The sequence below is a fragment of the Panthera leo genome, chromosome E2 (genome assembly GCF_018350215.1).
Source record: "Panthera leo isolate Ple1 chromosome E2, P.leo_Ple1_pat1.1, whole genome shotgun sequence".
Taxonomy (NCBI): Eukaryota; Metazoa; Chordata; class Mammalia; order Carnivora; family Felidae; genus Panthera; species Panthera leo.
This window is the reverse complement of record NC_056693.1, coordinates 48,990,153-49,134,331: the sequence shown is the minus strand read 5'-3', so window position 1 is coordinate 49,134,331 and position 144,179 is coordinate 48,990,153. Positions and strand designations below refer to the sequence as shown.

The window sequence follows — 144,179 nt, the reverse complement described above, 5'->3', positions numbered from 1 at the left end:
TTTATTTACACTTGTGTAATTGATGTTCATGACACAACTCTTCCCTATGAGGGGCCATATGACACTAAGCCTCCGGAGCTGGCTTCTGCCTGAGGGTTTCATAGAGCCTCGGAAATCGCAATTTCATCGTTTATGTGCCAGACGTGTTTTTATTGTCCTTATTAGTTTGTCTCTTAGGAACCAAGAATGATCCGTTTCACCTCTGCCACGTTTCCCCTGCAAAGCCTACACCTGTGGTTGTACGCTTCCTTCCCTGAGATCCCCAGGTTTGTCAGTTTTCCTATAAAAGATACCTGACAGCTTCCCGATCACAAACAAACTCTACAGCCCTTTGCATATCCAAATGTGGTGACACTTAGCGCGAACCCCACCAGCATGGCCCAGAAGTGTGCACACCCTTCTCAGTAATGGCCGGTCCATCATGTGTAACAGTAAGAGGCAAGAGAGAAATACTAAAACTACACTTAGTGACATAGTGTTTCCGTATTTTCTCTCTTTGTGAATTTGTATCCACTTAGAAATTGTTCACATCCACCCCCCCCACAAATGATTCATTAATTAACTAAATGAAATGTTAGTTCAGAGCCTTAATAAGGATTTTTAGAAATTATACTTAAACTGACTTACTGTGAAGAAACACAGTTACCGATGACATTGAGTTTTTCAGGGAGATGACATTTTAGTAATTTTACCCGGATAGATATGGAGGATAATTAAGTTTACATTTACAGTTATCTCAAATGTCAAAGAACAACCCTTTTTTATTTTGTGTCTTATTATTTTATTTTTTAATAATTTTTTTAAGTTTATTTATTTTGACAGAGACAGAGAGCACAAGCAGGGGAGCGTAGAGAAGGAGAGAGAGAGAGAATCCCAAGCAGGCTTGCAGGGTCAGCAAGCCCGACGTGGGGCTCAAACTCATGAAACTGCGAGATCATGACCTGAGCCCAAATCAAGAGTTGGACGCTTAACCAACTGAGCCACCCAGGCGCCCCAAGAACAACCTTTTTTTTTTTTTAAAGCCATACTATAATTCACTATGTTGAACATGCACTTTTTGCATTCTCATAATCTTTAAAGGTTGAATCTTATCAAACCAATAAGACTACTAAAGGAAATATAAGAAATTTAAACTAATTAGGCTTTTCACAAGAACATAAACCAAAGTCTTACCTGACATAAACAGTCAGGCTTAGAGGGACAAGACATGGCTGTTTTTAACCAAGATCACCAAACCACTCTAATCTGTCTCACGATTGACCTGAACCAGGACTATCATAAAATCTTTCCTTAGTTACCATGTATTTTAGAAGTCTTTAGTGGTACATTTTTGTGACCACCCGCCGTCACGAAGCAGAGGGAACTGGCTCTGGCGAAAGGAAGGCTCCTTCCTGTGTTGTAGGAGGTAGAAGGAGTAGAGGAACAGGTAGGGAGATGCAAAGGTTTGGTGGCTGGAGATGAAGGCTTCTCTTTTCCCAAGGCAGAGGGGAGGCCGGCAGGTGAGGGGAGCAGGGTGTGTGCGAGGAGTGCGCGGGCTGCTGCGGAGGCCGGAAGTGCCGTCTGGGGAATGGCAGAGGAGCCCCCCCTCCAGCCGCCCCCCCCCGCACTGGGAGTCTTTGGTGGATTTAGTGGGAAGTGCATCTTGACGGTGCGCCTTCCCTCACTGGTGCTCGTGGAGTCGGCAGCTCCACCGGGGCCGGAGGTTCTTCCGGGCGGTACCGTGGAGGGAGAGGTGGGGATACTTGCGAGCAAGTGATTGGGAGGTTGGTTCGCGTCACTCAGACTGGCCCCGGGGGAAGGTGACGCCAGAAAGGGTGAAGGCTGTGCATGACAGGTGAGGACCTGCGAGGCCACGTGGGCGGAGGGTCGGGGGGGTGGGTTTTGAAGGCACCAGGGATGGTGCCAAGAACCGGGGCTGAAGGAAGAGTGAGAGCCAGAAGAGAAGTCCTGAGGGAACGGGGGTGTGTCCACGGTGCCACAGGTGAGAGCAGAGAAGAGGAGACAAGGGTGGCGAAGCCAGGCGGTGTTTCCTCAAGAGGAAAGGTGACGGTCTGGAGGCAGTAATGGGGCGCGGGCCTGCCGCTCCTGCCCTGGCGCTCTTCAGGAATCGAGACCAAGGTGGCCTTTGCTCCAGAGGTTGGCAGAGGTGGCAGGCTACAGGCAGGGCCGGGCGGCGAGGGCACCGTCCCGGGAGAGAGCGCAGCCGGTGGGGAGGTTTGCTCCCAAGCTGGCCCGCTGGAAGCGGGCCGGGCAGACGGGAGGTCGGTACTGGCCGCCCAGACTCGGGGTCATGCCTGAGGTAGACTAGGATGTGCAGGTGAGGGGGTTGGCCCTCGGGGTCTCTTCCGGGGGACCGGGGCCAGCTGTCAGGTGGTCCTGACCGCAGTGTCCTGACCCGGCTCCTCTCGTGCCACTTGGTCATTGGCGGGCGGGTAGGGAAGACGGCGTGAGACTGGTCAGCCGTTGCTGGGTGTCACTGAGTCCTTCGCTTCTGTCAACAAACGATCGGTGGCCACCTCCACGAGCCAGGCCCGCGCAGCCACTGGCGTAGGAGAGAACGAGGCGTAGCTACCTCCTGGGCTTTTCACCCGAGGCCCCTGGCCACCGGGCGTCTGGCACGCTGTCCACCTGCACCCCGCCGGCAGGGACGGCAGCTTCTCTTTGTCAGACTTAGGGAGATTGTGGACGAAGAGCTGCTGTTGAAGAAAAGGGAGCACCACGGCCGTGATAGAATCCCGTAGAGTCCTCCAGCGAATACGTCGTTCTCACAGTGCCGTGTCCCTCCGTGGAACTAACTTACCGTGTCTCTTGTTCTGGCCATCCCCGCCCGTTCACAGAGTTTGGCGTGTACTGCAGCCACTGTCGGAGCGAGGTCCGTGGCACGCAGTGTGCCATCTGCAAAGGCTTCACGTTCCAGTGTGCCATCTGCCACGTGGCGGTGCGCGGCTCGTCCAACTTCTGCCTGACCTGCGGGCACGGTGGGCACACCAGCCACATGATGGAGTGGTTTCGGACCCAGGAGGTGTGTCCCACCGGGTGTGGATGCCACTGCCTGCTTGAGAGCACATTCTGAACTTACAGACCTTGGGAGTTGTCACAACTCCTGGAGGACCCCGTAAACGCTGGACGGCAAGTTCTCCGCCGGGAGAGAGGCTCCCGAAGCCATTCCCAGCTAGACTGGGGCACGTTCCCCTCAGAGACTGCCACAGCCCCAGCCGCTCATGAGCTTTTGTTTCTCTTCTGTGTGGCTGTTGATGGCAGGGATGTCACCGGGCAGGAGGAGAACAGATGTGCAGAGCCGCGTAGCCAGGTGGAAATTTCCTTGCAGAAAAGCACCTGGCTCCAGAGCCATGTTTACCTTTAAGGTGTTAACCATAAACCACTGAGCAGCATCCTTTCTGATGCTGTTTCAGACCACGGTGGGATGCAAAGGACCGTCTCCTGAGCCGAAGGACGATGGACATTAACTTAGTTGACAAGTGGGCCTCTGATGTAAATTGGTACATTTAACGGACTGATGGGTAGTGGCCTTTTAAAAATGCTAAATTATAAATATATGATGTACTTAAAGAGTCTAAAGGTGTCTCTTTTGTTTGTTATTTCTCTTCAAGCTGATCTTCCTTGGCTAATAACATTCAGGTAATTGTTTGGGAAAAAAAGACTGAACAATGTTTCATTTTTTAGTTTTTATTTTTAAAAATTTTTAATGTTTTGTTTATTCTTGAGAGAGAGACAGAGCCTGAGCGAGGGAGGGACACAGAATCCAAAGCAGGCTCCAGGCTCTGAGCTGTCAGCACAGAGCCCCACACGGGGCTCAAACTCATAAGCCATGAGATCATGACCTGAGCCAAAGTCGGACGCTCAACCAACTGAGCCACCCAGGGGCCCCTGAACAATGTTTTCATGAAATTGTTTTTACCCTGCTTCTAATTGAAGTTAACTCTTTTGGATAGGACCAAAGTCAACGCTCACATTTTCAAAGGAAATGCTGATTTACTCTTGTCATCTGATTGGAGAAGATAGGATTTGACATTGCAGTTTCTTTCGAACCCTTTTAATCATTTTATTTAGCAAAAGGAAAATGAGATGGCTTCACAGCATTGATAGTCAAGTCTCTCACTGCCACAGGGTAGGTTGGCTGAGTTCCGGCAAATTCCTTCCGCTCTTCATTTGGGCTTCCTCATAGACGTTGCCCTGTGTTTATCTGCATTCCAAGTGACTGTGACTCACCTGTCCACCTATTTTATTCTTCAGAACGATTTTCAAACTCTTCACATATGTGCCAGGGAAATTTTTTTTTTTCACATTTCTACTGAAATATATATTTGTTTCTTAGAATTTTATAGTTTCAGGGGTGCCTGGGTGGCTCAGTCAGAGTTAAGCATCCAGCTCTTGATTTCAGCTCAGGTCATGATCTCACGGTTCATGAGATTGAGTCCTGCGTCAGGCTCTGTGTTGAAAGTTCAGAGCCTGCTTGGGATCCTCTCTCTCCCTTTCAGATCTCCTCCCCACTCCCCCCAAAAATAAACGAACTTTTTTTTTTTTTAAGAATTTTTCTGTTCCAAATTGATTAACTTAAGAAATATAACAACATGTCTCAAAACATGTCATACATCACTATGTTTTAAACTGTAGGTCAGGACCCAATAATGGATTGTGACATTGATTTAGTGGATAAAAACTAGCATTTAAAAAAATTGAAGTAGAGTAGAAGAGAAAAGATGAACATATACCATGCATACAGTGAATATCATTTTGTGTAACTTGTTTATGAGTGTATATGCACAACATAACTTCATTTCTAACTGAGGGTTGTGGTCAAAACATTTGGAAAACACTGTTCAGGATGATGCATCTACTTTGTCCCCTATGTTGCCAGGCACAGAGCACCGTGATGTAAGAGAAGCCTAGATTGTGTGCAGTGGGAGAGCAGAGGTATATAGCCTGGGCTCTGACCAAGGTCAGATGCCAGCATCTCCGCAGACTGAGCTGAGAAACGAGGTGCAACAGGTAGGTTGGGAGGCTGATAAAGGACGTGGCCCAGGAAGCCCGGATTTCTCCACTGTCTGTTTTTCATTTGCGTTGAGGCTGCTGTAATGGCCATCACAGGATGGCCATTTATACTAAGATATTTATGCTAAGATCTGTTACCTTCTTCAGTGAAGTCACACCATTTGCAGAGAACAATCTTTTCTTGTTCCCCACTGCTCAAACTAATGTAAAATCTGTCCCTATCTGTCCTCATCAAGAATTAGATGTTTTTATTGTTTTAGTTTATTAGAATAACCTTGTCTTCTAAAACTAAAAAATCATCATAATGAGTGTTAAGAAATTTAAAGCTTAAAAGATTACATAATGTTGGGGTGCCTGGGTGGCTCAGTGAGTTGAACATCTGATTCTTGGTATCAGCTCAGGTCATGATGTCATGGTCATGGGATCCAGCACTGGGCATAGAACCTGCATGGGATTCTCATTCTCTCTCTGCCCCTATCCCACTCATGGGCTCTCTATAAATACATACATACATACGTACATACATACATACATACAGAAGTAAAAGATTACATAATCTCTTCTTTCAACACGTGTGTTCCTTTTGAATTTCTAAGTTACCAGAACAAAAGCCTAATATATATATTTTTTTCCAAAGTCTAATATTTTAAGAATATTTGCATTTCAAGGTGGCAGATTGGGAGGACCCTAGGCTCACCTTGTCCCACGAACACAATTAGATAAATATCAAGTCATCCTAAATACCCCAGAAACTGACCTGAAGACTGCCAGAACAAACTCCACAACTAAAGGTAGAGAAGAGGACACACTGAAGAAGGTAGGAAGTGCAGAGGCATGGTTTAGGGGGGAAATGGACCATGGCTGCTGCAGAGGAGAGGGAATTGTGGCCGCAGAGAAGGATGAGAGAGAAGAGCACACAGGCGGATGCATGAGGGGAATATTTCCCCAAGACTGTTGGCTTAGAAAATGAGAGGGGCCGAATTTCATGAGTGCTTGCAACCAGTGGGGCTTAAAGCCTGGAGTTTTAAAGGTCAGTGGACTTGGCTGGGATAGACCGTGGAAGACACTGTGCTGCTCCTGGAGGGAAACAATCCAGGGGCATACCGCATGGGAACTGATTTGAAGAGTGCCTAGGGTACACAGTCGGGAGAGTATTTGCTGTTCTTAGAGCACATCTCTGAAGAGGCAGTGTTCACAGAGACACCTCTCCAGGAACAAAGGAGCTGGCTGGCGTCATTTCCCTCCCCCTCAGCATAAACACACCGACCAATGGGAAGCAGTGTAACCCAGACAGTGGCTGCCCAATTTGTTTACACTAAGTCCCCCCCCCCCTTCCAATGGAACTGCCTTTCTCAGTCATGCATATCTCAGTCCATTGTGGCAGGCCCCTCCCCCAAAAGACTAGTACAAACCTGTGCCCATACCATGTCTCCTAACAAGAATTTTGCAGGTGTCTTAGTTCCAGTGGAGGCAGTAACTGGTCTCATTTCACAAGCAGACCAGAGCACTCCTAGTTAAAACTTGCCACATTCAAGCCAGGGACCAAACACTGCCCACCGTAGGCAGAGAGCCTCTGCAACGATTGACCTGAAGGATAGAGCATCCAGAACACAACAGCAGAGCACACACTAGAGACACTCCCTGAAGTGCCAGGCTCTGAGCACTACATGACCTCTTCTTCATAAGGCCATTACTTTCACAAACAGGAGACATAACTGGCTTTTCTAACACAGAGAAGAAGGAAGAGGCTTAGACAAAATGTGAAGGCAGGAATTTATCCCAAATGAGAGAAGAGAAGGCCACAGCCAGAGATCTAAATGAAACAGATATATGTAACATGCCTGATGGAGTATTTAAAGCAACGATCATAAGTATAATTACTGGGCTTGAGAAAAGAATGGAAGACATCAGTGAGACACTTGCTACAGAGATAAAAGAGTTAAAAAAGAATCAGAGATGAAGGGTGCAAAAAAAATGAGATTAGGAATACACATGATGCAATGAGCAGCAGCAGGCTGGAAGAAGCAGAGGAACAAATTAATGACCTAGAAGACAGTAGTGGAAAGCAATGAAACTGAACAGAAGAGAAGAAAATTATGCAAAATGAGGATAGTCCTAGGGAATTCAGTGACTCCAGGAGTCCCAGAAGAAGAAGAAAAAGGGGGCAGACTATTTGATAAAAAATAGCTGAAAACTTCCCTAATCTGGGTAGGGAAACAGATATACAGATCCAGGAGGCACAGAGAACTCTCATCAAAATCAATGACAGCAGGCCCACAGCAAGATACATTGTAATCAAATTTGTAAAATTTGTAATTAAATTTGTAAAATTTGTAAAAATTAAATTTGTAAAATACATTGTAATTAAATTTTAAAATTTGTAAAATTAATTTGTAAAATTAAATTTGTAAAATTTTCAAAAGAAACTTGGCAAGTCAGAAGGTAGTGGCATGATATATTCAAAGTGCTGAATGGAAAAAATCTGCAGCCAAACATACTGCCTCCAGCAAGTCTATAATTCAGAATAGAAGGAGGGATAAAGAGTTTCCCAGACAAAAATCAAAGGAGTCTGTGACCATTAACCAGCCCTGCAAGAAATATTAAAGAGGTCTCTTTGAGTGGAAAGGAGAGACCAAAAGTGACAATAAAGGTGGGAAACACAAAGCACTAAAAATGACTATTTCTGTAAAAAAAAAAAAAATTAGTCAAGGAACTCACACAAAAAAAGGATGTAAAATACATTAGCATATACCTAAAACATGGGAAGGAAAGGAGAAAAGAATGGATTCAAACCTAAATGACCATCAACTTAATATAGACTGCTATATGCAGATTTTATATACAAACCTATTGGTAACCATATATCAAAAACCACTAATAAATATGCAAAGAGTAAAGAGAAAGAAATCCAAATATACCACTAAAGAAAATCAGCAAACCATGAAGGAGGGAAAAACAAGAAAGGATCAGGGAAAATCTCCAGAAACAACCACAAAACAAGTAATAAAATGGCAATAAATACATGTCTATCAATAATTACTGTGAATGGACTAAATGCTCCAGTCAAAAGACATAGGGTGACAGAATGGACTTAAAAAAAAAAAAAGACCCATCTATATGTTGCCTACAAGAAATTCACTTCAGACCTTAAGACACCTGCAGGTTGAAAGTGAGGGGATAGAGAAATATTTATCATGCAAATCAATGTCAAAAGAAAGCCAGAGTAGCAATACTTATATCAGACAAACTAGACTTTAAAACAAAGACTTTTTAAACAAAGAAGGACACTATATAACAATAGAGTGGACAATCCAGCAAAAAGATATAACAACTTTAAACATTTATGCACCCAACATGGAAGCACCCACATACATAAGACAATAACAAACATAAAGGAACTAATCTATGATAATAATAACAATAATAATAGGGTACTTTAACACCCTGATTACATCAATGGGCAGATCACCTAAACAGAAAATCAACAAAGAAACAATGGCTTTGAATGACACGCTGGACCAGATGGACTTAATAGATATATTCAGAACATTTCATCCTAAAAGCAGAATATACATTCTTTCAAGTGTACATGGAGCGTTCTCCAGAATAGATCACATATTAGGCCACAAAACAGGTCATAGCAAACACAAGAAGATTAAAGTCATACCATGCACCTTTTCTAACAACAACACTATGAAACTAGAAGTCAACCACAAGGAAAAATCTGGAAAGATCAAAAATAAATGGAGGTTAAATAACATCTTACTAAACGATGAATGAGTCATCTAGGAAAAGAAACTAAAAAAATATGTGGAAACAAAATGAAAAGAGTTGTCCAAAACCTTTGGGATGTGGCAAAAGCAGTCCTAAGAGGGAAGTTTATAGCAATACAGGGCTACCTCAGGAAGCAAGAAAAGTCTTAACCTAACCTAACCTAACACCTAAGGGAGCTAGAAAAGAACAATAAAGGAAGCCTAAAGCCATCAGAAGGAAGGAAATCCTAAAGATTGGAGCAGAAATAAATAATAAAGAAACTAAAAAATCCATAAATAAAACAGAGGGGCAACTGGGTGGCTCAGTCAGTTAGACATTATTAGTTCAGGTCATGATCTCACAGTTCACAAGTTTGCGTCAGGCTCTGTGCTGACAGCTCAGAGCCTGGAGCCTGCTTCAGATTCTGTGTCTACCTCTCTCTCTGCTCCTCCTCTGCTCACACACACACTCTCAAAAACAAGTAAACATTAAAAAAAAAAAACAAAAACACACACACACAGATCAATGAAACCAGGAACTGGTTCTTTGAAAAAAAAATCAATAAAATTGATAAACCTCTAGCCAGACTTATCAAAAAGAAAAGAGAAAGGGCCCAAATAAATAAAATCACAAATGAGAGAGAAATAACAACCAACATCACAGAAATAGAAACAATTGTAAGAGAGTATCTTGAAAATTTATATGTGAACAAATTGGACAATGTAGAAGAAATGGATAAATTCCTAGAAACATATAAATTACCAAAACTGAAATAGGAAGCAATAGAAACCTTGAACAGACTGATAACTAGCAAGGAAATTGAGTCAGTAATCAAAACACCCCCAACAAACAAAAGTCCAGGACCAGATGGCTTCACAGGCAAATTCTTCCAGAAATTTAAAAAAAAAAAAAAAAAAAAGGTAAAACCTATTTTGTCAAACTTCCAAAAAATAGAAAAGGAAGGAAAAGTTCCAAATTTATTCTACGAGGCCCACATTATCATCATACCAAAACCAGATAAAGACACTGCTAAAAAAGAGAACTATAGGCCCATATCCCTGATGAACACGGTTGTAAAAATTCTCATTAAAATGCTAGCAAACTGAATCCAACAATACCTTAAAGAAAAGTCATTCACCACAATCAAGTGGGATTTATTCCTGGTTTGCAAGGGTGGTTCAATATTTGCAAATCAATCAGTGTGATATTTCACATTAATAGGGGGTTAGAGCCATAAAATTATTTCAGTAGGTGTAGAAAAAGCATTTGACAAGAAGTACAACATCCATTCATGATAAAAACTCTTAACAGTGGGTTTAGAGGGAACATACCTCAACATAATAAAGGCCATATATGAAAAACTCACAGCTAATATAAATGGGGAAAAACTAAAGAGCTTTTCCTCTATGGTCAGGAACAAGGCAGGGATGTCCACTCTCACCACTTTTATTCAACATAGTATTAGAAGTCCTAGCAGCAGCAATCACACAACAAAAAGAAATAAAAGGCAAGGAAGAAGTCAAACTTTCACTATTTGCAGATGACATGACACCATATATAGGAAACCTTAAAGACTCCACCAAAAAACTGCTTGAACTGATAAACAAACTCACTAAAGTCACAGGATACAAAATCAACATACAGAAATCTGTTGTGTTTCTGTACATCAATGAGGAAGCAGCAGAAAGAGAAATTAAGGAATCAATCCCATTTACAATTGTACCAAAAACAATAAGAATAAACCTAATCAGAGTAGAATAAACCTAATCAAAGAGGTGAAAGACCCGTATTCTGCAAACTATGAAATACTGATGAAAGAAATTCAAGATGATGGAATTCAAGAAATGGAAATACATTCAACGTTCATGGATTTGAAGAACAAATATTGTTAAAATGTCTATCCCGCTCAAAGCAATCCACACATTTAATGTAATTCCTATCAAAATACCAACAGCATTCTTCACAGAGCTAGAACACACAATCCTAAAATTTGTGTGGAAGCACAAAAGACCCTAAGTAGTCAAAGCGATCTTGAAAAGGAAGAGCAAAGCTGGAGGCATCACAATTCCCAACTTCAGGTTATATTACAAAGCTGTAGTAATCAAGACAGTATGGTACCTGCATAAAAATAGACACAAAGATCAACGGAACAGAATAGAAAATCCAGAAATGAACCCACAGTTATATGGTCAGTTAATCTTCTACAAAGCAGGAAAGAATATTCAAGGGGAAAAAGTCTCTTCAACAAATGGTTTTGGGAAAACTGGACAGCTACATGCAAAAGCATGAAACTGGACCATTTCTACCCCATACACAAAAATAAATTCCAAATGGACGAAAGACCTAAATGTGAGATCCGAAACCATAAAAATCATAGAAGGAAACACAGACAGCAACTTCTTTGACCTTGGCCATAGCAGCTTCTCTCTAGATATGTTTCCTGAGGCAAGGGAAACAAAAGCAAAAATAAACTATTGGGATTATATCATAATTAAAAGCTTCTGCACAGTGTATGAAACCATCAACAAAACTAAAAGGCAACCTATGGAATGGGAGAAGATATTTGCAAATAACCCTTTATAGGGTTAGTATACAATATGAAGAACTTATAAAACTCAACACCCGAGAATTCAATAATCCAATTTAAAAATGGGCAGAAGGGGCACCAGGGTGGCTCAGTCAATTAGCATCCAACTCTTGATTTCGGCTCAGGTCATGAGCTCACTGTTTGTGAGACTGAGCTCCACATGGAGCTCTGTGCTAACAACATAGAGCCTGCTTGGGATTTTCTCTCTCCCTCTCTCTCTGCCCCTCCCCTACTCACTCACTCTCTTTCTCTCTCTCTCAAAAATAAACTTTTTAAAAACATGGGCAGAGGACATGAATAAACATTTTTCCAAAGAAGATAAACAGATGGCCAACAGACATAAAAAGATACTCAACACTGCTCATCATCAGGGAAATGTAAATTGGTACTACAATGAGATCACCTTACACCTGTCAGAATGGCTGAGCTCAACAACACAAGAATTAACAGGTGTTGGCAAGGATGTGGAGAAAAGGGAACGCTTTTGCACTTTTGGTGGAAGTGCAAAGTGGTGCAGCCACTGTGGAAACAGTATGGAGGTGTCTCAATATGTTAAAAATACAACTACAATCCAGCAATTGCACTACTAGGTATTTACCTAAAGAATACAAAAATGCTTATTCAAAGGGATACATGCACATACATTCAAAGGGATAGCAGCATTATCTACAATAGCCAAATTATGGAAACAGCCCAAGTGTCCATTCATTGATGAATGGATAAAGATGTGGTAGATACACACAATGAAATATTTCTCAGCCATAAGAAAAAAAAAAAGAATGAAATCTTGCTATTTACAGCAATGTGGATGGAGCTAGAGAGTATTATGCTAAGTGAAATAAGCCAATAAGAGAACGACAAATACCATATGATCTCACTCATGTGGAATTTAAGAAATAAAGGCAAGAGAGAGAGAGAGAGGTAAACCAAGAAATAGACTTTTAACTATAGAGAACAAACTGATGGTTACCAGAGGGGAGGTAGGTGGGGGGATGGGTTAAATAGGTGATGGGAATTAAGGAGTGCACTTGTGATGAGCACCGAGTGATGTTTGGAAGTGTTGAATAAAAAAAATAAGAAAGTGAGGGGCAGCTGGGTGGCTCAGTTGGTTAAACATCCAACTTCAGTTAAGACCTCATGGTCTTGAGGTTTGTGAGTTCGAGCTCATGTTGGGCTCTGTACTGACAGCTCAGAGCCTGGAACCTGCTTCGGATTCTGTGTCTCCCTCTCTCTCTACCCGTCCCCTGCTTGCGCTCACTGTCTCACTCTCTCTTTCAAAAATAAATACATTATAATGTTTTAATTAAAAAAAGTAAGAAAGTGGAGTAAACTTGAACTCTTAAATTGAAGTGTCGTTGACACATAATGTTACTAGTTTCAGGGGTACAACATAGTGATTTGACAACTCTATGCATTATGCTATGCTCACCACAAATGTAGCTATCATCTGCATCATACAACGCTCTTACAATACCTTTGACCATACTTCCTAGGCTGTGCCTTTTATCTCTGTGACTTACTCATTCTATAACTGGAACCCTGTACCTCCCACTGTCCTTCACCTATCTTGCCTATGACCCTGCCCCCTCCCTTCTGGCAACCATCAATTTGCTCTCTGTATTTATGGGTGTTGTTGTTGTTTTTATTATTCATTTGTTTTCTAGGTTCCTTATATGGTATTTATCACATCTTCTTTACCCATTCATCTATGGATGGACACTTTGGTATTGTACATAACATCTTCCATGTCTTGACTATTATAAATAATGCTGCATAAGCGTATATTTTTTCAAGTTAGTGTTTTTGTTTTTTCTGGATAAATACTGAGTAGTGGAATTACTGGATCATATGGTATTTCTATTTTTAATTTTGGGGGGAGGCTCTATACTGTTTTCCACAGTGGTTGTACCAATTTATATTCCCACCAACAGTACATGAATGTTCCTTTTTCTCCATACCCTCGCCAACACCTGTTATTTCTTGTCTTTTGATTCTAGCCCTTCCAACAGGTGTAAGGAGATATCTCATTGTGGGTTTGATTCATATTTCCCTTATGATTTGTGATGTTAAGCATCTTTTCATGTGTCTGTTGGCCATCTGTATATCTTCTTTGGAAAAATATCTATTCAAGTTCTCTGCCCATATTTATTTGGGCTTTTTTTTTTTTTTTTTTTTTTTTTTTTTTTGCTCAACTGTTGAGTTGTATATGTCTTTATGTATTTTGGATATTAACCCTTTATCAGATACGTCATCTGTAAATATCTTCTCCCATTCAGTAGGTTTTCATTTTGTTGATAGTTTCCGTTACTGTGAAAAAGCTTTTTATTTTGGTGTAGTCCCAATAGTTTATTTTTGCTTTTGTTTCCCTTGCCCCAGGAGACATATCTGGAAAAATATTGTGACAGCCAATATCAAATCAATTGTTGCCTATATTTTCTTCTAGGAGTTTAATGGTTTCATGTCTTCCATTTAGGTCTTAAATCCATTTTTTATTTTTGTATGTGGTGTAAGAAAGTTAATCAGTCCACTTGTATCACTATTGTCAAATTTTTTAACCTTTTTAAGCCATTGATCTATTTTTGCAAATTGGAGGTCTGTTACGTACTAGTAATAATGAAAATGCAAATGTAATAGCATAGTCATTTGGAGACAAGATGAAATGGCAATATAGTCTTTATATGCTCATGTGCAATCTTTGAGGATATCATTAAGAACATATTAAAATCATAGCTAATATTATGTATCAAATTTGAGAAAACATATACACACACCAAATTATCTTTTTACCTTTGAAGGCTTGACCTGCAGACCAACTGGGAACACCCATGGTTTGAAGATCTCACCTGAGAAATAACTAACTGCTGTAGAAGATGGGGAGCCATCAAGGAGAGTTAAACGGGAGAGTGACAGGTCAGGTTTTAATTTGACCATGTGCACATTACAGGTGAAGAGACAGTAGAAAGGGACAGTGGTTAGAAGTCCATTTCTGTGCCTTAATTAGGATGGCAACAGTGGGAATACAGACACTAAGGCAAAAGGAGATGAAAACCATCTCCTTGGGAAGAATGCTTAGCCTCAGTACTGCCTCCCAGACGGGGAGAGCAGCTGTCACTAAGAACACTTAAGCACGGGGAGCTTATACTTCTCTGTACCACTATCCTATTGTGCCAGAATTTGTTCTTTTAAACTTCTGTTTTTAGGTCATTGTAGATTCACATACGGTTGTAAGAAATAATACAGAGTGACGTGGTATATTCTTCATCCACTTTCTCCCTGTGGCTTCGTCTTGTGTAATTGTAGTAAATATCACAATTAGGAAATTTACTTTGGTACTATCCTTCAACCTTATTCACCAGTTTTACATGCACTCGTGTATGTGTATGTGTGTGTGCGCGCGTGTTTAATTTCTCTGCAATTTTATCATCAGTAGATTTGTGTATCTGCCACTACCACAGTCCACATACAGAGCAGTGGTCCTTTGTGCTGCCCTGTGATAGCCACAGTTACACACACACACACACACACACACACACACACACACACACACACCTCCTAAGCTCCTGGCACCTACTAATTTGTTGTCCAGATCTGGGATTGTAGAGTTTCAAGAATGTTCTAAAAATGGAATTATACAGCATGTAATCTTTTGAGTTTGGCTCTTCATCGTAATTCCCCCGAGATCCAACCACGTTGCTTATGTGTATCAACAGCTTGTCTCCTTTTATTGCTTAGTATATTCCATGGTATGGATGGACCACAGTGTTTAACTGTTCACCTTTTGAAGGACATTTGGGTTGTGTCCAGTCTTCAGAATTGATTTTTTTAAATGTTTATTTATTTTTGAGAGAGAGATAGTGAGAGTGCGCATGCACACACACACACACACACACACACACACACACGAGAGGGAGGGACAGAGAAGGAGAAGGAGACACAGAATCTGAAGCAGGCTCCAGGCTCTGAGCTGTCAGCACAGAGCCCAACGTGGGGCTCAAACTCACAAACTGCGAGATCATGACCTGAACAAAAGTCAGCTGCTCAACTGGCTGAGCCACCCAGGTGCCCCTTCAGAATTGATTTTTAAAAATTATTTTAATTTCTTCTTCAAGAAAGTTTTCACTGCAATCGGTGGAAAAATACATGGAAACAAACAAACAAACTCTCCCCAACAACTAGTGTTAGCAAGCTTGTGCTTATCCTTACACACTTTTCTCACATACGAATATGCAAACAAATACAAGTTGTTTTTTGTGTGTAGAATAATGTGGTCGTATTATACGCTTTACACTGCAATTAGCCTTTCTCACTTTATGAAAATACTTTATAACATCCCTCCAGATGTCAAAGAAGAACTTCCCGTTTGCAGCAACACTACCTAGGAAATATCAAAACTGGTACGGCCATGGGCCAGGGGTTCTGGTCTGGACAGGAGAGGGTAGACTTGCCTCTCCCTGCTCTTCCCAGCAAAGTACAGCTCTTAACTCTGGAAACAATGCAGGAGACGACCAGAGAACTCTGCAAGGTGGAAAAAGAAAGGTGAACTGGTAAAGACACCAGGGCTAGAGGAACGACATAGAGGGAGGACATTTTACAACCCCTCACCCAACTGAAGGAAGCGACCTGCACCCCGCATTTTCCAGCCGCCACCCGAGCAGTAGAAGGCAGCCCAGGTGGAACAAGAGCTCTACCAACACCAGGTGAGGCAATAGCCCCAGCAAAAGATTGGTCGGGAACTCGCTGACACCAAGCAGTCCCCCACTGAGGCACCAGGTGGCTGGAGACTCCGGCAGAGGAATCTCAACATGACCAGCACCTGGTTCAGGAAGTCTCTTTATCCACATGCCTGCAGAGACCAGAGAGTCGGCCTGGAATACTCCTTTGGTCCCCTCAGGCAGCACCGGCTGGGACCAGCGGAGCCCCAGTGGCACCAGATAAATTAAGCACCCTAAAATAATAGCACAGAGTCTCTGAAAATTAAATTGTCATTGGAACCACAGTCCAGAAAAGTAGGACAGGCCCACCTATAAACCTTAAACGTGAACAGGGTGACTGCTTGCTAAAACATAAGACTTAAATAGGACCCAGCGCCTCCTAACAGACTAGCCGAAATGTCCTGGATACAATAGAAAATCATCTGTTACACCAAGAGCCAGGCTGACACAACTCAAATAGAAAAGACAGTCAACTGACCCAACACAGCGATGAGTAGATGTTAGAATCTCTTGACAAGGATTAAACAAACATTTTTTTAATATTTCATTTATTTTTGAGAGAGACAGAGTGAGAGCGGGGGAGGGGCAGAGGAAGGGAGGGAGACACAGAATCCGAAGCAGGCTCCAGGCTCTGAGCTGTCAGCACAGAACCTGATGCGGGGCTCAATCCCACAGACTGTGAGATTACGACCTGAGCTGAAGTTGGACACTTGACCGACTGAGCCACCCAGGCTCCCCTGGGATGGTGCAGTCTTAAATGAGCCCCATGGTAACTCTGCATGGTGGTTCATCGACCTTAGGTTCTAGTTTCTCATTCCGATTTTAGACCTTCCACTCTCTTCCCTTATGGTGGTTGTAATTGTTTTCCAGTAATACCTGTGGTCAAAAAGCAGTTAAAACTCTTAGGAATAGAGGCAAATGTGATGTCTGCCATCACTTTGAAAATATACAACTCATCCTGGGAGACTGGTTATTGCCTCTGAAACCAGATATCAGAAGTCCCCAGTGCTGCCACTGGGGAGATTGACTGTTTGTGTTCAGGTAAGATCTATGGATAAACTCTTCCAGACTGAACTAACAGAAAAACGGTAAGAAAAGTACATTTCTTCTACCATAAAAATTTTCTTACAGTAACATAATCTGAAAACAATCTCTAATTACTACCTTTATTTTGCTATATTAAGCCAAGACACAATATAAAGGAAGAGAAAATGATTAGATTACATGGCCTGTGTTGAAAAAAAAAATGACCTATGTTTTGTCATTGAACTTAGCTCTTGACTGCCATGGCTCTGGACTGCCCTTCAGGAAGACATTCTCTCTCACCCCCCAGTGATTTCAGAAGGTTGAAAGTTTGCTAGAACTCCCTGGTCCACGGTGGGACTGACTCTGGCTTAAAGGCCCCAGGCCAGACCAGACATTACTTTCTTCTGTGACTTTCTTAATTGAGAACACTCTGCAGTACTATGTTTTTGATTCTTTTCCTAATGGAAATCAGAAATGGAAAAAAAGACAAAACAAAACCAACAGAGCTGAGTTTTCTTTCCCATCTGGAAAATGTTTTTGCTGGCTTTAAAAGGCTTGGGCCAATCTGTACCTTAAAGGAATCAAACATTTTAGACACATTTGACAACAGAGTGTAAATGTTTTTTTGCAGTACGAATAGAGGATATTCTTGGTTTTTCCCACAAAAGGCTCCGAAATAGTTGGAAAATCTGAGGTAGAGATGGCAGAGTGGAGCTCAAGGTGTAATTTTTAGAGCCCACAATTTCCTGAACATTTACAAATTTAAAGCTGAGAAATTATTACCACTAGGTGGCAGCAGAGACCTCATTTGAAGAATCTGCTCAGTTCCTCGGCCTGAAATGAGGTTGAGGATAAAGGTTAATCCAGACTAGCCTATACCTGTTTCTGTACTTGTGAAATGGAAGATCTGCTCACCTGTATGTAATTCACCCTAGATTGATCCAGTGATTGAACAAACATGTATCATCAGAAAAGTTGTTTCAAATCCTGCCCTGCACCTTCGCGAGTATGAACATTTCTCACATACTGCTAAAACCTGGCCTTTTAACATTAATTTTAAATTGCCTTTTTAAATGAGAAACCTTGTTAAAATTTATAAATGAGGAAGATGGATGCGGTCAAACCAAGTCTAGGAGCCTGGTGGGTGAGGCGGTGCAGAGGATTCTACCAATATCAAATCTGAAAGTCAGTGAGAAAGGCAGAAGCTGAAATAAGGAGAAAATAAAATAACAACCTTAATCTGGAGTCAGGTGTATGTCTTCTTATGTGCTCTCGCCATTGACCTTCACCAACCCTACCAGGAACACAGCGCATTTTACATTTGGGAAGACTGAGACCCACAGCCATTCTGAATAATGAAGCTGGGATTAGAACGAGGGTTTCCTGTAGGTTAGCCTGACTTACTTCACTCACATTGCTTTAACAGCAAGAATGTACAACAATTCCTGATGGATGGCTTATATGAAAACGTCTTTATTTGTTTAACATTTGTCCGTGACACAGAGCTGAGATGCGTAATTCGGACATTGGATGATTGCATCAAATCATGATTTAAAGGGCGCCTGGCTGGCTCAGTCGGCAGAGCTTGCGACTCTTGAGTTTGAGCCCCATGCTGGGCATAGAGATGACTAGAAGAAAATAAGCTCTTGAAAAAAAAAATCAGCAATTATCGTCATGGGTCCTGACTAAAAAGATGAGTTTTATGAAGGATACGTACAAAATCCAGTTAGTTAGAAATAATTAGCTGTAGAAGTACAGGATGCAGGGGTTCGTACAGAAAAGGCCTAGAGGGTCTAGCTAACTGCATGTGTAGTATGTGCCAACAATGTGTATTTATGGCCAAAAGTCAACAAACTCTCAGCCTTTATTGTTTGGATGGGGGGAGGTAATAGTCCTGTTTAGGCACAGTTACGGATCATTGTGTTCAATTCCTGGGCATTTTTAGAGAAACAGAGTTCAAGCAATAAGCAAGGTGGTGAAGGGTTTGGAAACTATATACAATGAAGAATTATTGTAAAAGTTGGAAAATTTTTGACCTGATGAAGAGAAGATAAAGAGAAGACATGAAACACGGACTTTCAGTGGCTGATGGATTTAATCTGTAGTTCCGGACGCCCAAAGTAGGATGAACAGAAACAGGTTGCAAGGGAGCAGAATTCAAGTTCGTGGAAGAATAGCAGGAAGAAATGACAACAGTTGATTGTAATGGCTTGCACATATGGGTATAATGTAACTCCCAACCAGCCTCTTTGGGTGTGAGAGGTGAGCCGTCTCTGGGCAGGTCAGAGAAGAGACACACAAAACAAAGCTTCAATTTCCTGTCGAATCGGATGAGAGAGCTTGCACGTTCCCTGGAGAGCTTTGGGGAGAAGAGAGAAACTCGGCAGAAGGTCTCACTCCACAGAGGGACACGCCCAGAAATTTCCTGAGGTGGGGAATGGCTGAAAAGTTTTTCAGAGCACTGATACTCCACATTCAACTTGAAGTCATTCCCCATTCTGAGCCGTACTTAACCTCAACTGCTGGTAACCCTTTGCCACACGGTAACTTTGTGTCACCGGGGTGCGAAGGAATGAAAGAAGAGGGGTGAGGTTCAGGATGGACTGATGGGTGAAAGAAGGAATGAATGTGGGTGCTGAGGTCTGAGCAAGCAAGCCGCAGCCTGAACTGCCTGGATCAACGGTGAGTTCCGGGAAATCTGTGAGAGCGCGAGGGGAGGCAGCCCAGAACTGCCTTCCTGAGATGTTAAATATAAAAGTGACTTCAGCAGGATGGGGGAAGGGGGGTGGGGTGTTCCTGGATTACAACAGGGGAGACTTGAACTTGAAATTGTTCAGCAAAAGTCAGCAAGTTCCCATCACTGGAAGAGTTGGTAGCCCCTGCCAAGGGTGTCGTGGAGGGGATTCTTGCATTGATTGGGAGGCTGCACCAGAACCATAGGAATCTTGATGAAGGAAAATCACTGCCTTTCCCTCTGTCTGCTTCATGATGTCCTTTTGTGCCAAGATCAACTTTGGGTTTGCAAAAATGTGCCTCAATCCATTAACGCTTAATGGAGTATTTTCTTAAAGGATATTCCACTGGTTCTGACTCCACTTTTCCACCCGTTCACTTAACACGTATCTGTTGGGTTTCAGGCACTGTGCTACCCTTTACAGGGACACACTATGGGACACAACTCTGGCTGTTTTATGATCTTGCATCTTAGTGTGCGCTATAAGGAGGGCTTTCGGGTTACAGATTTGGAGCAGTCGGGATGGTGTCTGTGACTATGGAGACCTTTTTTCTCATCCCGGCTTTGCTGTGTGACTGCAGAGAGGGCACAGGACTCCTGTAAATCTAATCATTCTTCTGTAAAGTAAAGGTGCAGAACTATTCCAGGAGTCACTAACTCCAAAGCCTGGGCATTTCAGGTGTAACGTAAGTTCAGTGTAACATAAGCACTGGAGGCAAGCAAGTGTTAACAATTTGTTTCATAATGACACCTTGAGCGGAATTCTCTGGAAAGACACTTTGCAGCGGTAAGCACGCAGTGCTTTTCTCTTCCGTGAAGAATTGTGTACTCTCCTCATCTTTTCTTGAAACCTTCCAGATCTTTCACTGATCTTCCCGCACTGATGGAGTCACAGTGTAAGAGGTTTTAGTGTCACACGACAGACAGACTCTTCCATAGCTTTTTGAAGCAGGGAAGAGATTTATGAAAGAGAAGTAAGTCACAGAAGCTCCAGGTGGGCTAGGACATCAGGCCTGGGGTGAAGGGTGCCACCGTAGCCAGAGGGTAGGTTGCCAGATAAGATACTGGATGCCCAGGCAAATTTGAATTTCAGTCGGAACATGCTTATTTGTGGTTAATCTGAAGTTCAGATTTAAGCGGGGATCTTGTTTTTTTGTGTGTGTGCTGAATCTGGCAAGCCCAGTGCAGGGACATAACCAAAATTGTGCCCTGAAATTAGTCCAGCTGCTGGCACCAGCACGGGCGCCACCCCTCCGTGTCTCTGGCAGCTCTGACTTCGGCTCTCACCCTGTATGTCCCCCTGGGGTCCTCCTTTGTATCCCTTGTCCAAACAGAATTCTTGAAAAGAAGTCCATTGGCTGATAAACCAAAGGAAAGATAATCCAGTCTCACTAATAGTCTGGGAAATGCAAGTTAAGACTAGTGAGAGCATTGGCAAGGCTCTGCACCCAGCGGTCTGAACTTGGACCCTGTGCCCAGGCCGCGTGGTCTCCGGCGCATCTCGCCTGTATCCTTGGCGCCGTGCCTCGGTTTTCTCCTCTGCAGAGCGTGAGTACCAGTACAGTAGTCCCCCCTTATCTGCTGTTTCACTTTCCGTGGTCTCAGCTACCCACGGTCGACTCCCATCCAGGAGCAACGCTTCCTCCTTCTGATGTGTGGTCAGAAGGTCAACAGTAGCCTGTCGCTGCCTCACAACACCCACGTCATTCACCTCCTTCATCTCGTCACGTAGGCACCTTATCATCTCCCATTATCACAAGAGGGGCGAGTACGGTACAGTTAAGATATTTTGAGAGAGAGGGGCGCCTGGGTGACTCAGCCGGTGCAGCATCTGACTCTTGATTTCGGCTCAGGTCATGACCCCAAGGTCGTGGAATTGAGCCCCCCGTGTCGGGCTCAGCACTGAGCGTGGAGCCTGCTTGGGATTCAGCCTCTCTGAATCCTGCCCTCTCTCTGCTCCTCCCCTGCTCTCTCTCTCAAAAAAATATATTTTGAGAGACCACATTCATGTAAGTTTTATTACAGTATATTGTTATAATTATTCTATTTTATTTATTTTTTATGTGTGTTTATTTTTGAGAGAGAAAGAGAGAGAGAGAGGGGAGGGGCAGAGAGAAGGAGACACAGCATCTGAAGCAGGCTCCAGGCTCTGCACTGTCAGCATAGAGCCTGTTGCGGGGCTCCAACCCACGAACCACAAGATCATGACCTGAGCCGAAGTCGGACACTTAACTGATTGAGCCACCCAGACACCCCTTTTCCATTTTATTATTAATTATTGTTGTTAATCTCTTACTGTGTCTAGTTTATAAATTACACTTTATCATAGCTACGTATGCACAGGAAAAAGCATAGTGTGGTTTATAGTGTTTGTAAAAAACACAACACAGTACACAGGGTTCATTTCTATCCGTGGTTTCAGGCATCCACTGGGGGTCTGAGAATGTATGCCCTGCCAATAAGGGAAGGCTACTGTACTTCCCTCACTGGGGTTATTTTGAACAATTGTATTTATAAATTTCCAATATTGCTTCAGACTTCATTGTAGTCTGGCATAGCGTTCTCTCCACTCCCTTGGCAGGGTCCCCAAGAGAATTAGGGGTTTCCTGCTCCCTAATACTCAGCCTTGCCAGCACAATGTACTTTGGAAATACTCAAGACTCAGCTCATCACTGTAACCTTGCTTATGTCAACACAGGAAGTTTATAAATGGATTTCACTCAGCCAGGTGATAGAGATCAACAGCAGCAGTGATGAGTCATGTTGACAGCGTAATATGACAGTTGACATGGTGGATGAACGGGGCATTTACCTCTGGGGTCTTCCCCCGTCAAATCCCTAAGCCCAGTCGAATCATGAGAAAAACTTCAGACAAATCCCAACTGAGGGACCTTCTACAAAAGACCTGGCCAGGACTCAAAACTGTCAAGGTCATCGAAAACAAGGAAAGTCAGAAAAACTATCACAGCCAAGTGGAGCCAAAGGAGACATGACAGCTGAATGTAACGTGGGATCCTGAATGGGATCCTGGAACAGAAAAATGATAGTGGGGAACAACGAATTGGGGAACAAGTGTTAATAAATGGGGAAACTGAGCGTGGGGTATATGGGAACTGTCTGTTCCATCTTTGCAATTTTTCTGTAAATCTAAAACCCTTCCAAAATAAAAAAGATTATTTACATGTATTTCAAGAAGGGATTTAAAATTCCTCCCAGTGGCCCTAATAAATTGCTTTCAAAACTGTTCATAAGAGGCAAAGAAAAGCTTGAAGAATTACTACACTCATTTTTCTATTTAGCCTGTTCTTGAGACCGCCTGTTTCACATAAATACACAATATGGATTTGTCATTGTCAAGATTACAAATGACGTGTGCTGCTATTTCTAAATAACGGAATCAAAATTGTAATTATTTCTTACGTTATCAGGATAGCGGTTCCCTTTAATTCTTAGCTTGACCTTTTAAGATCAAGGAATAATCTGAAAGCGAAACAGAAGCCCTGCTCAGCATATAATTAATCTTCCAATGTAGGCTGCAAAGGCAACCACTCATTCGTAGAAATCAGGATAAACTTTTTTTTAATGTTTATTTTATTTTTGAAAGCGACAGAACATGCAAGGGGGGAGGGGCAGAGAGAGAAGGGGACAGAGGATCCCAAGCAGACTCTGTGCTGACAGCCGGGGGCCTGATGGGGGACTTGAACTCACGAGCTGTGAGATCATGACCTGAGCTGAAGTCAGATGATTAACCAACTGAGCCACCCAGGTGCCTCTAAATAAGGATACACTTTTGAAATAGCCTCCATCCCTGTTACCACCCTGATTTTATTTAATTGGGTCACCCCACGCAGAAATGGTAGTAACCTCACACTCATTGTGTACTGGTTAAAAACTCAGGCACACATAGAACATACCATTTCCCACGCGTCAGACTGCCGAAGATAAAAAAAAAGTTAAAAAACCAGCATTGGCCAGCATGCGGTATATGTCATATACTGCAGGTAGGGGTGTTAACTCGCCCTGCCTTCTTAGAAAACAATTTGGCAATAGCTCTCAAATGGTCCGATACCCAACCCTTTGACTCCATTTTATTAGTAGGGCTTTATTGCACAGATGCGCTTACACAAATGCACAAATACATTAGTATGAAAATGTTCACTTTCCCATTGTTTATCCTAGCAGAAAAAATGAAACCACCTGACTGTTCATCAATAGGGGCCGAATTATATAAACGGTGGTATGTCCATACAATGGAATATTATGCACCCTTGTAAATACATGGACACAGATTATATGTGCTGCCATACATATTAAGTGGGAAAACACCCAAACTGTGTATAAAGTGTGGTCCTATTTCTGGTTTTTTGAAGAATAATGTATACATATACATTTATAAATGGAAGCATACACTGTTAATAAGAATTTTTTCTGGAGAATAGGCCTGGAAGGGTTTTGGGGGTGATAAAAGAGTTTTATGTTTTATTTTTAATTTTTTGTACTGATTTTTTACTGTGTAAAAAATGCTTTGCTTACTTGCTATGCTTTGACTCTTTAATGTAAGCAAATTAATATTTTAATTTAATATTAAGTTAATATAATATTGATTTAATATAATGTTAAATGTTATAAGTATTCCTTGCCAGAAGCAAACAAATAAGCAACTTTTTTTTTAAATATAAAAAGAGAAGTTTTTGCTGGCTACTCAGTGCCTGACTGAGAAGAATTTTGTGTGTTAGAAATAGCTAGGTGCAAAGCACTTGAGTCCCTCAATTTTGTTTTAAATGGGACAGCTGTAAGTGAGGCAACATGTTTATATGGGTCAGAAAAGCCCACACCCAAAGAATATGTGCTTATGCCTTTAGAGTTCTATTGAACAGATTTATCACTAAAAAAATTTTATGAGTGTGTTTTCCATTTCAGATGCAATAGCACTGTGGTCCAAAGTAAGCAGATGTCATCATTATTTTAAGGTTAATAGCTTAGGCAATAGGTAGTGACAATTAAAAGCATATTTATTTATTTTTTAATGTGTGTTTATTTTTGAGAGAGACAGAGTGCAAGCAGGGGAGGCGCAGAGAGAGAGGGAGACACAGAATCCAAAGCAGGGTCCAGGCTCCAAGCTGTCAGCAAGGAGCCTGATGCAGGGTTCAAACTCACGAACCAAACCGTGAGATCATGACCGAAGCCGAAGTCGGACGCGTAACCGACTGAGCCACCCAGGCGCCCCTTAAAAGTCTTTCCCTAAAAAATGCTGACATTGTATATATTACATAGTCCTTCCAATAACAACGGCACCCAAGAAAACTTGACTCGTCTAAAATAGTCTCCAAAATTGAATACAAAGAGCAAAAAAAGAGATTTACCTCACACAGGCTAGCTGAGGTCTGTCCCAAGAAATTTGAATTCAAGAAATTTGGAGCAATTTGGGGCAAATGGTAATACACTAAGTAAAAAAAGACATGATAAAGAACTTAGGTTAGAATTCCAATTTTATCCAAAAAAAAAAACTGCACGCAGACACATTTAAACATGAAATAATAATCATTTCCAGCCCCGGTTCACCTGCCTCTCCTATACTGCGTAGCTGTGAGGCTCTTGGGCCGCTGGGTGTGGTAAGGACCTGGGTCCGCCCAGCCACAGGAGAGGCGCCTGCAGTGTGGTCCCGGTGGCTCCCCATGAGAGGTGGTCTTCACTGGCCATAGAGAGGACCCGAGTCTCTAAGGCTCCTGGTAGCCAATGAGTTGAACGGGTAGGCTGAGTGGGGATGGTTACCCAAAAGAATGAAACTGGTGGTACATACCAACAGAAATGGAAAATAGATACCGGGGAGGTGATCACTAAATCCACTGTGGAAAGCAATCATTGATGAGGGTTGATCTATGAGAATTGGAGGGCAGGACGCACTGTTTTTAAAGTTTATTTATTTTGGGAGAGAGACAGAAAGGGAGAGAGAGGATCCCAGGCAGGCTCCACGCTGTCGGCACGGAGCCCAGTTCCGGGCTAAATCCCGTTAACTGCGAGATGATGACCTGGGCCGAAATCAAGAGTCCAACGCTTAACCGACTGAGCCAACCAGGAACTTCAGGATCCACTGTTTTAAAAGTTTTCAAGCAAAAAAAGCCTTGTGAGGCTGAAGACCACCAGGACCAGACCTGTAGGTAAACAAGCTGGCTTTATTCCTCCTTGCAGAGAGGGAGAACCTCACCGTGGTCCCTGCGGGGCCGGTCTGTGAGACGGTGGGACGTCATTACGGGATTTGCACTGGTGTTAGGTGATTTGCTGTTAGGTTCATGGAAGTGAAGGTTTGCTCTCAGTTGGATATCATATTCCTGTCAGAAGCAAGGATAGTTCTATGATTAGATACATTAATAAAATTTAATTATAGGACAGGAGACCAGAGAGAGGCTGCAGCTGTTACTGGTAAAGCAGCAGCAGCCTCTGCTCATACTGGCTGAGCGAGGGGGGTAGTTTGTAGTTCGTGGCTTGATGCTGTTTGGGTTTTATCTGTGTTCAGGTGTAAGTCCCAAGTGCTGTTGTTTTTGTCTTGTGCCATCCTGGCCTCAGAGTGGCCCTCTCTGATGCTGATGTTCTATGCAGGTGTTTATGTTCAACGTTACAGCAGGACCTCGCTGAGCACACAGGCCAGCCTTTAGACATCAGGGTCTCACCCAAGATTACAACAGATTTTGTCAGGTTAATGCCACTTGCAAATAACGAACCAAGTTTTTATCTACTAAACCAAATTCTTAGCATCTTTGTAGTTATTCTTATCCTGAAGAAGTCATTTTATGGGTGTGTGTGTGTGTGTGTTTACCAGATATTGTATAAGAGGGTCACAGAGTATTATCAATCAGTACCTTAATGATCACTTAACCTTTACTCAAGGGGTCACTTACCAGTCAGATGACAGCAGGAAAGCTGTCATGTATGTACCTATAAATATGTGGTGCATATATGTGTCCATAAATATGTAGGAAACATTCTGGAAGGACACGTGTTAAACTGATAACTGGTTACCTCAGAACGGCAAGCAGACCAAGATAGGCAGTGATACCTCACTTAAAAAAAAAAGGCTTGGAGGGCCTGGGTAGCTCAGTCCGTTATGTGTCTGACTTTATCTCAGGTCATGATCTCGAGCCTCAGGTTCATGAGTTGGAGCCCTGTGTCAGGCTCTGTGCTGACAGCTCAGAGCCTGGAGCCTGGTTTGGATTCTGTCTCTCTCTCTCTCTTTCTCTCTCTCCCTCTCAAAAATAAATAAACATAAAAAAAAAATAGGCAGGGCACCTGGGTGGCTCAGTCGGTTAGGTGACTGACTTCGGCTCAAGTCATGATCTCACCGTTCGAGGAGGGTTCGAGTCCCGCGTCGGGCTCTGTGCTGACAGCCCAGAGCCTGGAGCCTGCTTCAGATGCTGTGTTTCCTTCTCTCTCTGCCCCTCCCCTGCTGGTGCCCTGTCTCACTCTGTCTCTCAAAAATGAATAAATGTAAAAGAAAATTGTTTTTTAAGGCTTTATTTTTAATTTTAGGTTCACAGCAAAGTTGAGTCGAAAGTACAGAGGGTTCCCGTTTACCTCCTGCCCTACACAGTCACAGCCTCTCCGTTATCCACATCCCCCACCAGAGTGGTTCATTCATTACAGTCGATGAACCCAGCACTGACACATAGTTGTCACCCAAGGTCCCTGGTTTACCTTAGGGCTCCTCTTGCTGTTGTACACGCTCTGGAGTTTGGAGAAATATATAATGACATGTATCTATCGATGGTATCATACATAAGTTGTGGTATCATACCTTAAATATTGTGAGAAAGGATTTGTAAATATTTGCTAAAATGTTCTAACCAAGTGTGAAAGTGCACCAATCGCGCTCTTACTATTTTCAGGTTTTGTCACTAATTGCTAATTACATCTTGAGGCTTCTGCCTTCATGTATATTTTCTAGCCATTGTGGAATTAAGGACTGTGGGGCATAAATTTTTCTGTTTCCCTAATGTTTCTTCCCCGTAGCCCCCCATCTTGAAGCAGACCCTCCCCGCCTACCTTTCAGTGCTATTCTTGGGAACCTCCAAGACCTTTTTTGTTATGCTAATTTTGGAGTTCTTAATCTGAAATCTATGGATCCTCAGGTTCCAGAGGAGCCTCTGGGTGGATTCAAGGAGTCTGTTGACAGATAGCGGAAACAATAGCACATTTATTTTCACTAAATTGTAATTTAAATTTATCATTCCTTTCAATTATTATGAAGGCATGCAAATTTATATTTGTGTCTTAATATTTTGTTTAAGTTCTACATGTAAGCCTCAGTTTTTCTTAAACACCCCTTTTAAAAACTTTCAACAATTTTTCAAATATATACAAAGATCATGTGGTATATTTGTATAATTTTTAAGATTTTAATTTTTTAATGTAATCTCTGTATCCACCATGGGACTCAAACTCACAACCTCAAACTCCAGGGTTACAAGCTCTACCAACTGAGCCAGCCAGGCACCCCAAAATCATATGCTATAAAGAACAATTTCCCACCCAGCTTCAACACCTGTCAGCACCCGCTGATGTCATTTCATTCCAGCCTCTTTCCCTTCCCACTTGCCCCAGGGTTATTTTGAAGCAAATCTGGGACATCGTATCATTTCATTCATAAGACCTCAGTAGTATTTCAGGAGGTCAGTATTGTTCTGTGAAGCACAGCTATGACACTTAAAAAAATTTTTGTAAGTAGGGGCGCCTGGGTGGCCTAGTCGGTTACGCAACTGACTCTCGGTTTCCACTCAGGTCATGATCTCAGGATTCGTGAGATTGAGCCCGGCGTCACTCTCTGTGTCTATGGTACAGAGCCTGCTTAGGATTCTCTCTCCCCCCTCTCTTTACCCCTCATTCCCTCTCTCTAAATAAATAAAAAAACATTAAAAAGATAATAAAAATGTTTAAGTAAATTCTGTGCCCACGACCCCCGAGATCAAGAGTCGTAAGCTCTACCAACTGAGCCAGCGAGGCGCCTTGACACTTAAAACTTTTAACAATAATTCCTAAATATTCAGTTAGCATTCAAATTTCCTAAATTGTGTCACAAATGTTTATCCAAATCAGGATCCAGAGTCCATACATTAAATTCATTGCTATGCCTCTCAGTCTCTTTGAATCTAAAGGATCTATAGGTTTCCACTCTTTTCCATTCTTGCAATTTACCTGTCAAAGAACAAGTCACTTTTTTCTTCCAGTTAGCAAAAAATCCCCTATTGTTTCTCCACAATTTATTTGTTGAAGGATATTTGTCCTGTAGAATTTTCTACATTCTAGATTTTGTTGATTGCATGCCTCTGTATTTCCTGTAAACCGGTAGGTAGACAGAGCTGTGTAGGGTTTCCAGAGAAAATACAGGACACTCAGTTAAATTGGAATTTCAACAGTGAATAATTGTGTGTGTGTGTGTGTGTGTGTGTGTGTGTGTGTGTGTGTGTGTGTAAGAATGCTCCATGCACTATTTGGTCGTCTTGTATTTTTATTTGCTAAATTTGGCAACTGTAATCTAGAGGTTTGATTACATTCAGGTTTGCTTTTATGGCAAGAATTCATTCAATATAGTGTTGTGTACTTGCATCAGGAGACACATAATAACTGGTCGTTTCTCTTTTTGTGATGTGAAGAATGATCGATCTATGGACTTAGGTTTTGCCAGACGTATCCTTTGTCAACATAACTCTTCAGCTTTTCACTGCTGATTTTGGCAGGTGAGAGTCATTGCCCCAAATCACTGCTTTATTAAGGTTTGCAGCGTGATGCCTTTCCAAATCTGTCATTCCTTCTGAATTCAGTGGCTGGTATTCTATAAAGAACTCATTCTTGTGGCGCCAGAGGGGCTCAGCCGGTTAAGTGTCTGACTCTTGATTTTGGCTCAGGTCATGATCTCAAGGTTTGTGAGTTCCAGCCCTGCATTGGGCTCCGTGCTGACAGCACAGATTCTCTCTCCCTCTCTCTCTCTGCCCCTCCACCGCTTGCACTCTCTTTCAAAATAAATAAATGAACTTAAAAAAATAAAAATAAGTGAAAAGAGTAGGTCATTAAAAAAAAAAGAACTTATTCTTAGGGTGCCTAGGTGGCTCAGTCATTTGGGCGGCTCTTGGTTTTGGCTTGGATCATGATCTCATAGTTTGTGGGATCACGTCCCACATCAGGCTCTGCACGAATGGTTCTCTCTTTCTCTCTCTGCCCCTCCCCTGCTCCCACGAACGCACTTGCTCTCTCTCAAAATAAATGGATAAACATTAAAAAAAAAAAAAAGAAGAACTTATTCTTCTGTATGCTTTATGTAGGAAAGTTAAGCTCTTTCCTTAAGTCTGAATTTTGTAGGCACCCAAGAGAAAAGTCTTACAAATCCAATTATACAGTTTTGCTAGGTATTTAGATAACTTTTTTCCAATAAATCAAAATATACATTTAGTAAGATAAAAATCTTAATGCCCTTCTATATGTTAAAAACCAAACTTATACATTTGGAAAATCAGAACTCCTCTGCATCTAAATGTCGACTGCACATTCCTTAGGATTACAATTAAAATTACATGTCAAATTCTCTAGTATATCAGATTGTCTGAAATGTTTCAAACCATTGAAAAACTGAATGAATGAAGCCCTATAAAAAAAAGCACAAGCATACAACTTTTCCCACCAGGATTGACAGTTTATATCAAAACTCTATTTCCTCATCATGCATATGTTTATTATTTATGCCTTTCCAGGACTGCAAACTCACTTAGCCACTTAAGGAGAGCTGAGTAAGCTTCTCAAACATGCCATGGCCCCACGAGAGTGGTTCAGGGCAAGTGGCCAAGAAGGGCAGCCAGAACTGGGGAGCTTGGGTCCACACATGGACCGGTTCTGGCTTTTCTCAGTCTGGCTCTCAAGTCCGCATCTGTGAACTGGACTTAATTATAAATGTCTGGACCCAGGTCATCGTATATTCTGGTCATCTTTCACATTTCATCCTTACCAGTCTTTCTGAGTTTGGCAACACTTCCCTAGCCTCAGCTTCGATTACGGCTCATCTTCCCGCTGTCTGTTAAGAGCTTATTGGGTTCTGTACTCTACGTTGTGTTTCTGTAGCTACCCCATCAAGCCCTTTCCACACTTGTGTGTACACAAATCGAACTTAGAACTCCAGATAAATGTGAAAAGTGTCCCCTGGTCAAGTTTCTCATTCTTACTGATATTTTTCAGGTAAAGAAATAGCCACGGAGAAATGAAGTAAGTGTCTCTCATGACAAGTTTCAGTTGAAAAGCCAGGGCTCTCACTCAGGACTACTTTCCCACAACTAGCAGGTCACGAGTGGGCAGGACGTGACCTGGATTCTGTTCTTGGGTATTCATCTTGTTGGCTCAGGTGGGTGCCCTCTGCCCTTTAGCTTCTTACCTTCTACCCTCCCATTTCCTCACACCTATGGGTGACAGACCATTGAAAAAGAATGAGCCTACATGCAAAAAACACGATGGTGCAATAATGTAATTGTGCCACCTGTGTTCCTCGAGCACAAAAATACCTTTAAGGTCATTGTTAACTCAGTTATATCAAATAATGACATCCACCGATTTGTCAAAATGGAGGGGCTTTTAGGTAAAGTATTATTTAAAGTAACCTGTACTACTCCCTTTACAGTTAAGCAACACATTTCTTTTTTCTTTTTTTTTTTTTTACGTTTATTCATGTTTGGGAGACAGAGCATGAGTGGGGAAGGGACAGAGAGAGGGAAACAAAAGAATCTGTAACAGGTTGCAGGCTCCAAACTGTCAGCACAGAGCCCGACGCGGGGCTTGAACTCACGAACTGCAAGATCATGACCTGAGCCAAAGTCGGACACTCAACCGACTGAGCCACCCAGGCGCCCCAGGCAACATGTTTCTAACTAAAGGTGGAGATGACTGCTGTGTCTCAGCTCATTTAGTCCATTTTTACTTTTGATTTGTCCTTGTCTTATAGAAGGACATTTGTACTTTCTATGACATGTGAAATAACAATCTATTCTATAAACTCCTAAATGGAAAAAAAAAATTATAGCCTTGCCTAATTCTACTCAGTAGCTTTAAAAATTCTATGTAGTTCTTTGAAAGCAGAATGCTACTCCTGAAACCAATATTACACTACATATTAACTAATTAGAGTTTAAAAACTTGAAACAAGCAACAAAAAAAGCAAAATGCAAGATAGAGTCTACATTATGCCATTCTATGTTGGCGCATTAATTATTTTCATAGGGTGAGTATAAAAAGGGCTTTTATTTGTCTTTCTGATTGCAATAGCTTCCTTTTTTCTCATGGACTCTGATTTTTCTGTTTTTTAAGACTTTTGTCATTAGGAACACCATGTGAATGTTGGAAGTATGGCTGGAAATTTCCCAAAGGAGTAAACCAGCCACGGGACAGATCTTGGCCAGCTCATAGAGCAGAGAAGCCAAAAGCACCCCGTGCCTCCAGCCTTTTCAAATATTTACGCAGCTTAACCTTAGAGGGATTCGGCAGACTCTCTGAGGTTCCCATGGCTGGTTAGCTCTGGCTACCATATGCCAAGTTGGGTAACAAGAGCTGAGCTAATAAAATCAGCACCAAAACTAAAATTCCATTTTCCGTTCATTTGTACTGCTTTCAGTCCTGTAGGCAGCTGACAGCTTAAAGATCTCACTGAGGCAGGCTGAATAATGGGCCCCAAAGATGTGCACATCCTAATTCCAAAACCTGTGAAGGTGTCATCTTGCAGGGTGTCTTAGTCTGTTTGTGCTGCTGTAACAAAATTCCATAGACTGGGGAGCTTATAAACAACAGAAATGTGGAGTGATGTGCTTTGAAGATGGAAGGAGGGGCCACAAGCCAAGAAATGTGGGCGGCCTTCGGAAAAGACAAGGACACAGACTCTCCCCTAGAGTCCCCAGAATAAATGCAGCTTTGCCAAAGCCTTGATTTTTATTTTTATTAAAAATTTTTTTTAACGTTTATTTATTTTTGAGACAGAGCATGAACGGGGGAGGGTCAGAGAGAGAGGGAGACACAGAATCAGAAGCAGGCTCCAGGCTCTGAGCCATCAGCCCAGAGCCCGACGCGGGGCTCGAACTCACGGACCGTGAGATCGTGACCTGAGCCGAAGTCGGACGCTCAACCGACTGAGCCACCCAGCCAAAGCCTTGATTTTTAGCCCCAGAGAACTCTTTGGGACTTCTGACCTCCAGAACTATAAGATAATACATTTATATCGTGTTAAGCAGAACCAATGCACAAACAAATAAATCATAAACAAATGACCAAAGAAATAAAAAACACTGTCGTTGCTAACTCCCTTGGCTCACAAAATACGATAAGGTCACTGAGGCAGAGAGAAGAGAGCAAGAGTCCTGAGCCCCCACAAGGCGAACGTCCTGTTTGACTGCAGCCTGGCCAGCCCTTAGAAAAATTAATGACCAAGGACGTGTGAGATGTGGGAAAATCTCAAAAGCTACAACTGTGGCAGGGTCACTGGTCCTGCCGATAAGCGGTTGGTGTTAATAAAGTGAAAGTGATTCTTGCCACCTTGGAAAATGACAACCGTATTAGTCAAAGTTTATGTTCCAGAGGGTAGAGTAAGTGCTCAATAATCCTTTCTCTCTACCCTTTCATGGTGCCCTTCACAGCTTTTCAAGTCAGCACTTTACCTAAATGTAAAATGGTTTACATAAATCTATGAACAAATAAATCATTGAACAAATGACACCATAAAAAACGAAGATAATTAAGGACAAATCCTGGGCTATTACTTCTCCACACAGCACCTGTGAGAGGTCACATGGGTCACCCAATGTGTTAGCCTCTACTGGTTCTAGCTAGAAATACTTTACAGAAAGAGTAATTAATTAGAGCAAGAGTCCCTGTAGGAAAATGCCTTCTTGTCTTGAAATACTTAAGTTCTAAAGATCCCATGAAGGGGCACCTGGGTGGCTCAGTCGGTTAAAGGTCCTACTTTGGCTTAGGTCATGATCTCGCGGTTCTTGAGTTTGAGCCCTGCATGGGGCTCTGTGCTGACAGCTTAGAGCCTGGAGCCAGCTTAAGATTCTGTATCTCTCTCAAATTAAAAAAAAAAAAAAATTATTTTTTTTTCGTGTTTGTTTATTTTTGAGAGGTGGGGGCGGGGAGAGTGCAAGCGGGGGAGGAGAAGAGAGAGGGAGATACAGAATCTGAAGCAGGCTCCAGCTCTGAGCTGTCAGCACAGAGCCTGACGCCAGGCTTGAACCCATGAACTGTGAGATCTTGACCTGAGCCGAAGTCAGACACTGAACTGACTGAGCCACCCAGGTGCCCCTAAATTTTTTTTTTCATTAAAATAAATAAATAAATAAATAAATAAATAAATATCCCATGAAAGGAAGGTTGGTTGAATGTTTGAGTAGCTAATGAATATCAGGGCTCTAAAAGTGTCCATCTGTTGAGAGTTTATTTGATAGTTAATGCCATTGTTATTTTTTTAAGTTTACTTATTTATTTTGAGAGAGAGAGAGAGAGAGAGAGAAAGGGTATGAGTGGTGAAGGGGCAGAGAGGGAGAGAAAGAGGATCTCAAGCAGGCTCCGTGCTGGGGAGCACAGACCCTGACATGGGGCTCGAACTCATGAACCAAGAGATCACGACCTGAGCCAAAGTCGGAAGCTCAACCGACTGAGCCACCCCGCCACCCCAACAACATTGTTATTATTAATAATGTAATTACTAATAGTAGATAATTAACAAGGTAGTTATTAATATGGCATCATTAATTAGATAAACATTATTGTTACTAGGAAACTGGTCCTTAACTATGTCTCTCCTTTTCTCTGATTTGTTCTAAGGAGTAAATATTTGTTTGCTTTATACTCATTGCATGACTCTCCTACCAAATTTTGTAAACAATGCTCAATCTTGTTTAATGCAAGAGTGAATACTAATAATGTATTTTCCCCCTTTTTCCAGTTTTAAAAATTAGATGTAAATGACATATAGCATTGTATTTGTTTCAGGTGCATACATATTTGATATATGTATGTACTGTAAAATGGTCACCACAATAAGTTTAGTTAATATCCATCACCATGCAGTTACATTTTTTCTTATGATGAGAACTTTTAAGATCTATTCTCTTAGCAACTTTTTTTTTTTTTTTTGAGAGAGAGGGTGCAAGTGAGAGAGGGACAGAGAGAGAGAATCTCAGGAGAGGCACAGAAAGAGAGAAGCAGGCCTCACCTGAAGCAGCGCTTGTGTTTACCCAGAGCGGGGCTCACGCTCACCCAATGTAGGACTCAAACTCACAAACCGTGAGAACATGACCTGAGCCAAAGTCAGATGCTTAATGACTGAGCCACCCAGGCGCCCTCTCTTAGCAACTTTTTTTTTTTTTCAGTTCTTGGTCCCTTTTATTATTATTAATTTATTTATTTATTGTTTAATTTATATCCAAGTTAGTTAGCATATAGTGCAACAATGATTTCAGGAGTAGATTCCTTAGTGCCCCTTACCCATTTAGCCCATCCCCCCTCCCACACCCCCTCCAGTCACCCTCTGTTTGTTCTCTGTATTTAAGAGTCTCTTATGTTTTGTCCCCCTCCCTGCTTTTTTTTTTTTTAATTTTTTTTAATGTTTATTTATTTTTGAGACAGAGAGAGACACAGCATGAGCAGGGAAGGGGCAGAGAGAGAGGGAGACACGGGATCCGAAGCAGGCTCTAGGCTCTGAGCTGTCAGCACAGAGCCCGACACGGGGCTCGAACTCATGAACTGTGAGATCATGACCTCAGCCGAAGTCGGACGCTTAACCGACTGAGCCACCCAGGCGCCCCATCCCCCTCCCTGCTTTTATACTATTTTTGCTTCCCTCCCTTTATGTTCATCCGTTTAGTATCTTAAATTCCTCATATGAGTGAAGTCACATGATATTTGTCTTTCTCTGACTAATTTTGCTTAGCATAACACCTTCTAGTTCCATCCACGTAGTTGCAAATGACAAGATTTTATTCTTTTTGATTGCCGAGTAATACTCCATTATACCACATCTTCTTTATCCATTCATCTATCGATGGACATTTGGGCTCTTTCCATACTTTGGCTATTGTTGATAGTGCTTCTATAAACATTGGGTACATGTGTCCCTTCGAAACAGCACACCTGTATCCCTTGGGTAAATACCTAGTGGTGCAATTGCTGGGTCATAAGGTAGTTCTATTTTTCATTTTTTGAGGAACCTCCATACTGTTTTCCAGAGTGGGTGTACCAGTTTGCATTCCCACAAGCATGCAAAAGAGATCCTCTCTCTCCGCATCCTCACCAACCTGTGTTGTTGCCTGAGTTGTTAATGTTAGCCATTCTGACAGGGGTGAGATGATATCTCATTGTGGTTTTGATTTGTATTTCCCTGATGATGAGTAATATTGAGCATTTTTCCATGTTAGCCATCTGGATGTCTTCTTTGGAGAAGTGTCTATTCATGTCTTTGGCCCATTTCTTCACTGGATTATTCATTTTTTGGGTGTTGAGTTTGATAAGGTCTTTATAGATTTTGGGTACTAACCCTTTATATGATATGTCATTTGCAAATATCTTCTCCCATTCTGTCGGTTGCCTTTTAGTTTTGCTGATGGTTTCCTTCGCTGTGCAAAAGCTTTAGATTTTGATGAGGTCCCAATAGTTCATTTTTGCTTTTGTTTCCCTTGCCTCTGCAGATGTGTTGAGTAAGAAGTTGCTGTGGCCGGGGTCACAGAGGTTTTTGCCTGCTTTCTCCTCGAGGATTTTGATGGCTTTCTGTTTTACATTGAGGTCTTTCATCCATTTTGAGTTTATTTTTGTGTATGGTGTAACAAAGTGGTCCAGGTTCATTGTTCTGCATGTCACTGTCCAGTTTTCCCAGCACCATTTGCTGAAGAGACTGTCTTTATTCCATTGGATATTCTTTCCTGTTTTGTCAAAGATTGGTTGGCCATACGGCTGTGGGTCCATTTCTGGGTTCTCTATTCTGTTCCATTGATCTGAGTGTCTGTTCTTGTGCCAGTACATACTGTCTTGATGATTACACCTTTGTAGTATAGCTTGAAGTCCAGGAATGTGATGCCTCCAGCTCTGGTTTTCTTTTTCAAGATTGCTTTGGCTATTCAGGGTCTTTTCTGGTTCCACACAAATTGTAGGATTATTTGTTCTAGCTCTGTGAAGAATGCTGGTGTTATTTTGATGGGGATTGCATTGAATATGTAGATTGCTTTGGGTAGTATTGATATTTTAACAATATTTGTTCTTCCTATCCAGGAGCATGGGATCTTTTTCCATTTTTTTGTGTGTCTTCTTCAATTTCTTTCATAAGCTTTCTCTAGTTTTCAGTATATAGATTTTTCACTTCTTTGGCTAGATTTATTCCTAGGTATTTTATGGTTTTTGGTGCAATTGTAAATGGGATCGATTCCTTGATTTCTTTCTGTCGCTTCATTGTTGGTTTATAGGAATGCAACCAATTTCTGTGCATTGATTTTATATCCTGCCACTTTGCTGAATTCATGAATCAGTTCTAGCAGCTTTTTGGTGAAATCTTTTGGGTGGCTCAGTTGGTTAAGCATCAGACTTCAGCTCAGGTCATGATCTTGTGGTCTGTGAGTTTGAGCCTCACGTTGGGCTCTGTACTGACAGTGTCGAGCCTACTTGGGATTCTCTGTCTCTCCCTCTTTCTGCCCCTTCTTCACTCTCTCTCTGTCAAAATAAATAAACTTTAAAAAAGGAAAAAGGAAATGGTTATATGGGTACAGAATGGTTTAAGTGTATCCGTGGTTTATCCTCATTATCACATGGCTGACTGGGAACTGTCACCATCTAGCATTACCACAGATTATTACACCACATATTGCTAGCCCAGGAAGAAAAAATCAAAATTCAAAATTCAAAGTACAGTTTCTACTGAGTGCATATCACTTTAGCATCATCATCAAGTCAAAAACTCATAAGTTGAACCATGGTAAGTTGGAGACTGTCTGTACTTTCTTGCTTCTTTGAATGTCTCATAAATTTTAATTGAAAACTGGACTTTTGAAGTCATATAATTTGGTAAATCTGGACATGAGATCCCTCTACACTCTCACACCAGAGTTTTTGTTGTTGTTGTTGTTGCTGTTGTTTGTTGTTACTGCTTTTTTGTTTAGTGACTTTTCTGAAGTAATTCTCTAAAGTCTGTATTCCTTGATCGTGTTGGCCACTGCACTCTGGTTTGCTTCGTGTCAGCTAATGATTGGACAGAGATTTCCTTAAATGCCTGGAACCAGTAAGTCTTTGCCAAGGGGCTATGTGTGTGTGCTGGGGTTTGCTTTCAATACTCATCCCGGCCGCTGATAACTCTTCCTTAGCCTCCGCTTCCTGCTTACGTAGAGCCTCAAAGTCAGACAGAGGTAAGAACTTAGGGTTTTCTGTGTCATTCTTGAGCATGCACACTGGATTTCCCCATGATTTCAAGCTCTCGGTTTCAAGGTTACCATGGAGGTGGAGAGAAGGGCCAGGACGAGGGAAAATTAAAACACTACAGCTTTTGCCATTCTTACCAAGACTTGGCCACTTTTCTTTCTTTCTTTTTTAACAAATGAAGTTTTTATTTGGTGTACCTACAGAAATTATATGGGAGCTTTTCTTGAATATATGCTCCTTGATTTGCTGCAAGATTTTGGCTATTTTTTAGAATTCTGAAAAAAAAAAAACTGTTTCTGGACACTTTTGTCAATTTTCTCATTGCTTTATGGAGGAGAAAATTGGGGGAGGTCCCGCAGGTTTGTGAGCTTACTCCAAATATGTTAAATCAGCATCTCAGAAGATTGGGGCAAAAAGTTGCATTTTTACAAGCAAGTGATTGTAATCCCAAGTGATTCTTACCATACCCTAAAATTTGAGAAATCACCACTTCAAAATCATTGTTTTGTCACCACATTTAAAAAATCCACCTTGGTGAGCAGGCAAAACAGTGGAATTTACATAATACCAGAAATTGTAAGGACTTCAGAACCCTTATGTTAGGAACCTGCTTGGCCAGGTGTGTATGAGGATTTTGGGAAACAAGGTAGAAGCTACTCAGGAAAGCAAGTTCTGCCTAAGGCTCCAGGCTTGGCTCCTTCACTCAGTAGCTGTGTGGCTTTGGGCTAATTTCTTAATACCTCTAATTCTCAGTCCCCTCGTGGTAAGTATGCATAACAATGGCATGCAGTCATAGGACTGCAGTGAAAATTAAATGCAATAATCCACTAAAGCTGTTAGCATAATGCCTGGCATGATGCAAGTAGGAAACATGCAATACGGTCTGATTATAATTGTTTTTATTATGATAAAATGGGTATAAAGTGCTCAGCATAGTGGCCGTTGTGTAGCAGATGCCCTAAATCTGTGCTGCTCAATACAGTAACCTCTGGCCACTTGTGGCTACTGAGCACTAGAAATGTGGCTAGTCTGAATTGAGATGTACGGTGAATTCATACTGAATTCCAAAGACTTAATACATTAAAAAAGTAATAAAATATCTCATTAAATGTTTCCATAACCAGAAAAGGACACCACACACACACACACACACACACACACACACACACACAGACACGAAATGATAGGCCAATATCCCTGATGCACATAGATGCAAAAATCCTCAACAAAATATTAGCAGACCTAATTCAACAATATATCAAAAGGATCATATCATACACCATGATCAACTGGGATTCATTCCAGGTATGCAAGAATGTTCCAACGTATGAAAATCAATTGATATGATACATCACATTAACAGAATAAAGGATTTAAAAAAACACGATCATCTCAATAGATGCAGAAAAAGCATTTTACAACATTCATACTCTCTCATGATAAAAACTTTCAACAAACTAGAAATAGAAGGAAATTATCTCCACATTATAAAGCCCATGGCTAACATCACACTCAATGGTGAAAAACAGAAAGTTTGTTCTCTAAGATTAGGAACAAGACAAGGATGCCCACTCTTCCCACTTTTATGCAACATAGTATTGGAAGTCCTAGCCATAGAAATTAGGCAAGAAAAAGAAATTAAAGTCATCCAATTGGAAAGAAAGAAGGAAAACTGTCACTGTTTGCAGATGACATGATACTAAATGTATAAAATCCTAGAGTCCACCAAAAAACAGAACTAATAATTCAATAGAGTTGCAGGATACAAAATTAATATACAAAAAGATATTGCATTTCTATACACAAATAATTATTTGGAAGGGACATCAAGGAAACAAGCCTGTTTGCAATTGTATAAAAAAAGAACAAAATACCTGGGAATAAATGTAATCAAGGAGGTGAAAGACCTGCACATTGAGAACTATAAGACATCGAGGAAAGAAATGGAAGACACAAATAGATAGAAAGATATACCATGCTCATGGATTTAAAGAATTAATATTGTTAAAATGTCCATAATGCCCAAAGCAATCTACAGATTCAGTGCAACCCCCATCAAAATTCCAAGGGCATTTTTCACAGAACTAGAGCAAATAATTCTAAAATTTGTATGAAACCACAAAAGACCCCAAGTAGCCAAAATAATCTTCAGAAAGAAGAACAAAGCCAAAGGTATCAAGCTCCCTGATTTCAAACTATACTACAAAGTTATAGTCATCAAAACAGTATGGTATTGGCATAAAACCAGACACATAGATCAATGGAACAGAATAAAGAGCCCAGAGGGGTGCCTGTCTGGCTCAGTCAGAAGAGCATGCTACTCTTGATCTCGGGGTCATAAGTTCAAGCCCCACACTGGGTGTAGACCTTAGTAAAAAAAAAAATAAACTTAAAAAAAATAAATAAAGAGGGGCGCCTGGGTGGCGTAGTCGGTTAAGCGTCCGACTTCAGCCAGGTCACGATCTCGCGGTCCGTGAGTTCGAGCCCCGCATCAGGCTCTGGGCTGATGGCTCGGAGCCTGGAGCCTGTTTCCGATTCTGTATCTCCCTCTCTCTCTGCCCCTCCCCCGTTCATGCTCTGTCTCTCTCTGTCCCAAAAATAAATTAAAAACGTTGAAAAAAAAAAAAAATTTAAAAAAAAAAAATAATAAATAAATAAATAAATAAATAAATAAATAAATAAAGAGCCTAGAAATAAACCCACACATATTTGGTCAAATCATTTGCAACAAAGAAAGCAAGAATATACAATGGGGAAAGGACAGTCTTTTCAATAAATGGTGTTGGGGAAACTGAACAGCCACATGCAAAGGAATGAAACTGGGCCACTGTCTTACATCATATACAAAAATTAACAAAATAATCAAAGACTTCAATGTAAAAACTAGAACCATAAAGCTCCTAGAAGCAAACATAGGCAGTAAGCTTCATGACTCTGGTTTTAGCAATGCTTTTTTGCATCTGACTCCAAAGGCAAGAGAAACAAAAGCAACAATAGACAAAAGGAATGACATCAAATTAAAAATATCTGCACAGCAAAAGAAACCATCAACAAAATGAAAAGGCAACTTGCTGAATGGGAGAGGATATTGCAAATCATATGTCTTATAAGAGATTAATATCCAAAACGTATGAAGAACTTGTAAACTCAATAACAAAAACGCAAACAAACCAATTAAAAAATGGCCTAAGGATCTAAATAGACATTTTTCCAAAAAAGACATCCAGATGGCCAACAGGTACATGAAAAGATATGTCACTAATCATCGTGGAAATGCAAGTAAAAACCACAACGAGATATCACCTTCCACCTGCCAGAAGGATTATTTTTTTTTTAATTTTTTTTTAACGTTTATTTATTTTTGAGACAGAGAGAGACAGAGCATGAACGGGGGAGGGGCAGAGAGAGAGGGAGACACAGAACTGGAAGCAGGCTCCAGGCTCTGAGCCATCAGCCCAGAGCCTGACGGGGCTCGAACTCAGGTCCATGAGATCGTGACCTGAGCTGAAGTCGGACGCTCAACCGACTGAGTCACCCAGGCGCCCCAGAAGGATTATTTTAAAACACACACACAACAAGAAATAACAAGTGTTGGGGAGGATGTGGAGAAAAGGGAACCCCCGTACACTATTGTAAGAATGTAAATTGGTGCAGTCGTGACAAAAAACAGTATGCAGTGCCCTTAAAAAATTAAAAACAGAAATATCAGAGATACCTGGGTGGCTCAGTCGGTTAAGCATCGGACTCTTGGTTTCAGCTCAGGTCGTGATCTCACGGTTCGTGAGTTTGAGCGCCGCATCAGGCTCTGCACTGGTGGTGCAGAGCCTGCTTGGGTTTCTCTCTCTCCCGTCCCTCTCTGCCCTACCCCACCTGTGCTCTCTTTAAAAATAAATAAACTTAAAAAAATGTTTGAAAGAAATAAAAACAAAACAAATAGCATATGATCCAGCAATTCTACCACTGGGTATCTATCCAAAGAAAATGAAAACGTTAATTCAAAAAATATATGCACCCCCTATGTTCATTGCAGCATTACTTAGAATAGTCAATATATGAAGACAACCTAAGCATCCATTGATAAGTGAATGTATAAAGAAGATGTGGTAAATGTATATACTGGAGTAATACTCAGTCGTAGGAAAGAATGAAATCTTGCCATTTGTGACAACACGGATGGACCTTGAGGGTGTCACGCTAAGTGAAATAAGTCAGATAGACAAAGACAAATACTGCATGATTTCACCTCTAGGTAGAACCTCAAAAACAATCAAAACAAAACAAAATAAAGCAAAACAAAACCCAGACTCATAAATACAGAGAAGAGATTGGTGGTTGCCTGGGCAGGAGGCTGTGAAGTGCCTGTAAAGGGATAAAGTACAAGCTTCTAGTTATAAAATAAATAAGTCATGGGGATGCAATGTACAGTATGCAGAATATAGTCAATAATATTGTTTTAATGTTATAAGGTGACAGATGGTAACTAGACATTGTGCTGATCATTTCTTAATGTATACAAATGTCAAATCATTTGTACACCTGAAACTAATTCAATATTGTATGTCAATTATACCTCAATTTTAAAAAAAGGTTTCTATGGTGATTGTATACAGTTTTGATAATATTTAATATATATCGGGGCACCTGGGTGACTCAGTTAAGCATCTGACTTTGGTTCAGGTTGTGATCTCATGGTTCATGGGTTCGAGCCCCACGCTGGACTCTCTGCCATCAAGGCAAAGTCCGCTTTGGATCCTCTGTCCCCTCTCTCTCTCCACCCCTCCCCCACTCACACTCTCTTTCTCTCAAAAATAAATAAACATTAAAAAATATATTTTGGGGGCGCCTGGGTGGCTCAGTCAGTTAAGCATCCGACTTTGGCTCAGGTCATGATCTCGCAGTTCATGAGTTCAAGCCCCGCATAGGGCTCTGTGCTGGCAGCTCAGAGCCTGGAGCCTGCCTCGGATTGTGTGTGTCTCTCTCTCTGCTCCTCCCCTGTTCATGCTGTCTCGCACTCTCTCTCTCTCTCTCTCAGAAATAAACATTTTTTTAAAATGAATATATATATATATACTATACATAGTATATGTATATACTATACTATATATATATAGTATATATTGGGTTAAATAAAATATTAGAATTAATTTTACCTGTTTTTATCTTTTAAAATGAATATATATATATATACTATACATAGTATATATATATACTATACTATATATATATAGTATATATTGGGTTAAATAAAATATTAGAATTAATTTTACCTGTTTTTATCTTTTTAATTGTGGCTACTAGAAAATTTAAGTTTTCATAGGTAGACTTTACTTGTGGTTTCCAAATAATTTTCTGTAAAACATACTTTATTAAGCCTATGCTTAACTCGTTTATTGAATATCAACTCTAAGCCAGACCATGCCGAGAGGAATGTGCCAGGTACCACAGGAAAAGCCAGGGAGGAGAACTATGCCTAAGGCATCAGGGAGGCCATCATGGAGGAGGTGGTACCTGAGCTGGTGCTCACTCTCTCCAGAGATTAGCAGGAGGCTCTTAGGGTGCTGATTTTCTGTGAGTTTTGCTCCCCTCAAAACCTTTGCCCACATTTTAAAACCAATGAAAACGTGAAGCCAGGAAGGTCCTGTGTGCACATGGCCTTCCATTCACGCAGGAAGTCTCCTCAGGTAAGACACAGCTGTACATGCCCACATCATGTGTGTCCTCACCACACACAGACAGTTCTGTGTCCACACCACAAGTCATCTCGGGAGCAAACAGCTCTCTGCTTCCACATTGGGAGTGGAGCTGACTTAAAAAAAAAAAAAAAAAAAAAAAAAAGTTTTCTATAGTCAAATAATACTCCCCCCATTTAGCAGTGGAAGGAGGTAAGGGGGTCACCCCGTGTGGTCCTCGAGTAAAGCAAGGTACGAAGGAGTGGTGACCATGGATCAACAGTGGAGCCAGCAGGGTAAGAGAATGATGCTTTCACACCTGTAACCTGGGGTTCAAGTTGGTACTAGCCTTCTCATTTGTGTTTAGGATTGGACTCAGATGGCTACTGGCCTAGAAGTTTCCCCAGGGTTTCAAGTCAGTCACAGAACAAATCCTCCCTTGAATCTCCAAACCCTAAATCCAGCCTCAGAATTGACTTAGTCTGAGAACATTCTTGATGTTCCTTCTAATCCAAATGATTCTTCCTAATCTCCTTCTCCCCCTCCCCCGCCCCCATCCAACCTACTTCTGAACCTGACTGGCCCCTTGGGACACATTGCTTTAGACGGGCTAAAGTGGGGACTAGGGGGTTAATTAGGTTTTGTGTTTTTTTCTATTTCCGGATTTCTCAGAAACTTTAATGTGAATGTTGACAAAACTTTCAGAGGTCCCCACACACACCCAGAGGCAAAAGGGGCTGAGCTGTTTTATACACTTATCCATTAGTCATTGGCCATAGGCTGTGTCTGGAGGGCAAGACATAACCTTGGAAGCATCTCTAGGCAAGGCAGCTCTGGCCAAGGACAAGAGAACAGCATAGGTGGAAGCTACTGGCAGCACCCTGGAGCTGGAGGAGAGGAGCACTTGTCCAGTTAGAGGATCTTGGCAGGGCACCAACAGGTCTGCTACAGTCACACTTTGGGGAAAACCACACCAAGCCTCCACCCCCATCTATCACTTCTATCACAAAGAATCAAACTAGTCTTTGGCGTACCTGACACTGTTCATCCCACCCTTCCCACTCAGTGTCTTTATCATCTCTGAGAAGGAGGTAAGTTATCTTAGTGATAACTTGCCAAGATAAAGGGAAGATTTCATCTTGAAGGTTGTAAGACCATGAAGGACGAAAGGTTCTTGTAGGTGTGAATGAGTGCGAATGCATATATAGAGTACAAGAAGTTTCTTAAGAAAGCTAAGGAAAGCCCTAAGGAAAGGAGCCTTAAGGAAATGAATGGGCTTGTAGCCAAAAAGTGGACTTTCTTGGCTTAGAAGGAACAGGAGGAGAGGATAGAAAAGTTCTCATGCCCTACAATCCATTTTAGAACAACATAGAGTCTAGAAGAGATGGGAGCTCAGCCTGATCCCCAGGGGTGGCTCCACTTCTGGAAACACAGCAGGCAGTACTATTTGGAGCTCCTGGGGTCGTACAATGGGGGTGGTGTGGCCCCAGCTTTTGAGAGGGCAAAAGGATGCACAGTCCCCAGTTGGGGAAGGGGAATCCAGATCAAGGAGGAGCTCCCAGTTTCTAACATTTAGCCCTTGTCCAACTGTCCTCAAGGGCAGCACCAAACAACAGCCATTGTCCTCCTTTCCTCCACTTCCCCTAAACCGGTTCACAACCCGCCACCCCACCCCCCACCCCGAAATGCCCCCAAGATGAGTTGGAACTCTCTGGGCAATCCTCATGCCTGAGCTGTTTCCAAGGGCCAAAGATATTTTGGTGTACCTTCGATTTGATGAGCTTTTGCTTATTGGCATGTGGAGTCTTTTTGCAGAATCTGAGGAGGCTGCTGTCAGGCTTCAGTGTATTCGTTTCTAGTAGAAGTTTGGGGAGGAGAAGTGGGGTGTTTCCTGCCCACCACCTGGCCATGGGAATTGGAGTTGGAGCAGATGCTGACCATCCTGAAGATTTGTTTCTGACAATGCTCCTGAGAAACTCAAATGCTCCAAGAAGCATTTTATTATGAATTTGTAAACTTGGGTACCTGACCGAAGGAAATGAATAAAGGAGGGAAAATTCCTGTATGAGGGAAAATAGAGAGATTGCAGGAATCATTAGACCGTAATGTAAATATGAGCCCAAGTGGGGAAAGGGAGATGGATGGAAGAATTCTAGACTGCCATGCATCCAAGGAAGGTTTGGCCAAGACATTGGGAAGTTCTTGAGCCAAAGTTGGCTGTCAGAGGAGTCCTGTGTCTACCAGGAACAGGACTGCCTTAATATACATGTCATGTGTGGTCATGGTGGGGAGCAGCTCATGGCAGGCATGGCCTCAGGGCACTCGCAGTGATGGATTTCAGGACACCACAGCTCGGACCCTTGTGACTGTGGTGGCTGGCACATGGGTCTGGCCTACCTGCCTTCTCAGCTTACTTTTGTCCTCTGGTTCTTCATTGACTCAGGTCCAAATATACCATTTCCATCCTACAATGGACTGCTGTGGCCTGTCCGACTTCAGGACTTGGTAGATGCAATCTACTATCTCTCTTCTTCCAGCTTACCCTCTGTGCTCTGCTTCATGGTGCTGGGCTGAGACTCTGATAGCCACATTTCTGCTTGGCCAGCTGGCTCTACATTGAGCTCTGGCAATAATGGTGCAAAAGGGAAAGGAAAGGCGGGTTCAGGGGAAGAGGGAGCTGCTCCATCCTGTTCGCTCTCTGTTCCCACCAACGTCACCACAGCAAGTGTGCTCTACCCTGACAGGCACTTTCTGCACTTCCCAAACCAACTTTATCACACTCCTTCAAGACAACAGCCAGGCATTGCCCACTCCTTGGCAATCTGGGGTCCAGCTCTGGAGGGTCCATCCCTTAATCTTCTGAGGTACCACATTAAGCTGGCAGGAACTCCTTCCCAAAGGTCTAAGCTGTAGCACCCTGACCCCTTCATATAATCCTCTGAATTCCAATGGACCTAACATCCCCTCTTTGTCCTCCCAGCCCTTGGGGTGAGAGCTGCTTCCTGAAGTTACAATGTCTATGTTATGTCAACATTCCCTTTTTTGCCTTTTCTCTAGTACCTGCTGAATTACCCATATTGAATTCTCTCTGTTAAAATAACTATTGTGGTTACTGTTTTCCTGAATGGACCCTGACTGACTGTCTTGCTAAAGACCGAAACACTTCTTAGAGCTCAGATCAAATGAGATAGATTGGGGCAAAGATCAAAAGCAAATAATGGAGGAAACAGTTGGGTGACTGCCAGAGGCAGGAGAGGGTGGAGTGTGAAATGGGTAAAGGTGGTCAAAAGGTACAAATTTCCAGATACAAGATTGAAAAAAAAGTCCCAAGGGTGTAACATAAAGCATGGTGGCCAAAGCTAACATACTGTACTGTTTATTTGAAATTTGCTAAGAGAACAGATCTTAGAAGTTCTTATTGCAAGGAAAAAAATTATTATTATTAATTTTTTAACAAGGGGCGTTGCATTTTTATTTTGCACTGGGCACCACAAATTGTGTAGCCAGTGCTGGATTATAGGGTATGTGAAGTCCTAGCAAAAAATGGTGGATAATGTTTGAGTGTTTAACCATGAGCACAGCTTGCCTCATGTAGCCAGGTGGCCTTCTAAACTCTTGGGCTGTTTGGGACAGGAGGACACTGGGAGAGTGTCTGGATCCCTGGAGCTGGATGCCTTAAGGACATAAGAGATTCTCTGGTCCAGGCTCTGTGTAGGGAGAGCCAGGGCTCCCCCTGCCCACCCTTAGATTGTAGTATCATTTCTCCTGTGTATCCAACTGCATCCTCAACAAGTCTGTGTGGACCAGGCACATCCAGGGATGCACACCCTACTTCTACCAGGCAGTAGAGGGCAGAAGACACAGGGCACAAGTAACCAGAGGCTCATCATGGACCAGCAGCATCCACCTCTTGGCCAATGACTTCTTGGAAGTCTAGTAGACATCTCAAATTAACATGTCAAAAACTGAATTCTGGATTTATTCCTCCATTTCTCCCACTTCCACTGCTACTACTCTGGCCAAAGTCACCATTTGCTCTTGCCTGGATTATTACAGTGATCTCTTAAATGATCTTCTTCCTCTCATCTTTGACCCCCTTCAGTCGTTCTCAACATGGCAGCCATGTGACCTTACCCAAGTGACTCTAAGTTACCATCCTCTTTGAGAGGAAAAAGGAGTGCTAATAATAATTACAATGGACAACAGGAATAAGCCAGTACTGACTCCAGCAAACTGGAACATGTGATCACCCAGGTTAGAACATAAGTCAGATTGTGTTCTCTCTCTGCTCAAAACACTCTGCTGGGTCCCTATTTCACACACTACAATAGCCAAAGTCCCAGCAAAAAGGCTGGCATACTTTTCTAGGTCTGGTCTCTGGTTACCTCTCAGACCTCATTTCCTACTGTTCTGTCTGTCAGTCATCCCTTGCTCTGCTTCAGATACATGGCTTCCTTCTGGAAGCACTCCAAGCATATTGTTGCCTCAGCACTTGTGTACTAACTGTTCCCTCTTTGTGAAACACTCTTTCCCTCAGATGTCCTCCTGGCTCAGTCCCTCCCTCTCTTATGTTTTGGTTCAAATGTTTTCTCAGGGAAGCTTACTCTGAGCACCCCTACTCTCACAGAAACCAGACTCCCCATCATGGCTACCTGGTGACTCAGTAAAGCCTTGGTGAGTCCCCTGCTCTGGGGAGATCTCCCTCACTGTGTCCCTCCCAGTTTGTCCTCTAGACCCAAGTGGGGAAATAGTAATGGAGGCTGGACCTTTGGCTCTGCCCTGAATGAGTGGTAAGACACTGGGCACTTACTCCTCCTGTGTCTCAATCTCTGGAAACCAAAAGGGTGCACCTGGATGACATTTTAGACTCCTGCCAATCTCCACCTTTTCTAGGAATGTCTCCTGAAACCCTGGTGACCTAGGCTATGCCTTTGTTCAGGGCTGCTCAGAGCCAGCCTCTTAGGGTCAAGGCTGAGGAAGCACTGAGCTAGGAAGCTAGGGCAGAACAGGAAAATGTTCGGCATGTCTCCACATGGAGGGACTGAGGTGTCCCTGTGCGTGACTTAAGACACTCAATTTAAACTCCACCTGGGGTGCCTGGGTGGCTCAGTCGGTTAAGCGGCCGACTTCGGCTCAGGTCATGATCTCACGGTCCGTGAGTTCGAGCCCCACGTCGGGCTCTGTGCTGACAGCTCAGAGCCTGGGGCCTGTTTCAGATTCTGTGTCTCCCTCTCTCTGACCCTCCCCCGTTCATGCTCTGTCTCTCTCTGTCTCAAAAATAAATAAACGTTAAAAAAAATTTAAAAAAAAATAATAAAATAAACTCCACCCATCTTTATCACCTCTGTTTTCACTAAGGGTTTCTTAACCTTGGGTTTGCAGAGAGAATTCATGGAATCCTTGAACTTGCATGGGAAACTAATTAAGTCTTCAATCTCACTAACCTCTAAGTGGTATTTCAGATTTTCTTCAATTATGAATGTAGGCAGCAAATAAACCAGAGTAGTATTAGCGGTACCCACAGAAATCAGAGACATTCATGTCATATTGGTCATTGCAGAGATCAAGAAAAGTCACTTGTGCCCACATTTCCAAAATCCCCAGATCTTCTTATTCACTCCCATATATTTTATGCACTTGGCAGCATCCCTCTAAAGGAGTCCGAGCACAAAACTGGGTGAAGGATCCCTGATGAGGGTCATGTTCATTTTCTGGTGCCCCAGGTGGCTCTGGGAATTATTTCTAGTTTATTTGTTCTGTTTTGTTTTGTTTGTTTTCATTTTCTTCTTTTTATTTGAGTGTAGTTAACACAGGTACATGAGTTTCCAGTGTACAACATAGTGATTTGACAAGTTTATACGTCACGCTGTGCTCACCACAAAGTTACCATTAAAGTTACCATTAAATCGCTATTATAGCATCATTGACTGTGCTCCTCATGGTCTGCCTCTTTATGCCCAAGACTTGTTCATTCCACACCCAAGGCCTGTATCTCCCTCTCCTCTTCACCCATTTTGCCTATCCCACCACCCCCTCCCCTCTAGCATCTGGCAACCATCAGTTTGTTTTTGGGGGGTCTGTATTTTTGGGGTCTGATTCTGCTTTTGTTTGTTTATTCATTGGTGGCCTATTTGTTTGCAGATTGTACTTATGTGGGGAATCATATGGTATTTGTCTTTCTCAGTCTGACTTATTTCACTTAGCACAATACCCTCTAGGTGCATTCCTGTTGTCTGGGATTCGGTTTTCAGAGAGAATGACACTTATTTCCTCCCGCACCCCTCCTGGGCAGGTCCGGCCTGGCTGTGACAAGGGCAGACGTGAGGCCTTGCCTAGGCAAGTCCGCCACCTAGTGGTGAGCGGAGACGAAGGCGGGTGCTGAACCCGGTGTCTGCACCCAGCCCCCAGGAGGTCCAGCGCCCACACTCGGCTGGGCATCCGCTGCCAGGACTCCAGATGGTGACGACCCCTGACACACACTCACACACACACACACACACACACACACACAGGGCCCGGGATTTAAATGTTCTCCTCTGCACCTCCTTCCAGGCTTCAGCGTGGGAGGCTCTTCAGATGATGCTCTGCAGGGTTGGGCAAGGGGAGGATCGCCCCAGGGAGGGATACAGCCCCAGGTCATGAGTCAGAGAGAGGGTCCTGGGTTAGGTGCTCTAAGAGCTAGAGGGATGGATTATTTATAGGCTCTGACTATCGATGGGCATTTTGGAGGGCTTCTCCTTTCCCCCAAGTAGACCTACAAGTCCATTTCCTGGGCTGAAGCTAAGAAACCACTTGGTATGTTCCCTGGGTGTGGGGTTGGGCTCAGGGAAGCTGCAAAGATGGGTATGGTAGCAGACAGGAGAGAACTTTCTAGGCCTCTTTTCCACAAGTTCATTGTGTACATAATGTCCTTCTTCCACAGGCCCCTGCCCTACAATGTGCCAGGATTCAGCTTTACACATTGCTCCATTCAAGATTTCCCCACCAGATTTCCAAAGAAGAGAAAGAATTTCAATATGGATCTTGTGGAACTTAGGGTGAACTAAGATATTGAATGAGAATGTGTGTGTGGGGGCGTAGGTGTGGGTGTAAGCGTGTGTTGAAAACTGCAGAACTCTGGGCACATCAGGACTCCATCTAAATTTTAGCATGGCTTCCAGTGGCTTAAGGCATGTTCCTAGGATGACTTCCAAACCCCGCCCTATAAAATACTTGCCTACGAAAGCTTAAATCTGCCAGTAAATTTTATAGTTTGTTCCAAGTTTACAGTCTGTTTATTTAGAACAGTGAATCCTTCCTCTGTTCCTTTTGAGATATATATGTATCTCCTGCAAGTCAGGAGTCTCTTTCTCAAGGATCTGAAAGCCATTCCTTCGAGAAAGGATAGGGCCTCTGTCTCTGGTCTCTGTGGGAAGATGGGGTCCTAACTTTCATAACTGCCAGCTAACAGACACAACTAGCCTAATCATATGGACACTGACCAACCATTTGTCACTTTTACTAGAGCCCCACACTCTTTCCCTCCTTACTCCCTCATTCTGTCTTTAAAAGATCTGGTCACATTGGGGCGCCTGGGTGGCTCAGTCAGTTAAGCGTCTGACTCTTGATTTTGGGTCAGGTCATGATCTCACAGTTCATGGGATCGAGCCCCATTTTGGGCTCTGTGCTGACAGCACAGAGACTATTTGAGATTCTCTCTCTTCCCGTATCTCTGCCCCTCCCCTGCTCCTGCTCTCTCCCTCTCTGAAAATAAATAAACTTAAAAATATACAAAATAAAATAAAATAAAATAAAATAAAATAAAATAAAATATCCAGTCATGTCTGCACAAATCAGAATGGAGCTCAGTCCTTTCCCCTACTATCAGTGGTTATAGAATAAATTCTGTTTTTACTGCTGTAATTAATATCCTGCTTTGTTTATCTTTAACACTGTGTATACCTGTATAGGCAGATGTTTATAGGCAGATGTTTACACCTGCATCTGCACAACTGATTATAACTAAGGGAGTCAGGTTAAAGAGTCAATCCACTTAGCTTAGATCTGCCTTTATTTTGATTGTGCTTGATTACCTGTGTCCCTACTTTGTGCCATGAAGTTTGGGTAGAGTATGTGGATAGATCTCCAGAAAACTGTTCTGACCCCTGGAAATATATCCTAAAAACTATGTTTTCTGGTAGTCCATCAGAAGTCTTTCTTTGTAGGCAAGGAAATGTATATTCTGTATCTAAACCAGTTTAATAACATTCCTAAAGCTATTACTGTGTGTCAGTCACTGGAAAGTGCTACAAATTCACAGATTTTCTGGATAGCTGAGGGCTTGTCTCTGGTTAAAGTCACCATTGGTGTGTGTATATAAGCGTAGTGTTACGTGGGATTATTTAAATACCTACTAATAAACTTGGGACTCCACCCAACAAATAACATTTTTGGCAGCCAGCTATACAGATCTGCCCAGCTGGATGGCCTATTATCTATAGTACCATCAGTAACATGTCCCTTCCTTTTGGCTCCAAGTTCTATTGTTACTTGGGGTCTTGCCTCATACTTTACTGAGAAAGTAGCAGTGTTAGACCTGACTCTATATCCATGCTATCTAAATCATCTGCTTACATGCCGGACTCTCTCTGCCATGTATGAGCCATCCTTACTCCTATCACAGGCCATCCCTTTCTTTGTATAAGACTATATATATATGTATATATATATATATATACATATATATATACATATATATATGTATATATATATATATGATTGTATTTGTGTGATTGTAAAACAAAAGTTATATGATTGGACCTATAACGTATAGAAATGTAATATACATGACAATGACAGTACAAAGGAGGTAGATAGGAGCAAGGCTGTACTGGAGAAAGGAAATGATACTGGACAGTAATTGGAACTCACAGGTACAAATGAAGAGAATCAGAAATGGTAAATAAAAAGCTTACTTTAGCTCTATAAACATACTTTCTCTCCTTTCTTTTTTCAGCTTCCTGAGTAGACAAAATTATATAAAGTAGTAATTATAACAATGTATTGTAGGAGTTGTAACACATAAAGAGATAATATAGATATTAATAATAGTGCAAAAAAAAAGAAGGTGGAATAGAACTATATAAGAATAGCATTCTTACATCTCCCTGGAATTAAGTTAATATAAATCTGAAGTAGACCCTGATAAGTTAAGATGTATATGTAAGTCCTTGAACAGCCACTGAAAAAGAACACAAAGAGATCTGGTAGAAAAAAAAATCATTAAAGGAAATAAAATGTTACACTAAAAAATATTCACTTAATGCAAAATAAAGTAGTAAAGGAGGAACAGAGGAACAAAAAGCCATGAGACATATAGAAAACAAAAAGTAAAATGTCATTTAATGCCAACTGCATAAAAAATAACATTAAATGTGAATGGATTAAACAATTCAATGAACAGGCAGATACTGTCAAACTGGATATTTTAAATTTTTTTAATGTTTATTTATTTTTGAAAGAGAGACAGAGCACAAGTGGGGGAGGGGCAGAGGCAGAGAGGGAGACAGAATCTGAAACAGGCTCCAGGCTCTGAGCTGTCAGCACAGAGCTCGATGCAGGGCTTGAACTCGGGAACCGAGATCAGTGAGATCATGACCTAAGCTGAAGTCAAATGCTTAACCGACTGAGCCACCCAGGTGCCCCTCAAACTGGATATTTTAAAAACCAGAAGATTTAACTATATTCTATCTACAAGAGACATTTTTTTTTCCGAATGTTTATTTTGGGAAAGAGAGAAAGTAAGAGTGAGAGTGGGGGAGAAGCAGGGAAAGAGAGACAGAAAGAATCCCAAGCAGGCTCCATGCTGTCAGCGCAGAGCCCTATGCAGGGTTCTATCTCACCACTACGAGATCATGACCTGAGCTGAAATCAAGAGTCAGACACTTAACCAACTAAGTCACTCAGGTGCCCCTACAAGAGACATATTTTAGATTAAAAAATACAAATAGGGGGAAAGTAAAAGGATTGCAAGAGATATATTATGCAAACAGCAACCGTAAGAAAGCTGGAGTAACTTTACTAATATCCGATAAAATAGATTTTAAAACAAAAATGTTACTAAAGGTAAAGAAGAACATTGTGCAATGTTAAATGGATCAACCTATCAAGAAGATATAATAATTATAAATATATATGCACCTAATAACAGAGCCATAAAACACATAAAGCAAAAACTGAAAAAACTGAAGGTGGATATAGACAATTCAACAATAATAATTGGATGCCTCAGTATTCCATTTTCAATAATGGATAGAGCAGCTAGGCAAAAGCTCACAAAGAAAATAGAAGATATGATTAACACTATAAACCAATGAGACTTAACAGACATGTCTAGGACACTCCACTCAGCAACAACAGAATATGCATTCTTCTTAAGTACATATGGAATATTCTCCAGGATAGACCACATGCTAAGTGTTAAAACAAGCCTCAATACATTCAAAAGGTTTTAAATCATACAAAGTTTGCTCTCCAATAACAATGAGCTAATATTGGAAATTAACAGAAGGAAATTTGGGAAATTCAAAAATAAGTGAATATTAAGCAACACACGCCTAAATAACCTATGGGTCAATAAAGAAGACACAGGGGAAACTAGAAATATTTTGAAATGAATGAAAATGAAAATATAACATCCTAAAATGTATAGAATGTAGTGAAAGAAGAACTTAGAGATAAATTTATAGCTGTACATACTTGTATTAAAAAAAAGAAACACCTTGGGGAGCCTGGGTGGCTCAGTCAGTTAAGGGTCTGACTTTGGCTCAGGTCATCATCTCACAGTCCATAAGTTTGAGCCTCACATTAAGCTCTATGCTGACAACTCAGAGACTGGAGCCTGTTTCAGATTCTGACTCCCTCTCTCTCTCTGCCCCTCCCCTGCTTTCTCTCTCTCTCTCTCTCTCTCTTTCTCTCTCTCAAAAATAAATAAACATTAAAAAAAAAGAAGAAAAAAAGAAGAAACATCTCAAATTAATAGGCTTCTACTTTAAAAAACTACAAAAAGAAGAGCAAACTAAATCCAAAGCAAGCAGAAGGAAGAAAATAATAAGAATTAGAGTGAAAATTAATGAAATAGACAATTGAAAAACAAGAGAGAAAATCAACAAACCCCAAAATCAACAAAATAGGTTTTAGCTTTTTTTTTTAAGCTAGACTAGAGAGGAAGAGAAGGAGGGAGAGAGGGAGAGAAGGAGAGGGAAAGAGGGAGGGTGGGGGAGAGAGAGAGTCTTTAGATTACAAACATCAGCAATGAAAGAGAGAACATTACTATAACCATACAAAAATAAAAAGGATTATGAGGTAATACTATGAACAACTATATGCCAACTATTTAATAACTTATATGAAATGGATGCATTCCTAGAAAGATACAAACTACTAAAACTGACTCAAGAAACAATAGAACATCTGAATAGACCTATAACAGGTAAAGGGAATAAATTACTAATATTAAAAACTACCCACAAAGAAAGTCCCAAGCCCAGATTCACTGGTAAATTTTACCAAACATTTAGAGAAGAATTTATATCAATTCTTTGTAATTCATCCAAACAACTAGAATAGAAGGAAACACTTCCCAACTCATTATATGAGCCCAATATTACCCTGATACCCAAACCAAACACATCACAAGAAAACTATAGACCAATATCTCTTATGAATATGAAGATAACATAAGCGTATATCTTCATGATCTTACATTAGTCAATTGGTCCTAATCTAGAACACCAAAAGCCCAAATAACAAAAGAAAAAATAAATAAATTGGACATCACAGAAATAAAAAAAAAAAAAACTTGTGTGCTTCACAGGACACCATCAAGGAAGTGAAATGACAACTCACAGAATAAGGTTAAAAATTTGCAATTTTATATCTAATAAAGAACTTGCATCTCGAATATATAAAGAACACTTACGACTCAATAATAAAAAGACAAATAGCCCAATTTAAAAATGGGCAAAGGGTCTGAATCGACATTTCTCCAAGAAAACAAACAAATGGCCAATAAGCATATGAAAAGATGCTCAACATCATTAGCCATCAGGGAAGTAAGGATGAAAACTGCAATCAGATCTCACTCCACACCACTAGGATGATAGCAACAACAGCCAATAACATGTTGGTGAGGATGTAGGAAAATGAGAACCCTCATACACTTCTGGTGAAGAAGGAAAATAGTGCATCCACTTTGGAAAACTATCTGACGGTTCCTCAAAATGTTAAATATTGAGCTGCCACAGTTCTACCCCTAAGAAAATAAAAACGCATGTCTACATAAAAACTCGTAATGAATGTTTATAGCAGCCTTACTCACAACAGCCAAAAAGTGGAAACAACTTAAAGATTAATCAAGTAATGTGTGGATAAATAATAAGTGTGTTATCCGTAAAATGGATTATTACTCATCAATAAAAAGAAATTAAATACTCATATGTGCTATAAGTTAGATGGGCCTTGAAAACATTATGCTAAGTGAATGAAACCAGGCACCAAAGGTCACATATTTTATCATTCCATTTATAGGAGGTGGAAATAGAATTGGCAGATCTATAGAGGTAGAAAGTAAAGTAGTGGTTTCTTAGGGCTGGGTAGGGAAGGGTAATGAGAGGATTAAGAAGTTACTTCTAATGGATATTGGGTTGCTTTTCAGGATGATGAAAATGTTCTAAAATTGATTGTGGTGTTGACTGCAAAACTTGGCGAATACACTTAAAACCATTGAATTATACACTTTAAATGGACTAACTATATGTTGTGTGGATTATGGCTCGATCAAGTGTTATATAAAATACATATTTGAATATATTTATTTGCTTTTTTTGTTTGTTTCTAGACACTGGTTTATCATGTATTTATTTTTTTATCCCCACTATGAATGCTGCCTCAATTACTGTACCTTTATAAGAAGTCTTGAAATCAGGTAGTTTAAGTCCCCCAGATTGTTCTTTTTCTAATTTATTTTGCCTATTCTAGGTCCTTTGGGTTTCCACTGAATTTTAGAAACTGTTGGTTGATTTCTATAAGCATACTCTGCTGGATTTTTAGTAGAATTGCATTGAATCTGTAGATCAATTTGGGAAGAAGTGACATCTTAACAATATTAAGCATTCAAGGGGCGCCTGGGTGGCGCAGTCGGTTAAGCGTCCGACTTCAGCCAGGTCACGATCTCGCGGCCCGTGAGTTCGAGCCCCGCGTCGGGCTCTGGGCTGATGGCTCGGAGCCTGGAGCCTGTTTCCGATTCTGTGTCTCCCTCTCTCTCTGCCCCTCCCCCGTTCATGCTCTGTCTCTCTCTGTCCCAAAATAAATAAAAAACGTTGAAAAAAAAAATTTAAAAAAAAAAAAAAAAAAAAACAATATTAAGCATTCCAATTCTTGAGCATAGTATGTCTCCTTTTATTTAGTTCTTCATTAATTTCTCTCACAATGTTTTGTAGTTCTCCTGATTCAGGTTTCACACATCTTTTGTCAAATGTATTCCTAATTATTTCATGTTTTTAAATGCCTTGTAAACAGTATTGCTTGTAAACAGTATTGCTTTTTAATTTCCAACCCAGTTTGTTACTAGTATACGGAAATATAATTGATCTCTGTAAATTAACCTTATACCTTGTAGCCTTGCTGAACTCATATAATACTTGTAGTTGCTTTTTTGTAGCTTCCATTGGATCTTAGTCGTGTAATCTCTCACTAAGGACAATTTGACTTCCTCTCCAATCTGGAAACCTTTCATTTCCTTTTATTGTCAATTGCTCTGGCTCTAACCTTTAGTATAATGTTGAATAAAGGTGGTAAGAGTAGAATCCTTGCATTCTTACTGATATTTGGAGAAAGTATCATTTTTTTGCCATTAAGTTTTGTATTAGTTGTAGGATTTTCAAAGATACCCGTTAGGAGACTGAGGATGTTGCCTTCTAGTCTTCCTTTGAAGAAGGGGTATGACGGGATGATAGAAATGGATATCGGTCAATAGAGGAATTGATCAGCAAAATGTAGTACACACAAGGGAATATTATCCAGCCTTAAAAAGGAAGGGAATTCTGACATATGCTACAACATGGATGAAACTTGAGGTACTTAGAGTAGTCAAAATCATAGACAGGAAGTGTAATAGTCGTTGTGTGGGGCTAGGGGCAGGGAGGAATGGGGAGCTATTGTTTACCGGGTATAGAGTTCCACGTTTGCAAGACAAAAAGAGGTATGAAGATGGACGGTGACAATGATTGCACAACATTATGAGTGTATTTAATACTACTAAACCGTACACTTCAAAATGCTTAAGATGAGGGGGCACCCAGGTGGCTCAGTTGGTTCAGCGTCTGACTTTGGCTCAGGCCGTGATCTCATGGTTTGTGGGTTCAAGCCCAGCATCTGGCTCGCTGCTGTCCGCACAGAGCCCGCTTGGGATCCTCTGTCCTCTTCTCTCTCTGCCCTTTCCCTGCTGGCACTCTCTATTTCAAAAATAAGTAAACATTTAAAAAAAATTTTTTTAATGTTTATTTATTTTTGAAGGAGAGAGAGCAGGGAAAGAGAAGAGAGAGGGGGGAGACAGAGGATCCCAAGCAGGCTCCACACTGTCAGTGCAGAGCCCGATGTGGGGCTCAAACTCACAAATTGTGAGATCATGACCTGAGCCGAAACCAACTGACTGAGCCACCCAGGTACCCCAGGAAACATTTTTTAAAAAATGATTAAGATGGTAAATTTTAATGTTTGTGCATTTTACTACAATTTTAAAAATTGAAAAATGAGAAATGAATATTGGATCTTGTCAGATGCTTTTTCTGCATTTGCTGAGATGATCATATGCTTTTGCATTTTTCATCTTGTTAATAAGATGATATTATTGACGGAGTTACTAATGTTAAACCAAGCTTGAATTCCTGATAGACCCCATTTGGTCATGATGTATTATCTATTTAATGTATTGTTGTGTTCAATTTGCTTAAGTTTTGTGAAGAATTTTTGCAATGATGTTGATGAGTGATGCTGGTCTGTGGTTTTACTTGCTTGTAATTTTAAAATCCAGTTTTGGTATTAGAGTAATGTTGGCCTCAAAATATAAGTTAATGTATTGCCTCTTCAAGTTTTGAATGAGTTTGCATGGAGTTGGTATTATTTTTTCCTTAAATGTTTAGTAAAATGATCAGTGAAGACAATGTTTGGTAGAATTAACCAGTGAAGTCATATAGGTCTAAAATTTCCTTTGTGAGAAAGTTTTAAAAAACGTTTTAATGTTTATTTATTTTTGAGAGAGAGAGAGAGAGAGAGAGAGAGAGAATGGGGTGGGGTCAGAGAGAGAGGGAGACCTAGAATCCCAAGCATGGTCCAGGTTCTGAGCTGTCAGCACAGAGCCTGAAATGGGGCTCGAACTCATGAACCATGAGATCATGACCTGAGCCAAAGTCGGACACTTAACTGACGAAGCCACCCAGGTGCCCCTTTTGTGAGAAATTTTAAACTATAATTTCACTTTAGTTAATAGTTATAGGGCTAGTTAGGTGATCTATTTCTTCTTCAATGAGTTTTGGTAGTTTGTGTCTTTCAAGGAATTAGTTCATTTCATCTGAATTGTCAAATTTATTAGAGAAAAAATTGTTTGTAATATACCCTTATTAACTTTTTTTTTTTTTTTAATTTTTTTTTTCAACGTTTTTAATTTATTTTTGGGACAGAGAGAGACAGAGCATGAACGGGGGAGGGGCAGAGAGAGAGGGAAACACAGAATCGGAAACAGGCTCCAGGCTCCGAGCCATCAGCCCAGAGCCTGACGCGGGGCTCGAACTCACGGACCGCGAGATCGTGACCTGGCTGAAGTCGGACGCTTAACCGACTGCGCCACCCAGGCGCCCCCCTTATTAACTTTTTAATAGCTGAAGGTTTCACCTCTCTCATTCCTGATATTGTTAAAAAATTTTTAATGTTTATTTATTTTTGAGAGAGAGACACACACACAGAGTGCAAGCAGGGGAGGGGCAGAGAGAGGGAGACACCGAACCTGAAGCAGGCTCCAGGCTCTGAGCTGTCAGCACAGAGCCCGACATAGGGCTTGAGCCCACGAACGGTGAGATCAGACCTGAGATGAAGTCGGACACTCAACTGACTGAGCCACCCGGGTGTCCACTCGTCTTAACCATTTTGGAGTATACAGTTTAGTAGTATTAAATACACTCATAATGTTGTGCAGCCATTGTCACCGTCCGTCTTCATACCAGATGCCCCAATATTCCTGATATTGTTAACTTATGCCTTCTTTTCTCTTCTTTATCAATCTGTCTGGAATTTTATCCATTTTGATGATCTTCCCAAATAACCAATTTTGGTTTCATTGATTTATTACATCTTTAATGGAAGAGGAAATCTTCACGTCACCCTGCTTTAAATTCTCTGATTGGTAATTTTCACTTTTTGACTTCCTGTTTATTTACTGATTTTTTTAAATTAATGGTATCCCCCAGAATGTCAGCTCCTTCAGAGAGAGAACTTACCTGATTTCTTCACCACTGTATCCAAATCCCCCTAGAACATGCCAAATTTCTCTAGAACTTTTCATACATGTAATAATTGCGTGATGAGCTGAACATAAGAGTATGTTTGCTAAAAGAAAAATCCTCAGGGCGCCTGGGTGGCTCTGTCAGTTGAGCATCCAACTCTTGACTTTGGCTCATATCATGATCTCAGGGGCTGGATCCAGCCCACGTTGGGCTCTGTGCTGAGAATGGAGCCTGCTTAAGATTCCCTCTTTCTCTCTCTCTCTCTTCCTCTCTGTCTCATCCTCCCCCCACCTCGTGCTCTAAAAGAAAAACAAAGGAAAAATCCTTCTCTGGTGATTCAGTATTTCCCCTCTTCCTGTAGAGAAAGTCATTGGTATAAAATCCACAGTCTGGTAAGGAGGATGACTGATGGACAGATACGACAAATATGAATGAGGGAAATTAGGGTAGATAGTTAAGCTGGGCCCTGAGATAGAGACAAATATCAATTCCTGGGAAGAGACTAACTGTCATCCCCAAAAGAGGGCACTACCACAGTGAGAAAAGCCTCAGAGGCAAAAAAAAAAAAAAAAAAAAAAAAAGAGTGTATTTAGCGCTAATGAATCCCGTCTGCTCTTCCGATATGTAAACAAGAATTGGAGGGACAGTTGAAAAGTGGATTGAGACAGGGGGCAGACGACACCGCATACTAGAGGGAGTGTACGTTACACTCAGCAAAGCTTTAGCAACACGCTCAAATATTTTTAACTTGGCAATAGTCAGTATGTAGGGAGTATTTAAGTGGGAAGAGACTTGCATCAGAAAGGCTTTTTATCTTATTTTATTTTTAATTTTTTTTAACGTTTATTTATCTTGAGACAGAGACAGCACAGAGCCCGACGCGGGGCTCGAACTCACGGACCGCGAGATCATGACCTGAGCTGAAGTCGGACGCTCAACCCACTGAGCCACCCAGGCGCCCCCAGAAAGGCTTTTTAAAAGATAACTCCGATTCTTAATAAGGGAAATGCAAATCGACTACACAATTTCTTCCCTATCGGATGGGCATTGTAAAGTTTGACCACACACTGTTGACTCTCATGTGCTGCTGGTAGGAGAGCAACGGGGTGTTTCCTCTGTGGAATGGGGTTTGGGCTCATCTAACAAAACTATAAATGCACTTACCCCCAAACGCAGCAATTTCATTCTTAGGAATTTACCCTGGAAATATTCATCTAAGCCATATAAAAATAATATGTATACGACTACTCGTTCTGGAATAATTTGTAATTGCAAAATACGGGCAATAATCTAAACGTACTTGTACACAAAGGAGGCTGTTTTAATAAAACTGTGCTATATCCACCTTGTGAAACACTAGGAGACTAGAAGAGAAAATGAGGAGAATCTCCTTGACTTAATATGGAGTGATTTCTAAGCTAGACTGTTGTGTTTTTGTTTTTTTTGTTTAAGTTTATTTATTTAGTTAAGTAATCTCTACACCCAACATGGGGCTCAGCTCATGCCCCCGAGATCAAGGGTGTTACGTACTTCTGACTGAGCCAGGCACCCCCATGTCTAAGCTACATTGTGATATAGGTGTCTATATGGAAACAACCTATATGTCCATCAATGGGTGACTGGATAAAGAAAATGTGGTGTGTGTGTGTGTGTGTGTGTGTGTGTGTGTGTGTATACATGTGTACACACAATGAAATATTAAGTCATATAAAAGAAGAAAGTTCTGCTGTTTGTGACAACATGGATGTACCCTGAAGGCATTGTGCTAAGTGAAATAAAGAAAGCTGGGGTGCCTGGGTGGCTCAGTCCGTTAAGCGTCCAACCTTGGCTCAGGTCATGATCTCGTGGTTTGTGGGTTCGAACCCCACATCAGGCTCTCTGCTGTCAGTGCAGAGCCTGCTTCAGATCCTCTGTCCCTCTCTCTCTGCCCCTCCCTGCTCAGGCTATCTCTCTCCCTCTCTCTCTCTCAAAAATAAATAAACATTAAAAAAAAGAAATAGAGAAAGCCAAATATTGTATGATCGCACTTATATGTGGAATCTAAAGAACAAACAAACAAACAAACTTACAGATACAGAGAACAGTTCAGTGGCTACTAGAGGCAGAAGGAGGAGAGTGTGTGAAATGGGTAAAGATGGTTAAAAGGTACAAATTTCCAGTTATAAGATTTTTTAAAAGTCCTGCGGTGGTGCCTGGGTGGCTCAGTTGGTTAAGCAACTGATTCTTGATTTCGGCTCAGGTCATGATCTCACAGTTCATGAGTGTGAGCTCCAAGTTGGGATTTGTGCTCACAGCGAGGATCCTACTTGAGATTCTCTCCCTCTCTCTGCCCCACCCCTGCTCACATACACGCTCTCTCTCTCAAAATAAATAAGTAAATAAAATGTACCCAAGAAATGGAAGAATTAGCATTAAAAAAAATCCTGGGGATGTAATGTAAAGTATGGTGACTATAGCTAACACACTGTACTGTAAAAAAAATGTTTTTAATGTGTATTTTTGAGAGAGAGAGAGAGAGAGAGAGAGAGAATGTGAGCAGGGGAGGGGCAAAGAGAGGGAGACACAGAATCTGAAGCAAGCTCCAGGCTCTGAGCTGTCAGTGCAGAGCCCTACGCAGGGCTTGAACTCATGAACTGAGAGATGGTGACCTGAGCTGAAGTCAGACGCTTAACCAACTGAGCCACCCAGGCACCCCCATATTGTACTGTATATTTGAAATTTGCTAAGAGAATAGATCTTGAAATTTCTTATTACAAGGAAAAATGTAATTACATTCAGCGATGGATATTAACTAAACTTAGAGTGGTGATGGTGTTACAACATATGCATATGTCAAACCATTAAGACGGGTGCCTGAAACGAATACAATGTGATGTCAATTTCAAAAAAAAATGTGTATGAGGAGCAGAAGTGGGGGTGGGGAGAGAACGGAAGGAAATAAGCTAAACTGGATATCGGCTACCTCTTGACCAGGAAGTAGAACTGGGGGTTTGGGCTGGGGGGATGACAACTGAAAGAAGGCTTGCCTGACTCACTCTATAAATTTCTGTATTACATAACTCTTTTCTTAAAGTCAGGTTTATTGGGGTATAATTTACATATAGTAAAATTCACCCCTATTAGACATACAGTTCTGAGTTTTGACAAATATAGTCATGTTACCACCACCAAAATCAAGACTTAAAATGTTTCCATTGCCCTCAAAAAAGGTTCTTCATGCAATTTTATGGTCCGTTCTTTCCCTCACCCCCAGCCCTTGATCCAATTTTTTTCCTTATAAAACTTTTGTATGGTAATAGCACATTTGTGTACTACCCGTATAAACAAATGTTAATCTCAATAAGGTTATTTTTCCTCATCCCTTTTTCACACATGTTCATTTCAGGGGGGAAAAAAGACAGGAAATATAAACATGCAAATGGGAGGTAACTTCCAAAACCCTCTCGGTGCATATTTTTCCAACTTTCTCAAATAGACATTGAGCCGATCCAGGCAGCTCTGACACACTCCTTTAATATGTTTGCTTCCTACTCTCCAAATTGACTCACAGACTTTCATTTGCCTTAGTAATTGACTTGTTATCCCAACAGCCTTTATTGAATGAAGTAGTGTGAGCTTCTGTGGTCCTCGTGATTGACGGAAGGATCTGTATCCTGACGGTGAAGGTGAGGTGAAGATAAGGGACATCTCAGAGGTAGACTGGACACAATTCAGCTGCTGGTTGGTTTGGATCGTGTGGGAGACGAGCACTAAATGGGGATGCTGAGGTCCGTCACTGAGTATTGAAAGTTTCATGATGTCATTGCAGAAACAGGAGAGGCTGGTTTTAGGGGCAAGATAATCGGTTTGGGTTTAGCATGTGGGGCTTGCAGGAGACTCAGGTGTCATCAGAAATACCTCTCTGGATTTGAGAGAGGGTCAGGGATGGAGCTAGGGATTTCAAATTCAACAAGAGATGGTTGTTGAAGTCAAAGTAGTAGATACAGTCACCAAGGGAAAAGTAGAGGGGAAAATGGAGACTTGAAGGTGACCTTGTGAATAGCTCCATCTCAGGGGCAGTGGGAAAAAGAAAATATGCTGGTGATGGGGGAAAAAAGGAGGGGCCATCAAAGGGGCTGATAAACATTCAGAAAGTGAGTGTCAGAGAAGGGGCTGGAATCCACAAGGAGTTCAAGCCAAAGAGCGAGAACAGAATAAGAGCTGCCATCATTAAGATGGTTGGGCACATACATCAACACATTGGGGCCAAAGTTGGTCTGCAGAAAGTGAGAGAACAGAGCCTCCCAATCCTCTGCAAGGACCCGAGACCCGTGGCTCTCACTTCCCTTGCACCCTTTTCTTCTTTGATCTGGGCGGGGGGTGGTGGGTGTAAGAACATGGAGGTCGGCAGGATGGTACTCTCATCTGTTGAACAAGGAGGAAAACTCCAACCTCACACACTGTGTCCCAGCAAGTGTATAAATGTCACACACAAAAAAATCAGATGGGGCCCCTGACCCCCAAGCAAAAACCTGGGGTGGATAGAATAATTTGCACCAATTCCAGACTTCTCTGTTCTAAGTCACCTGAGCACCCGCTGCCTGGGGGCTTTTTCTAATTAATTTTCTAAACTATCATTTCTTTTTTTTATGTTTATTTTTGAGAGAGAGAGAGAGAGAGGGAGAGAGAGAGAGCAGGGGAGGGCAGAGAGAGACAGAGATACAGAATCCGAAGCAGGCTCAAGGCTGTGACCTGTCAGGGCAGAGCCCGATGCAGGGCTTGAACTCAGGAACCATGAGATCATGACCTGAGCTGAAGTCAGATGCTCAGCTGACTGAGCCACCCAGGCGCCCCTCTAAAGTATCATTTCTTTTTTTTTTTTTTCTCAGTGAATTATTTTATTTTTTTAATTTACATCCAAGTTAGTTAGCATATAGTGCAACAATGATTTCAGGAGTAGATTCCCTAATGCCCCTTACCCATTTAGCCCATCCCCCCTCCCACAACCCTTCCAGCAACCCTCTGTTCTCCATATTTAAGAGTCTCTTATGTTTTGTCCCTCTCCCTGTTTTTATATGATTTTTGCTTCCCTTTCGTTATGTTCATCTGTTTTGTGTCTTAAAGTCCTCATGTGAGTGAAGTCCTATGATAGTTGTCTTTCTCTGACTGACTAATTTCGTTTGGCATAATACCCTCTAGTTCCATCCACGTAGTTGCAAATGACAAGATTTCATTCTTTTTGATTGCTGAGTAATACTCCATTGTATATATATACCACATCTTCTTTATCCATTCATCCGTTGATGGACATTGGGCTCTTTCCATACTTGGCTATTGTTGACAGTGCTGCTATAAACGTTGGGGTGCATGTGTCCCTTCAAAACAGCACACCTGTATCCCTTGGATGAATACCTAGTAGTGCAATTGCTGGGCCATAGGGTAGTTCTGTTTTTAGTTTTTTGAGGAAACTCCATACTGTTTTCCAGAGTGGGTGTACCAGTTTGCATTCCCACCAGCAGTGCAAAAGAGATCCTCTCTCTCCGCATCCTCGCCAACATCTGTGGTTGCCTGAGTTGTTAATGTTAGCCATTCTGACAGGTCTGAGGTGGTATCTCAGTGTGGTTTTGATTCGTATTTCCCTGATGATGAGTGATGTTGAGCATTTTCTCTTGTGTCGGTTGGCCATCTGGATGTCTTCTTTGGAGAAGTGTCTATTCATGTTAAAGTATCATTTCTTAATGCATATATTCTGTTTTTTGTACTCAACATCATAGCAATTTAGACATTTTTTTTTAATGAGTTGCTTTACAAATACTCTATAGCTTCATGTTCTTTTTCCCCTGTTGGGGGCTTATGGATATCTTTCCTTTCTTTGGTGTCCTGGATAACTAGAGAGTGGGCTTTGGCCAACAGGGAGGAAGTGAAGGTCACCCTCTGCACGGGAGTCTTGTCTAGCATAGAGCCACTAACAGAGTTTCTCAATAACCCCAATCACTCACTGCCTACCCTACCGGTCTAGAGGCACCCCACCCAGCAGATTTGTTTCGTGCTCATTCAAGTTACCCACAAGTAACTCAGGCCCAACAGCAGCAAGGCCAGATTATGACTCAGAACCCCAAAGCACGTTATTGTCCTCATAGTTAATTGGCACCTTTTGCCCTGATTGCTTTACCTGAAATGGCCAAGAATGGATGTCTAGGTTCAGCTGTGAGCAGCTGGTCTCTGGCAGGCCGGGAGCTGGCAATGGATGACAAGCTGGCACTGAGAAAGGGCGGAGGCCATAACGGGTAAATCAGCCGAGAAGCATAACCGTAATAGTCTACCACCAGCACCCCACAACACACGTGCATGGAGCGGCAGCTCGTGAAATGTTTTTTATGTGCTCTCCTTTGGGTTTCACCCAGCCCTTAAGGCAGCCAGGCCAGGGGGCCTATTAAATCGCAATTTTACACAAAAAGAAGCAAAGTATTCGTAGCACCATTCACAAGAGTCAAAAGGTGGAAACACTGCAGATGTCATTCAGCTGGTGAATGGATCAACCAAATGTGGTCTGTCCATAGAGGGCGGGAATGTTGTTCAGCCTGAAAAGGGAATCAAGTGCCTATACGTGCTACAACACGGATGAACCTCGAAAAAATGATGCTAAGTACAAATAAGCAGACACAAATATATTGTACGATTCCATTTATATTAAATATCCAGAATAGGCCAATCCACAGAGAGGGAAGATTACTGGTAGCCAGGGCCTAGGGTGGGGTTGGGGGCAGAAGGAAATGGGGGTGACTGCTAACGGGCACAGGGTTTCCTTTTGGGGTGATGAAAATGTTTGGGTCGAGGTGATGGTCGTACAACATTGTGAACTAAATGCCTCTGAATTGTACGTGTTAAAACAGTTTAAATGATACATTTTATGTTATGTGAACTCTAATTCAATTTTTATAAAAGTGAAAGAAATCAGCCTTCAGTAGCTTAAGAAACTTGCTAAAGTCACTGGGGCCAGTGTCCAGACCCAAAGTAGATTCGGGGCTTCTGAGTCACAAATCAATGGTTCCATCTCTGGTAACTGTGATCTGTTTTGTTTTGTTTTTTTCCCTCTACGTTTGGGCGCTTTTTTGGATTCTATACATAAGTGAGATCATACACCTTAAACTCACACAGAGCTGTGTACCAATTATATCTCAATAAAACTAAAACAAAACAAAAAAACACCCAAACTCAGTGCTTCGTCTCACACAACGCTGCCTTTCAGCAAACCAAACAACCAGCCAATGAAAAACCTAGGGTTTGTGTCACAGTGAATGAGGCCCATATTCCATGACCCGTGGGATAAAAAGATAGTACCTTCAGATATCCCAACAGCGGCAAAATGTTTAGTATTCAGATGAGTGCTTAAAAGGGGTATGCAACTGTATGTTTTCTGTGTGCACACGTATGCTAGAGGCAAATGTGTGTTTATGTTTACTGGTATAATTATTAGCAGATATTGGGTTTGTCCTGCGTGCTAAGTGCTGGAGACTCAAACCAACACGAGAAACACTCCCTGCCTCCAGCGCTTCTCGTTAGGGACCAGTCTAGGTAGGGACTGGGTAACAGCACAGGACGCTGTATGCTGAGAATACTCTCTGGAGAGGTGGTCCTGGAACGGTGGGGTCAGGCCAGCCAGGTGGAGAGACAGAAGGATCTCTCCCTCTGAAGGAGAGGGAGGCGAGTTTGAGGAGGTACTTGGGGATTACATCCCAGGTCGAATTCATATCTCACGGTGTTTGCCAGAGGGAACCTCTGGCAGTTTCTGAGCAGGGCGATGCCACGCACTGAGTGAAATGTTCGTTCTTCGTGGTGTTGAAGGGGGACTGGAAGGGCTGGGGCTTGGAGGAAAAGAGACTGTCAGAGCCATTGCAGGAGTCAGCGTGAGGGGAGAATCCGAGTTAGAGAGTGAAGTTCAGTTTCGGCAAATATTTACTATGCGCCTCCAGCGTCAGAAGCTCTGTTCGGAGCAAAGCAACAACCACGTAGGCGAGACGGAGCCTTGAGCTGCTCATGTCTAGTGGCAATGGAAGAAGGAGCATTTAACCTTAAAGTGAAAGAGAACTCGGCTCCCACCTGTACTCCTCATTAGCAGTGTGATTTGGGGTCTCATTTTCCTCATCTACCAAAGAATTAAGATTGAGCCATAGTCCTTCTCTTGGGCCACTTTCAACTTTAACATTTCTTTGCTTTTTAAAAATTTTTTAAGTGTTTATCCATTTAAAAAAATCTTTTTAATGTTTATTTTTGAGAGAGAGAGACAGAGACAGAGACAGAGTATGAGCGGCAGAGGGGCAGAGAGAGAGGGAGACACAGAATCCAAAGCAGGCTCCAGGCTCTGAGCTGTCAGCCCAGAGCCCGACTCGGGGCTTGAACTCACAAACCGTGAGATTATGAGCTGAGCCGAAGCTGGATGCTTAACCGACTGAGGCACTCAGGTGCCCCTTAACTTTAACATTTCTAAAATGAAAAGGAAGTGAGAGGCGCCTGGCTGGCTCAGTTGGAGCTGTGAGCAACTCTTGATCTCAGGGTCATGACCTCAAACCCCACATTGGGTATAGAGATTACTTGAATAAAATAAACGAACTTTAAAAAAAAAATAAAAGGAAAAGGAAATATAGGAGATGCCTTTTAAAGGAGGAGGGTGTGGCATAGGTGTTGGGTGACTCTAAGGTTTTGGATGTTGGGGCCAGGTGAGCCGTAATATCATGATCTTGGGTGGCTCAGTTGGTTAATAAGAAGAAATAAGGCAGTCCAGAAGGGGCTGCTGACCTAAGGGAAAGCTGAATTCAACTTTTCCTTTGCAATAGTTTTTTTAAGCTTCCCAATACTTAAAAGACAAAAGCTGTCAGTCAAAATCGTTTTAAAAACGCACTGTTCACTGATTACAAGAGAGGAATCTAAACATATGATTATGGAAAAAGTAAAAGTAAAAAAAAAAAGAGCACGAACAAATATATACTAGACTTGTGCTTGCCAAAATACAGCTGGTATAGGAATATTAAATAGACAGAAAAGCAGAAATCATTAAAAGAGAGGAACAGATTTACTCTGTAATGATAAAAGGTTAAATCCACAGGGAAGGTGTCACAACTTTGCATTTTTTTTTGCAACTAATAATAAGGCCCCATATATATGTATATATGCATGTATATTTTTTAATTGAATTTATTTTTTTAATTTACATCCAAGTTAGTTAGCATATAGTGCAACAATGATTTCAGGAGTAGATTCCTTGCCCGCCCCAGCTTGTGCTCTAAGTCTCTGAAAAAATAAATAAATGTAAAAAAAATTTTTTTTTAAAGAATGCTCATAGGGGCGCCTGGGTGGCTCAGTCGGTTGAGTGTCCGACTTCAACTCAGGTCACGATCTCGCGATCCATGAGTTCGAGCCCCGCGTCGGGCTCTGGGCTGATGGCTCAGAGCCTGGAGCCTGCTTCTGGTTCTGTGTCTCCCTCTATCTCTGACCCTCCTCCATTCATGCTCTGTCTCTCTCTGTCTCAAAAATAAATAAAAAAAAAATTAAAAAAAAATGCTCATAATAGAAAAGAAAAAAAAAAAAACCTCAAGCAAAGAAAATGGGTAAATAAATTCATATAGTGGAATATGACGCTGCTCTGAAAACTGGTGAACTACAGTGACCCTCAACAGCATGGATAAATCTTTTTTTTAAATTTTTTTAAGTTTATGCATTTTTGAGAGACAGAGAGAGACAGAGCATGAGCAGGGAACGGGCGGGAGAGAGAGGGAGACAGAGAATCCGAAGCAGGCTCCAGGCTCTAAGCTGTCAGCACAGAGCCCGACGTGGGGCTCAAACTCACGAACTGTGAGATCATGACCTAAGCCGAAGTTGGACACTCAACCGACTGAGCCACCCAGGCGCCCCCAACATGGATAAATCTTAAAATGATATTGAGTCAAACATGCAAGGCCACATAAAGTAAAATACAGTATCATGTGATTTTCATAAAACTCAAAACTAAGCTGATCTAAATAATACATTGTATAGGCTATACACAGATGTGATAAAAATATTTTTAAAGTTCATTTATTTATTTTGACAGCGAGAGTGAGGAAGGGGCAGAGAGAGGGAGAGAGAGAGAATCCTAAGCAGGCTCCACACCGTCAGTGCAGAGCCCTATGTGGGGCTCGAACTCACGAACCACAAGATCATGACCTGACTTGAAGTCAGACGGTTAACCGACTGAGCCATCTAGGTGCCCCAGACGTGATAAAAATATTAAAAATAAAAAGCAAAGGAAGGATAAGCACAAATGCCAGCACCGTGATTACCTCTTGGGGAGAGGCAGAGAGATGAAAGTTTTGGAGTACAGAGGTACGTGCAGGTGTTTTATAATGTCCCAGCTCCCGGGTTGGGAGGCAAATTCACTGAGTTGAATACATTCTTTTTGCTTTGAAATTTACATACACTCTTTTGTTTGCTTTCAGAATATTTTTAAAGATTAAAGAATTAAAGATAACAAAATAATGTTTAGCCCACCATGCACACTATTTTTTTTTCCACCGAAAATGTCCTGGAGATTATTCCCTATCAGTACATACAGATCTACCTGGTTCTTCCTAACGGCTACATAGCCTTTCACAGTGTGAATGCATCATCGGTCATTCAGTTAGTCCTCCATTATGATGAACACTGGGGTTGTTTCTAACCTATAAGCAGTGTTGCAATTAATACTATTACATACACATCCTTATACAGTATATCTGTAAGGTCAAATTTCTATAATTGGAATTACTATGGTAAGTGTGTTACGATTCTGAATAGATGCCTTAAACTACTTGGTCAACTTCAGGTGTTTAAGGCAATGGTGTAACATGCAAACGGCGAAGCCCCGCAGACTGCTTTTGCACAGGCAAGGCATTTGGAACAGAAGAGGTGTGGAAATGGGGTGAGGGTGACTATGCATTCACCACTTGAGAAAAACATTTGTGACCTAAGGCCTCCAGGCCTGTTGGACAGCAGTTCCACCCAGGCTAAGCCCAACTCTTGCCTACTCCCTGAGGACGCACCGGGAGAGAAGTAGAAGGGAGAGAAGAAAGGGACAAGTGTCCTGAACTTGGATACCTCTACTGTTCGGGTGGCCCCTAAGGCCTCTGGGCCAGGCTTTCTCACAGGGCCAGCTGGGCACAGGTGCCCAGTCCCAGGAGAGCACAAAGGTGACCCTGAAAATATCTTCCTGAGAGAGACAGATGCTAGCTGGATTCTCTGTTCTCCCCTCGGGGTCCTCCCCCCTCTCCCCAGGATAAGATTAGAATGAGGCAGTCACTCTGGGTGCACAATTTATGTCTGTGCCCAAAACACTTCACAATCAAGATAAAGAATATTTTAACGCAGTGTTTTTAAAAATTTGAAATTAATGCAAAAAATCCACGGTGAACACAATACCAGAAATTTAAATATTGAAGACAAGATCCAATCGTGCACTTAACCAGCTTGCTTCTCTCGCCTCACTAGCCCTGGTTCCAATAAAACTTTATTTACAAAAACATGATTTAAAAAACTATTCTATATTGTGATAAAATATACACAATGTAAAAGTTACCATTTTAATCATGTTTCAGTGTACAGTGGTATTAAATAGTACATTCACGTTGTTGTGAACATCTTTTAAATATTACATTAAAATATTATATATTGTGATTACCGGCTTCGAGGGCGTCCGAGCCCAGAGCCTCACTCGCCTTACTCGAGTCCTCGCCCTGCCTCCCCCACTCCTCGGCCCCTCTAGGAGCCTGAGAATCGAAAGCTGCAAATTTCTCCCAAAAAGACAGCAGCAGAAGAGTTACTCCAGTAGCGATCACGCCACCGAGGATGTCCGTCCAGGCAGCCACCCGCGACAGGAAGAGTTGCTCCGCCTGCATCCGCCCGTCCCCTTCGATCTCTTGCGACGGGACACACCTGGCCGGCGCGCCCTCTACCTGCCCGGGGCCACCTGGCTGCCCGCCCCCCTCCTCCCCCCGCAGCGGGTGGCCAGCCCCGCACGCGTCGCCCAAGCTTCCTGCGGGCCAATGGGGAAGAGGGCGCCTCCGGGCTCGAGCAGCGTCCGGCCGAGCGGCCAATAGGAGAGCGGCATGCAAATGAGCAGGTGCGGTGGCGGCCGGCCCGTCAAGGCGGCCGCGGCTCCGGGGATGTTAGAAGCAAGCTGGGCTGCCGCCGAGCAGAAGCCCGGGCTTCCAGCTGCGAGCTCCGCTCTCCCGCCATGGCCCCCGCTCCGCCCCCCGCCGCCTCCTTCTCACCCGCCGAGGTCCAGCGGCGCCTGGCGGCCGGCGACTGCTGGGTCCGCTGCGGGGCCCGCCTCTACGACCTCACTGGCTTCGTGCGGCACCACCCGGGGGGCGAGCAGCTGCTGCGGGCGCGGGCTGGAGAGGATGTTAGCGCCGACCTGGACGGGCCGCCGCACCGGCACTCGGCCAACGCGCGCCGCTGGCTCGAGCAGTACTACGTGGGCGAGCTGCAAGGAGACCCTCAGGTACAGCCCGGCCCGGGGTCGCACCCCTCTACTCGCCTTCCCCCCTCCCCCACTCTCCCCTCGCCGGCAAGCCAGGTTCACCTGCCCTCTAGGAGGACCCAAGGTGACAGCCTCCGCCCTCACCTTCGCTTCCCCCTTCTCTCCAGGTAACAGGTCACGACCGGTCCCCCTCACCAGGACTTGCCCTTGCTCTCCAGCATTTCCCCTGACCGGCTTCTATCTGCTCCCTCCTTCCTACTTGTTCCTTCTGCAGCCTCTGCCATCTGACAATTTGGATCACCTTTTACCAGCCACGCACACTCTCAATCTTTCCTTTCTTTCCTGTTCCCTTATCAGCCTCTCCCCCTTTGCATCCGTCCTTCACTTCTGTTGAATAATTGCTTCATCCTCACCTGTGCTCCCCTCCCCACCTCACCCTGCTCCTGCTTCCAAAAGTTACGGATCCGTTACCCTTCTCAGCCAGTCTGGATTTCCTGGTGCTGCCCTATCCGGCACTAGGGCTTCCCTGGATCGCTAGAGGTTAGGGCAGTGTCCGGGGTGGACTATGTCCTTCCATCCCTCAGTATTGCTTGTCTTGGATGCTGGCATGGGGGTCCAAAAGATCGAAATGACAAGACTAAGCTAGTTTTTTAGAGGAGGGGGGATTAGCACCGTGAACAGCATGCTGCCATGCGGTACAGCCTCATTTCGGTAGTTAAACCTCCAACTGATCCTGGGGTAGATTTGTTATCCCTATTTTACGATGTGGAAACTGAGGCTCGAGCAGGCTCTGTAATTTGCCCAAAGTCAAAGAGCTAGTTAGCGCAAAAGCCAAATGTACCTGGCTGCAAAATCGATTCCATCTCCATCCCAAGGATCTCTGGGATATGGGAGATGGCCCCTATCCACAGGGCTGCAGGTAGGCCGAGCCAGAGGCAAACTGCCTCCTTGGGCCTTCCCCAGGTTCAGCTGTAGGACTGGTGACAGCGGGGCCATCGTGCTTGGGCATTACGCTGACAGCCGCTCCCTGCTTCTAGCTCTTGCTTTCAGGGTGGGCCCAGCAAATGCTTTTAGATCTTTGGATAAAAGGACTTGCCTCTCACTGTTCCTGGCGGCTCTGCACTGGACCACCTTGTTTAATACTTCAGTCACTTCTTCACTCACTGGCTTGGTCCCTTGATGGTTACCAGCATTGAGCTGGGTAGGCCTGGAGAGGCGCCAGTAATCAGCACCAATACAGTCTTCGTAGAGCAAACAGGCTAATGAGGGAACGTACTAACTGCATAGTAATTAATTACCTAGTGCTATCAGAATATGGATTTGGAGGTGAGAAGTTGAAGGAGAGCTTTCTTGAGAAAGTAGCATTTGGACTGAGAGCTAACCATAAATAGGGTATTAGCCTGGTGAAGTGTGGTGGGAAGAACATTCCAGACAGAGGGAACAGCATGTGCCAAGGAAGGCTTTGAAGGGTAAGGGCTCAGCAGTCAAGGGACAGAAATAAATCCAGTGTGTCCAGAGGCTGGCGGGCATGGAGAGAGAAGGGGGAGGAGGCCAGAGGTCAGCCAGGGCTACATCACGCAGGGCCTCCTAGGTCGTGGGCAGGATTTGGGACTTGATTCTAAGAAATGACAGAAAGCCAGGGAAGGGATTCAGGAAGGGGTGTGGTGTGGTCAGATTTGCATCTTTGGAAGATCGCCCTGGCTACAGTGTCAAAAGGAATGCAGGGAGCCCAAGTGGGTGTGAGGAGGCCAGGCAGGAGGCCACCGCGTGGACTGGGCAAGAGGAGAAGGCACGATGGTGGCTGTGACCAAGCGCAGAACGGGGTTGAATTGGAGAGATTTCATAGGTAAAGCACCAGGGCTCAGCGTTCTGCAATGGGAGCCCAGCTGAATCTTGGAAGTTGGCGTTTGGTGCCAGGTCCTGAAGGCGCAGAGGTTTAGCCGTGGATACAACTGAAGCTGAGTGCAGGAAATGAGAGGTTGGGACCGGAACACTAGAGACTTCCAGGCTTGTGATGGCTACTGGGAGCCACCCTCCAAACTCCCAACCCACCCCCCTTCCCCAACAGTTGCCCTAGATGGCCCCACCCCCCATGCTTTTGCTTTGCTCTGCCCTACCTGACCCTCAGGGAGGACTCAGAGAAGACAGCGACCAAATTTGATATCTACCCCTGCACTCCCCTGTTACCCCAAGGGTCCCAATGTGGCCATGTTGCAGGCATCTTTATATCTGGGCCCCAGTCTGAGGATATGGGAAAAAAACCTAAAAACTAGTAACACACTTAAAAACCCATGGCTCAGTTTCCGTAGTGTAGTGGTTGTCACGTTCGCGTCACAAACCCATGGTCAGACTTGACCAGGAGCCATACTTACCCATACTGCCGTGGCCTGTCGGCTTCTGTCTGTAGATTTCTATCCTGGAAACTGGTATAATGTTGTCTTTAAACTGAGGGAGAAAGGTAGTCAGAGGAGAAATCTGGAATGTACCTGTACCTGTACTGAGAGAAGCCCTCTTCTTAAGGCCTGAACGGAGACTTTCTGTTCTTTTTTCTGGCTAAGCCCTTCAAGCACCCCCTATATTACTTCCTTCACCTCCCTTCTCTCCTCCTGCCAGGCCATGGATGCTGACTTCTGTTGAGCTCAGAGCCTAGCTTCTGTAATGTGAGGACCAGGTGGGGTGATGGGAAAGGAAATGTCATGACCCAGCTCTTTGTTTGGAGTTCATTTCTGAATCGTGCCCCTTGGAGGGGTCCTTGAAGGAGAGTGTCCTGGGGCTCTGCTGTGAAATCTCCAGGGAGAAGTCCCGGTCCCTTTGGTTTCCCCTGTTCCCCAATTTGCCACACACCCCCTCACACACCCGTGTGTACTCTGACACACACATTCACACTCACGCAAAGGCACACACACACACACACACATAAAACAAGTCAAACTCGTTTCAGCCAACATACTGTGGGGATGAAACAAAGTCTGCTGTGGCCGTGGTCTCGGACTTGAGAAAGCTGAGCTGCCTGCCCTGAGCAAGTGACAGAGCTATGGCTGAGCAGAGAAGTCAGGCCCCCTTCTCCTCCTGGGCCCTCAGGGGCTAACAGGGCCAAGCTGCTCAGTCCAAGCTCAGATACGAGCAGCGCTCTTCCAACTGGAGCTCATGTTGTTAGTGGCACATGAGGTCCATTTACTGAGCTGCAACCAGCATTTAAAAGGAATAAACAGGAAAGGAAGGAACTTTGGGTTCAAATCTCCTCCCAAGATCGTAGATACTGTGTTTCCTGGACTTGCGTCATCCATGAATCACTGTCAAGTTTTGTTTTTGTTTTTTTCTGAATTCGTATACCCCTCGAACTATTATATGTAATATTTAAGTAGACTCACTTTTTATTTTACCATTTACTCACCCTAAGCAATAATACCAGTGAAATCACAAGTTTTACATGCAATTTAAAACAGAGAGCTATTAAGGTAGGAAAGGCTCATCCCTTGTATTCCCTAAAATCATCTTGGGTACCATCAGTGGAGTGGATATCATACTTCAGAAAGAAGAATAGCTTCTCCTTTTTTAAAAAAAATTAATTAATTTATTTTGAGAGACAACAGGGGAAGGGAGAGGGGAAAGAGAATCCCAAGCAGGTTCCGTGCTGTCAGCGCAGAGCCCAACTCAGGACTCGATTTCACAAACCATGAGATCATGACCTGAGCCGAAATCAAGAGTCAGATGTTTAACAGACTGAGCCACCGAGGCACCTGGGGTTCTGTGGGTCACTTTCTGGGACTGGTGAAAGAGATGAATTTGTATGTAAAGTATACATGGTTGTGCCTTTTTCTAGTGAGAGAGCTACAGCTTTTATGATAGTCCAGCCAGGATCCTCCCCTCCCTCTGAACCTGCCGTCAAGAGGCTAATAACTGGGAAAGGGTGGTTCCTACCTCCCCATCTTACACACACGGATGCCCCAGCCACTGTTGTCAGGTAACCCGGATGTCTGAGTATCTCTGGGTGCCGTGTCCTAATGCCACAGGGTGCACCCGTCTCTGGGCGGCTGAGAAGTCCTCGGCCTCTGCCTTGTGTGGTTCTGCCAGCCTTTGGAGGCTGGCCATTCAGAGCTCCAGGGCTTGAGTAACTCAATGGGTAGGATATCTAAGTGCAGGAGGACTCAGAGTTCCCACCCCGCCGCCGAAACTGCCCTTGTCGAGGTCATCGGGACCTTCGCCTCACTGAAGCCGGTCACCAGTTTGCACCTTGCCTCACCTGGCCTGGCAGCAAGTTTTGATGTGGTCACCAATTTCCTTCCTTGATACGATTTCCTCATGGGCTTCCCGAGACCACACCCTTTAGTTTTCCACTATCATTTCCTGTGGCTGCTGTAACAAATTGCCATAAACTCCGTGACTTAAAGCAACACGAATGTGTTCTGTCACGGCTTAGAGTTCAGAAGTCAAAAATAAGTCAGTAGGGCAGACTTCCTTCTGAAGGTTCGAGGGAAGAATCCATTTTCTTACCTTTCCCAGCTTTTAGAAGCTGCTGGTATTCCTTGGCTCGTGCCCCCCTCCCAGCAATTGCATTGCCCCAACCTTTGCTCTCATGTCTCTTCTCTGACTCTCGTGCCTCCATGTTTTACTTCTAAGGACCCTTGTGATCACACTAAGCCCACCAGAATCATCCAGAAAGCCTCCCCATCTCAAGGTCCTAAATTTAATCATATCTGTGAAGTCCCTTTTGCCATGTAAGGTAACATATCCACAGGCTCCAGGTATTGGGACACAGACTGGGGAGGAGGGCTGCTCTACCTACCTCACCACCTGTAGCCCCCTCCCTGGTTGTTACTTCTCAGTCTCCGTTGCTCATTTCTCTTGCTCCTCATTTCAAAGAAACATTCGCAAAGTTGAAACGGAATCATACAATGTGCACTCTGCCGGATGGCTGCTTCCACTCAACACTATGTCATGGGAGATTATCTGTGTTTTCCCTCCTCGGAACAGCAACTATCCCCATTCTGTCCTGGAGAATCCAGGGCTGTAGAAGGGGGGGAAACGGGGACTAACTAGAAGGACAGAGTGGATGGCTTGCACAGACCACACACTGATCCGCGTGAATTTCCTGGTCTTCCTTCCAGGATGTCTCCCCACGACTCCCCTACTTTGGCCAGAGCCCCGCTCCGCTCATTCTTACAGCAATCTCCCAGGCAGGTCTCTCCCTGCCAGTACTTCCTACACCCTACTGCCTGGGACCTTTTCGTGTTACAGCAGTAATCCTAAGCCCTCGCGGGCTCCTCACCGCCACCCGGTTTAAGTCCAGTTCCAATGCTGCTTCTTCCACAGAGCTCCCCGCACTTTGCCCGTACCTGTGTTACAGTGCTCATGATGTTCTTCCTTATTTACTGTATTTTCACTGTGTGTCTTATCTCCTCAACTAAACTATATACCCCCACCCCCAGAACTGGACTCGTGTGATTCATCTGGGTTTCTTTAGGACACAGTAGCACACTGACGAATGCCAACAGAAACCAATCAGTGTTTGAATAAATGAATGACTGCGCTGCTTGGGAAATTGAGGCATGTGCCCTACTGAAAAGGAAAGCGGGCGGTGGCGGGCGGGGAGGTGGGGGCGGCGCCTGGGTGACTCAGTTGGCCGACTGTCTGATTCTTGATCTGAACTCAGGTCATACGTGATTGCGCAGTTCGTGGGCTTGAGCCCCGCATTGGGCTCCATGCTGACAGCATGACGCCTGCTTCAGATTCTCTCTCTCCCTCTCTCTCTGCCCTTCCCCCACTTGTGTATGCTCGTTTTCTCTCTCTCTCTCTCTCTTTCTCTCAAACTAAATAAACTAAAAAAAGAAAATGAAAATGAAAGTGGTAATATTAGCACACACAAGATACTTCAAGAATTACAAAGTTAAGTCTCTTTCCAGTTCCTCTTTTTGGCTAAAGGAGTTGGGAGTTTGATGGGAAGGATGGAGGGCTATCAAGTGAATCACTCATTTCTGCCTTCGCCCTCAGTTATTCTCAGCCAGAGAGAGTTGACAAAATGTCTTCCATACCAGGCTACTGCCATTCACCCATGCCCATGAGTCTGCCTACAAGACAAGAAGTGAACCATAGACAATCCCAGTCAAGGGGCGCCTGGGTGGCTCAGTCGGTTAAGCATCTGACTCTTAATTTCAGCTCAGGTTATGATCACGTGGTTTGTGAGTTCATGCCCCACCTGGGGCTCTGCACTGACGGTGCAGAGCCTGCTTGGGATTCTTTCTCTCTCCCTCTCTCTCTGCCCCTCCCCTTCTCATTCTCCCTCTCTCTCAAAAATGAATAAATAAACTTAAAAAAAAAGAAAAAAGAAAAGAAAATGTCAGTCAAGAGCCTCCTTTGCTGTCAAGGCTGTGGCCAGCCCCATGTGGCTGTAAGTGCCTGTATGACGTGCTCAGGCAGGACCTGGGCTGCCTGGATTTCCAGTTCCGTTTACTCTTTCCTGTGTCTTGTCATGCAAATCTCTCTAAAGTGTGTGTCTCGGAACAGTAGTTCCCAATCTTCTCTAATCGCCACTCATCTTGCACGATATGATGTATAAACCTCGGACTTAGGATTTTTTGTTGTAAAGCATAATTCTCCAAATACTTTGTTTTCTTGCTTTGATTGTATATAGCAAAATATTTAAATACCGGTACCAGATAAACAAATTTGGGGGGATTTGAAGTATTTGAACTGTGATTCATATAGATACATCGTAAAGTCCTGTCATAGGAAAACTAGTAGCCAGAAATTCCGTTGATAAAGAACATGTGACTACACACGTAGACTAAACCATGCAATCTACAACAAACTTGACTGATAATTACCAACATGAAGTAGTCTTAATTTCTCCTTTAAAGGGAACAGAATTTCAAAGGAGTAGAGTTCTGGTTCTCTACATTTTTTCTGTGCCCATTAGAACCTTCTCAACATTGCTTAGCATTGCATGATGCTCAGATTTCCCCCTGGAAAGTGGAATCAGGGTTTTTAGGGATCTCTAGTAATGGCTAGTTTTAGTTTTATAAGTTCCAGATGTTAATGGTCCATAATAACCCACTTAGTTCCTAAGATCTAGTCCTTAGCCTTCTATCATAATGAAAGGCTATGAAACGGGCATCATTTATCCACAAGGATGAAAGATAGACCTCCAATCTTTAAGTCAATTCAAGGCCCCCACTGTGAGACTGACTGCTATGGAGGAATATTAAGGGTCACCTATATGGGACTGAATCAAGACTCTGTGATCCTGTACACCACCCCCCACAGGCCAGAAAAAGGTCAGACTAACCTGATTTAGTGGTTATCCCAGCAAGACCCATTGGCCTGCCAAGTGTAATGGCTTTTGCAGGTTGGAAAACAAGGTGTCATAAAAAATTCAGTTGTTCCTTAGACCTACATGGGAAAGTCTTTGACTCCTAGGAAAGAAGGTCACTTGAAATGAATCTACTTTTTTTTTTAATGTTTATTTTTGAGAGAGAGAGAGAGAGAAGAGTGCAAGCAGGGGAGGTGCAGAGAAAGAGGGAGACACAGAATCTGAAGCAGGCTCCAGGCTCCGAGCTATCAGCACAGAGCCCATCACAGAGCTCAAACCCACGAACAGTGAGATCATGACCTGAGCCGAAGTTGGATGCTTAACCGACTGAGCCACCCAGACGCCCCAAAATGAATCTACTTTAAATGAAGACCAAACTTTCATAGAAAATGGAGCAGGGGTTTGGGAGAGGGGAAGCGATTATTTTTTTAAAATGAAACGGAAGGGGTACCTGGCCGGCTCAGTTGGTAGAGCATGCAACTCTTGATCTCGGGGTCATGAGTTTGAGCCCCACATTGGGTGTGGAGATTACTTTTTTAAAAAGGAAAAATTTAATAACAATTAAAAAATAAAAATGAAACTGAAAATTGTTTTAGTTTATTTTAACCTGACAGCAAAATTAAGATTGCATTCGTGGGCAGGTCCTTTAATTGAGCAAATACCGAATCAAGCGGTGTGCTTTTTGTGCACATGTGTGGTTTTTCTGACAAAACTGTATGAAAGTGACAGTGGGACATTCCAAACTTCACATTGTTCACAGCATGATCATAAAGAGAGTCATTTTAGCTAGAGTATTTAAGAGCTGAGGATCTTTCTTGATCCTGTGATAAACAGGTCATTCATTCATTCTCTTTTGAAGAGCCTCGTCCTTTGTGGGTAACCTGTGTTTCAGCGTCAAACAGCCCAACTTTGCCAAATCCTTATTTTGCAGTAGAATTGTGAGCAAAACAGTTTTCTTCAGTTTCACTGACTTCATTAAATTCTTTGTATTTTTGCATTAATTTTTTTAAATTTTTTTCATTTTTACCATTTATTTATTTTTGAGAGACAGAGAGACAGAGCATGAGCAGGGGAAGGGCAGAGAGAGGGAGACACAGAGTCTGAAGCAGGCTCCAGGCTCTGAGCTGTCAGCACAGAGCCCGATGCGGGACTTGAACTCACAAACTGCGAGATCATGACCTGAGCTGAAGTCAGACACTTAACTGACTGAGCCACCCAGGCGCCCCTCGGCATTGATTTTCAATTTCACTTTGCAGTGAGCTTGCATTTCTTTACACTGTATATTGTCAGATGATAGCAACCCCAACCATCACTTTGCCTAGGTAGACTGGGGATTTGGGGGAGGCGGTGGTCAATCTGAGCAGGAATCAAATTCATAAATGGTCAGCTGACTTGTGAATAGCTGTACATTAAGAGGATTTTTGCCATTCTTTGCAACTTGGATGTTCAGGGACTCAGATAAAGAACACTTGGATAATAACGATGCCTCTAGGACTAATAGTAACACATCCAAATTTGTATAGCGATTTACATTTTTCTAGATATTTCTCATAGATTTCTAGTTGAACCCTCAAGGTAGGTGGGGCAGATATCCATTCTCCCATTTCATAGATGAGAGACCTATAGTTCTGAGAGATCCCGCAATGTGGCTGGTCTCTAGGTGCCCAGTATTTCCAGTGCATACACATTAGGGACAAATCTTAGGCATGAGATTAAACCAAGGGGCATCTTTTTCTTACTGATTTATAATCACTCCTTACATGTAAAGGATATTAACCATTTCCCATCATATGTATTACTATATTTCCTTCAGTTATTTGTCTTTTGACTTGTCTAATGTTTTTTCTCTATTTAAATCTTTAAAATTAAACCTTTAAAACATAAAACATTGTTTTATCATTCTTAGAAAGGACACCTCTACTTAAGATATTGTAGTTGCCTAAATTTATTATCTACCTGAAATTTTTTTGATATCAGGAAAAAAATAGAGAGTATTTTAGGTTTATATTTTTCAGATGACCAGCTGGTTATCCCAATAGATTTATGAAATAATTGTTTTTCCCACTGGCTGAAAAAAACACCTTTATCACACATCAACCATTCACAGATATACTTTGGTCCATTTGGGGGCTTTATTCTGTTCCAATGAAATCATTCGTTTTTCTTTAGGTTTCAACCATTAAGGTTTCCTCCCCCCACCGCCTTCCTTCTGTTCCATTCCAGCCAGGATTTTGCTGTCACATGTTCCACCAGAGAAAGCAAAGGGCAGGACAGGGGCTGAGCATCATTTCTGGGCCATGTTGCTGGTGCTGGGGAAACAGTCTGACTTTCAGCGACTGGGGCTGCCTGGCCTGCCCTGGACCCTGAGGTCATGTGGCGAGAGCCCGGAGGGAGTTCAAGGAAGCTCACGCAGGCTACAGGCCCCAGGCACCAATACTGGAAGGGAGGGAGGCATCCAAAGTGGGTGTCCAAGCGGTCATGGAATGGTAGCGATTTCAGCGGGGAATGCAGGGGCGGGGAGGGGTGTGGTGAAAGCGGCATTGCCGCTGGAGCTCTGCACACGGATGGGTCCTGTGTGCCCACCCTGCAGTGTGTCCGCAGCCCCTGGCTGGAGGCTGGAAGAGCAGTGAAGCAGCTGTATTTGCTAACAGGGAACCTGGTGTCTTTCTTGCAAAGCGCTGTAAATCTCCACCTCTTGTCCCTCCGGCCAAGGGTCATGGATGCTTTTGCCCCCACCTCCCTTCATCAAGATCAAGTGAGAAGCTTATTAAAAAAAGATTCCTGGGTCTTTCTGGACTGACGGAAATGTCCTGCATCTTGACTTGGACATTGGCTGCCAGGAGGCATGTAATTGTCAAAACTTATCAAACTATACACTTAAGATCAGTAGTTTTTTTTTTGTTGTTTCATTTTGTTTTGTTTTTGTTTTTACTATATGAGAATTAGACCCAGTTTTTTTAAAGGGAAGTAAATAAATTTAATACTTATTTAGTAACTCACTCCTGTAGATACGACCTCATGATGACAAATGCTAGTGTTGATACATACAAAGCTTTAAAGATTGTTTTTACAATAAGACCCTGTGGAATGTAAATGGTAGGACTTTAGGTAGTGGGGATACTACTCGGTGTTCACGGGAGATTCTTTCAGCTGGACTGCAGTTTAAAATGTTTCAATAATAAAGCATTGGAAAAAAATACTAAGTAGTTACATTGTAGACATCACACAGAGAAAAATTCTTAAAGGAACAGTGGAAAACTAAAAGAAAAATCCACAGCGCATGCACATTTAAGCGCAACAAAACATTACATTTCTAGTAATATTGTATTACTTTCTCAAGAAGCTGTAACAAAGTACCACAAACTAGGTGGCTTAAAAGGAGACATTAATCATCTCACAGTTCTAGAGACTAGAAGTCTGACTTCAAGGTATGGGCAGAGTCGTTTCCTCCTGGAGGCTCTGAAGGAGAATCTGTTCCTTGCCCCTTTCCTGGCTTCTGGTGGGGCGGTCATCTCTTGGCTTGTAGATTATACCACTCCGATTTCTGCCTCCATCCTCACAAACGCGTCCTTGCCTGTATCTCTGTGTCTGCATCTCCAAATTTCCCCACTTCTTTTGAGGACACCAGTCATATTGGACTCACAGCCCCCTTTAATCCAGTAGGACCTTAAACTAACTGCATGACGGCTGCAGGTACCCTCTTTCCAAATAAAGTCGCGTTCACAGGTTCTAGGTAAACATGAATTTGGTTGGGGGTGGGGAGGGTGGGGGCGGGGGACACCATTCCACCCAGTACAGATGTCACCAAACAACTCTACCACTCGAACAACCTAGATGGAAGCAAGTGTGGTATGCACTACAGAACTGTGTTAGATTTCAGGAAAATTACTCTAGTAGCAACAGAGGTTCAAAGACTGAAGACTTGGATGACAAAGTTTGATGTTTCATTTGAATGAAAAAACATGCATGTAAACTAACTCAAAGAATTACTTAGCATAGTATATTATAATATGTAATTATATGAGTATTTATATTATATATTATATTATATTATATATTATAAATATTATATATTATATATATTATATATATTATATTATATTATATTATATTATATTATATTATATTATATTATATATATTTTTTCTCCTGGAGGGCACCCCTCAAATCTATAAAATTGAAATCTCTGGAAGCGAGATTCCAGAAATCCGTATTTTTAACAAATACTGTGTGTGGCTCAGACGCACTGGAAAGTTTACAGCCCACTGCCCTAGAAGGCTCGGGGCAGAGGGAAAATGGGGATGGAAAACTGGGAACATGAAAGTTTCTCGGTGGGCAGGTCTCTCGGGAGTCCTGAAGAACCGGCATCCCCAGGCTCCTGGTGTGGCGCTTGTCACAGAGCAGTTGTGCAGACAGACCACCCTCTCACCCACCCATCCAGAAGAGGAGGAGGCTGGGGTCTGCAGTCCAAGACCTGTGCCCTGGCTGTGTGATGCTGTGTGACTCATGCGAACGCTCGTGGCCTCGGTTCGCTTATTCCCTGCGTCCCTACCAGATTTGTGTGGCTACAGTGAAATCACGTGAGATCTGTGAGACAGAACCGTGTAGATTAAACCAAAATAGGGTGATGATCAGCCCCTTCAGCCCCAGCTTCTGCCGAGAAAAGGTAGATTTCTCTTAGGCGGCAAGAGATAGATGTTTTCAGAACCCGAGTTGCTACGTGGCTCAGATCCTCTTGGGCAAAGCCACGCACCCCCCAGAGGAGCTGGAGGGTGGTGACATCCTAATCTCCCAGTGTGGCCCCTTCCCCCAGCTAGGGCCTGTGGGGTCTGTTCCGACCTGCTGCCCTCATTCTATCTTCACCTGGACAAGTGAACTGGACCAAGGAACTGACCACCGTTAGGACCGGATGTCTCCAAAGGTGAGGCTGGCAAAAGCCTCAAGTGGCCCCGGGGACCTGCAGGCCTGCCTTCCTCTGCCTACCATTCCTTTCCCTGTTCAGGCACAAACACAGATGACGTCTCATGCTCAGACTGAGTTCAGTGCTGAGGATAAAAAGACAACTGATCGCTGCCTTCATGGGGTATACCTGCCAGTGGAGGGGAGGAGACAGATAGGACAGTTAGGGGTGGTGACAAGAGCTACAACAGAATATCATATTTTATATAGACTGTTATAGTCTATGTGTATATACATATACATATGTGCATATATTATACAACAAAATAGATCATGTATTTTAGAACAGGGGCTGTGACAGAGTAACAGCTACAGCTTCTGACAGGAGTAGTCTGGCAAGTCTTCTCTGAAGAACTGATATCTGATGGAAACAAAGGAGTCGTCATAAAGGAGAACTGGGTAAAAAAGCAAAAAAATTCTAAGCAGAAGGAACAGCAGGTGCAAAGGTCCTGGGGTATGTGGCATCAGGAATCCAAAAGGAGGCTCTTCTGCTGCTACAGCATTGCAGGTGAACAGGAGTGTGGGGTGGGGTGGAGTGGGGAGGGAAGCAGGAGCCCTGCCTCTGTAGAGCTCACAGTCATCGTTGGGGAGGCTCGGTTTTATTTCGAGACTAGGCTCGAAGATTTTAAGTGGAAGACTGACAAAGTGGGTCTGTATTTTACTAGATTGTTCCAGCTCCCTTGTGGAGGGTAGGTTGCAGGGGGCCAAGAGGAGGAGCAGGAAGAGAGCTAAGAAGACATCGCTATTGTCCAGATGACAGAGGGAGGTTGCCTGGACTGAGCGGCTATTGAGACAGAGGAAGTGTCTAGGGATTGGAAATGTCTTGGAGGTAGAACCACTACAACTTGCTGATGGACCAAACGCTGAGAGTAAGAGAAAGAGTTGAGGATGATGCCAAGGTGACTTGAGTAACTGGGTGGTTTGATATATGGGAAGTGAATGCTTGGGTGTAAGCCCAGATTTGGGGTGGGGTAATCAAAGTCCCTTGGGGCCACATTGCGTCTGAAATGCCAAGGAAACACTCGGGTAGAGATTTTAAGTGGTAGTTGAATATATGAGTCCAGAGCTATGCTCTCCAATATGGTAGCCCCTTGCCACATGTGGCTTTGTAATTTAAAATTAATTAAAATGCGATGAAATCAAAGTTCAGTACTTCAGTTACATGAGCCACATTTCAAGTGCTCAGTAGACATAGGGGACCATATTGGACAGCACAGATCTAGAACATTTCCATCATTGCAGAAAGTTCTCTGGGGCAGCACTGGTCTAGCTAGAGCTGTGACCCAGAGTTGAAAGGTATTTCTCTCTAGGATAATGGTATCCTAATCTGGTGACTCTCGTCCAGGAAGTTGGTATCCCTGTGTTGTTCAACAAATAGTTCCTTCTTGCCCTTGACCACACCAGATTGTGTATTAAGTGATGTCCCTGAGCAGTAGCTATATCAAAGAGGCACTGAACACCCAGAAGGACAGTTTGTCCCGGGATTGTTCAAGGACATCATCCCTTAAAGCACCTTATAGCGACGAGTGTAAACACGATGTTTAATGAGCGTAAAACACGGAGTACAGGCTGTAGCTCACCGGGAGACACCAGTTCTCGGACTCACCATGGCAATTTTCTTAGTTTAAGAGACGTGCACTGAGTTTGGAACTAGGTTAAATGAGAGTGGAAAAGAAGACACAGGCTCAGAACCCAACAGTCTTGTGTTCTAGAACTAATCATACCCCTGGAGACAGGCCAGTCAACCTCTCTGAACATAAACATCCTCGACTGTAAATGGGAGAAGTTTCCACGTCCGGGCATGGAGAGAGAGAATAGTTTGTATCAGTAGACTGGAATCCGTAAAAAGTAGCAGGTATAAGGCAGGTTGATTTTTGTCATTGTTATTGTTTTGTTTTGCTTGCAAAACAGTTCAGTGCCTTCTATTATTTTTGGCAATATAATCATCTGTAACCAACGTTGACAATAGCAGTGAATTATCTCTCTTAAACTAGTAGATCGTAAAAGGAAAATTTGGGAATATTATTTCTGGGATAGCGAGATACGAGGTCATTTGTAAACAGTGGTCTTGTTTCTTCTTTTAAAAACAGCAAAACATAGGGGCACCTGGGGGGCTCAGTCAGTTGAGCGGCCGACTTCGGTTCAAGTCATGAGCTCATGGTTCATGGGTTCGAGCCCCGCAATGAGCTCTGTGCTGACAGCTCAGAGCCTGGAGCCTGCTTCCGATTCTGTGTCTCCCTCTCTCTCTCTCTGCCTCTCTCCCATTTGTGCTCTCTTTCTCAAAAATAAATAAATAAAAATATTTTTTAAAAAAAACAGCAAAACATAGGGGCACCTGGGGGGCTCAGTCAGTTGAGCGTTCAACTCTTTATTTCAGCTCAGGTCTTGATCTCACAGTTGTGAGTTAAAGCCCCACATTGGGCTTTGTACTGGGTATGAAGCTTCCTTAAAACAAAAGAAACAAAATCAGCAGAATATAGTATTTTCAGCATGCTCCTTATAGGACTGGAGCATTCCATGATAAGTCCAAAATGTATTTTAACATAGTAGTTGGGCCAGTGAGGAGATAATATATGGTAGATGGTTTAAATGTATTTTCCTTGCACATAGCACATTCTATAAGCCTGCCTGACGTGCTTTGAGGCCTAAGTCTTGAGAAACTACGGTCTAGAAGTGTCCTGTCCAGTCCTGCAGGCTGTTGGTGCCGCTCATCGGGGTTAAAAGTCGGGTGCTGTAGTGCCCACCAGGACTCTGTAAGGTGGGACTGAGGAGGTGAGCCTCAGATCTCCTCCTGTCCGCCCTGACCAAGCCCAGGCCCCACCCCCACCCCAACCTCGGGCTCCCAGCTGCCCCAAATCCCAGAGTCAGGCTTCCATTGGGAAAAAAAAACACGTGTCCACTTGACTCAGTGCATTCCTGGGTGTGGTGCCCTAATCTGAGGTTAGAGGTAGAGAAGAGAGGCTCCCTGTGGATGCAGATGGTCCATGGCAGGCAGAGCCTAGTAGAGAACCAAGTTAATAGCCTGAAAATTTGTGGCTGTATTCTGGAGAGATCTGAATAGTGATTTAGTATTTTTAATCCACTGTCTCCCTTTTCTGATGTCCTGGATTGCCCACCTATACAGGCTTCTGCTTCTGGTGACAAGGTGGCTCGTGACATGCTCCATGGGGGATCGTGTCATCAGGGGAAGCAATACCAGGTCCACGGCGAACCGATGTCAAGGACCCTGGAGGCTGGGGTGGTCTGGTCCATGCCCCCACACCTCCTGAGCGGGATAAGTTGGTCACACCCCAGGCACACGTTTGCCACTTGCTCTCTTTTCCTTTCTTCTTCCTATCGTGAATCCAGGGACAGCGGCCAGCAGAGTTCATCACCTTGCAGCCATCGTGGGTGGGCGACAAGTGGGGGTGTTTGGGGGGTGCCTTGTCACCTGCCAGGTATTATTGTCGTTTTTTGGTTTTGCACAGGAAGGCTTTATTTTAAATGTTTTAAGGAGAGGATGGGCCCCAGGGCTTCTGGTTTGGACCTAGTCTGGCAGAGGGCAGCTCGTTAGAAATGAAAGCAAGCAGATCCTGCTGCCTTCCTTTTAGCCCTAAATTTCTAGCTACTGAAAGCAACCAGTGGTCCCCTACAGGCCTCAGGGGTGGGCTTGTTAACAAAGAAGGCTTCCCCCCAAGGGAGACTCTTGGTGCAGCTGTGGTTCTGGGTCTGCACCCGCCCCCCACCCCGGCCTACCCCCCTCCTACCTTCCCAGGACCGCATCGAGTCCAGTGCGGACTGGAGTCCCCACCTTCCTTTGGGCCCCTAGAGGCCGGAGGCAGCTGGACACAGGGCCTGGGCACCATCTCGTTTCAGAGAAAGGGTTTTCAGGCCAAACCCAGGCTGCGGGATAAAAGGCCATCTGTCCATCCCTGGGTGCCCAGCCCCGGCTTTCCTGAACAACATTCCTTTATGCCAGCCCCCGCCTCCTGCGGCCCCCACCCTCAGCACACTGCTTCCTTTCACCGCCTCTGGGTCGGCTTGTTTGTTTACCCTGCAGAGTGCAGGCTTTCTGTTGTTCTTCTCATTTCTCTCCCCCTTGTGTGCCCTCCAGGCAAGCCCTCCCTGGGGACAGCAGGGTCTGGGGGGCTAAGGCAGAGTCCCCGCCAGGGACCCAGGAGCCTCCCGGTGAGCCCTCCCAGAAGAGGCAGGGGTGGTGCGCGAAGAACCTTAGTGGGACCGCACTCGACGTGGCTTCCTGTCTGGATGTCCCAGCAACCATTTGAGACTCCTGGAAGCGGTGACTTGGTCCCTCTGTGCCTTTGTTTCCCCCATCTGTGGAATACCTCGTGCCAGTCTCTCAGGGACAACCGTGTCGATACCAATGAGATGCCGGCCACACATGTGGGGTGGGAAAGGCGCTCACCATGGAGGTGGCTCATCTGTCCCAGAGCCACGTGCTCCAGTGGAGGGGGAACGGGGCAAAGCTGGCCACGGTTTCCACTGAAGAAGGCGGCAGTTTGCCCGACACCCGCCCCCCTCCCCAGTTCAGCCTGCCTCTTCTTCCCTGTGGGGAAAACTAGGAGTGACTTTTCAGGCCCCGAGGAAGGGGAACCAGGCCAACCCTGGCTGCCAGACAGCCAACAGCGGGCTAGGAAGGGGGCGGTGCCTGAACATCTTCCCCACCGAGGGCTCTCTGTGCCGGCTGCCACGGCAGATCTGGTGGGAAGGCTGGGTTGGGCACGAGACCCTGGTTTTTGCCGCCTCCCCCGCAGAGGATGAGCGACAGACTCTCCACACGTCCCTGGATGCCTCTTCCAGTTGTTTTCTGGCTCAATTCCTTCTCCGTCCGTGGTCTTGTCTCCATCCCGGGGGAACCTGGTTCAGGCCTCGTGCTAGTTTGCTTGGGTCTCAAAGTTCCACAAACTGGGTGGCTTAGGCAACAGGGATTTATTGTCTCGTGGTTCTGGAGGCTAGAAGTCCTAGATCAAGGTGTCGGTAGTAGGGTTAGTCCCCGCTGAGAGCTGGGAGGGAGCACGGGTTCCAGGCCGCTCCCTAGCTTCTGGGGGATTACTGGCAATCTTTGGAGTTTCTTGGCTTGTAGGTGCTTCACCCCCCGTCTCTGCCTTCACGTGGTGTCCTCCCTGCTCTTCAGATTTCACCTCTTTCTAGGGACACAGATCGTATAGGATTAGAACCTCATTTTAACTAATCACCTCTACAATGACCCTACTTCCAAATAAGGTCACGTTTTGAAATACTGGGGGTTAGCCCTCCAATATATGAATTGGGAGGGGGCATAGTTCAACCCGTACCAGACCTCTGTACTGGGAAATGAGGCCCCGTTGGTCACACCGTTGGTGCCCGGCCTGTGTCTCCGCTGTGACTCCTTCACACCGTCACAAATTTTGTCTCCTTTCCAGTCACACATGGGGAAAGAGAACCAGTAGTTGGCTTCCTCTTGGAGTCAGTCCTCTCTGCTAGACTGGAGGCGGGGAGGAGGCCGACGGTCACCCTGCAGTGAACCTTGCTGGGGCTCTGGCACCCAATCCACTCAGGGCCTTGATACAGCTGGCTGTAGGCCTGCCCCACGCGGGTGCAGAGTCCGTGTTCTGGGCCTTGCACGGGAGAACAAAACCTCTGCTCTTGGCTGTCCACGCGCATCCTTCTCTGTGGCCGTACCATGAGGCGTAGGGCCGCAGCCCGCCCAGCACTTCAACCCGGCAGACCAGGGGCTGCGTTTGCACTCAGGTCGGTGTAGCCCGCATCCTTCGTCTGTTGGTTTTAAATGCAAAACAAATCTTAAAATCTGGAAATTTCACACAAATATCTAGTTTTCCAGCTTTTCTTAGAAATGGGGAGGTCTGCCACGCTCAGCTCCTTCCTCATCTGACCTGGACCTGAGTCAGGGCTGCTCCCCCTTCGGTGGGGCGCACCCCCTCAGGCTTCCTGAGGTCCACTCCATTCAAGACCAAGTGACCATGACCATTGGTTTCTGCTCCTGCTGCATTTCCCATGTTTGTTTCATCTCTAGCAAACGCCTCACGGTTTTGTTTTTTGTTTGTTTGTGTCTCGGCACCTCATGTTTTAAAAATGAGAGTGAGCGTTTTTCCCTGTGGAGGTGAAGAATATTCCCACGTGTTTATTATGCAAACAAAATGAGTCTATATTACGAACCACACTTTGCCCACTTCACTTATTGGCGTCACCGGCCCAACCTCTGAGGGCAGGGCAGGAACTCGGGATGCCCTGTCAGGCCTCAGCGGTTTCTTGTTGCTAGAGAAGGATCCTCAGGTCACATAGCAAGTTGGTAATGGAGCCTGGTCTAGAACCATGCCCCTTAGTCTAGAGGTGAATCTGCAGCCTCTAGAACTAGAGGCTGGCCCCAGATTGTTCCCCCGGCCCCAGGCTGCCCCCCAGGACTACCTCCCTGAGAGTCAGGTGTCACGGGCACTGCCTGGAACCTTAGGGAGCCGACAGGAGTGACTCCTGGGTCCTCTCTGAGTTGGGGTCTGAGATTGCTGAACTCAATGTGAGAGAGGACGGAGGAGGATAGAACCCAGGAGGGGCAGTCGTGTCCACAGGACTCTCCATGAGAGGAGAGCCGCGGCTTGGATATAATGCCTCTTGATTAGCCAGGAACTGGCATTGCCCTGGGAGAAGCTAGGGCTGGCACTGCTGTCCCACCGGCTTCTCTCCTTGCAGCTTTGAACAGGGGCTGGAGGATCTGAGGAGATGGAAACGCCCTCCTGCCGCCGCCGCCATATTTCCCAATACGTTCAGAGTTTCTCACCTCAGAATGGGCGGGACCTGCCTACCTGGTCTCCTTGGCCGATCACGTCGGCCATTCTTGAGCACGTTGACCTTCTCTTGCTAAGTACACACAGGGTTTGGAAGGCATCGGGGAGCTCTCTTTCCACCTGCCCCGCCCACACTTCTGTGGCCTCTCCAGGCCTGGGCCCCTAGAGCCTCAACAGGCCACCATGTACGCATTAATGTGTCATCCCACAAGCACGAATACTGACCCCGTGCCATCATCTGGGGACCTAGCGGTGAGCGAGACAGCGGACCTCTGCCCTCACGGAGCTCACGTTCTAGCTCGGGAGACCGTCACGGGGAAATGCAAGAGAGTGAGATGCTTTCACCACCACTGGAGCACCACCCTGCTCCGGCCATCAGGCTCTTCTCAAACAGCCTCGGACCTGACCATTAAAGTGCCTCTAGCCGTGTCTCCTGCCCCCTTCACAGCGGGGGAAGGATGCCAGGACGAGGAGGTGGGTGTTCCACTCCATTCTTGCTGCCCCACAGCCATCCGTGTCCTTCAGGCGGACCCTCTGAGGAAGCTATCGCCTTCCACAGACGGGCCTCACACCCCCTGTCAAACTACACTCATTCGCACTTGCGCCGACCACTCTTACAAAAGCCACTGAGAGCCTGACTACCTACCTCTCCCCTCCTTTACCAAAAACACTGAAACTTGTTCAGCCCAAAGGCAGAACGGTTTCCAAATACTGGAAAAGAACGCACGTGCTCTTCCCTCTCTGACGCATTTCGGTTTTTAAAGATCTCTCTGGCTTGCTTCCAGGAGCGGGAGAGTCTTTTAAATAATGCATTGTGGAAGTTTCCAAGAAACTTTTTAAAAAAAAAAAAATTTTTAACGCTTGAGCTTGTACCCTAGTTCCCAGGAACGACCTTTACACACTTCTGATTCATGGATGGTGTTTGCCTGTGGAATTCAAGGGTGAGCCCGGCTCAACTATAAAATAAACACCAGGGCATGGAAGGCTGGAAAATGTGGCCCAGATCAGTGCGTGCGGGGCAGCGGCTCCCAGGAGGACCCGTTCCTGGAACCCCCGCGCCCAGGGTCAGATGGGAGCAGCCTCCAGAGTGGGCGTGGAAGCCCTTCTTCGGGAGGGTCTTTGTCCTGTTTGTGGGGGTAAAGGCGCTGAGGCCTTGGAAATCTCACAGCTGGACTCGAGAAAAATAGTCAACGAAAGACACGCTAGAGGACACTTCCTGCTCCCCCAGTGTATCTGCTCCTGGTGCTACCAGCATGCTGACTCCCCTTGAAGTCTCCTCCCGGACCAGAGGTGTGTACAGTCTTGTGATTAATAACCTGGGCGTCTGCCAGGGAGGGGTGTGGTCCTGAGGAGGCCACCCAGAGAGCACCTGGCTCATGCGTGGTCAGTCTGGAACTTATTTGCCGAGAGCATGTCACCCATGACATTGCTACCTGGCGGCTCCAGGACTCTCCAGTGGAGAGGAAGCTGGGGTCCCAGAAGGAGGGAGGAGATGGAAAGGAAGAAGGGTGCCTGCTCCCTTTCCTCCCTCCCTCTTGCCCTCCTCCTCCATGGGCAGCGCACCCCCCCCCCCCCGCCAGCCTTCACTGACCTGATCCAGGGTTCAAGGGACCCATCTTTTTTTTTTTTTATTTACTTTAGAGAGGGAATGTAAACCAGGAAGAGAGGCAAAGAGGAGAGGGGGAGAGAGAGAGAGGGAATTAGAATGAATGAGAATCTTAAGCAGGCTCTAAGTTCAGCATGGAGCCCTATTCCCATGACCCTGGGATCATGACCTGAGCCAAAATCAAGAGCTGGGCACTCAACCGACTGAGCCACCCAGGCGCCCCTCGAGGGAATCCCCAGCTGCTGCGTGCTGGCCATGCCATGGGCATGGCTCTCTCCCACTTCCCTATCTTCATCTAGGATTTTTCCAGTTGAATGAAAAAAAAAAAAAAAGTAAAAATTCTGTTTCCATTGGAAGCCCACACACCTGTCTGTGAAACTGGGTTTTTACTAATTTTTAAGAAAACCTTGGAAGTGGAACATGTAGACATTGACTCTACTTCCTGTCACATGTAGATGAGAGAGCCCCACACAGGCCAGTTTGAATCAAGAAAATAATTATGCACAATTAGTTCTCGCAAAACAAAATTTTAGGTTGTAATTTTTCTGCATTAATAAATATTTATAAATAGGTCCCTTTAAAAAAAAGTAAATGTAAAGTTGCCAAATGTCCTTCCTTAGGAAGAACTGTCTTTCATTCTGAAAGTATGTGTTTCCTACCTATTTGGTGTTGAAATTTTCGTTCATTTATGAAATGCTGCTGATGGTACTTAAAAAAAAATGTTTTAATGTTTATTTTTAAGACAGAGAGAGAGAGAAAGAGTGAGAGCGGGGTAGGGGCAGAGAGACAGGGGACAGAGGATCCAAAGCAGGCTCTGCACTGACAGCACAGAGCCCAATGCTGGGCTTGAACTCACGAACTCTGAGATCATGCCCTGAGCTAAAGTCGGATGCTTAACAGACTGAGCCACCCAGGTGCCCCTAAAAAATATTTTTATTTGGCAAAATAAAATGCTAGCACTCCTGTGTAAGTCTGACTCACTTTTAATTCTGCTTAACACGTGTACTTGGCCAAAGAGCGCCAAGAATATATGGCTCGGATTATTGTAATTTTGACCCTTGTATCTGGGCACTGCCCTATCCAGAGTGGCGTTTTAAGAAGGTGTGCTCAGTGTCCCGGGCCACTTGTCTCATCTAAGAAGGTTTATTTTACATTCTCAGGAAGCAGGAGCCCTGTGGAGCCTCAGGACTTTATACCCAGCAGCCACGCCCCCGGCAGCCACGCCCCCCCCCCCCCCCCCCCCTACTGCCTGAACCCTAGGGAATCCTGGCCGTTTTGCAAAGAACATTGAAACGTGGTCCATTCAAGAAATAATGAGCGGAGCACCTAATATTTCCAGGAGCCCATCCTAGGCACCGTGAGAAAGAGGAAATGTATCCTGCCCTATTGGGATCCATTGCACAAATGATATAATTGCCCAAGCGTACGTTGCCCAAGCAAGAGGCAGGAAATTAGAAGTGCCAACTGAGGCAGGGGGGACACATGGACAGTATGATTTTTTTTTAATTGACGGATGAGAGGCGCCTGAGTGATTCAGTCTGTTGAGCGGCTGACTTGATTTCGGTTCAGGTCGTGACCTAATGGTGTGTGGGGGTTGAGCGCCGCGTTGGGTTCTGCACTGACAACGTGGACCCTGCTTGGAATCGTCTCCCTTTCTCTCGCGCGCTCACGCGCTCTCTCTCTCTCTCTCTCTCTCTCTCTCTCAAAAATAAATATTTACAAAAATAAGAAAAAGTTGGCAAATGAAGAGATGATACAGTTGTTCATACAGTCGTTTTGAAGATTAAAGGACTGGGCACAGAGGAAGCATTTGTGAATATTCACCTTTGTCATCATCCTGGAAGGATGACATTTGAGAAGGAAAATGCTGGCTAGAAGGGAAAATTAGAGTTAAATCCAAGGGCGTGACAGCAGAGCAGTTTGGAAATACAGGGGAAAGATTTTAAATATAGGGAAGTCAACCATAAGCCGATTTACAGGGGGTGATACTGTGTTCGCTTTCAGGAAGTGGTGTCAGAGGGGACAGGGGACAGCAGGGCTTTGGGTTAGACCATAATGTGGGTAGTTGGGAAGATTCTCCGGAGGCAAGGAGTGGGGCCAGGGTCAGAGAGTTAGAGATGGGGAGTCTTCTGGGCTGATGCTGAGGCACATCATGGATGCTCAAACGTGTGTGGATGGATGAATGCATGGAAGCGGTGGCTGTGGATGAGGGCCGCGTGGGAGGCAAGATGTGAGGGAAGAGGCAGGGGCCACGGTGCTGCCGCGCTGAGACCATCAGCCCCGAAGAGGAAGCTGATGAGGAGCCAAGGCTTCCGGTCCCTGCAAACTCCCCCTTGCAGGTCTCCTTTTCAGGCTTTCTCTGTTTCCTGCTGCCTGCTGCTCTCTCCTTCATTGCTGTTCTGGGCATCCCAACCCTCATCACATATCTTTTGGGGCCCTCCAGTGAACAGGTGTGCCGGTCCACACCACCTCCCGGGCCACACCAGCTCGCCACACGATGCCAGCAGCAGACGTCCATACAAAAGGCTTCAAGGGGGGATGGAAGCCAAGTGAACGTGTGTGCGTCGGATGGCAGTCCCCAAGGGCCGGCGGGAGCTCAGCCCCCCTCATGTTCCACACCAGGGAGGCATGAACGCTGCTGGGTTCTGTGCTGGCCCCATCACATCTGCCTTATACGAGGAACAGCCGGCCAATCCTTACGCTGAGAGACCCTGTTATGTGCTAAGAGGGCCTTGAGGAAAAGCAGATGACAGAGTGCTAGGGTGTTGCATATCCTCAAATAGGTGTGAGCCTCTCAGGTGAAAAGGAGAAAGTGTGCACAGTCCTAGAGGGAAGGAACCAGGAGCGACTCCTGGAAAATCGGAGGCAACCAGTTGGGCAGAAGGAAGACTTTTCCAAGGACTGGAAGTCTCAGAAAACAGTCCAGACTTGAGTGAGCAGAAACACGGGTTGGACACGGCCCAGGGCCGTGAGGGGATGACCCTTTCTTCTGCTTCCGGTTTGTGTCTGCCATTCAGGGATGTGTGAAAAGCGTAGCACAGAAACATTAAATAATACGTGTGCTGACTCCTTCCCTGTTTGGGATGGGCGGGCAGGTCCCCAAGACCAGCATTTTGTTTTATTGAGAGGGACCGATGGGGTTGCAGTGAGTAGACGTGGGGGTGCAGAGAAGGGTCAGATTACACAATTTAAGAAAGGATTTGGGGGGTGCCTGGGTGGCTCAGTCGGTTGAGCGTCCGACTTCAGCTCAGGTCACGATCTCGTGGTCCGTGAGTTCGAGCCCCGCGTCAGGCTCTGGGCTGATGGCTCAGAGCCTGGAGCCTGCTTCCGATTCTGTGTCTCCCTCTCTCTCTGCCCCTCCCCTGTTCATACTCTGTCTCTCTCTGTCTCAAAAATAAATAAATGTTAAAAAAAAATTTTAAGAAAGGATTTGGGGTGCCCCAGAGAAAATAACCATCAGGAGGAAGGGAGAATCAATAGCTTGGTGACTGGGGGTGCTCCAGGGTATTTTGAGGGTAGAACAGAACTAGAAGGGATGAGTTTATTATGTGACATTTGTATTGGATATTTAGGGAATTTCATTGTACAATATGCTATGAAATCCACTCTTCTTTGACCTCAAGAGGTCATTCGAGATCCTTTTTTATAATTTTTTAATGTTTATTTTTAAGAGAGAGCAAGTGGGGGAGGGGCAGGGAGAGAGGGAGACAGAGGATATGAAGCAGGCTCTGCACACTCAGCACAGAGCCCAATGGGGGGCTCAAACTCACAAACCGTGAGATCATGACCTGAGCCGAAGTCAGACGCTCAACCAACTGAACCACCCAGGTGCCCCAAGATCCTTTTCTAAGAATTCAAGGGGTGCCTGGGTGGCTCAGTCGGTTAGGCATCTGACTCCTGATTTTGGCTCAGGTCATGATGTCACAGTTCATGAGTTCAAGCCCCGCATCCGGCTCTGTGCTGACCGTGCAGAGCCTCCTTGGGATCTGCTCTCTCTCCCTCTCTCTCTGCCCCACCACTGCGCATGCTCTCTCTAAATAAATAAGTAAATAAACTTTAAAAACATTGAAGGAAGGAAGGAAAGCAAAGAAAGGAAGGGAGAAATAAAGAGAAAAGAGAAAAGAAAAGAAAAGAAAAGAAAAGAAAAGAAAAGAAAAGAAAAGAAAAGAATAGAATTCAGGTATCAGTACGGTGACCCAGACTAAAAACACTGACACATCCACCCCAAGACAGGACCACAGAAGTCTACTTTTACTTGGGTTGATATGGGTTTCCCCAGAGAATGCCAGCTTCGCCGTCACCCCCAGTTTCTCTTGGTTCGTTTGGAAGCAAAAACGTAAGAATTGTGCCAATAGAAACCCCAGAGGGCTGCTTCAGCTCCTCAGTCCTTGCCAAGTACCCTGCTTCCGGGGTCCCCACCACGGTCACCAGCACCACAGTATGCTTTAGTCACGGGGCATCTGAGGGCAGGCCTCCCAGTGGCATTGCTCTCCCCACCTCTCTCCTGCCCTCCCCAGCCTCCTCACCACCACCCCATGACGTCAGGGCCAGCTGCAGCCATGTGACTTTCCTGGTACATTCCACAATTCCATTTCCTTCTGACTTGGCTTCTCTGCGACTTCGATTTCACCTTGAGCCCATCTGGGCACCTCTCTGCCAGTTCTGCCCCATGTACAGCTGCTGACCCACACATGGGAGCTCCTAGAGGGACCGTCTTCTTCTCTGGGCTGCATTTCTTATGGGCATGTGGACCTAGCTGCCCCAGCCTGTGACCCACGGGCTCTGCAATTCCTGGGAAGGGAGGGAGGTGCGGTGGTCACTGGAACGGCACAGTGAGCCTACCAGGTGCCCAGGGTGCCACCCTGTGCCTCCCTCTGCCTGACACCTGCCAGGGACCTAGAGAGAGAGAGAGGCTGGCAGGGACTCCCTTGCCCACAGCATACCCACTGAGGGCTCTAACTTCCTACAGCCTCTCTGCCAGCTTTCTTTCTCTCCCATACCTTTCTGCCTCTTGTTCTTACAGAAATTATTTTTTAAAAGGAGGAGAAAAGTGCGGAGAACAACACAAGTAGCGTCTACCTATTTTCAGATGCACTCGGTGTCCTTGATTTCCGCCCACCCTGCCCCAGCCAGAGGCTCTCGTCGCTGTGGGCTGCCTCGCCTTGGGCTGGCTCCTTGCTCCCTTCCCCCCACTCTCACCCCAGCACCATAGATAACCACCTGTATCTTCTCTCCCCAGGGCTCCGTGGAGAACGGGACTGTGACCTCTGTGAACACTCAGAAGACAGACCCTTTGATGGAGCCAAAGTTCAAAGTGGTGGACTGGGACAAGGTAGCTGGCAGAGGGCAGGGCTGGGAGATGATCGGGGGCTCCTGGGGCCAAGGCGGGAGTGTGTGGAGCCAGAGGCTGTGCGTGTTTGTGACATCCTCCCAGGAGCCTTGAGATGGGGAAGCAGACATTCATAGCGCGAAAGCAAACCGGAGCCGAGGTGGTGGGTGTGGGGAAACTGCGCACACGGGGGTTCTTCGGACCAAACACCCCAGAGGGTGGTCTCCCACAGAGCCTGGGGCTGAGAAGAACACAACGACAAGTTCAGAAGGTCCAGACAAACCCAGCTTGACCAGCCTGCAGGGCAGAGCTGCCCCCAGGCGCTAATAATCACTCTCAGGGGTCACCGGCCCATACAGGGGAGGGGTGGGGGGAGGGGGGAGCCTTGAGGCCCCGGGGGAGACAGCTGGCACCATTTACAACATCCATCCGTGGCACCTGACCTCTCCTGCTGTGATGAAGCGGGTCACACATGCTGGTTTGAGGAATCCTGGATGAGCTGACGGGTCACAGTGGAAGTGGGGTCGTTCAGTGGAACAGGGGTAGAAGCTGTATCACCTGGGAGATCTGGGGGGAACCAGACCTGAGCGCCATTTCCCTCCAACCTGGGTTGTGGAACTGTCCCAAGCCTGGAATAGACACCACCGTGCACATCCATGAATGTCCCCTACCTGTGCTGGACACCAGGGTCAGGAGACAACAGGACAGGCCTCCGCCCCCAAGGAGCACACAACCTGCTGGGGAGGACAGAGCATCCCGGCCAACAGTTATTACAACTTGGAGAGATGTGAGAAGCACACCCAGAGAACATAGGTGGCCAGAGGTGGGGAGGATCCACAAAGCTGCTTGTTTCCTGGGCCCCTTTCAGGAAGGACCCCGGGAACCCGGAGACAGCATCTGTCACATGGGAACTGCCACTGCCTCTGGGGGAGCCCCTCAGCCCATGGCAAAGATGCCCCTTGGGTGTCTTCTCTGGAAGTTTTGGGGGCTTGGACTTGTTCTGCACATGGGTAGGACGGATGGGGAGACAGCCAGCTTGAATGGGACGGGGACCCCGGAAGCTGTGGCGTCAGGGCCTCATCCTGGAAAAAGAGGAGCAGCTGAAGTGGGGGGAAGGGTGTGGGGATGAGGGCAGGCCCAGAGAGTGAGCTGCGGATGTCCAGCTCAGGGCTCAGCGGCTGGGTGGTCTGGAAAGGAGCAGCGAAGAGGGATGCTTGGGGCCCGTGAGCTTGGCCTGGAGGGTTGAGTGTAGGAAAGGCAATAAAGAGAGAGCCAACCAGGACTGGATGGACGTGGGCAGCCCTGTGGCACGGAGGCAAGAGAGAATCAGAGAGAATGATCCTGGAAGGGAGGGGACTGCCAAGGGAGGCTGGCTGCGGACAAGGGGATTCTTTTTTTTTTTTTTTTAAGTTTATTTATTTATTTGAAGAGAAGAGCACGCGAGCGAGAGCCGGGGATGGGCAGAGAGGAAGAGTCACCCCCCCCCCCCCCCCGCCCCACCAAGCAGGCTCCACACTGTCAGCACAGAGCCCAATGCAGGCTCAAACTCACGAACCGAACCATGAACACACAACCCAAGCCAAAGTCTGACGCTTAACAGACTGGGCCACCCCGGCACCCCAGGGGACAAGGGGATCTCGGGTTGCCAGCCCCGCCCTGGGGCAGGGTCCTCTCAGTCTCCCCAGGCTGCAGGTTCAAGGCTGACTCCAGCCGTGTCCCTGTATGTGGCAGGGGGAGGGGAAATCAAGTCCTGTTCCTCCATGTGCCCCGTGCCCCGCTCCCCACCAGCCCTGCTCCCCACCAGAGTGGAAGAGAGGCCTCCCTCCTCCTCCCCTCCCAGGGCCTGCTCCTGGCTCCTGGCAGCCCAGCCTGACTCACCTTCCCTGCCCCTCTGTCATTCTTTCACACACTTTCTCTCTTCCTCCTCCCCCCTCCTCCTGTGTCTCCGGCTGAGAGAGGGCTTGGAGACCTGCCCTGGGAACGGGCCCCAAGCCCCACTGGGAGCGGTGGGGCTCAGCCTGGAGAGCTGGGCTTCCCAGGGAGAGTGAACAGTGCCTGGCTTGCTCTTTCTTATTTTTTTTTTAAGTTTATTTATTTATTTTGAGAGAGAGAGAAAGAAAGAGAGAATGTGAGCTGAGGAGGGGCAGAGAGAGAGAGGGAGAGAGAATCCCAAGCAGGCTCAGCGTTGTCACTGCAGAGACCCACATGGGGCTTAATCTCACAAACCAGGTCGGATCATGACCTGAGCTGACATCAAGAGTCAGATGCTCAGCTGACTGAACCAGGTGCCCGCTTTTCCTTATTTTTGCATTCGTCTACCACAGGTTCAATCCCAGTCCCTTTGGGGGAGTGGAGAGGCTTGGCGAGCCCTTAAGCCCCTGGTCTGATTTAGACCCTACACCTGTTTCTGCCCCAGGCCAGGGGCTTGGGGGCGTCCGTTGGGTCTGGACCTTGAGGAGCTGAGGAGAGAGGCCAACAGGGCAGTAGCTTTGACTCAGCCAGGGTCCCGGGCCTGGCGTGGACTTGGACACCGCTCTTAGGGCAGGACTTGCCAAAGTTAACCCTTCGTGTTTTGCGTTCAAGGGAGCCCCTCTGGGGGGCTGCTAAGGAAGGGCCTGGAAGCTGGAGGACAGAGTGGGCTGTTCTGGAAAGAGTGAGGGGAAACTGAGGTGGGGGTTCCTGGGCAAAGGGCGGAAGGTTCTGAAAGGGCCAGGAAGCAAGCCCAGGGTGCCTCGCCCTGCCTACGGGTGCAATATCGGCTGACTTTCAGGCTCTGCATGGGATTTTACTGGAACAATTTCTAAATCATTCACTGGATCACTCAGTCATGCCCAGCTTCCTTGTGGGATGAGAAACCACACTGTAGCTCCTCACCCTACACTAGCCCCTGCATGTCTCTCCCCGTGTTCTGGACCCCAGCCAGCCTGGAGCTTGTCTCCGTATAGGTGGCCGGAGCCGCCCACTGCTCCTGGCTTCTAGATGCACCTATTTGTTCCACTGCCTCTTTTCACCGCTCGACTGTGTCCATTTCAGTCTCTCTGCACCCCCAGCCTCCTCCACCCTCCCCACTTTGGGGGCCAGCCTCCCAAGAATCAGAACTGGAGGGATTCGAGGGGTTTGCAAAAGTTTCCAGCCCAGATCCCCCCGGGGAAGCGGAGTTAGCCCTGAATTAACGCTTCTTTCATTGAGCTCTTACCAAGCGCCAGATGCCGGGCTGAGCACTTTATATACATTGTCTATTGTCTGATCCAATCATTTGAACACCAGGACAAGATAAGGATTAGAATGATCCTGATTTGGAGCACCTGGGTAGCTCAGTCAGCTAAGCTCTGGCTCTTGATTTCAGCTCAGGTCATGATCTCATGGTTCATGGGTTCGAGCCCTGTGTTGGGCTCTATGCTGACTAGAGCCTGCTTGGGATTCTGTCTTTCTGACTGTCCCTCCCCTACTCATGCTGTGTCTGTCTCTGTCTTTTTTTCTCTCTCTTTCAAAACAAATAAACTTAAAAAAAAAAAAATGATCCTGGTTTTACTAATGAGGAAGAGCTGAGGGCTCCTGTCCCAAGTGACTCTGCTGGTTGGCTCAGTGGCCCTGCCTGTAACCACAGGGCTGTTGAGCCCCCTCCCCTGACCTGTTCCTTCCATGTGTCCTGGGCCCCTTCCACCCTGACAGCTGGCCACGAATAAGACCCTGAGGCCTGTACTGGGGGAGGGGAGGGCAGAAGGGAGGGCGGAGGCTGAGGTATAGTCTTCCTTCCCATCTTGCCTTGAGACAGAAGTGCTCTAGCTCCACAGGCTACCAGGGGGTGAGGCCCACTCTCTTCCCCTAAGAAACCGGTAGAACCATCCATCCAGGTGTGTCACGAATCAATAAGCACTGGGAAGCTCTCTAACCCTAGGTCTATACACACGTCCCCACACACAGGACCCTCGGCATCAGGGGCTGCTCCGGGGTTCCCCTGCGCCTACAAAGATGTTGACGTTGGCTGCATGGGTTAGCTTTTCAGCACACCCGGATATGTCACTGAGAACTGGGGAGAATAGCCCCTGGATCCAGACAAGGGCCCCTTGGCCAGCCCACATCTGGGGAAGGGTCAACCTCAACACTGTGGGTGCAGGCCTGGCTCACCTCCCAGCATTCTGTCCCCTGGTCACCTTGGGTCTCCTTGGGCCTCCTGTCTCACCTTGACCCTCCCCAGGGTAGGTGTCAAGAAAGCCAGGCTGCCCAGAGTGTAGGAAAGGGTATAGAAAGGGTTAAAGAAGAGCCCACCTCGCTTTGGGATGGGGGTGGGGGCAGGGCAGGTCCCCTCTGGGTTCTTCAGCCTTGAGGATTGAGTTCCCATTGGCTTTCTGTATGACATGGCCAAACCTCTCTCCCTGGGGTCTGGCCCTCACCTCCTGCTCCCCAACCACTCTTATCTCTGAACCCTCATGGGGGAAGCCACCACTTCCCCCGGGGTATAGGGTGGAGGTGGGTGGTCCAGACCTGCCTTTGTGGGTTTGAGCTTGTCCAGCTGGGAACCCCTAGTTAGACTGTACAGGACAGGCCTCCAGCCACCCCATAAGGCCTCCTTTGGGCCCCTCAAAGCCTCTGTGCTGACGAATTCACAGTCACGGTGGCGCCTAGCCAGCTGATAGGAGGCCTCCTGGCCCTTTGAGACCTCGGGCTGTGGAGCTGTGCTGGCTTGGGCGCATGTCCCCCCTGCAGCATATACCACTGAGCATCTGACCTCAGTCTCCTCACCTGTAAAATGGGACCATGTCAGGCTCCAGTTCTCAAAATCGCAACTTATGTAGGATAACGGACATGAAGTCTGAGCCCAGGGGACCTGTGACAAGGATAAAGGAACAGTGGCCAGGATTCTTGTAGAGCTTCTAGCCCTCACTCCCCTCCCCACTGGCCACTGCTGGTTAGAAGCCCATCCTCCACCTTTCTGGCTCAGAAGCCATCCCTGGAGCTATGAGCTCAGCAGCTCTGCGGTTTGGGTGGACATTTCTTTAAACAATTGCCTTAGGTTATGGCTGCGGGAGGAGCTGCTGGCACAGAGCTGCTGTCCCCTTTCCCCACATGTGCCCTGTCCGGGGAAGAGCAGATTCCCAGTTTGCCACTCCTGAGCTGGGGCTGGCCCTCAGAAGAGTTCTGTGCCAGCAGACCCCTGTGCCGCCTGGCGGGGAGGGGGATCTGGGGAGCAGAGAAGGCTCCCTTCCAACCCTGGCAGCATGCAAACCCTTCCAGGCTCCCTCTGGGCAGCAGGCTGCCCTTTCCCCCTGCAGGCCTTGCTGCAGCTGCATTCCAGACATAGCCCGGGAGAGCCCTCCCCCACCCTTGGGTCAAGGGCAGAGCCGGGTGGGGGAGGGGCGTAGGACTCTGGGCCAAATTTATCCCCATTTACATGTGTTTTCCGGGGCCCAGCCTGTAGCTCAGGATTTTTGAGTTCATTAAATGACCACCCCCCTCCCCAACAAACAGTTTCTGGATACATCCTCACCCTCACCCATGCCGTCAGTTTTAGCTGGGCACCCCTGAGTGAATGACTTACTGTCTCTGAGCATCAGGTGCCGCATTTGAAAAAGGAGGATTTGTTATTGAGAAGGTTGCTATGGAAACCCCCAGATGCCTGGGAACTGGAAGTGTGGTCAGTGGTCTGTTCCCCCCTCCTTTCCCCACTCAGGACCAGACAAAGGCTGCAGATCTTTTTCCTTGTAGTTCCTTGTTTCGCAGAGCCCCAGGACATAGAGGTGGGGAGGGGCCAGGACCTGGGGCCAGCTTGGAAGGGGAAGGAAGAGAGCCATTTGTATGGGAGGATTAAGGGTCCTCAGCCGGGGAGAAGAGGAAGTGAAATTTACTTTGAGACCCTTCCCATCTCCCCGGATTCGGAGCTCTCCTCTACCATCCTCCCTTCTCAAGACCAGTTCCCAGCCAGCTGCCATGTTGGAAATGACCCAGTAAGTGAGAGGTGTTGGACGCATTAGCATCCAGCTGACACTTTCTCGGGCAGGGTTTGGGGCTGGAAGAGAATTGAGAAAAGACACCCTGTCAGTGCATGTGTATCTAACTGAAGGTTGAGCATATGGTGAATGTCCCAGCTCCTAGGAGATTGTGTGGAGGGAAGGGGGGTGGTGGGGTCACCCCTGCCCCAGGACCAGCCGGTCCCATCTCAAGAGTCACTTGTACCCTCTGGGCCACAATGCCCTGACCCATAAAATGGGGAGGAGGGCAGAGGGCCTGGATTTCTATACTTGCATGGAAGGCTCAATTTACTTCCCCTGGAATAGTGGCTAATGCTCCAGTAGTGGAAATACAGGTGTTGGCTATTGAGGACTGAGGGGGATGTTTGCAGAGGGGAAAATGAGCCTCCTTGGGATTCTTTCAGGGCAGTACCTCAGCCCCCAGAGTGACATGGCCCTCCCTGGCACCAAGGAGGGCTCCCTCACAGAAATGTACTGTGGGCTATACATGGAGCCAGGTTTGAGGTCCTCCAAGGCCAGTGATCAGGTCGGAGGCAGCCTTGTGACCAATTCTAGATAGCAAGTCTTCCATTCATACATGGCCAGTACCCACTGGTCTACCCAGGAAGGAACCAAAGTCATGTCCAAAGACCAGGTGGGCCACAGGACATCAAACAAAAGATGCCCATGTTGGGGGGGGGGGTGCTGAGGGAGCTGGCCCTATCTACCCCACCTGTAAACAACCAGCTCTGCACACCTGCTCTGTCCTTTTGTTCTGTTCCCTTTGCAATGGGGTATAAGATTCAGGCTAGATTCCCAGCTTGCTGCTCACCTAGACATTCTTCCTGTGTCTCAACTGAATTAAGCTTATAAATCCTATGCTGTTTTCTACTCACTTTATGAAATAAGGGCAAAATGGATCAACAGGCAAAAATTTGCCCAAACCACTGCTAGGCTGAGAGAGAGGCCTGCCTGGCCATACCCTTGTGTTATATATAGCTAGAAACGTTCATTGTCTAAGGTAGCTAAGTCTGAACTAAGTGTACAGGCATAGAGTGTTGTGTGTAACATGCAAAAATGGAACATATAAAATCCAGGGGGTTCGTTCAAGATAGATGGTGATAGGGGCACCTGGGTGGTTCAGTCGGTTGAGCGTCTGACTTCAGCTCAGGTCATGATCTCACGCTCCATGAGTTCGAGCCCCGCGTCGGGCTCTGTGCTGACAGCTCAGAGCCTGGAGCCCGCTTCAGATTCTGTGTCTCCCCCTCTTTCTACCCCTCCCCTGCTCATGCTCGGTCTCTCTCTGTCTCAAAAACAAACACATTAAAAAAAAAATAAAAAAAAAAAAGATAGATGGTGATAGGTTAAATATGCATATTATCATCCTTAGAGCATAGCTGGAGGAAAAATACAAAAACATAGCTAAAAAGCCAATAGAGATTATAATATAGCATATTTTTAAATACTTGATTAATGCAAACAAGACAAGAAAGAAAAGTGGAAGAGACAAATAGAAAACAAGGTAGTAAAGAAGGTAGTAGACCTACCCCAGCATTAAATGTAAATAGACCAAACACTCCAATTACGAGGCAGAGATTGTCTGACTAGATAAAAAAGTAAGACCCAACTGTATGCTGTCTGCAAGAGATGCTCTTTAAATGTAAAGACAAATGCAAGAGGAAAGTAAAAGGGTAGGAAAAGATAGACCGTACAAACACCAAGCATAAAAAAGCCCAGTGCGACTCTATTAAAATCGGACGAAGTGGGCTTTGGATAAAAGTATCACCAGGGACCAAAATGGCCATTTCCCAATGATAAAGGAGCCAACTCATCAAAAAGATGTAACTGGGCAACCCTGGGCAAGTTACCCACCTTCGTTTCCCATCTGCAAAATAACAATAATAATAGTAGCTACCTAGTTAGGGGTATGGCAAGGGTCAAATTATTTAATTCACGTAAGATGTTTAGAACCGTGCTTGGTACATGATGAATATGCAGATGACAAATGCCCTGTGAATGTTAGTTCTAAGGTTATTGCAACTGGGACAAAGCCTCGAGCTCTCACCATGACCCCGGCTTAGCTTCCTCTGAGGTGGGGCTCTGAAGGTGCTGCAAGATAAGGTGTAAACAAAGGCCACTAGCTGGTTCCTCCAGTTCTTTTTCCTGGTGGCGATGGTGCTGTGTATGTGCGTGTGTAGAGACCTAAGGCAGAGGAATGGAAGGAATGAGACAGTGTGTACCCAATGAATCTATCTGCTGCTAGAACCAAGGGAGAAAGTCAAGGAGACTTGGGGACTGGGGCCAGGAAGGGAGCTGGGGCCAGGTGAGGTTTGGGTGATCGCCAGGTATAACTGGTGCTGGATGGATGGCTCCAGGCTGACATGAGTCATCTTCTAGCCTGAGAAGCAGGAAGGCAGCCACCACCTGGGAATCACCAAGTTCACATGGCAGGAACCACAGAGATTCGGGGCCTTTCCTCCCTGGTCACAGGCACAGAAAGAATGCCCAGTGAATTCCCTGTTGGCCCAGAGGCCCCTAAACCCTGCTCCAAGGCTGTGATAATGGGGCTAGTTTCGCCTCTGGCAGGGCTGGGATCTACTGAAGCCACACCAGCTTTGGCACGGAGGCCTGTGCAAGGATGACGTTCCAGCCAGGGACGTGGGAAAGCAGGTCTCTGAACCACTGTTGACTCCTTGTCCCAGGCACGAGTGCTCTTCCTCCACGTACACACTCTTACTTTCCTGACACTGCCTAACTCCCTTATTTTGGACATTTATTGACACCCACCATGCACTGGACACATCTGACCCCCTCTCCTATTGTGGGTGGAAGGTCAGGGCACACCCAGCCTTACAGATGCCAGAGCCTAGGAGCTCCAAGAGGTAAAGGCACTTGCCCACGGCTGATACATGGCTGGCTTTGAAAGTGGTCTCTCACTACAAGTTCATTGTTCTTTACCGGTTGTGGTTTACTGATTTGCGCCCAAATTAATCTTCTTCAATATGCGGACTCCTCAGAAACCTTCAAGGGCTTTGCGTTTCCTAGAGCTGCAGCTTCCGGGCTTTTTTGATCTTGCATCCCTATGAGTAGAACATTTAGAGCACCTTGTCCATTACATGTCCATTTTAATTATCTCTAAATTATTTGCATGTGCTCATGTACTCTTGTATTAGAAAATATCCATACATGGTTTAAAGATGAGATAAATGTGTCACAAACAGAAAGAGTCTCTAAAATTTTCTCCCTGCATCTGTGGACCAGCCTTGAGTACCCCTAGGGGATGCATACACCCCCACCCTGGAGACAGTTGGCCTGGAGGATAAAGTACCAACTCCTGGGCCTGGTACTGGGTGTTCTGTCATCTAAGACCATCAACAGATTTCTTCCTACTGCCCTGCAGACTAGTGTCAAAATAACAGGCCACAGTCTCAACTCCATAGAGTTGACCTCCATAGGTCATAATCTCAACTCCATATCTCCTCCTGCACCCTTCCCCTCTTCTTTCCAAGTCTTCCATGCTTTGTGGGCTCTAACCCAAACCCTAGGTTTTCTGCAAGGCCTTTCTCCTACCCTGGACCCAGGCGTTGGTGCCAATCATTCTGCCTTCTAATCTCAGTCTGCTTGCATCACCACTAAACTATCTCACCTGGTGTGTTTGTTGTTGTTGTTGTTATTGTTTTTTAGAAAGTTTTACATTTATTTATTCTTGAGATACAGAGAGAGGCAGATCCCAAGTGGGGGAGGGGCAGAGAGAGAAGGAGACAGAGAATCCGAAGCAGGCTCCAGGCTCCGAGCAAGCGGTCAGCACAGAGCCTGATGTGGGGCTCGAACCCACAAACCGTGAGATCATGACCTGAACCAAAGTCAGACGTTTAACTGACTGAGCCACCCAGGCGCCCCTCCCCTGGCGTGTTTTAGCTTGCTGAACACTTTATGCAGGTATCATTACTTCCATCTCATAGCTGGGAAAACTGAGGCTCAGAGAAGTCAAGTAATTTGCCTAAGGTCACACAGTAAGTGATGGAGGCAGGAATTGCACCTAGGCCTGACTCTACAGTCAACTCCAATTAAGCAGTAAGCTATATAAAGCAAAGATGGTCTCTTACATTTCCATTTCTTTTTCCCAGCTGCTTGCATAAAAATATACACATATATGAAATATCAAGCAAATTTTTGAATGAATAATAGTTTGAATGGGTGAATGAATGAATCATCCAGACCAATATCAAGAAGAAAGCCCATGGTAAAAGGGAAAAGGCCTATTTTATTGCTACTACAGTTTTTTTTTTTTAATTTTTAAGTGTTTATTTTTGAGAGAGAGAGATTGCTACTACAGTTTCTTTTTTAATTTTTAAATGTTTATTTTTGAGAGAGAGAGAGAGAGAGAAAGAGAGAGAGAGAGAGAGAGAACGAGTGGGGGAGGGGCAGAAAGAGAGGGAGACACAGAATCCAAAGTAGGCTCCAGGCTCTGAGCTATAAGCACAGATCCCGACATGAGGCTCAAATTCACAAACCACGAGATCATGACCTGAGCTGAAGTCGGACGCTTAACCGAGTGAGCCACCCTGGTGCCCCACTAATATAGTTTTTTTGCTTTTTATTGTTTTTGTTTTCATTTTTGCAGGGGCCAAATAATTTATTTTCTCTAGCTAACTTCATAAAATTGCAGACTTAATATGCCTATCATAGACTTTTTTTCCCATTCGTATCTAAAGTAAGTCCATGCCCACGACCTGGCCATGGGTTTGAGGGACTAAAGCTAGATGTGGAAGGCAAGTCATGCATCACTTGCTACAACGTCACATCAAGTGTTCATGCTCAAAATGTGCAAAGAAATAAAAATTACAGCGGAGAAGAGCAAAGATGTACGGAAAGCTTAGGGTCTCTCTCCTACCAAAATCTCATCGCAACTTCCGGCTTCAGCACTGCTGTGCTATCAGAAAAGACCTGTGTCGGCTGCCAGCCATGACCTTCAAAACGGTGTCCAACAGCCTTCACTCTGTGTGAGGTTTACTGGGTTGCTGACCATAAAGGCTCCACGCCACTCTTGTCCCAATCGGATACAGAGCTCCAAAGTTAACACTGGAGAATTCCAACAGCGCATCACCTCCAATTCATCAACATGCAGGCCTGGATTCTAAACATGCCTATACGATGCAGACGTGGACCCCCACAGCTGTGTCCTCAGATTGATGCTGCACCTTTTGCCCCACCTTCAGCCGAGAGAGCAGGCCTGTTGTCTGAGGCTTCTGTACCTAAAGGGTCCTGGGCGAGACTTCAGTCTTCGGGTGTGGTTGAATCCGGGTCCTCGGGTGTCATGACCCAGATTCAGTGTCTCTAGCTCCTAGGTTGGCCATCCTCTGTGTTGACCAAGTCTTCTAGCAACTCCAGGGTTGTGCTGTGCCAGCTTAGCAACCCCAGCAGGAAGAAAGGGTGTCTGACAGCTCATTGCACCGGCTTAGGTCATGGACCTGTCCTGGGTCCCGTTTCTGTGACTGGAAGGCTGAGATGAGTGTCTTGGTCAGTTCTAGGATCACTGAAGTGGAGGGGTGGGTACAGATCATGTGAGCTTAGGTGGGGGATGGAGACTGGGATATTGTACCAGAAAATGGGAGAGTGAATGTGCACAGGTGTGAATATCAAGTCCACTTGACTTTGTCTCTTGCAGGATTTGGTAGACTGGCGGAAGCCCCTGCTGTGGCAGGTAGGCCACTTGGGAGAGAAGTATGACGAGTGGGTCCACCAGCCAGTGACCAGGCCCATCCGCCTCTTCCACTCCGACCTCATCGAGGCCCTCTCCAAGACTGCCTGGTGAGCCCTGCTCTGGGCCCATGGTGGGGCTGTCCTTCTCTCCTGCTGCCGCCAGTCGGATACAGAAGGGGAAGGGACAGTTGGGTCCCTCTCCAGAGCCCAGAGCTGTAGTGTAAACTCTTGGGATAGTGGAACGTGCCATAGATACAATCCATTCCTATGCTTGGTTTATCCATTGAGTGAGTGGCAACCTAACATGTAGCCAGAAGCCACTTTAAATGTCACCTCATTCTTTTTTTTTTGAGTTTATGTATTTATTTTAAGAGAGAGCATGAGTGGAGGAGGGGCATAGCGAGGGGGAGAGAGAATCCCAAGCAGGCTTCATGCTAAGCCCAACACCACGATTGATCCCACAACCGTGAGATCATGACCTGAGCTGAAATTGAGTCAGATGCTTAACCAACTGAGCCACCCAGGCTCAATAGAACAGCCACCCCTGTTCTATTCCAGACTCTTAGGAGGGTTTTCCAGCCTGGAAAGCCCATGGGAACAATTTTGCCTGCAATTGGCTTCTTTGCCACAAGAGGTCGGCATCAATCCAGCGGCACAGAGTCTAGCCACAGGGATGCAATTCTTTTCTGCCAGTAACTCACTTCAGAGACAGAAGGAGATAGACTTACAGCCTCTCTCTTCTTTTCTTCTCCCCATCCCCAAAGCAGTGTCCCTTTGGCTCTATGTCTCCATATGCTTTCCGCACATGCTTTGGTATCATTTACTCCTTCCTCTAGTTGAGCGATGCGTCTCTGGGGAAGCTGAACCCTGTCGAGCCCCTATGCATGTATTTTTCTCACCCTGAGGATCCTCCTGCAGGTACTCTGTCCCCCTCATCTGGATACCCCTGGTGCTGTACCTCAGCTGGTCCTACTACCGAACCTTTGCCCAGGGCAACGTTCGACTCTTTGCTTCCTTCTCCACAGGTAATGTTGGTTCCTTCCTGATTTGCTCCCCTGGGTCCTGGAGGCAGGAAATTTCAGTGGTGTCTCTAGTCCTGAATTTTGAATAACACAGAACCCCAAACCACCTCACAAACATTTGTAAATGAGACCTATCTGTAGCAATAGACAAAGAAAACTGTAAGGCTCCCCCGACTGCAGCCCCACATGGATAAAAACAACAACAACAACAACAACAACAACAACACGTGAGCAGAAACTAAACGAAATTATTTCATCAGGAGGCGTAGCAATGAAGGAGAGGGCTTCTTGCTGAGTGTAATACTAGAAAATGTATGACTTGGGACTGTCAAAGAAACCAAAATGAAATCATTTCACTAGATGCACAGCTGAGAGCTTAACTCAAAGTGGCCCACTGAACACAGCACAGATTAGAACCTGGGAGAGAAAGATCTGGAAGCGTCCTACGCTGTCTCCTGAGCAAAAGCTCATGCAACAGAACCCCTGACTTGGAGTACGAACCCCACTAACCACTATTGGGCGCTTACCACGTGTCAGGTTCCAGGGACCACCTCACTTAACCCTCCCAGCATCCCCATGAGAAAGGTACTATCATCATGCCCTTTTAGAGACAAGGACATAATGCCTCAGAAAAGTCAAGTGAGGATTCAGGGTCACATGGCTAGAATGTGAATGTCGGGTGCCCCCCAGCTTTGAGGATCAGGGGACAGATGGAAGGGCCGATGTGGGGCAACTTCCAAAGAGCCTATGTGACTGAGTCTCTAAGGTTTGGGGGTGGCCACTTCTGCCCGCTGCCTCCCAAGCTTACCGCCTACCTGTGCCCCCAGAAACATACCACCTGCACAGATGGTCCCGTGTCCTGGCACAGCCTGCCTCAGGGAGGTGCTAGCCCCTGGTGGGTGGCTTGGACCCAGGCAAGGTTAGGGGACAGGCAGGGGAGGGGTGCCAGGAGCGGGTGAGGCGGGCTTTCCTCTCCTGATCCCACGTCTCCCATTCCTGACTGTGTGCCTTCAGAGCCTCCCTCTCTCTGCCGGACGCAGGCTCCTTCTCCCCACGCTCCAATGTCCCTTCCCAGCCCACCTTTGCGGGGTGGGGGACAAGTTGAGGGCCTGAATGGCTTAGGTGAGAGGGGCCCTGGCCACAGCGATGGGAGCCTCTGTTTTCCCACCTGGCCCAGGTTGGGATGGGGGATGAACAAGTGCAGGAAGTCCCCCTGAGCCCCAAACTGCTCCCGGTCACCAAGGGTTAATATGCACGCCCCCACATGCCAAGGTTACCCTTTTCTGCCCACACTGAATAGCTCAGGCACAGCACAAGGCTTGTTGCTCAGAAGGCCTGCTCGCTGAATCGCCCACTGTCCACCCGGCGCTCCCCTAACAATCACCAACAGTGGCTGGGCCGCCGGGGCTGGCAGCCGGAGGGGGAAGGGGATGCCAGAGCTTTGGCCCGGGTCCCTCTGCAGGAGCCCTCCAGAGATGCCACTCGGTACCAGCTCCGGCCGGATGGGCCGACAGGGGTGATGCTGGGGTGAGGGGGCGGGCAGAGACTTGACCTATAGGAGGGGACTCTTCTGCGTGGCAGGGAGGGTGACCTGGGGGCTTGGCCTGAACGCAGACCTCTGCAGAGCGCTGAAATGCGCTAATAGAGGCCCAGTGTAGAGTCTGTGACCGTGATGCCAGTGATGATGGCGTGAGAGAGATGTGTCCACATCCCTCCCTCCTCCCCAAGCTCGTCAGGCAAGGCATGGGCGCCAGCAGAGAAACTAAGAGCCAGCGAAGTGAGGCAGGGGGGTGCTCAGCAGGGTCCCGGTGCAGCTGGTGGACAGAGGGCGCTGGAATAGAGGCAGAGGACTCGGGAGGCCGAGAGGCAGTGGAAGCTGAACGGAGACACCAGTGCGATGCTGAGATGCCTAGATGCGTGAATGAGAATGCTCTGAAAGGCAGAGGGGTTCTGGAAACTTAGGATGGCCCCTAGAGCAGTTCCTGGGAGCAGATGAGAGGGAGTGCTGAGCCAGAACCATTGCCCAGCGGCACCCCAGGTGGCGCTGCAGGCCTCCAACGGGCTCTGTTGTGGGAGTCCGAGCCAAGGTCAAGACCAAAGTCTGTGGCCACAGAATGTTCCTGTGTGTCCAGTCCTCTCCCTGCTGATGGGAAAGCTGAGCACCGAGGTGGGGCTCCTGCACTCTGGGCAGGGGGAGGCAGGGGGCTGGGGAACTTCTTCAACCAGGGACCCTCCAGAACTCTACAAGGAGAATCAAGAGAAGATGGGCACAGTAGGACCACAAGTTAGAACTTAGATGTATTTTGCCTCATATTTAAATGTGAATGGTCCCATTTAAAAATTATAGTAGCTAAATAAATAAATAAATATTATAGTAGCTACTTATTATATATGAGGAGCATTATATTATCAGTATTACTATCTGAAAATATATTATTCTTACTGTGTATTATCTATACTTATATAATTAGGTGGTCTATTCCCTCCATCCTAACAACAGCCTTTCACAATGCGTAGGATATTTTACTGTTGAGAAAACACCGAGGTAGGTGGTACAGAGCTAGGATTTGAACCCACGTCTGCAAAGCCAAAGGCCAAAACCAGCGTGTTTTGAAGGACCCCAAAGGTGTCAGGACCTCCCTAGAAGCAGGGTTCCTCACCTACCAGAGCAGCTCAGCCAAGGTCAGGCAGCCACTCGCACAGAGCTGTTAGGGAAGCATCTTGTACCAGATGTGGACGTGGCCTAGGTTGATGTCCGGATGAATTGCCACCCACTGAGCCCACCACAGTGGGACAGTAACCTGCAGAGCTGCAGGTCAGGAACTGTAGAGAGGAGGAAGCCAGCCTCCTCTCAGTGCCAGTTCTTAGGGATCTGGCTCTAAATTACCACTCTGTGGCTGGTAGGCCCTGTGTGGGGAGGGGTTTTAGAAAGCCACTGCTCCCTCCCCACTGAGCCAACAGTCATCACTACAGTCCCATTTGAGAAGCTTTCAAGCCAAGGTCATGATTATTGCCCACCCTTCCCCCCACCCTCAGCTCAGCCTGGTACAAAAGGTCAGGTTCACCTTGGTCTTTCATTGTTTTGTCAGAATGGGGCTGGGCCTAGATTCTGTTCCAAACAGCTAGAAGCTCACCTCCTCCTCCCTGCCTTCCTGGGCTTTCTTCCTTCCTCAGCAGCCACCTGTGGCCATCCACACTTCCTTCAACAGAACCCGAAGCTGCCTTCCTCTAGGCCCAGTTCCACCCTTAGAATGACACAGATCAGACCTCACCTGGGTACAGCCCTTCGGAGGGGCTTGCTTCCAACCACCCATCTCTCAAGTATCCAAGCACCTGCTGTGTGAAGCCCTGGAGATATCAAATGAAAGGCCTCCCTTGCCATAAAATGGGGACCAATGATAAAACCCGCAAGCCAGGGTGCAGCATGGTAGCTGTGATAGGATATGAAGGGTGGGGCAGGAGCTTCAAAACCAGCCCTAGTGGGGATGAGGGGCGTCCGCGGAGGCTTTTCGCAGGAGACACATGGGCTGAATCTCCGAGGATAAGGGAGCAGGGAGGGAATCCCAGTAAAGAAAATATGAACAAAATTAGGGATAAGATGGGGAGGTGGGAGGATGTGGTACATCTAAGGAGCCACACATGCTTTGGTTTGGTCCCACTACCAGGCAACATGGAACCGAGGCGGGATGTGGCTGGCTGGGCGGGTCTCAAGGGACTCTGAGTGCCTCGTTGGGTGTTTGCACTTTACCTAAAGGTAACGAGGCGCCGTGGAAGGGTTGGAACATGCACGGAGGCAGGGGACTGGGATGGGAGGCAGATGCCGTCACTGGGCAAGAAGTAATAAGGTAGTAGGGGATTAAGAGCAAAGAATCAACCAGAGAGAGATTTTTTTTTTTAATTGAGATGAGATTCACATAACAAAATTAACCATTTCACAGCGAGCAATTCAGTGCCATTTAGTACATCCACAACATCGTGCAACTGCCACCTCTGTCTAGTTCCAGAACATTCTCATCACCCCAAAAGGAAATCCCATTGCTCTCCATTTCCCACTCCCCAAGCCCTTGGCAACCACCACATCTACCTTCTGTCTCTACACATTTGCCACTTCTAGACATTCCATACAAATGGAAACATACAGAATATGGATTTTTGTGTCTGGCTTCTTTTGCTTTGCCAAGACATGTTAAAGAGGGGGAGCCTACAGGTGCCTGGATGGATGCGAGAGAAAGGGATAAGTTAAGCCTTTGGTCACATGTGGATACTGGTGCCTCTGGCAGAGGAAAGAACCCAAGAGGAGCATCGTGGGGTGATAGGATGGGCACGAAGAAGAGGAAGAAGATTGGTCTCGTCTGGCCACTGTTGACTTTGGGGGCCTGTGGACAGCCATGTGGAGGTTCCCCTGTAGTAAGTGGCTGTCTGGGGCTGGGGTGAAGTGTGGGTCTGGGGTGGGGGGTAGTCAGCCTGTGGGTGTGGCCACCTTCCCACATCGAGCAGGGAGTATGGGAGAGTGGAGCAGGAAGGCTTTGACGCTGGGGACTGAGGCAGCATTTCCATGATGGAACCTGACAAGGGGCATCTAGGGAAGAGGAGAAAAGCCAAGCTGTGTATTCTAACCATACTGGTCGTAGATCCTTCGAGATATTCTGAGAAGCTGTGGACTCGCTTTCCTGAAAAATCGTACAAAGAGGCATCATTTGGGTTACCATTTCAGGAGTTTCACAGACACCCTGGAATCCAACTGAGGACTCTGGGTGTTCAAGAACCTCAGGTTAGGAACTCGTGGGGGCTCCAGATTCAAGAAGAGACTGGTCACTAATATCATATGCCACAGCCAAGCAGGGGATGAATTGAAAAGCTTACTAGATCTGGCAAGAAGTACATCCTGAATAGCCTTTGCAATTCCAGTGGCTTGGGGCAGAAGAAGGACTGTAGGGGCTTGAGAATCAAATGGGAAGCAATCAAGTAGAGATATGAGTCTAATCTGTCTTTCCCATAGGCTTGGCTATGAATCAGGGACAGAGTCTATGATGGGAAAGCCCACTAGAGAAGAAGTTGAAGATGCCCAGAGAGGAGTTGGTTGGGATGGAGGGGCTCGGGATGGAGGGGGTGGGGGAAGCAGGCTGTGGTCTCTGCACTCCCTAGTGGGTTGAGCCTGGCAAGTAACTTAAGTTGTCTGTATCTCCATATCCTCACTCATATGGGTAATGTCAGGGCTTCCCTCATAAGGTTGCAGTGAGGGGAAACATGAAGTAATCCATGTAAATCACTTACATGGTGCTCTGTATGTAGTTACTGATCAGTATACACCTGCTGTTATGATTATTGCCACCATCCAGTACCCAGGTGCCTGGGTGCCTCTCTCTTCCCTGAGGAGCAGGAAAGAAGTTCAAGGGCGGGGGCAGAATTGGGTATGGTTAAAGGTGGAAGGGAAGGTGTGGAGGAAGTCTGAAGTAGGAGGCTGGGTGGACGGAGGGGGGCAGTGTTTGAGAGCAGCAGGAAGGGATCTAAGCCTGGAGACATAAAAGGATCACCGCGCAAGAGCTGAGGTTGAAGCTTCCAGACCCGTGTCTGCACAGCTCTCCCTCTGTGCTCAGCAGCTTGCATATGCAGAGGACAGACAGGTTCTTGTACTGGGTTGAGGATTCATGGGGGTGGGTAAGGGAGATGGAGGAAAGATCAAAAGAGAACGGCTATCTTTGGAAAACAGTTTGGTGGTTCCTCAAAAGAGTAAACATAGTTACAATACGACCCAGCAATTTCATTCCTAGGCTTATCCCCAGGACAACTAAAGCATGCCCCCACAAAAACTTGTCCATGAACGCTCATAGCAGCATTATTCGCCACAGCCCCAAAATAGAAATAACCCAGATGCCCATCAACTGAGGAATGGATAAACGGAGATGGTCTATGCATAACATGGAAAAATATTCAGTCTTAAAAAGGAAGGAAGTCCTGATACATACGACAACATGGATGAACCTTCTTAAAAAATGTTTATTTTTGACGTATATAGAGAGAGTGGCGGCAGTGGGGGAGGGCAGAGAGACAGAGAGAGAGAGAGAGAAAGAGAGAGAGAGAGACAGAGACAGAGGATCCAAAGTGGGCTCTGCGCTGTCAGCGGCAAGCCCAACACGGGACTGGAACTCATAAACTGTGACATCATGACCTGAGCTGAAATCAGACGCTCAACCGACTGAGCCATCCATGGGCCTTGAGAGAAAGAGAGAGAGAGAGAGAGAGCAGGGGAGGGGCAAAGAGAGAGGGAGACAGAGAATTCCAAGCGGGCTCTGAGCTGTCAGCAGAGAGCCCCACGCAGGGCTCAATCTCATGCACCGTGAGATTAATACCTAAACAGATATCAAGAGTCAGACACTTAACCGACTGAGCCACCCAGGCACCCGATATCAGTGAACCTTCAAAATAGTATATGTAAAAGAAGCCAGTCCATAAAAGACCACGTATTTTATGAGTCCATTTATATCAACGGTCCTGAATAGGCAAATCCATAGACAGAACATAGATTTGTGGTTTCCATGGGTTGCAAAGTGGCAGGGGTGTGGAAGGAAGTGGGGAGTGACTGGTAATGGATACAGGGTTTCTTTTTGGGGTGATGAAAATGTTCTAAAATTGACTAGTGATGGTGGCACAATCCTGAGTATACTAGAAACCCCTGAATTATACACTTTAAGTGGGTAAATTGTACGGCATGTGAATTATATTTCAGTGAGACTATTATTTTGAAAAAGGGAGAGGAAGTCTGGTCAAAGGAGTGGCTTGTGGGGAAAAGTAAAGCTAAGAGGGTGAGGTTAGGCTTGGAGAAAACAGTGACCAGAGCTGACGTCACCATGAAGTCAAAGAATGAATGGGGAAAGGGAAGGAGACCCTCAGCGACTGCGGGCTGTCCTCAGACCACTGGGTGTTGGGAACTCGCACCTGATGACAGTTACATCTCTGAAGTCTTCTGGTCTCTGAGCGAATCATCTTCGGTTTTTTCATGTCTCCCTCACGGCTGTGATTTTAAGTCTTGTCTGTTAAGATTTCTCTGCTTGGGTTTCCTGTCCCTCCTGCCCTACCCCCAGCCCCACCGATCCCGGGTTGTTAACAGTTTTCATCAATAACCCCCAGGCTCTGCTGGCTTCATTGGGATCGTCCCTCCCTCTCCCTTATGCCACCGAAACAAAGTCACCCTTCCCAGAAGCGTCAGCCATTTGGACCGTTTTAATCAAACATCACAGCTTGGGTGACTTATAAAAAATAGGAAATGTATTACTCACAGTTCAAAAGACTAAAAGTCCCAGATCAGGATGCCAGCCTGGTCAGGTGAAGGCCTCTCTTGCGGGTCTCAAATATCTTATCGTGTCCTCACATGGCCAAAAGGGGAAGGAGCTAGGTGCAGTCTCTGTCCTTCTTTTTTTCTCGCCAACCCCCCCCCCCCGCTTTTTTTTAATGTTTATTTATTTTTGAGAGAGAGAGAGAGAGAGAGAGAGACAGAGCATGAGTGGGGGAGGGGCAGAGAGAGAGAGGGAGACACAGAATCCTAAACAGGCTCTAGGCTCTGAGCTGTCAGCACAGAGCCTGAAGAAACACGAGATTAAGACCTGATCCGAAGTCAGACGCTTAACCGACTGAGCCACCCACGCGCCCCGTGCAGTCTCTTTTATAAGGACACTAGTCCTGTTCATGAGGGTTCCCGTTTCATGACCCAATCACCTCCCAAAGGCCCCACCTCCTAATCCCATCGCATTGGCAGTGATGTTTCTGTTCACCTATGAATCTGGGGGGGGGGGGGGGGGGGGCGGGGGCAGACACATTCAGAACATAGCACCAGAGAAATTTCCAGCACTGGCAACAGCCGCTCCCCTCAGTCCCCCAAAGGAAGATCTCAGACCTCTGGCCAGCAGCCCCATTGTTCCCAGGGAGGACCCCTCTGAGCGCCGCAGCCCCTCACGGCCTCCTTCCCATTTTGACCCAAGAGTCCCATCAGTGTGGCCCGGCCCCATAGCTGCTGGACGGAGAGCAGCAGCCCCCAAGGTGACGGGGCCGCGAGATGGCGTGTCTGGAGCCACCAGGCCTTAGCGCCCACTGGGGCTGTCTGCCCTGACTTTGCCTCTGTCTGGCCATTCTGCAGAGTACTCGGTGGCCATGCCTAAGTCCGTGTTCCCGGGCCTCTTCGTGCTGGGGCTGCTCCTCTGGAGCCTCATGGAGTACCTCATCCACCGCTTCCTGTTCCACATGAAGCCCCCCGGGGACAGCTATTACCTTATCCTGCTGCACTTCGTCCTGCATGGCCAGCACCACAAGGTGAGCAGGGCAGGCTCCCGCCCGGGGCCTGGCAACCATGACCCGCTCAGGGGAGCTGCTGATCTTTCTGGGAGTCAGGCCGGGAACAAGTGGCCATCAGGGCATTTGCTGCTGCTCAGAGGGGTGACTGGGTCCTAGCTGGAAGCGGGCGTGGACAGAGTGAGCATGCGTGTCTGCACACCATTCATGATTGACACCAGGCACGCTGCAGGGACATTTCAGCCGTCATCTTGAGTCCTCACAGCATCTCATTCATTCGCTCGTTCGTTCATTCAGCAGACGTTCACTGAGCGCTCACTACCTGCGGGCACTGTTCTAGACACAACAGAACAAAACTAAAAACTCACTGTCCTGGTGAGCTTCCTTCTGAGGACGGTGCTACGGTTCTCCCCATTCCGCAGAGCCGCAAACTGAGGCTTAGAGAAATTAAGAAACTGAGGAACTTGTCCAAAGTCCCACCTGGCACAGCCAGGATGTTGGGCCCCATTCTGTGAACCCCAGAGTCTGTGCTCTCAGCTGTCTTTCTTCTTTTCTCCCTCCCCGCTTCCTTCCCTTCCTGCCTTTTTCTTCCAGGAGCTGGTCCTGGGGTTGGGGGGGGGGGGGGGACAGGCCCACACCTGCGCATTGCTCTGTGGCTATTACCTGCTTTCTCTCTCTCTTCTCCTCCAGCCCAGAGAGGGTCTGTCCCTTCTCAGAACACTCACCAAGCAGTCTCTAAAACCTTACCTCTATGCCAGGCCCTTGGCTGTTGAAGCTGGAGTCTAAGGCTTGGCTCTCTTATCTGCTTCACTGTGACCACACCCCCTTGGAACGCCCCCTAGGAGGTGGGGACAGGGAGACCGCATCCGCTCACCCTTCTGGTACCGGTCTACCCTGTGAGCCTGCGTTAACCTCCTCTTGCTGGTGTGCTGGCCCCCCAGACAACATCAGGCCTCCGTCCGGGTACCCCGCATGGTATCTGGCGGTGAGGCTCCTCTCTAGCACCTAACAAGTTCCAGGGCCAACGTGGCCTCGTGGGCTGGGAGCCCGCCGCCCACACCACGTCCGCCGCCCTGTTCTTGGACAGGTCTCCAGGGCCCGTCCTGGCTTGGAAATTGGGAGCGGGACAGTCTCTCAAGGGCCTTCGAGCATGGTGGCCTGCCCTCCCCGAAGCCACCGAAGGTGCCAAGCCCACCCGTGACAGGTTGCTGCCGCCTCACTGGAACGCGCGGGCGGCTCTGCCCCTGTCCTCTGCGGTGCTGGGACCACAGGCAGGCCGCCCGGCCCAGCCGTCTGCTGACGCGTGAGCCTCTCCCTCCGCAGGCACCCTTCGATGAGTCCCGCCTGGTCTTTCCCCCGGTGCCGGCTTCTCTGGGGATTGCCTTCTTCTACGCGTTGCTACAGCTCCTCCTGCCGGAGGCGGTGGGGGGCACTGTGTTCTCTGGGGGCCTCCTGGGGTACATCATCTACGACATGACACATTACTACCTGCACTTCGGCTCGCCGCACAAGGGCTCCTACCTGTACAACATGAAGGCTCACCACGTCAAGCATCACTTTGCACATCAGCAGTCAGGTGAGGCCGCCCACTCCCAGCCTCCCTCATTTGTTCTGTATTTATTTTACAGCCACCAGTGAGCCCCTACCAAGGGTCGGGTACTGTTCTGGGTGCTGGGGATACACAGGAAGGCAAGCGGGGGGCTCCCACCCTACCCACCGGGAGACAAACAGAGAAATCACCAAATAGCAGAGATAACTTTAGACAGTGATAAGGGCCACAAAGAAAAGAAACCACGAGATGTCGGGGAGGGTCCGGCTCTGTGTCATAAAAACAACGCGAGTCACAGATGTGATTTCAAATTTTCTAGTAGCCACGTTAACAAGCAAAATTAAACAGATATAGTTAGTTTTAATAATATATTTTAGAGGTGCCTGGGTGGCTCAGTGGGTTAAGCGCCTGACCTCAGCTCATGGGTTCCAGCCCTGCATCAGGCTCTGTGCTAACAGCTTGGAGCCTGGGCATGCTTTAGATTCTGTCTCTGTGTCTCTGCCCCTCCCCCATTCAAGCTCGTGCTCTCTCTCTCTCTCTCAAATATAAATAAAAACATTTTTTAAAAAAATTTTATTATATATTTTATTAAGGGGGTGCTGGGTGGCTTAGTCGGTTGGACATCTGACTTCAGCTCAGGTCATGATCTCCTGGTTCATGGGTTCAAGTCCCATGTCAGGCTCTGTGTTGACAGGTTGGAGCCTGGAGCCTACTTTGGATTCTGTGTCTCCCTCTCTCTCTGCCCCTCCCCTGCTTGCACTCCGTCTCTCTCTCAAAAAAAAAAAAAAAAAAAAAAAAAAAAAAAAAAAATTAACATTAAAAAAAGTAAAAATATATATATATTTTATTAAGCCAAATACAACCAAAATATTACCATTTCTGCCTGTAACCAATATAAAAAATCGCTAATGAGATATTTTACATTATTTTTCTTATGTTACATTTTCACAACATCTAGTGTGTACTTTGCACTTACGGCACATCTCAATTCAAATGCTAAGTTTTCGTTAGAAATGCTTTAAAAAAAATTTTAATGCTTATTTATTTTTGAGAGAGACATAGAGCATGAGCAGGGGAGGGGCAGAGAGAGAGGGAGACACAGAATCCGAAGCAGGCTCCAGGCTCCGAGCTGTCAGCACAGAGCCAGGATCCGGGGCTCGAACTCACAAACCACAAGATCATGACCTGAGCCGAAGTCAGACGCTTAACCGACTGAGTCACCCAGGCACCCCTTATTAGAAATACTTGATCTATATTTAGAGTTTATAAAATTGACTATTTAAAAAAGTGAATTCACATTAGGTGAGTTGTCCTAAACATGCCTAAAAGTTTTTCAGTAGATCGGGGTGCCTGGGTGGCTCAGTTGGTTGAGTAATCACTCAACTCATGACTCTTGATTTCGGCTCAGGTCATGATCCCACAGTTTGTGAGCTTGAGCCCCGAGTCAGGCTTCATGCTGACAGTGCAAAGCCTGCTTGGGATTCTTGCTTGCTCACTCTGTCTCCCTCTCAAAATAAATAAATAGGGGTGCCTGGATGGCTCAGTTGGTTAAGTTTCTGACTCTTAATTTCAATTCAGGTCATGATCTCGCAGTTCAGGAGATCAAGCCCTGTATGGGGCTCTGTGCTGATAGCAGGAAACCTGCTTGGGATTCTCTCTCTGCCCCCCCTTCAAAATAAATAAATAAATGTAAAAAATTAATTAATTAAAAAAAGTTTTCCAGTAACTCAGTCAACTATAAATTTTTAAATTGGAATTAGAGTTATTTAAAATAAAATGAAATTGGGGCACCTGGGTGGCTCAGTCTGTTGGGCGTCCAACTTCGGCTCAGATCATGATCTCGTGGTCTGTGAGTTCGAGCCCCACGTCGGACTCTGTGCTGACAGCTCAGAGCCTGGAGCCTGCTTCAGATTCTGTGTCTCCCTCACTCTCTGCCCCTCCCCTGCTCATGCTCTGTCTCTATCTGTGTCAAAAATAAATAAACATTAAAAAAAATTTTTTTTTTAATAAAATGAAATTAAAACTTACAAAGTGGGGGGTGGGCGCACCTGGGTAGCTCAGTAGGTGAAGCCTCCAACTTTGGCTCAGGTCATGATCTTGTGGTTCACGAGTTCCAGCCTCATATCGGGCTCTGTGCTAACAGCTCAGAGCCTGGAGCCTGCTTCGGATTCTGTGTCTCCCTCTCTCTCTGCCCCTCCACCACTCATGCTCTGTCTCTGTCTCTATCTCTCTCAAAAATAAATAAGCATTAAAAAAAAAAAAAAACTTAAAAAAATGAAATGAAATGAAATTAGGAATCGAGTGCCTCCGTAGCTCCGGCCACGTTCTCAGGGCTCAGCAGCCACACAGGTCAGTGGCTACCGCATTGGATGAAACAGCACTAGGTAAAGTGGTCTAGGAACGTATCGTTGCAGAAGTGTCTTTACAGCTGAGGCCTAAGCTAAGAGAAGCCAGAATCCAATGTCTGGGGAAAGAACATCCCAGAAGCAACAGGTGCAAAGCCTCTGTTCCAGCCTCTGCAGCAGGAATGAACTTGACATCTCCAAAGAGAAGGAAGAAGCTGAAGTGTGAGGCAGAGGGGAAGAGACTCAGGCAAGGGCCAGGCTCTCCCACCAAACATAGGCTGCATAAGGAATTTGGGTTTATTGCAGTGGCATCCCTGGGAGACTGCAAACACAAGTACTCTGCTCTCAACCTCTGCCAGGAGGGCCCTGAGAGTTGGGAAGGCCAGCGGGGACAGATGTTCAAACCCTGCCTGCGTGCTAGCCCTCCCCAGGCTCCCTTCCCGAGGAAATTTCTCCCACGCCTTCTCCGGTCCCTCATCTTCTCCCCATTTCTCTCCTTCTCTAGGATTTGGCATCAGCACTAAATTGTGGGATCATTTCTTCCACACCCTTATGCCGGAAGAGCCCCACCTGAAGATGCAGTGACAACTCCCAGCCCCACCGTCCTGCCCTCAGCCCAGCCGTGGCTCCTGCCTCACCCCCACCCCCCATCCAGACCCTGCAAAGAAGGTTTGCTTGGCCAGGCGGGACAGGCTTTGTCGGGCCTTTGGGCTTGGTGGGGGCATGCTGGAGAGACCCGGAAGACTGAGACAGACCCTGAGACTCCCCCCCTGACCCCCCACTGGAGGGTCATGTCCACGAGGCGGCCAGGTGGCTCTCAGGGTCTAGCTCTTTTCTAGAGTGTCCTGGCCTCTCCATTAGCTTCCCTGCCCAGAGCCTTAGCCCACAGGATGGCTTCAGAACCCGGCCAATGGGGAATTTCCCAAGGGGAATGAAGGAAACTGACCCCTGGGGCCAGGCCTGTGACCCACCTGTGTCTCAGCACCTTGGGCCACCTGGGAGAACCCCCCCCCTCCCCCCAGTGGTGGAGCTGCCGGTGTTAACAGCAAAGTGAGTCTACGGGGCCTGGGGTCCTCGTCTTCCTCTTCCTCCCTTCCCGGGGAGGGTTTGGTGGCTCTGGCTGTTCTCCTGATGAGAGGAGAACACTGAGGTGGATGAAGGGCTCTCACAAAGAGACAACATGATGCCTCCCATGGGCCACCTCCAGACCCGGGGCAGTGCCTTTGTCCCCTGCCCCAATCACAAATGCCAGCTGCACCGCCAGATGCCTCAGGCTGCCACACGTGCCCCACCCACACGCCCGGCCCTTTCCGGCCTGTGCAGAGGGGCGGGGGGCCTCTGGCATGGCCTCCTAGCTGGCGGGACCCCGGGCCCCTTTCCTGAGGAACCGCCAGCTTCTCTAGCCACCTCCCCACCTGCCTTCAGAATCACACAGCTTTTCCCCGGGGGAGGCGACCGGGGCCTCTCAGTGGGCGGGAGCCCCACCCCGTCTCTGGCCATTCTTGACCTCCGCCTGGCACCGGTGGGCCTCTGCCGCCCCACTCAGGACCCTTCCAGCCAGCACCTCCTCACGCCGAGAAGGAGCCATCATGCGGTGCCTTACCCCCTCCCCAGCTGCTTCCCTGCACCTCCCCCAGCAGATGAGGTTCCCACCCCCGCCTCGTAACCAAAACCCTCACTGCTCATGCGAGGGTCTTATTTATCAACTATATAAATGCCCTTAGTCTGGCCCCCGACCGAGTAGCTGCTCAGATCGCCGTATCTAATCCCACACGTCAGGCTTATGTAAGACATTTTGTCCCGTTTTTGTTCTCCTCTCACCCACAAACCGTTACTACTTGAAACATTTTAGAATCTCTAAGAGTGTAAAGGCTACAGAGAAGCAGCTTGACGGATCCTGTGATTTGTACTGTTTACTGTGGAGTTATTTAAAGATTTTGGAATAAATATACAAACTACAGTTGTGACATAAAAGTGTAAATAAATTGTATATTTTGAAAAATAAAAACCTTGAAAAAGAAATCAACAAAAGTTTGTTGGCACTTGTTGATTGGGGCCTCACCAAACTTCATGGCGGGGGTGGGGGGGGTGGGGGGTGGGGGGGGTGAGGGGGAGTGGGGGAGGGGTGACGGGGGGGGGGGGGGGGGATGAAGGCAGTTGGTCCAGCAGGGAGGGGTGTTTATGTTACTACTGACCAGGCTGCGTGGACTTGCTGGAGCATAGTGATGATAAAAAGCTCGCCGACTCTTTCTTTTTTTAAGTTTATTCTACTTATTTTGAGAGAGCAGGCAGGAGCAGGGCAGGGGCCGAGAAAGAGGGAGAGAGAGAATCCCAAGCAGGCTCCATGCTGCAAAGCTTGCCAACTCTTATCCTCTTATTCGGTCTTATTACTGTCTTAAAATTCTCCGCAGACCACATCTCCCCTCACTGCTGGGACATGGGCTGGAGCTGGAGGGTCGGCATTCTTACCAGCCGCCTTGATGCACCACCGGGGAGGTGTTTCTTCTGGAATTTATCAGATCCCAAATGAGGTTCCAGTCGACTTTCCTAAAATGAAGGGGGAAAGGCTGTAACAACAAATGCCCACAGTGGGAACTAGAATTTCAGGCCAGTTCGGTCTAGATGTAATGTAGTTTCCTGGGATGCCTTCTCAGCCACGTCAGTTCCCATCTGGGGAACCTGTCGAAGTACAGATCCAAGTCCTCCACCCTCAGTGTCTAATTCAGTCGGTCCGGCGGAGGTGGGCTGTGAATTTGCCTGCCTAAAGATGGGGAAGCGGAAGAAAGCTAACATTGGTGAGACTTTGGCGACGAGGCGAGAGCCCCCGCCCCTGCTGCCTCTCCCTGCTCCAGCAGCCACGCGGTGACTTTGTCCATGTGGCTCCCAGCCTGAAGACAGGTGTGACCTGTCCGAGCCACCCATCCCACAAGCTCCTGGAATCGGGCCCATCCAAGCAGCAGAAATCACAACCTGTGTTTCCTCGATGTTGCCGGAAATCTGACAGCAGAGCATCGCACCCAAGGAACAGGAAGAAACAAGAAGGAAGAACAGAGGAAGAGATTGCTTGGGTGTAAATATGTAAGTCCATCAGAGAAAAGTCTAAGATGAACAAATTTGAGCAAAAAAAAAAAAAAAAAAAGTCCTGGAAAAAACGTATTTAAAAAGATTGAAACAAAACTCATAAGAAACACTGAAATCTAAGTAAGTTTATAGCATGATAATAAGATTTAGGGGAAAAAAGAGTAAAACCAAGCCAACCTATTAATGAGAAAGTCTTCTCGGTGAATATTGGACAGATTCCCCCAGAGCTTCCTGTGCCCACTAGAACTTTCCAGGGGGTTAGGAATTTCCACAGAGCCTTTGAAAGACAGTAAGTCTCACTGTACAGAAAAGAATATAGTAGAGTCAGGGAATTTATTATCATGTGTAAGAGACATGAGCCAAAGATCAGATCTAAAGCAAGCAGGGGGCATTGTCAAAATGCCAACACAGATAGCATGATGGGAAAGCCTGGAACTCATGGCACGTGATTATATTTATTTCTGTAGTGGGAGCAGACACAAAACCATCAAGAAAGTTGAATGTTTGCTCAGGCAAAGGGCCATTTAAATTCTGATTGGTGTAAATATCCAGGCTGAATGATTCAGTGATCCGAGCAATTTACCCTATCTGATTCTGTACCAACAAGCCAGCTGCCCTGGCAGAGGACAGGCCCTAGCCATTATATTTATTTCTGGCGCTGTGCTTGTACTTCTAGATAGGCTGTCTTTGGGCGTTTCTTGGCTGACCTGAAGAACTGCCCTTTTAACTGGACTCCGTTCTTTTCCTCCATTGGCTCTGGCTTCTGTTCTCTGTCTTTGAACTTTGTACCATTTCTTATTGTGCCCAGCACAATGCCCAACTTGTAACAGGCTTCAATAAATGTTAGTCTTGTCTCTGTCAAATCTCTGACGGGTTACATTGTTGGAGTCTTGCTTCTCCACCTGTTTTCTGGCCTCTGCTGCCCTCTGGTGACAGCATGGGGCTCTGCCCCTTCTGACTGCCTTCCTGACTGTTGCAAATCAGATGTCGCTGGTTGTAAAATTCCAGCCCTTTTCCACTTTACGTGTTCTCTTGACTTACTGTTTTGTTTCATCTGATGTTTTTGAGGGAAACCTGGAACTATGTTGATGAGTTTCTGATTCTAATTTTCTATGAAGATATGCTGGCTGTAGAGATTTGACTGGAGCTTTCTTTACAGTGAGGTGATAATAGCACAATGAATAAATTGTATCTACTAAGGATGCTGCAAGTTGAATGTGAAATTTGGAAAATGCCAGAACTCTCATCTTCACTCCATCCCCAATACCTTATAAGCTTGTAGCAGGAAAAAAGAAGTGATAAAGAGGAAGAAGGAGAAGGAGAAAGAAGGAGAAGGAGATTTGTTTTGGCAAAAGCATAAAGCGGGGGGAACCTATTTTCATTTAGCGTCCCTAAAATGAGAACATGGACATAGTAGTTAATTTGGGAGTTGATTGTGGAAATAGAGTGAGGAATTGGGAAGGATTAGAAAGGGAAAGTGGGGGAGAGCATATGAGTATGTGAGGGGCGCCTGGGTGGCTCAGTTGCTTAAGCATCTGACTTAGGCTCAGGTCATGATCTCACCATTTGTGAGTTTGAGCCCCACATCCGGCTCTGTGCTGACAGCTCAGAGCCTGGAGCCCACTTTGGATTCTGTGTCTCCCTCTCTCTCTGCCCCTCCCCTGCTTAAGATCTCTCTCTCTCTCTCTCTCTCTCTCTCTCTCTCTCAAAGTAAACATTTTTTTAAATTTTAAGGATGAGTATGTGAGGTTCTTATGCAGATTCTACAGGGTCATCTTGAGAAGCAGACAGGATATCTGCCAGGATTGTCCACCTAAAGGGCAAGAGGCTGGAACATTTATCGACCAGCTTCCTTTCCTGTTGGTTGAGGATTTCTTCCGGGGTGTCTACTCCCTCCTCACTTACAAGTTGTCCAGGCATGTAAGCCAACCAGATTCTTTGACAAAGGTCCTGGAGCAAAAGCAGAGAGATGGATGTGTGTACTTGAAATGGGATGCAATTACTACAAGCTGAGTGGGAGCTTCCGCTTGTAACTGTGGCCAAAATCAAAGCTGAGACAGTGGTCAGACAGAACCTTCTGCCACAATTAAGGTTAAGACCAGAGGTGGACAGAAGGGTGAGAACAGGGTCACCATATATGTCTGCCACCAAACCCAAAGGGCTGTATTGTCAGTGTAAGAGTGAACCAGAAATAAACCTACCTTCCCAGGGCACTGCCTGCATGGAGAGGAGAAAGTTTCTCTTGAGAATGTAGAACCACAAGCACAGCCCTGATGGAGGTCTAAAGCCTGAATTTATGCAAACTGGGTGGTCTGAAACACCCCAGGTCAAAAATTTAATATAAAGTATTCCCGACTGGTGAAACCACAGGGCTTTCAGCAGGAGCCCTTATAAATTTCTGTGGAGAAATGCAACATAAATCAAGGTCCCCTAAAATTCCCACAGATAAAATTCCAAGGACTATAAACCCACAATAAAAACAAAACAAAACGCACAAGGAAAAAAGGCACCATGAGTAAAAGCTGATGGAAACAATATGCAACAGATGGGCATTGAGGAGGGCACTTGGGATGAGCACTGGGTGTTGCATGTAAGTGATGAAGCATGGGAATCTACCCCCAAAACCAAGAGTATGTTAGCCAACTTGACAATAAATTATATTAAAAAAAAAGAAACAATATGCAACAGAAATACACTGACAAAGACATCAAACATTAGAATTACGAGATGTGCTAGTTATTTTCCATTTGTTCTCCCGATTCACTCTGCATCTTTCCCCCATTCCACGCCATACTCTGTGTGAACTGCGTCAGTGTCTTCACTTGCTTATTGGCTGCAAATAGAGGCACCTACAAGAGATTGGCAGGATGGAGAGGAGTGGGGTCCATGTATTTATTCCTAGAGCTCTTTTTTTTTTTTTTTTTTTTTCTGCACTGTTTTGTAATTTTCAGCATACATGTCTTTTCACCCATTTGGTCACATTTACTCCCAAATATTTTATTCTTTTGGCTGCTATTGTAAATGGAATTGTTTTCTTAATTTCCTTCTCGTCTTTTTCATTACTGATTTATAGAAACACAGCTGACTTTCATGTGTTAGTCTTGTATCATGCAACTCTGCTGAATTCATTTATTTTACTTTTTTTAATGCTTATTTATTTTTTAGAGAGAGACAGAGCGTGAGTGGGGGAGGGGCATACACCGAATCTGAAGCAGGATTCAGGCTCTGAGCTGTCAGCACAGAGCCTGACATGGGGCTTGAACTAGTGAACCGGAAGATCGTGACCTGAGCTGAAGTCGGAGGCTTAACCAACTGAGCCACCCAGGTACCCCTGAATTCATTTATTAGCTCTAGTAAAAAGAATTTTATGAATTCTTTGGGTTTTCTATATGCAAAATTATGTCATTTGTGAACAGAGATAATTTTGTATCTCCTTATCCAATTCGGATGTCTTTATTTCTTTTCTTGACTAATTGCTTTGGCTAAAACTTGTGGTAAAATGTTGAATAGCAGTGGTGAGGACAAGCAATCTTGTCTTGTTCCCCTTTTTTAAAATTTTTAATGTTTATTTGTTTTTGAGAAAGATAGAGGGAAGAGAGACAAGCGGGGAGACAGAGGACAGAGGATTCGAAGCAGGCTCTACACTGACAGCAGAGAGCCCGATGTAGGACTCGAATTCACCAACCTCGAGATGATGACCTGACAAGAAGTCTGTGACTTAACTGACTGAGCCACCCAGGAGCCCCTTGTTCCTGATCTAAGTGGGGTGAAGCATCCGGTCTTTAACCATTAGGTATCATGTCTGCTGTTGGTTTTTCATAAATGTCATTTATCAGGGTGGCTGGGGGGTCAGTCAGTTAAACATCCAATTTGATTTCTGCTCAGGTCATGATCTCATGATTCATGAGATCAAGCCCCCATGTCAGGCTCCATCCTCACAGCACAGAACCTGCTTGGAATTCTCTCTCTACCCACCCCATCCCTGCCCCTGCTCCACTCATGCTGTCTCCCTCTCTCTCTCTCAGAATAAATAAATAAACTTGAAAAATAAGTATCCTTTTATCATATTGAGGAGGTTCCCTTCTATTTCTGGTTTGCTGAATGTTTCCATCATGAAAGGGTGTTGAGTTTTGTCAAATATTTTTTTCTGCCTCAACTGAGATGATCATGTGGGTTGTTTTGCCTTTATTCTATTAATGTGGAGTATTCCATTAATTTTATATGTTGAACCAGCCTTGCATTTCCATAATAAAATCCATTTGGTCATGGTATATAATCCTTTAATATGTTCTGAAATTCAGTTTTCTAAATTTTGTTGAAGAATTTTGCATCTATATTCATCAATAATATTGGTTTGTAGTTTTCTTTCTTGTGTCTTTGTCTAGCTTTGGTATCAGGATAAGGCATCCTAAAATGGGTTAGAAAGCATTCTCTCCTTTTCGGTTTTTGGAAGAGTTTGAGAAGGATTTGTGTTAATTCATTTTTAAATGTTTGGTAGAATTCTGCAGTGAAGTCATCTGATGTGGCCTTCTCTTTGTTGAGAGGGTTTTGATTACTGATTCAATCACTTTTCTTTTTTATAGGTCTGTTCAGATTTTCTATTTCTTCTTCAGTCTCTTATGTAATTTGCATGTCCAGGAATTTATCTCTCTCATCCAGGTCACCTAATTGTTTTGCATCCACTTGTTCATAGTATTACAGTCCTTTTATTTCCTTTTATTATTATTATTGTGGAAAGAACATTTAACATGAGATCTACTCTTTTAACAAGTTTTTTTAAGTGTATAATATGTTACTGTTGACTATAAGTACAATGTTGTATAGCACATCTCTAGGGCTTATTCATCTTACTTGAATGAAACTTTACGTCCCTTAATTAGTAACTTCCCATTTTCCCCCCTCAACCCAGCCCCTGGCAACCACCATTGAACTTTTTGATTCTATGAATGTGAGTATTTTAGATACCTCATATAAATGGGGTCATGCAGTATTTGTCTTTCTGTGATTGACTTATTTCACCTTAGCTCAAGCTTCATTCATGTTGTTGCATGTTGCAGAATTTCTTTCTTTCTTCCTTTCTTCCTTCCTTTCTTTCCTTTCTTTCTTTTTTATGTTTTTGAGAAACAGAGAGAGATAGAGCATGAGTGGGGGAGGGGCAGGGAGTGAGGGAGACACAGAATCTGAAGCAGGCTCCAGGCTCTGTCTGAGCTGTCAGCACAGAGCCCAACACGGGGCTTGAACTCACAAACTGTGAGATCACGATCTGAGCCAGAGTCAGATGCTTAACCGACTGAGCCACCCAGGTGCCCCTCTTTCTTTCTTTCTTTCTTTCTTTCTTTCTTTCTTTCTTTCTTTCTAAGTTAATTTATTTTTGACAGAGAGACAAGGAGACAAAGCATGAATAGGGAAGGGGCAGAGAGAGAGGGAGACACAGAATCCAAAGCAGGCTCCAGTCTCCGAGCTGTCATCATAGAACCCCATTTGAAGACTTGAACCCACAAACTGTGAGATCATGACCTGAGCCAAAGTTGGACACTTAACTGACTGAGCCACCCAGGTGCCCTGAATTTCTTTCTTTTTTAAGGCTAAATAGTATTCCATTGTGAGTATATACCAGATTTTCTTTATTCATTCGTCAATAGATAGAGTTTTTTCACATCTTGGCTATTGTGAATAGTGCTGCCATGAACATAGGAGTCTTAGCTCTTTGATATCCTGATTTCAATTCTTTTGGATAAATACCCATAGTGGAATTGCTGCATCGTATGGTAGTTCTACTTTTAATTTTTGAGAAACCTCCATACTGTTTTCCATAGTGACTGCACCATTTTGCATTCCCAACAGTATACAAAGGTTCCAATTTCTCCACATCTCTGCCAACACTTGTCTTTTTTTTTTTTTTTTAATAACAGCCACCCTGACAGGTGTGGGATAATATCTCATTGCGGTTTTGCCTTGCATTTCCCTGTGATTATTAATGTTGAGCATTTTTTCATATACCTGTTGGTCTTTTTTATGTCTTTTTTGGAAAAGTATCTATTCAAGTCCTTAACCCATTTTTTAAAAATCAGATTATTATAGTTGTAGGAATTCCCTGTATATTTTGCAGATACACCCTTATCAGATATATGGTTTGGAAATATTTTCTCCCAATCCATAGGTTGCCTTTTCATTCTGTGAAAAGGTTGTTTGCTTTGTTGTGCAAAAGCTTCTTAGCTTAATATAATCCTATCTATTTTTGTTGTTGTTGTTACCTGGCCTCTTGGAGCCACACCCATGAAATCATTACCAGAATCAATGTCACAAAGATTTTCCCCTAGGTCTTTTTCTGGAAGTTTTAGTTTCAAGTCTCATGTTTAAGTCTTTAATCCATTTTGAGTTGATTTTTGTGTGTGATGTAACATAAAGGCCTAATTTAATTATTTTGCATGTGGATATCCAGTTTTTCCAATACTATTTTTTGAAGACACGATCCTTGCCCTATTATGTATTCTTGGCACCCTTGTCAGATGTATATGTGTGGATTTATTTCTGGGCTCTCTATTCCATTCCATCGGTTTATATATTGGCCTTTATGCCAATACCATGTTTTGATTGCTGTACCTTTGTAATATATTTTGAAATCAGAAATTGTGATACCTCCAGTTTTGTTCTTTCTCAGGAATAATTTGCTATTCATGGCCTTTTGATTCCATATTAATTTTACACTTGTTTTTTCTCTTTCTGTAAAAATTGCCATTAGGGTTTTGATAGGGATTGCGCTGAATGTGTAGATCACTTTGGGTAGTATGGACATTTTAACAATATTAACTTTCCCAATCCATGAACATAGGATGTCTTTCTATTTGCCTGTGTCTTATTAAATTTCCTTCATCAATGCTTTGTAGTTTTTAGTATATGAGTCTTTCACCTCCTTAGTTAATTTACTCCTAAATATTTTATTTTTTTTGGTGTGATTGTAAATTGGATTGTTTTCTTAATTTCTTTTTCAGATAGTTTGTTATTAGTGTGTCGAAACACAACAGATTTTTCTATGTTGATTTTGTATCCTGCAACTTGACTAAATCGTTATTCTAACAGTGTTTTTCTTAATGGAGCCTTTAGGGTTTTCAGTGTATAAGATCATGTCATCTGCAAACAGGGACAGTTTTACTTCTTCCTTTCCCATTTGGATGCCTTTTATTTCTTTTTCTTGCCTAATTGCCCCAGCTAGGATTTCCATTACAATGTTGAATAGAGGCGGTGAGAGTGGGCATCCTTGCCTTATTCCTGATCTTAGAGGAAAAACTTTCAGTTTTTCGCCATTGAGTATGATGTTAGCTGTTGGCTTGTCATATATGGTCTTTACTAGGTTGAGATAATTTCTTTCTATTTCTAGTTTGTTGAGAGTTTTTATCATGAAAGAATGTTGAATTTTGTGAAATGTTTTCTCTGCACCTGTTGAGATGATCATGTGTTTTTATCTTTTATTCTGTTAATGTGGTATATCACATAATGACTTTTAAATGTTGAACCATTCTTGCATCCCAAGATGCACTTGGCCCAGGATGCACATCCACTTGGCCATGGTGTATGATGTTTTTAATGTGCTGTTCGATTTGATTTGCTAATATTTTATTGAGGAATTTTACATCTATATTCATCAGGGATATTCTCTTTAGTTTTCCTGTGATATCTTTGGCTTTGGTTTTAGGGTAATGGTGGCCTCAAAAAATAAGTTTTGCAACAACTTGAGAAGGATTGGTGTTAACTCTTCTTTAAATGTTTGGTAGAGTCATCAGTGAAGCCATCTGGCCCTGGACTTTGTTTTGGATTACTGAGTCAATCTCAGTACTAGTTATAGGTCTGTTCAGACTTTGTATTTCTTCACGATTTAGTCTTGATGAGTTGTATGTTCCTAGGAATGTGTCCATCTCTTCTTGGTTATCCAGTTTGTTGGTGCATAGTTGCTCATCATAGTCTCTTATGATCCTTTTTATTTCTGTGATATCAATTACAGTGTCTTTCATTTATGATCTTATTTATTTGAAACTTATTTCTTCTTTTCTTAGTCTAATTAGGGGTTTGTCATTTTCTGTATCTTTTCTTTTAAAAAAAAGTAATTCTCGGGGCGCCTGGGTGGCTCAGTCAGTTAAGCGTCTGACTTCAGCTCAGGTCACGATCTCACGGTCCGTGAGTTCGAGCCCCGCATCGGGCTCTGGGCTGATGGCCCAGAGCCTGGAGCCTGTTTCCAATTCTGTGTGTCCCTCTCTCTCTGCTCCTCCCCCATTCATGCTCTGTCTCTCTCTGTCTCAAAAATAAATAAACGTTAAAAAAAATTTTTTTTAAAAAGTAATTCTTGGTTTCACTGATTTTTTCTGTTATTTTTCTATTTTCTATTTCATCTATTTCTTCCCTAATATTTATTTCCCTTCTTCTAACTTTGGCCTTAGTTCTTCTTTTTCTAGTTCCTTACCTTATTTATTTGAGCTCTTTTTTCTTTTTTAATGTATGTATTTATCACTATGAACTTCTCAACCAAAGGAATGGGAGAAGATACTTGCAAATGACAGATCATTTAAAGAATTAGTATCCAAAATCTATAAAGAACTTATCAAACTCAATACCCAAAAAACAAATAATCCAGTGAAGAAATGGCCAAAAGATATGAATAGACACTTCTCCAAAGAAGACTTCGAGATGGCCAACCGACACATGAGAAAATGCTCAACATCACTCATCATCAGGGAAATACAAATCAAAACCACACTGAGATACCACCTCAGACCTGTCAGAATGGCTAACATTAACAACTCAGGCAACAACAGATGATGGTGAGGATGCAGAGAAAGAGGAACCCTTTTGCACCGCTGGTGAGAATGCAAACTGGTGCAGCCACTCTGGAAAACAGTCTGGAGGTTCCTCAAAAAATTAAAACCAGAATTACCCTACAACCCAGCAATTGCACTACTAGGTATTTATCCAAAGTATACAGGTATGTTGTTTCAAAGGGGCACATGCACCCCAATGTTTATAACAGCACTATCGACAATAGCCAAAGTACAGAAAGAGCCCAAATGTCCATCGATGGATGAGTGGATAAAGAAGATGTGGTATATATATATGTGTGTGTATATATATATGTGTGTGTGTGTGTGTGTGTGTGTACACATATATATACATACATACACATATACACATATATATACACACACACATAATGTATATATGTGTGTGTATATATATATATATATATATATACACACATATATATATGCAATGGAATATTACTTGGCAATCAAAAAGAATGAAATCTTGCCATTTGCAACAACATCGATGGAACTAGAGGGTATTATGGTAAGGGAAATTAGAGAAAGACAAATGTCATATGACTGCACTCATATGTGGAATTTAAGATGCAAAACAGATGAACATAAGGGAAGGGAAGCAAAAATAATATAAAAACAGAGAGGGGGATAAAACATAAGAGACTCTTAACTATGGAGAACAAAATGAGGGTTGCTGGAGGGGTTGTGGGTGGGGGGATGGCTACACGAGCAAGGGGCATTAAGGAAGACACTTGTTGGGATGAGCACTGGGTGTTACACATCGGGGATGAATCACTGGATTCTACTCCTGAAATCATCGTTGCACTATGTGCTAATCAACTTGGATGTAAATTAAACTTAAAAATAAATTTGAAAAAAGAGTTGGTTAATTTCCACACATTTGTGAATTTTCTGGTTTCCCCTCTGCTACTGATTTCTAGTTTCATTCCACTATGGTCAGAAAAGACACTTGGTATGATTTCAATCTTCTTCAATTTGTTAAGACTTTCTGTGACCTGACATGGGATTTAACCTGAGCAGAACAGAAGCTGCCTCTTGCTCTAAGAGCTTCAAGCTCCAGACCTTCTCATGGAATCTGGCTGAAGCTAGTCTCCACTGAGCCCACGTCCTTGCTTAGCTTCCCCCCACCCCAGCCCTATTCTAACTTCTGTCCTGAGAGCCCCCTTCCATAAATCACAGGTACCTGAATTTCTTTCTCAGATTCTGCTTCTAGGAAGCCTCAGATAAGAAGGAAACGGATGACACGATAGACGGAGAATAATAAATGAATAAACAAACACCCCATACATACATCCTCCATCTCTGCCTTCCCAATCCAAACTGCAATCCGATTGTGTCCTTGCAGAGGAAAATAGCCTGATGATTAAATGAATGACATCACTTAGACTGTCTAGCTGGAAACACAGCTAACTTCAATAAAACATGTCTCGCACTATAAAAGAAAGCTGGGCACTGACCCAAGAGGAGGAGGTGATTTCCCCCCACCCACCCTTAGGTGTGTGGCTTCCTTCACACCCACACCGGCCTATCTTCAAGCACAGAAAAGCAGGCACAGGAGCCTTTTCTCCGGTTACTGTATTCTGGTTGTAATAGCTCTCTGGACGCATTTTCTGATCCCCAGCCCTAAGCACGGGGCCTGGCACTGCAGTGTTCTACACATAGTTACTGAGTGCATTTGGGAAAGTCAGGGGAAAGTGTGGAAAGGGCAAGAGGAAGGAAGGAGGAGCCTTCCCTCTGAAGTGCCCAGCAAGGCGTTCTAGTAAGTCTGGGCACCGTGAGCCTGGCGGTTGGCAGCAAGAACTACGTGGAAAGCTCCGAGAAGACTTGTCAAACATCCTTGTCCACCACGTCCCAGCCCCGGGGCTGTGGCCTCCGCCGGGCTAAGGACCAAACAGCGGTCCAATAGGCTGACTGCCCGGGGAGGCGAGGCTCGGCATGGGCGCTGCCCTCAGGGTCAGTTCCGGAAGAAACTGGACTGACGAGTCACCGCCCGACCTGCCGGGGGCGCAAGCCGCGAGGCGCCGAGAGGAGGCGCCGGGACTTGAACCTCGTTTGGCGGCCTCACCGGAGGGGGCGGTCGGAACGGCGGGAGGCTCTTCCTGCACCTGTGCCCGGGACTGACCGGACGCCCTCGAGAGGCACCACGGTGAGTCAGCGGGTCGGCCCCGGGCGCCGGCAGGTGCGGGAGGCGGCGGGGCACGGAGGCTGCAGCCGGATTTCTGCGCGGCGAGGGGGGAACGCGCGGTGGGAGGCGGGAGTGACCCGCAGCCCCATTTCCTGGAACTCGGGACCGACTTGGTGTCCTTTCCTCCGCTCTGCTGCTCAAGCTGCGTGCTCCGGTCTCTGTCTTCTGCCGTGGAAGACGCGGAGCGGGGGGGGGGGTGGAGAGTGGGGATCGGGGTGCAAGTCGCCGAGGTGCCTGGGGAACCCGGCTCGGAAGACCTGTGCAGAAGCCCCCCTAGAGAGACGAACTCCAGGCTGTGAGCGGGAAATTACCAAGACAGACGGTTCCAGCTCCCAACGATGAGTGCCCCCGTTTCTTTTCCCGGGCCCATTTTAGGCACGGGGAGAGTAACTTGTAAAATGTCTCATCAGTAAAGCTATGTCAGATAAGACTCTTTTGGAGGGGAGAAGGAAATGGCATTAGAGTTCTTGACGGATTTTTTTTTTCTTTTAAGTTTTATTTAAGTAATCTCTGCACCCAGCGTGGGAACTCACCACCCGGAGATCCAGTCGACTCCTCTACCCGTCTGAGCCGGCCAGGGCCCCTTCTTTATGGACTTACATTATTACTACCATTACCAGTATCTTATATTTAAGATCTTTCAGTTTTAAACTTAGTAACCTTATTCCTTTATTTTTTAAAAAATGTTTTTGTGTTTATTTATTTTTGAGAGAGAGAGAATGCGAGCAGGGGAGGGGCAGAGAGAGAGGGGAACACAGAATCCAAAGCAGGCTCCAGGCTCTGGGCTGTCAGCACAGAGCCGCTTGAGGGGCTGGAACGCACAAACTGCCAGATCATCACCTGAGCCCAAGTCCGTTGCTGAACGACCTGAGCCACCCAGGCGCCCTTCTTCATTATTTTACTGCAAGTAACATGAACATGCTATTGTTAAGGTTGTCAGCAGTTTTACTTATTATAAATAGCACTGAACATCTTAGTATTCATCTGTTACCCAAGCTTTTCCAAAGCATAAATTCCTAGAAATTCACGTTGTTGAGTCAGAGGATACGTGTCTTTATATTTCCTTTCATCCTTTTGATACCTTTGTCATATAATTTTAGTTATATTTTAGTCATTACAATTTTTAATGTTTTTTTTTTCTTTTTTACAGAGAGAGAGAGATGGGTGGGGGGGGCAGAGTGAGGAGAGAGAGAGAAAAAATCTTTAAACATGCTCCATGGTTAGCGTGGAGCCTGTCGTGGGGCTTGATCCCACCACCCTGGGATCATGACCTGAGTTGAAGCCAAGAGGCAACCACTCAACTGACTGAGCCACCCAGGCACCCCAGTATTTTAATATTTTGTAGGTAAGTCCCCGTATTTGTTCATTTATTTATTTTAATCCTGGTTATCTCCACCAACTTCCTCTTTCAACTTTAGGATCATTTGGTTTAAATGACCAAAATACACCTTTGGGAGTTTCATCAGAATTGCATTAAATTGGATTTACATTTGGGAAAGATTACCAGGTTGGTCATTTTTAGTCTTTCCCCAAAATGTAACAGATCCCTTCATTTATTCAAGTTTGGTTTTATGTGGTTTTCGTCCTAGCATGCCGCCACTTCTCCTGTAACTCTTATTGCTTTAAATTGTCACTTTGCTGAGTGGAATATTTTTTCCCCTATCATTTCTGATTAGTTATCGCTAAGATAGGACCTTTCAGTGACACTGGAAGCTGGGAAGCTGAAATACACAAGATTCCCTGAGCAGCATTTCACATCTGCTTCTGTCTCCACTGGACCAGAGAAAGGCATAAAGCCCATTGCCCTGAAGTCTCAAGAAATGGCTTTTAGAGAATCTGCTTAGCAACTGGGAATGGCTGGGAAACCCAAGATCCATTGAGTCTTTGAAGGCAGGCCCTAGTACCTGTGACTTCCTCTGCCAGATCAATATAACTATGGCAACAAAAACAAAAGTATATCAACTGTTGCTTATTTGGTATCACTTCTGCTAGTTTCTTAACTCATTCTTTAAAACCAGTTTTGGGTTCCAGACCAATTACCTTCTCCAGACTGTTATCTGGTCTGTAAAATGCTGATAATACTTGTCCTGCCTACTTCATCCAGCTGTTGAAATTGACTTTGTTTAAAAGTACTTTGGAAACTGTTCTGTGGCCTTGTATTTATTTAAATGCAACAACCTCCCTGAACTTCAGGGTCTTCGTCTATAAAATGAAGGTAACCATGGTGAGCTCATGGTTCTAAAGCACTTACCCTGCCATAGGTGAATAGAGAGATTTGTGATCATCATTATTATCATCATTCATTACTGAACTCGGTAATCTTTAGTTCCAAGTACAGCAAACGTGATTCAAGCTGGTTTAAACAACAAGGAAGGGGGCGCCTGGGTGGCTCAGTCGGTTGAGTGCCTGACTTCAGCTCAGATCATGATCTCATGGTTCGTGGGTTCGAGCCCTGCGTCAGGCTCTGTGCTGACAGCTCAGAGCCTGCAGCCTGCTTCAGATTCTGTCTCCAGCTCTCTGCCCCTCCCCTACTTGTGCTCTGTCTCTGTCTCTGAAATAAATAAGCATTAAAAAAAATTTTTTAGTAAATAAAATAAATAAATAAACAATAAGGAAGGCTATTTGTTCATGAAACCTATAACTGAGGAATCGGTGGCTCAATGTTGTCATCAAGGACTCAGATTCTTCTTTTCTTTCCATTCTGCCATTCATAGGTTAGCCTCCTTCCAAGGCTTTAGGATGAAGGCCCTGTGCTTTCTCACTCATATTCAGAGAAGAGAGAGAGAGATTAAGAGTTAGAAGCTGGCTTCCTGGGCTGTCGTAGGGAACCCAAGAAGCTCCCCAGCAAACATTCCTCCCCACTCAAATTAGCCCAGGCGCCCAGTTTTGAATTGATCATTGTGATATATTAGGAGTTGTCTTAGATCAAGGTTTCTCAAACCCTACACTATTGACATGTGGGGTCGGATAATACTTTGTTGTGGGGGAGCTGTCCCGTGCAGTATAGCACTCCAACTTCTACCTGCTAGATGTCAGTCGCACCCATCCCCCAGTCATGGCGACCAAAGATGTTTCCAGGCGTTGCCAAAAGTCCCCTGGGTGGGGAGAGGCAAAATCACTTCCAACCAGGAATGGGGCCAGCGCCCCACAAACTCATTGCTGAGAGGGAAAAGAACAGATAACCTCTGAAAACCTGGGCAGTAATAGGAAGTCGAGAAACGGATGCTACATAGGGCAGCACACATGTCCCCCCAATTCCTCTAGCCTGGAAAATCTCTGAGTCTTCAGTGCAGATGCCGCTGAGGCAGGCAACACTTGTAACATGAAGTCTCATTGAGTCATAGGCCAATGGGGAGGCTGGAATAAACTTACAGCTTGCTGAAAATACAATAGAGAATGCTGAGGAGGACTGGAGAGGCAGGGATGCTCAAGCATTGGGAGGGGGAAGACAGAAAAGAGAATTTGAGATTGACAGAAGCCAACTTCTGTTACAATCCTGAATACGCTTGGCCAGCTGTGGTCAAGGTTGCAACCTGGGCCTTCATGGGCCACAGCCACTTGCCAAACATGTCTTAGGTGACCCATACAGTGTTGGACTAAAGTTTTATTTTATTTATTTTATTTTATTTTTTATTTTTTAAAATTTACTTCCAAATTAGCATATAGCGCAACAATGATTTCAGGAGTAGATTCCTTAGCGCCCCTTACCCATTTAGCCCATCCCCCCTTACACACCCCCTCCAGTAACCCTCTGTTTGTTCTCTACATTTATGAGTCTCTTCTGTTTTGTCCCCCTCCCTGTTTTTATATTAATTTTGTTTCCCTTGCCTTATGTTCATCTGTTTTGTCTTAAAGTCCTCATATGAGTGAAGTCATGTTATGATATTTGTCTTTCTCTAATTTCACTTAACACATCCAAGCGCCCCTATTTTTAAAGTTCTTAAAATTTATTTTGAGAGAGACAGAGACAGTGCAAGTGGGGGAGGGACAGAGAGAGGGAGAGAGAGAATCCCAAGCAGGCACCCCGCTGCCAGCACAGAGCCGGATGTGGGGCTTGAACTCATGAAACCATGCAATCATGACCTGAGCTGAAACCAAGAGTCAGATGCTTAACCGACAGCCATCCGGGTGGCCCAAAAATAAATATTTAACAATAAGTAAATAAATAAATAAAGGGTTGCCTGGTTGGTTCAGTCGGTTAAGCACCCTGACTTCAGCTCAGGTTATGATCATGGCTTGTGAGTTCGAGCTCGGTGCTGACAGCTCAGAGCCTGGAGCGCGCTTCACATTCTGTGCCCCCTCTTTCTGCCCCTCCCCTGCTCACCCTCTGTCTCTTCCTCTCTCTGAAATAAACATTAAAAATTCTTTTTCAATAAATAAAGTGTACAATTTAATGGCTTTTAATATATTTACAGAGTTGTGCTACCATCATCATAATGTAATTTTAGAACATTTTTATCACCCCCAAAAGAAACACTATACCCATCAGCAGTTACTCCCCACTCACTCCCACCCCCACCATCTCTAGCCCTAGGCAACTATTCATCTACTTTCTGTGTCTATAGAGTTGCCTGTTCTGGACCTTTCGTACAAACGGAGTAGCACAACGTATGGCCTTTTGTGTCTGGCTTCTTTCACTTAGCGTGACATTTTCAAGGTAAATCTACGTCCATGCTGATTTTGTTGCCACAGACGCCTGAAAGGTTCCATGCTCTGCCATCAGTGGCCAAGCTCAACACAGCACCAGTTCTCAGCTCAGGGGACGCTGACAATCCATGGCAACCGTCCCAAACACAGGCAGTCACTACACCAAGAGATAGGAATCGAAGCGAACTCTGTGCTGACAGCAGAGAGCCTGATGCAGGGCTCGAACCCACAAGCCATGAGATCATGACCTAAGCTGAAGTCGGACGTTTAGCTGACTGAGCCACACAGGCACCCCAAATTTAATTTTTCTAATGTGACTGCATTTTGCCAAATAGTATGGCCTCTCCTGCTGGTTATTTTTTTTCTGCTGTTCTTGCCAACAGAGAGGACAGAGCCACTCCTTTTCCATTCCCTCTGGAAGTTTCTGCACATCTTCCAGTGACCTGATTTTGGAGCATGGAATCCCAACTCAAAGGAAAACTTCCAGTGATGTTTCTTTTCTGGGCCGCGGCTGAGGTGACTGACTTACTCTGCGTGTGTCTGTTCTTGGGTCTCGGGCCCATGACTTCTGGCCTGAGTCCCCTCCCCAGCCCCTGCAGCCTGAGTGTTATCCATTCCTCCCACACATATTTATGGAGCTCCTTGTGAGCACTGTGTGAACACGACAGACCCTGCCTTCTTGGGGATACAGTTGAGTGGGGGAGACATTAGAGAAACAACTGAGAGGTAGGTTTGCAACATGGCAAATACCACCAGGGGGAGGCATGGGAACTCTTGGGTCCTTGACCCGCTCAAGGAGGTGAGGGAGCAAACTGTGAGACATGGGGCTGGAGAGTCTGAGGAGAAGCACAGCAGACCCAAGTTTGTCTCTGTAGTGAGAGGGAGGCAGGCTGCAGAGAATAGGACCTCTGAGTGAGGCTGGGCCTTCATAGTGTTTGGCTCCTTTCCATCAGTGAACCTGCCTCAATTCTCCACCGCCACGGAGTACTGTAAACTCAGGAGCCCTAGGAACCGTTCGATAAGGAAAAGCACCTCGTATTTGCATCGTCCTGGTCCTGGGGCAGCCACAGGCTTGTACAGGTAGCAGATGAGGGGGAAGGGTGCCAAGAACAGAGTAAAAATCTGTCTCCCCTATCAATAATTCCAGAGATGATGAGAGAACAGGCTGGAAGCCCAGGCTGGCTCCCTTTCCGTAAGTTGTCTTATTACTTACTCTGATTATAACCCTGTACACAGAATCCAAAGTAGGCTCCGGGCTCCGAGATGTCAGCACAGAGCCCAGTGCGGGGCCCGAACTCACAAACCGCGATAAGCCGAAGTCGGACGCTCAACCAACTGAGCCACCCAGGCGCCGAGGGTGGAATTTAATGTCCAGGGCTGCTCTTGAGGAGTTAGGCCTTACTCTTAGGGTTGCTGGATTTTGCAAATAAAAACACAAGATGCCCAGTTAATTGAAATTCCAGAGAAGCAATGGATAATTTTCTAGCATAACTATGTCCCAAATATGACATGAGACACGTTTACTAAAATTTCAGATATACATCATTTCAGATAATAAATAATTTTTTTAGTAGAAGTAGGCCCCATGCACTTTTGGGGCATACTTCTACTAAATCAACCAGGTGTCCTGTATTTTATCTGGCAATTTGACCTACCGTCACATGCGTAGCCTATGCTTCCTCTAGCCCAGGGAT

General features: G+C 45.3%; 2 protein-coding genes and 1 long non-coding RNA gene across 11 annotated transcripts in view; 2 read left to right on the top strand and 1 right to left on the bottom strand.

Moving 5' to 3' along the window:
• WDR59 (WD repeat domain 59) overlaps nt 1-3,579 on the top strand; it is an 85,747-nt gene extending 82,168 nt beyond the window's left edge. For 5 of the 6 annotated variants that reach the window (XM_042918191.1, XM_042918193.1, XM_042918189.1 and 2 more), the window contains one exon: nt 2,838-3,579. In XM_042918191.1, the coding sequence (XP_042774125.1) occupies nt 2,838-3,073 (236 nt within the window). In that variant the 3' untranslated portion in view covers nt 3,074-3,579. The other variant, XM_042918192.1, reaches the window with a different exon arrangement.
• Nucleotides 3,580-72,663: 69,084 nt separating this feature from the next.
• FA2H (fatty acid 2-hydroxylase) lies at nt 72,664-125,704 on the top strand. Its single transcript, XM_042919877.1, has 7 exons — nt 72,664-72,933; nt 98,805-98,897; nt 110,511-110,653; nt 111,464-111,570; nt 119,699-119,871; nt 121,174-121,426; nt 124,250-125,704. The coding sequence occupies exons 1-7, from the start codon at nt 72,664-72,666 to the stop codon at nt 124,327-124,329; spliced, it is 1,119 nt and encodes a 372-aa protein (XP_042775811.1). The 3' UTR covers nt 124,330-125,704.
• LOC122208627 lies at nt 97,795-114,597 on the bottom strand. Of its 4 annotated transcripts, none has more exons than XR_006197303.1 (7): nt 114,232-114,597; nt 107,801-107,922; nt 106,908-107,044; nt 103,638-103,722; nt 99,338-99,523; nt 98,786-99,135; nt 97,795-98,356 (listed from the first exon to the last, which is right to left on the bottom strand). It is a non-coding gene; the product is annotated as an uncharacterized LOC122208627 (long non-coding RNA). The 4 variants fall into 4 exon arrangements; XR_006197302.1 differs by having other exon boundaries at nt 99,338-99,452; XR_006197304.1 differs by lacking the exon at nt 103,638-103,722.
• Nucleotides 125,705-144,179: the final 18,475 nt, after the last annotated feature.

Coding starts and splice junctions, on each gene's coding strand:
- FA2H (XM_042919877.1), top strand. CDS start 72,664: ATGGCCCCCGCTCCGCCCCCCGCCGCCTCCTTCTCACCCGCCGAGGTC. Junction 110,654..111,463: donor GCCCTCTCCAAGACTGCCTG/GTGAGCCCTGCT, acceptor ATCCTCCTGCAG/GTACTCTGTCCCCCTCATCT. Junction 121,427..124,249: donor CTTTGCACATCAGCAGTCAG/GTGAGGCCGCCC, acceptor CTCCTTCTCTAG/GATTTGGCATCAGCACTAAA.